The 140,922-nt window shown below is 49.4% G+C and overlaps 4 protein-coding genes across 7 annotated transcripts; 1 reads left to right on the forward strand and 3 right to left on the reverse strand.

Moving 5' to 3' along the window:
- Positions 1-12,177: 12,177 nt before the first annotated feature.
- Positions 12,178-17,638, reverse strand: LOC111145286 (indian hedgehog). The gene is made up of 3 exons (XM_022500123.1): positions 17,216-17,638; positions 14,551-14,812; positions 12,178-12,836 (listed from the first exon to the last, which is right to left on the reverse strand). The coding sequence occupies exons 1-3, from the start codon at positions 17,528-17,530 to the stop codon at positions 12,178-12,180; spliced, it is 1,236 nt and encodes a 411-aa protein (XP_022355831.1). The 5' UTR covers positions 17,531-17,638.
- A 14,285-nt stretch (positions 17,639-31,923) lies between these two features.
- Positions 31,924-109,444, reverse strand: LOC111142812 (non-homologous end joining factor 1). 3 transcript variants are annotated; one of them, XM_022496134.1, is made up of 8 exons: positions 109,361-109,444; positions 106,494-106,670; positions 105,605-105,817; positions 99,719-99,857; positions 99,055-99,113; positions 33,427-33,544; positions 32,879-32,997; positions 31,924-32,449 (listed from the first exon to the last, which is right to left on the reverse strand). In XM_022496134.1, the coding sequence occupies exons 2-8, from the start codon at positions 106,668-106,670 to the stop codon at positions 32,375-32,377; spliced, it is 900 nt and encodes a 299-aa protein (XP_022351842.1). In that variant the 5' UTR covers positions 109,361-109,444; the 3' UTR covers positions 31,924-32,374. The 3 variants fall into 3 exon arrangements, with proteins under 3 accessions (XP_022351842.1, XP_022351856.1, XP_022351850.1); XM_022496148.1 differs by lacking the exon at positions 109,361-109,444 and adding an exon at positions 108,662-108,674; XM_022496142.1 differs by lacking the exon at positions 109,361-109,444 and adding an exon at positions 108,314-108,350.
- Positions 109,445-110,320: 876 nt separating this feature from the next.
- LOC111141962 (solute carrier family 23 member 3-like) lies at positions 110,321-125,621 on the reverse strand. The gene is made up of 22 exons (XM_022494851.1): positions 125,251-125,621; positions 124,292-124,379; positions 123,737-123,845; positions 123,113-123,194; positions 122,830-122,950; positions 122,616-122,744; positions 121,986-122,047; positions 121,499-121,616; positions 121,076-121,286; positions 118,517-118,645; positions 117,670-117,923; positions 117,376-117,533; positions 117,102-117,199; positions 116,818-116,891; positions 115,993-116,174; positions 115,555-115,678; positions 115,285-115,399; positions 114,075-114,328; positions 113,181-113,286; positions 112,707-112,874; positions 111,182-111,277; positions 110,321-111,087 (listed from the first exon to the last, which is right to left on the reverse strand). The coding sequence occupies exons 2-22, from the start codon at positions 124,358-124,360 to the stop codon at positions 110,798-110,800; spliced, it is 2,949 nt and encodes a 982-aa protein (XP_022350559.1). The 5' UTR covers positions 124,361-124,379; positions 125,251-125,621; the 3' UTR covers positions 110,321-110,797.
- A 232-nt stretch (positions 125,622-125,853) lies between these two features.
- On the forward strand, positions 125,854-131,641 carry LOC111145423 (reticulophagy regulator family member 2). Of its 2 annotated transcripts, XM_022500315.1 has the most exons (10): positions 125,854-126,217; positions 126,500-126,606; positions 127,847-127,877; positions 128,227-128,362; positions 128,771-128,855; positions 129,170-129,313; positions 129,470-129,564; positions 129,727-129,862; positions 130,123-130,421; positions 130,527-131,641. In XM_022500315.1, exons 1-10 carry the CDS (start codon positions 125,937-125,939, stop codon positions 130,749-130,751), a joined length of 1,539 nt encoding a protein of 512 aa, XP_022356023.1. In that variant the 5' UTR covers positions 125,854-125,936; the 3' UTR covers positions 130,752-131,641. The 2 variants fall into 2 exon arrangements, with proteins under 2 accessions (XP_022356023.1, XP_022356016.1); XM_022500308.1 differs by having other exon boundaries at positions 125,855-126,217; positions 130,123-131,641.
- Positions 131,642-140,922: the final 9,281 nt, after the last annotated feature.

Here is a 140,922-nt window from a genome sequence, read left to right on the forward strand (position 1 = left end):
CGTTAAGATGCTATTAGCAAAAGAAAAGGAAGGATTTTTTTTCCAGGTGAGGTGGCCTTCCTTTATGGGGAAGGACAGGGGCCCTTATTACAGATTGCCTTATCTTCTTTTGGGGGTTGGAGAGGGTACCTGTGATAGATGACCTCATTGGTGCTGACCAGAAAATTCCTGTCTGATCTGTTAAGACTACATTTCTGGGGGAGGTTGAAACTGGCCCAAGGGACACCATTTTGGGCCTGTGGTTTTCTTTGTAACAGCTCTAATTTAGTGACGACTCCTTAGGTGGGTGAAGCCGAAAGCCTCAAAGTTCACTCGTGGGCAGTTAAAGATGTTTCACCACCCAGGACAGTGATGGGGGTGGTGTTACAGGGAGAGATCTTAGTGAGTCTCAGGGTAAACCCAGAAAATAAACTCTCATTTTGGGAAAGTTGGCATTTACTTGTGAAAGTAAACAGTGGATGGACTAAGATGACAAAGTGGCCTGAGTTGGCCTGGAAAATCACATGGCCAGAGGCTGAGTGAACTGGAGGGAAGGGGCAGGCCAGGGGGCTCATGAAGTTATGCCAGCACCATTAAGTCTGGAATTTTCTTGGGATCAAGGAATGTGTAACTCAGTGAGCTTTTCACCAGTTTTAATGTTACTCTCAGAATCTAAAATCTGCACTTTGGACGTGACAACGTCTATGCTGTTTGTTGTTTCTATAATGATTTCCTTTTTGTTTTCCTCTAAACTCTTTTTGAAATGGTCAGCCTGACTCAGCAGGACAGGGAAAGAGACCTGTTTTTCCCTTCTTAGACTGAAAAGAAATGGGAGCAGTGACTCTGCAGAGAGGGCTTGGTGGTGGCCTCAGTAATCCCAGCAGCAAAACCTGAAGAAGGTAGAAAAGATCATGCTAGGAGCAATGTGCCCTTGTGCCTTTTCACTAAGGGAGTGTCCCTCCACAGCTCTGGTGTGCCCAAACTTTGGAGGATTCCTTGTCCCCGCCCTGTGGGCTCCACTTCTATGGGTCTCTGGCTGCCTGCTGAGAATTCTGCTGGAGAGCTCTGACCTTGACTGATACAGTGGACTCCCAGGGAGAGGTCCAAGCTGGACTTTGCTCCAAGAGGCAAACAACATGGAAAGGGGTGTGGCAAAAGGTTGAGTCTCAGGAGGAGAGAGGAGGATGGATTTGCTTTGGAAGTCCCCCTTTCCAGGAGCCCAGAACCCATGGGAAAAAATGGGTGCTAGGTCCTGGTGACTATATCTTCTATGGACCCAAGAAAGACAACAGGGTGGATGCTGTTGGGTTCAAGGCTGTGAACAAGGGTGGGTGATGATTCAGGAAATCGATGAGGACCAGGATGTGGGAGAAAAAGAGGAAGAAGGACTTGAATCCTTTTGCATAGAAACCTTATTGGAGATAATAAAGATAAAGCACACACTCAGTAATTTGGGCTTCAGTACACTCATATATATCTTATCTAAGTCCTCCCTCCCTTCCCCCACCAAATAGAACAGAGGAGATTCTGGGCTGGGAAATCAGACCTGAGATTAATCCTGACTCTCACTTACTGACTGTGTGACCTTGAACAAGTTACATGACCTCTCAGAGGCTCAGTTTCCTCAACTGTTACCTGGGAATAAATATCCCAGTGTGTCTGGGGGGTTCAGTGTCAGTGTCCTGGGATGGAGTCCCAGGTTGGCCTCCCTGCTCATCATGGAGTCTGCTTCTCCCTCTCTGCCTCTCCCCCTTCCCCTACTCATGCTCGCTCTCTCTCTCTCAAATAAATAAATTCTTTTGGAAAGTGGGATGCCTGGGTGACTCGGTTGATTAAGCATCTGCCTTCCACTCAGGTCATGATCCCAGGGTCCTGGAAGTGAGTCCTGCATTGGGCTCCTTGATCAGCAGGGAGCCCGCTTCTCCCTCTGCCTGTCTCTCCCCCGGCTTGTGCACTCTCTTTCTTTCTCTGACAAATAAATAAATATATAAAATCTTTTAAAAACCTTTTAAAAAAGGCTGGTGTAGCAACAAAGTGATCAGACATGTGAAAAATATTTGACACATGGTAGACAATAAAGTTAGCCACATGTGCATGCACAGATGATGGTCACTCAACAAGTGGAAGGTCCCTACAATCAAGCCATTCAGTTTTCTGTGCACCCTCCCCTCCTACCATCTCCCAGCCTCTGCTCCACACTGGAGAAGCAGGAAGTTTTTCTTCTCTCCACATCCCCCTCTTCTGTTTCTATAAGAAGGAGCCTGCCTTGGTGCTCTGGGATGGAGAAAGATGAAAGGAGATACCAGGGTGACTTTCTGTACAGTTGGCAAGTCAACCCACCTCCAGAACTTGCAAAGTCCCCTCCCATCTTCCTTCCCTGCACTCTGACTCCATTTCCAGTGTTGGTTCTGAAATCAGTTCTACATTCAAAATGTACGTAACTTGGGGGCTGGGGAGAGATGAGGAGGTGAGTCCTCCCATGGAAATCTCTGACTTCTGAAATTAAGTAAGTCTTCCAAGCCCAGCCTGAAGGGTGAAGAGTGAGAGAAAGCTGCAGCTAAGAGGGCCATTTAAGTGGTTTGGGGGCTGGATCTAAGAGCAGTCATGGGGCACTCTCTGCATTAGCGTGCCATGGTCCTCTGAAGCTGCTGGGGGTAGGGAGCCTGAATCAAGTGGTTGATGGCCCCTCCAGCCTGAAAGGGCTGCCAACGCACAAAACTGGCAGGGGCTAGGGGCCAGAAAGTCATATCACAAGAGAATTCAAATGAAAGAGTTCCATTCTGCTTAGGATGCCCCCTCTCCCCGCCCCACATAGGGTTTTCTACAATTTTATGCCAACCCAAACTCCCTAGATAATTTGCTCCTTCCATTCATTGTCCCCACCAAAGGGTAGATAGACATGCAAGCCAACATTAGTGGGATCAAGGGAAAAAGACATGAGGCTTAATCCCAGGAGACTTGAGTTCAAGTTCAGGTTTTACCATCTGAGAGCTGGGTGATTTCAGGCAAATTATTAAACATTCCAGAGGCTGACTTTCTTCATCTGTAAAATGGGGGCAAACAAGGATAGTATTCAAAATTCTTAATAATTGGTAAAGTATGGATGCCAAGCTATGAGTATGGATACCAGCTGCCCTCAGAGCCAAAGCCAGGGTCCTGGTTGCTCCCATTTTGCCAGGCTTTAACCCTTTTGTCGTTGGGTCATAGGGAGAGCTGGGAGTATGGTGAGGGAGGGAGAGCAGCCACAGCAGTAGAGAACTCAGCAAGTGACTGGTACCAAAGTATCTCTAGATTTCTAACAATAGCTGTAGTGAATAGTAATAGTTGCAAGCGAAACCTGAGGAAAAGTCCCACCTCACCATCTGCTATTTACACATTTCTCTATTTTTTAAAACAGCTTATTTATTTAATTAATATAGAGAGACAGCTAGAGAGGAAACACAAGCAGGGGGAGTGAGAGAGGGAGAAGAATGCCTCCTGCTGAGCAGGGAGCCTGGGGAAGGATGACCTGAGCTGAAGGGAGACGTTTAACAACTGAGCCACCCAGGGGCTCCCAGTTTATTATTTCTAGCCAAAACTTGAAGTATCTCCCCTTTGAATGTCTCCTCGTTGGTGAAGAATCAGTCACCAGGTCTAACTGCTCTCTTTTTCTAGTCTGAGCAGTGCTCCTTCTGTGTGTTAGCTTTCCCAGCTGTCTTCCTTTAGACCATCTCCTCCTCTCTCCAGCTGCACACCTCTCTGGCCAGCACCATGGACAGCTCTAGCTGACCAACCCATCTGAGGCCATCCCCTTCCCTTGCCTTCTATCCCCACCACTCTGATCCACCCAAGTGTGGAACCCCTGAGGTATGAACTGACTGAGGGTCATCCTTGAAAAGATAGTACAGTGGAGTGATTAAGAACAAACTCTGGAGTAAAAAAGTTTGGATTTGAATCCCGACCCCACCAACTCTCAGCTCTACGATCTTGTTCTTTTGCTTCTATATGACCCGGTCTGCTCATCTGTAAATAGGGAACACTAATACCTACCTCAAAAGGTTGTGAGACTTAAGTGTGATTTAAAAAAAAATTAAAGAACTTAGCAAAGCCTGCCTTATTACATGTTTTAAATAGAGGAATAACATCATTAGTCTGTGACTTTCCATCCTATTTAATTCCTCAAACCCTTTTCCAATCCATTTCTGATCAGGGCTCTTTCTCAAGTAAATATACCATAATATGACCACTGGCACAGTGCAGCTGCCCTCCTTTGGGTGTGAAAATTGACTTGGACTTCAAAGATGGTAAGGGAGCCCACCCTTGCCTGGTCCACGAGCTCTTGACTTTTTTTTTTTTTATCTTAAGAACTTTGAGTTAGTTATAGATATATGGAAGCATCACAAAAGTAGTACAGAAAGTTCTCATTAACACTTCATGCAACATCCCCTTAGGTTAGCATCTTATATGACTATAGAACATTTATCAAAACTAAGAAAATTAACTCTGGTACAACACACACTATTAATGAAAGTAAAGAATTTGGGGCACCTGGGTGGCTCAGCGGGTTAAGCCTCTGACTTCGACTCAGGTCATGATCTCAGGGTCCTGGGATGGAGCCCTGCAAGTCGGGCTCTCTGCTCAGCTGGGAGCCTTCTTCCCCCTCCCCCACTCTCTCTTTGCCTGCCTCTCTGCCTACTTATGATCTCTGTCTGTCAAATAAATAAATAAAATCCTTAAAAAATGTTTAGAAAGTAGAGAATTATTTAGATTTCACAGCTTGTCCACTAATATCCTTTTCCTATTTCAGTATCCAATTCAGGACCTTCCCTGGGGCATTTCCTGAGTCTTTCCTTGTCTTTTATGACCATGACTCTCTTAAAGAGTACTGTTAGTTATTTTGTAGAATGCTGCTCAATCTTGGGTTTGTTTCATGTGATTAGAGTAAGGTATGTGTTAATGGGAAGCATAATACAGAAGTGATATGCTCTTCTCAGGGCATTATATCAGAGGGCACATGATTGATGTCCATATGCAACATTGGTGATGTTAACTTTGGTTACTTGGCCAAAGCAGTGTCAGGATTGTCCGCTGTCAACCTGCTACTTTCCTCTCTTTATTAGATTTTGATCATGTACATCTTTTGCTTCTCTAGGATTAAGAACTCCCCCAGCCCCACAGTGTGTAATGAACCACCTCTCACAACTCTGTGGGTGCAGCAGCTCTTTCTGCTCACAAGACCTGTCCCCAAGCTTTAATAAAACCACCATTTTGCACAAAAAAGAATAACAAAAAAAGCGTTCAAAAATGAAGAAATCTGTCCTTGAAGTTAACCTTTCCTACCCCTACACTCCCAACCACTCCCCTGAGACACACCCATTCCCTAGATCCTGCCTGGTCACTTTCCCCTGAGTCTTCTTAAGTCGGGCACTTGGAAGCATGTGCAGAAGCCAAATGCAAATACACCTGGAGTTTATAAGGACAACAGGGTGTTTCTTGCCCATTTTTAGGGACCTTCTCATTGAGCCCCTGCTAGTTTCTGTGTGCAGGGGCACTCTGAGAAAATCTGGCCAGCAGCTCTCCACAGAAGGGTCCAGCCTATCTCTCTGGTCTGGCCCCAACCCTTGAGCACTTTTTTCAACATCTAACAATTGGGCTTTTTAAAAGTCTCTAACAGAATTCCTTTCATTTGTCTATGATGACTCCTTACCACCCACTAGCCCAGACTCATGAGCTTCCTTCCTTCTAGAAGGCTCTTCACTCCTCCAGGAGTTTGCTATCATCAGAGATCCTCCCCCTAAAATGGATACATAACATACTTCTAATCAGTTGAGTGTGGAGAGATCTGCTTATCCAACCTTCCCCTTTGTCTGCATCTCTATCTGCCCTTAGTTCAGTCCAAATCAGTGTGTCCTCCCATGCTGCTGCTTTAGAAGACTAAGAGTTGGGGCACCTAACTGGCTTAGCTAGAAGGGCATGCAACTCTTGATCTCAGGGCTGTGAGTTCAAGACCCGCGATGGGTGTAGAGATTACTTAAATAAACACTTAGAAAAAAACAAAGATTAAGAGGCATCACACCTCCTCCAGCCCAATAGTGACTCCATTTAAAAAAAATTTATATATTTACGTTAGAGAGAGGCAGAGAGCGTGTGCATGAGTGGGGGGAGGGGCAAAGGGAGTGGAAGAGAGAGAATCTCAAGGAGACTCTACACTGAGTCCAGAGTCCAGCACAAGGCTTGATCTCAGGACCCAAGAGATCATGACCTGAGCTAAATCAAGAGTAGGACATTTAATCAACCGAGCCACCCAGGCACCCCATGACTCCATTTTTTCCCCATGACTCCATTTTTAAAAGCTTTTGTGTAAAAGCATTAAAGACCTTAGAAGATATGTTCATCTGTTCCCAACCCCCCTTTGCCCTTGGTTCTGGTTACCATCACTGTGTAAGAAATCATTCCAAAAATTCGAAGTTCCAAACACACAAACCCTTATTTTATTTTGCTTATGGTTTTGTGGGTCGAGAGTTCAGGAAGGGCTTGGCCAGGCAGTTCTTACTTAGAGCCTTTCAGATGCGGGCCAGGGCCGCCCTCTGTAAGTTCCACTGGGTTGTGACTTTCAAGATGGTGCTGTGGTCTGGGAGTTGGGCTAGCCTAAGGACAGGAACACCTATCTATAGCCTCTCTAGCCTGGCAATCTCATGGTAGAACCAGGCAGAAGCTATATGGCCTTTTCCAAGGGGAGAGAAGTGTCAAGTAATTTGTGGACATACTTTAACCATTGCCACTCCCACCAGCACAGGATCCTCTCACAGCTTCTAGAACATTAGTCCTCTAGGACCACCTTCCCTAATGAGTTCGTGGCCACCCCCGGCCCCACCAGATCTTTTAGGTTGAAGCTGAAATGCATTCCTCCCATTCCTCTGGGATGGTGACTCATCAGTTCCTACCTTCTTCAGTTTGGCTGAAGGGCACCTGATCTGGCTCTGATCTGGACTCTGCTACTGTGTGTCCTTGGGCAGGTGACTTCACCTCTCTGGCCCCAGTTTCTTCTCTGCAAAGTAGGAATTAGGAACAACCTCACTTCATAGGCTGTTAGGACTTTAAAAGATAATGTGAATAACAGACAGCACAGTCGATGCTCCTGATGATGAAAGAAACAACCAGGGGCAAGTCATGTTCCCTCTTGGAGACTCGATTTCTGAAATGGGGATAATTCTCTTAACCCAATTCCCCCGTGCAGATGAGAGGGGTCTTAAATGGAATTTAGGGAGGGCCAGCCTACAAGTTGAGGCTTCCTGACCCTAACCTGGCCAGGAAGCCCCCTGCATCTCTGCACTGCTGGGGCCCCATGCCCCGTGCGTGCGAGGTGGCCAGGGTGTGGCTTGGGGCCGTACAGCATGCAGGGCGGGCCACTATCTGCCCCACCGGCCTTATCAGATCCGGGCTGGCCGCAACTCAGTCCCATGGAACAAAGAGGCTTTGAGAACCAGGCTGGGGTGTGGGACATGGGGCTGAGCCCCATCAGGCGCATTCCACCCAGTGGGCAGAGGGCATGGGGTGAGGGAGCCGCTGCCTCCAACCCCTCCCAGAGAAGTTCTTCTGCAGAGGGAACACCCTCCCCTGTGGGGAGCAGGACCTGTGCCTTCCCACAGGACCCACCGTTCTGACTTCTTTGGAGCATTTCCTGCTCTAGCCTTCCCACCAGGCGAGCAGCTAGACCTCTTCCATGGGGCACAGTGTCCCCTAATCCCCAGCCCAGCTCCCATTTTCCCTCCTGGCACCTTTAGCATCCCCCCACCGGCCCGCCCACCAAACACACACACCAGTTCCCAGTTCTTGAGCGTGCCCTGCATCTTCTCAGCACATCGGCTCCCAATAATCCCTCCACCTACCCTTGACCCCGTCACTCAACCTGGAAGGCGGCAGCCCAAAACCACTTCCAGGAAGTCCCTGGTCACCAGGGTCATTGAGCTCATCCAGTCCTCACTCCTGTCTAATTGCTCTCTGCTTCCTCCCATGTGACACTGTGGGGAACTTTTCTCCAAACTTTAATTGCAGGCGGGGAATCTGCTGAGCCTGGCAGAGGCCCCTGCTGGCCTCCTGGGCTAGAGTTCAAGTTGTACAAGTTGTACATTACAGACGGGTTCTAGGCTCGGCAGGACAGCTGGGGCTGAAATCTGGGTGTGCTGATACCCTGGCGTGCCCCCTGCACCAGGCTCTCACCTAAACAGGCTTGCTGGCACCAGGCCAGAGGAGTTGCCTTTTCTAGTTGGATCTCTTTGCAGGGTGGGGAGGGAGGGATATGTTAAATTTTTTCAGGGAGCGGCTCCTATTTCCAGTCCCCACACGGGCTGCTGGCCCCCGCCACAAGCCTGGTTGCCTAAAGGATCGGTGCGTTCTGCTCGGCCCGTCCCAGCACAGCGCTGCAGACTGTCAGAAACCATCCCCAGGGCAGCATCTTCAGGTGAGGGCAGGCCCACAAAGCTTCAGAAAAGCCATCCCCAGGGTCACTGGGTCTTTCCAAACGGGAGAGAGAAGGCTGCAAGGACAGCTTGGGGAGTGGGTACCTGAGGGGGCGCCTCTGCCCAGACAAGTAGGAGAGCCAGGTGTAGAGGCCCCTGTGTTGAGGGCAGCCCGTCCAGGCAGCTCCATAGGCCTCCCAGCCAGATTCCCCACTTTGTCTCCTGTACCCCAACACTCCAGGTCTCCCTAGCTCCACTTCTCCCTGAGGACTTATGGATTCAGGCAAGGGTGTTGCATTTCGCCTGGACTGAGCGGTGCGGGATGACTCTGAATCTCTTCCCCATGCACTCCCAATGTGGGGTGGGCAGGCAGAGAAAATAGGGAGCCCCAGGCTCCCTTGAACCCAGTTAGACTAGCCTTGGGCAACCAGGAGAAGGCCCTGTGTCATTTGACCCTTGCCTACCTCTCTACTTCAGTTTGGCCACGCACACATAGGTTTGTGACGCTGGCCTGGCAGTTCCTTCAAGCCCCCAGTCTCCCTCAAGTCCACACACTTTTGCATGTTCTTTGTCCTCAGCCTGGATCCCTTCCTTTACAGATCCACAATGCAAAGGCTTCCTTACCCTACCTGTAGCATCCTCGCCTCCAGGAAGCCTTGCTAGCTCCCTACCTCTCCTTGGCACTCCCATAGCCCCTGTGAGATGCTGGCCACAGGACCCAGCACACAGCACGGGCATGTCTCCCCATGCTGCTTCCCACCACCCAAGGGTTCCCCATGGCGGGAACCACCACTTTCCATCACTCTGGCATGGGACCCAACACAAGAGTATCCAGTGAATGAGGACCAAACACGTGAATGCAGGTCATAATTGCGGACGCAGGAGCTTTAGGGGCTGCACTTGACCTTGAGAAGAAAGGCAGGCATAGGATCAGTAGCTGCCTGGGCGGCATGGTTGACCCTCCTCTGGGCCTTGGCATTATAGATGCTGGGACGAGGTGGGTTTGGGGGGGAGGGATTGGGGCCCCAATCATCCTGTAACGGTGGAAGATGTCATCCCAGGCTGTCTCCCCATGTCTCCCCGCTCACACATTGTGCCCAGGTCTGGTCCCAGAATTCTTGGAAAAGCCACAGGGTCCCACATCCACCCCAAGGTTGGGTTTTGAGGGTCTGGATTCAGATAAATTTCTTTCTGAATCTTTGCAGCCTTCTTTGTCTGGAGAATGAATGTGTTTCCTGAGGAAACCCATATAGAACAGAAAGGTCTGGGGACACCAAATGGCTCTGTGTCTGCAGGACAGAGTGTACTCAGGCCCAGTAGGAGAAGCAGCTGGACCCCATGGGGGAAACCTCTCTTTCTTCCTCCCCCTCCCTCTTCTCTCTCTCCCTCCCTTTCTTTCTCTCTCTCTCTCTCTCTGCCTCTCCCCCACCCCCACGAAGAATGTCTGTAAGCGAGAGAATGTACAAACAAACGGACAAGAGTATCTTGACCTTGATCTTCTGTTTTTCGCTGTAGATGAGTTCATGGCCATTCGGTCCCTGTGAACCTGGCTCATGAGCGTCTGCCCATGAGTCCATTCTAGATGTGCTGACAAAGCTGACTTCCAGGCCTGAAATGCTGAGAATGCCTTCCAGAGAGAACCCAGGTTCACCAAGGGAAAAACCTTGTGGTCAAAACTGGGCCCAAAGGCCAAGATGCATGGGTTCGAATCCTGCTTCTGTCCCTTGCTCTGTCATCTCGGGCAAGTTACTTAACCTCCCTGTGCTTCTGTGCTCATCTGAAACATGGTAATATGAAAACATACATCGCATAAGGTTGTTGCCAGAATTAAGTAGCTTCCTATAAAGTACTCAGAACAATACATGGTGATGGTTAGTCTGCACCAGACAACAGCAGTTGTCATTATCGCCTAGGGGACCCTATTTCCTCCCAGATGACACAGCTTCCGGGGCAATGACGTTTTCTCTGGTGTTTTCCTCCATGGAGATGGGGGAAGGGTGAGGTGAGAGTCTGAGCAGTCATCCCTGACGCAGAGGGGAGAAACTGGACGGTGGTGTGTTTTAGCAACTGGCTCTCCATGGTCGGGGGAACTCTACTTCGGAGCGTACACCCGTTTCCATGGTGTGAATTCTCCTGCTGTGGCCTATTTCAACTGGCTTGTGAAACGTCTGACAATTTCACAAATATACCACTGGACCTGGGCATCTCCACTATCTGTAGTGAGATCAGCTCAGAAAAAACGGCCTTGGGCTCGAGAGACCAAGAGAAAATGAAGAAGGCGGTCATCTTGTCTGGGCAACCAACTGGGCCTTCTCTAGACTAAGCCATGTTTCTCCAAGGGCCATCCATGGGCCATTGGCCATGTTGGGTGTGTTTGTAAAAAGTTCCTGCACCTCGTCTGGATCTGTTATAGCAGAATTGTTTGAGTGGAGCCAGGAATCATTTTTAAACACGCTGCACAGGGAGTTCTGAGGTTTGAGACCTGCTAGATTAGGGACCCCTGAGTTATCCCAGAAGTCAGAATGGGCCATGAGGCAGATGCAAATTCTACAGAATCTTCTTGTACCATGGTCCATTATTCGCACTGAAGGAAGAGAATCCCAGGCCCCGAGAAAGTCTAGAGCAAGCAGGAAACGGGCCTTGACTAGGCACAGTGAGGTGGTTTGAGAGGAGTAACGGGGTCCTGGGCTAGTTACCTCAGTTTTCTCTCTGGTCCAGTAGTGTTTAAGGCAAAGTTGGAGGTCAGCACATGAAAGGCCTTGCCCGGCGCCGAGCCCAGCTCTCTGGGGGTGGGTGTGGGTGTAGGGGGAGGCTTTGCTGGGCTGCTGGATGAGGAGGGCCTGCAGAGACGGTGGGAGCATGGGAGGTTCTGTCCATGGAGGAAGGTGAGCACACCTGGGACAGACCCACCCATGGGTCCAGGCTGTGTATTGGCCCCACTCAGCGTCCTAGACTCTACAGCTCTAACAACTTAAATAATTTTTATTACAAAAGGAAGAAAAGACCAAAACATCCCCCAAATTCTCCCATGGGCTTCCCCCTCCGTGCCAATAAATAAGGTGGGGGAGACTGACCGGAGGGGGAGTGGGGGTCGTGGTTCAGCAGAAGAGGGAGCTTAGCCCGGACAGGGGGGGAAGGACATCCAGCCCCCTCCCCAGGTTCCTGGGCGCTGTGATCACATTGGCTGAAACCCAGAACTCCTCCCGCTGATAACAACAGTCTCTGGAGGCGTCCCGAGGAGTGTGTCCGGAAAGGAAGGTCCTGCCTCATGATTGCCGGGCTGACTGCCCTACCCTACGGCCTTCTCGGTTCTGGGCAGCTGACGTCGAGTCCAGCCAGCTCCCTGCTGGCTCCCAGGGAATCTAGCAGCATCAACTGAGGGGCAAGCCCACCTACAAGGGGCCTAAGACAGATGGAATGGGCCTTCCTCCGCGGGGGAGGCAGGTATGAAAAGTCGAAGGGAGAGCTGGCTGGGTCGGCCCCGCTCTGCCAGCCTCGAGGTCTCTAGGGTAGAAGGCTAGACCAGCCCTTCCCACCCCCACCAACCAGCTGGGCTTTCAACTCTGTCACTGCATCAAGGTGGGATGGGTGGTCGACACTGGCACTGCGCAATGAAGTTGCAATGGTGTGTCTCCGTGAAAGAGGAGATGGTGGGAACCAGTGCCCCCCGACTCAAGTCCCGTCCAGCGCCAGTGCCCTGCTGGCAAGGAGGCCTTTGGACTGAGTCAGGAAGCTGCGGGAGGGCAGCCAAGGGGACTTTTCAGCTCCCTGGCCCGGCCATGCCCAGTGAGTGGAAACTGCCCTCTTCCAGCAGAAGCCGTCCCAGACGGTAGAGCAGCCGAGGGTACCAGTGCACGCCCTCTCCCGGGGTCCAGCTGCCCCACACCGAGCTGTGAAACAGTCGCAGGGGCCAAAAGGCCAACTGAGCCAGATGGTGGTCAGCCACTGCCGCGAAGCAGGAAGCCACCACGTCCTCCACCACCAGCGTCCCGTGTCTGGTTAGTGGGGCGTAGGCCCCCACTGCCACGTGTGTGGAGACAGCCGCCACCCGGGCGGCCTGCAGGCCTGGCACCCCAGCCACCAGCACGTACTGGCCAGGCCGCACTTGGCTGGCAAAGGTGGCCCGGAAGTGGGCCGCTGGTTCCGTGTGATTGTTGGAGGTGAAGAGCAGGTGGGCAGGCGTGAGGGCCAGGCGGCGCGGGGGGTCCTGGGTCTCGATGACCCGGAAGGCCCTCAGCCTGTCTGGCTCACGGTCCAGGAAAATGAGCACGTCGCTGAAGGTGGGGTTCCCATCCTCCCCCATGGCCAGCACCCGGTCTCCAGGCCTCACGGCCGACAAGGCCACACGTGCCCCACTCTCCAGGCGCACCTGGGCTCCGGCAGGAAAGCAGCCTCCTGTCTTGGCCGCAGCTGAGTGCTCTGTGGGAAGAAGGGACACAAAGGTATTATTACTATGTCAGAGCACCCCTCCGCAGAGCGCCTCTCACTCCCAGGGTGCCCCCTGCCACCGCTCACCGTACACCAGCTCTGCTCCACACACACCCCAGTCCCATGCAGCCTTGAATCCACCCCAGCCCACGATGTCATCTTCCTCCCTTCCCCCACCGCCACCCTATCGAATCCTTTGCCAGCGAGAGGAGTGGACTCAGTGTGCTGAGACCCACGGGTGAGGAGGAAAGGGCCCTCCTGAAGCCCAGGGAAAGCCCCCGCCGCCCCCGCCTGCCCTCCATCCTGACAGTGCCATGAAGCTGTCAGAGAGGACCAGGATCGTCTGAGCCGGGCAGCAGTCAGCCATGACCTGACCCTTGGCAAGCAGCAGTCTCCGTAGAGAAGGCACTTAGCTCCTCTGGGGTCTGGATGTCCCGTTATTTCTCACTCTTTGCTCGGACACTCCCCCAAAATTGCCCTCTCAGATGGACTCCCCAAGTTCTGGGCCAGAGCTGAACCTCAGAGTCCATAAGGAAGTGAGAAGAGGACCGGCCATGCACAAACACAGATTTCTGGGGAGCCTCGGAGCAGACAGTCAGGCCAGGGCTCGGCTCACTGGCAAGGGTAAAATCACCATCTTCAGTTCGTGTGCTGGGTCCTTGTGTGGGGACAGGACATGGTGGCACTGGGGAGTGGGAGGGAGGGCAGTGTTGGGGGTCAGGAATGAGGATGGAGGTGGCCACTTGGGGAGTTGGCCCTGGGCCAGTGTTTCACAGGTGCAGGGTGGATGTGACTTGAAGCAGATACCACTGGTGGACAAGTGCCCAAGGGGATGGTGGGGGTGGGGGCCCCACGGTGTGCCCCGGTGGGTCTGGGAATAGGAAGCAGTGGGCCTGGTCTCAGTGTACCAGGTCTTCAAGTGTGACTATGGGCTGGTGCACAGCCTGGTGGGGCTAGGCTGGCGGTCATGCAGGAACCTTTTGAAGCATCTGTGACTGGGTTCAGTGTAGGTGACAGGGATGTTGACAAGGTCGAGGGAGGGGCGAGGCCCCCATGCCTGCCCATTTGGATCAACAAGGCGGCCAATCTGGGAAAATCCACTTTATTGAGTCCACTCTGTTTATTCTGGCCCTCGTGGCTGGCTTTGCCCCAAAATGTCCAGCTTCAGGGCCCTGGGGGGAGAGGTTGGGGACACCTGCACCCACCCCCCCGGGGGAGCATATGAAGTGCCCTAAAGGGCCTGACCTGCCGCAGGGTTGTGGATTCTGAATCTCTGGGCTCCTGGCTCCCGGTCAGGCAGGCTGGTGTCTGGGCACACCCTGGCCCCGGCCCCTGGTCCCACCACCCGCTTCCATTCTGAGTCAGCTGAGTGGGGAGGCCATCTCAGTCACAGCCTGGCTTCCATCTGTCCAGCTCGCTCTGGCTTGCACTTCCTGTGACAGGCTCTGGACTGCGGACTGCAAGGCCGGCCCCCAGCAGCACTGGGACAGGCCCTGTCTCCCTAGGCTCCTGCCATGACACTACCAGGGACGGGATGAGCAGGTGGTCACAAGCAGCAGCGGGGAGCGCCGCAGATGTCTTCTTCCCTGGGGTCCCCTCCTCCATCCCCTGGCCGGCCTCTTCACCTTCCGGGCAGCAGTGAGCCCTGTGCCTGCCCACGCCCTGCGGCCCCGGCCCCGGGCCCAGCCCCCAGGCAGCGGCTCACCGGACTTGACGGAGCAATGCACGTGGGCCTTGGACTCGTAATACACCCAGTCGAAGCCGGCCTCCACGGCCAGGCGAGCCAGCAGTCCGTACTTATTGCGGTCACGGTCTGAAGTAGTAATGTCCACCGCGCGGCCCTCATAGTGCAACGACTCCTCCGAGTGGTGACCGTCCTCGTCCCAGCCTTCAGTCACTCGCAGCTTCACGCCAGGCCACTGGTTCATCACCGAGATGGCCAGGGAGTTCAGGCGGTCCTTGCAGCGCTGCAAGAGGAAAGCACGTGGAGTTAGGGGGAGATGCTGGCCTGCATGCCAGGCCTCTCCCAGATCATCTGCCTGAGTTGGGAAACCGGGGAGGTGCTCTATCCCTGTCTCTTAAGAACAAAGAGCCCTAACTTGTTTCCTTGCATTCTAGCATCTGGCTGCTCCAGGGACCTGGACCGCATGGTGGCGCCACAAATCCGGAGGGCCCAGCAGGAGGTGCACCCTTGGGCCACCTTCTCTGATAAATGGCCCCTCCCTCCTGCACTCCCTCCCCTCAGATCCGGGCCACCCATCCCTCCACAGATGGGGCTACTCTTCCAGCCCCAGTCCCCCTGTCCCACCAAGGCCCTGGAGACCAGAAACCGCACTTTGCTAGCGGGGTGGGGGGTGGGGGGAGGTGGTAGCAAAGCCGACTGCCTCGGGCAGGACTGCTAGGCATGCAAGGCCGGAGGTGCCCAGTAGGTGTCACCGTAGCCTCAGGGCTGAAGCCCCCCAACCCCAGCCCTGAGGCACGGCAGGTGCAGAGCACCCCAGCAGCGTGGGGGTGTGTTGGAGGAGAACCCCGGGCTCCCTGGATCTCTCCAGTGCCACAGAGTTCTTCCTTTCAATTCCTGCTGCTACTGAAGATCCAAAACCCTCCAGCAATGGATCGGAGGATGTGGAAGCAGGGGAACCAGAAGCTGATGGAAATGCCAGCTCACAGCCCGGCCAGATGGAGGGCGACAGGGAGCGTCTCCTGCTGCATGGGAAGCCCGTGGGGTTGATAATCCCAGGATACGTTCTCCCTGAGTCCAGAGCCATGAGCACCTCTGTGTGGCCCCTATCAGAGAAGGGACCCGAGGAAATGAGCTTCTGATCTCAGCAAGCCGGCTCCATGCTCTGTCTCACATGGGGGCGGGAGTCGAGCTGTGCCCTGGCCTACTGGGAAGGACCAGAGAGCTCATCTGTCTGTGGTGACTCCCACCGTGCCTGCAGCCCAAAGGACCCTGCAGTTGGCTGGGGGGAGGGGCCTGTGAGAGAGGGGTCCCTTTCACAGTCCTTGACTGGGTGTGGGGCCCTGCCAAGCCTGGGCAGCCAGTGCCCCACCTGAGAGAGCCCAGGCCCCACAGACCCTTGGACTCGGGTCTCCCAGGAGCCATCAGCGGCTACAGCCCAAGGTTTGGCCAACCTCCGGGGCGAGCAGCCTACCTGGGGGGGCGCTCACTGCCCAGGGAGGGAGCTCTGCGTGCTCCTTGCCTCCAGGCTTCTAGCCCCCCACCTCCGGCGGCCCCGCAGGGCCCTGCTCCCCGCCCTTCTCCCCCTCCCCCCCGGTCCGGAGCCCGGCGTGCGCTGTCAATGATTGCCCAGCCCGTGGCCCGGATCCTTATCTGCATTCCTCGGCGCCCGGCCCGGCCCGGCCACCAGCCAACCTTCGGCCCCGACACCGGCCGGCCAGCCCCGGCGCCAGGGCGCAGGCTGAGGGTTGTGGTGGAGCTGCTCTTCCCAAAGCACCTAACAAGCAGGCTCCCTGCCTGCGGGGGCAGCCCCGGGACACCACTGAGGAAGGGGAGGAAGGTTTCTGATTCCTTGGGATCCAGGCTGCAGGAAAGAAAGTTTGACCCCCAAGAGCGTGGGCTGAGCGCTTCCTCGCTTGCAGAGACTAGCTAGCGTTAGCTCTGCTCCCGGCCTCCCCAGGCAGGCATCGTGGCTCTTCTCTTTCAGCCCTCCCCGTCCCGGCCACCAAGCCCAGGGGATCCCCCAAGTTCGTTCCCAGAGTCCGAAGTTCCCGGCACCCCACCCTTAACCGCAACTGGGCCATTCAGCTCTCGGGACAGACACGTGGGCTCGCAGGGCAAGTTCCCTTTCCCACCTCCGCCTCCCAGCCCAACTCTTCCCGCTGTCCCTAAGACCAGACCCAGGGGGGACGCTACTCCAGGAGGGGGCAGCGCGGCGGACAACGAGCGCGCGGGAAGGAAAGGCCCTCTGCGCCCACAGCTTCTTCGCCTTTGGGGTGCCCGATGGCTTCAAAAGGAGAGGGGCGCAGCCGTGCGGAAGGTTAGGCCCGGAGGGACTGAGTGGGTCCCGGAGGCGCGGGAGGCGGTGGAGTCCAGGTACCTCCGGGTGCCGCGTCTGACCTCAGCTGCCTGCACTCCGGGCCAGAGAGGCTGCCGCCACCCGGTTGGGCCATGGCGCTTGGCGGCGGGGAGCTCTTCTCACAGCCTCCAGCGGGTTCGCGGATGTCCGCGCTGCCCTCCGGGGACCCCTGGCCGGCCCATCTTGGGCAGCAGGCGGCCGGGCTTGGCGAGAGGGGCAGGTGCCAGGGGGCGTGCCAGCCAGTCGGGAAAAGGTGCCAGGGGGGCGGGGAGGACCGGGCAGGTGGCGGTGCTTCGACGGCTGCGCCCTGCGAGGGCGGGTCGCGCTCACCTGGGTCATGAGGCGGTCGGCGCCCGTGTTCTCCTCGTCCTTGAAGATGATGTCGGGATTGTAGTTGGGGGTGAGCTCCTTGAAGCGCTCCGAGCTGCGCGCGATCTTGCCTTCATAGCGCCCGCTGGCGCCCAGGGTCTTCTCGGGCACGTTGGGGCTGAACTGCTTGTAGGCGAGCGGCACGAGCTTGCGCGGCGGCCGCCGCCGGCTGCCCACCACCCGGCCCGGCCCGCAGCCCCGCGCCGCCGGCACCAGCAGCAGCAGCAGCAGGAGCAGGCAGAACTGCAGTCGGGGCCGGAGCCGGGCGGGAGACATGGCCGGGGAGCCCGAGCGAGCGGCGGGCGAGGGCGCCTGGTGGGCTGGCGGGCGGGCGAGTCGACGGGAGCGCTGCGGGGACTCAGGCGTCCGGGTGGCTCCGGGGGGCTCCAGGCGGGGGCGCCATGGGCTGCCGCGGCGCGGCGCAGGGCCGGCGGGACTCAGGTGCGGGGCGGGGGCCCGGGGCCCTGGCTGGTGGCGGCGCGCTGTCCCCCTCGGCGCCTCGACTCTGAGCTGCCCGGCTCGCCGGCCGCCAATAAATAGGCCGGCCCGTTTGTTTTGGCAACGCGGCGGCGGCGGGGGGCGGCGGGCGGCGGGGCTGCGGGCCGCCGGGCTGGGCTGGGCTGGCCGGGCCGGCGGGGCTGGCGGGCCCCGCGGTTAGCACCCCGGCCCGGCGGTCAGGCGGCTCGGGCGGAGCGGGAGCTGCTGCCGTCTGCGGCGCAGCTCGGGGCCGAGTGAGAGGGGAAATGGAAGAGATCCGGGCTCGGGCCCCGCGCAGACCGCACCCTACCCATGTCCCTGCCTCCTGTGCGCTCGACAGCGAACCTGCAGCAAGGGCGGCACAGCCTCCTCCCCCTCGGGCGGGCGGCCCCGGCACCAGCCAGCCCTCGTCCCGCTCGCTCCTCCGCCGTGTCCGCCCGCCCGCTGCCCTCGGCGCCCCCTGCGCTGCCTGAGTTCGCCCTCCCCGCCCGGACGCGCCCCACCCCGCCTGGGCCTCGCCTCTGGGTTCCCCGCGGCTCCGGGGTGCCCCGCCAGACGCAAACCTCCCGGACAGGAGCTGCCACCCCCACAGAGACCGCAACCCACGGCGCGGCCGGACGCGAGGGGCGGGGGGCAGTGGCGGGACCGCACAGCCGCCTACGGTGTCCCCTGCGGGGAAGTAAAGCCAAAAGGCAGGAGGCCGCTCCTAACCTGGGGCCCCGCCCTGGCCCAGGAGACGCGCCTTCTCTGCTCGGTGGACTGAATTCCCCATCTACCCGGCGCACATCCTATGACCCCCAGGTGTGCAGCGGGGGAGTGGGGCATCCAGCCTCACGAAGAGTCGGATAGGGGGTTTTGAGTTGGAAACACTATTAAAGAGAGCAAACTGAAGTTGCAAAGGGAGGGGCCAAGGTGCCAAGAAGATTAGCTAATGGTGAAACCGCCAGAATCCTGGAGAAACTGACCACGGGGGAGAGGGGCAGCACAGGTCTCTGGGACAGGGACTTGCTAAGGACCATCTCAGCGATTTAGAGCTGCTGGCGCGCTGGACAATTACTCTGTCATTTCTACTTGACAAATTAAAAAGCACAGAGAATACGCGGAGGCAGCCAGAGAAGCATGGATTGTGTACCTATTTTAATATGCCTTTCGGGAAAGCTGAATGAATTCGAATTTATTCTGCTAAAACAAGAGAAGGCAAATATGTTAAAGACAAATGCCACCATCGCAACAAATTATATGATTCGGTTGCAATATATCCTAACATTCAGTAGAGATAGAAATAGAAAGGTTTAAAAATGCTCGTTCCAAGAATACTAACACAATAAGTACGGTTTTGCTGATAGGTGCCCAAGGCACAGAAGCTAGTAGATATTATTATACTAAGTATTCTAGTTGCATTATCTAATTTAAACTTACACCCCTCAATGAGGCTATTATTATTCCCGGTTTACAAATGAAGATTTTGTAGTTCAAAGAAGATGAACAACTAGTTTCTGGCTGAGGAGCAGAGAGGAATTCAAATCCTCTACCCTCTACCTGAGTCTGACCCCAGAGCCCCAGCCCTCTCCTGCACTGGTGTGCTGGCCCTCTGTCTTCTGCCACCAGTACAGCCCGGGGTTTGGATGGTGGTGGCTTTTCACAGATGTGCTCACGTGTTCTCTGGATCGATTTTGTGAACAGAAGTTCAGAATTGCTGAGGACTCAAGGTAGTGCTTAATCCAATCACTTCATTTATAGAAAAGGAGACTGAGGCCCACAGAAGGGAAGTTATGATGCCACCAGAAGTAGACTTGGATACAGGATGGGCTGTTTCTTTTCCTCCCCTTTGCCCCATGTTCCCTATACTGGGTTTCTTCCTTCCTTGGTATTTGGATTCTGTCTCCCAGTCTCAGACCACTCTGACGTTGTTTCTTTTCCTTGAAAGCTCTCAAAGAGCTTAGGCATATTTTCCGGGTCTCAGAAGATATCCCTGCGATATTCCCCACCCGCCTGCCTCTCTTCCGTGGATTTCCGGGGCAGACTACTCAGCCAGGCCAGTGCCTCTCCCCATCCAGACAAACTAGGGCCCTCTTCTTATGGAGCTCTAAAGAAGACCACCCCATAGGCTTCCAGGGTCACCTGTCCCAATGTGTTATGTAATAATCATCTAGAGCAGTTTTGCCTTAAGTTCAGTCTGTCTTTCTTCCTTCCTCTCTAATGCAAATTCAACTCCTTTTCTTTTTTTTTTCTGGTCTTAGAGATCAAGGCCATGAACCAGCTTCAGTCTTGAAGAGTTTGTTAAATTCACTTTCAACCTTGTTTTCTCCAAGTAAAAGACAATTTAAGATTCTCTTAGAGGCTCAAACTTATAACCATGTATTAACTTTGCCATTCTTCCTCTCACTTCCCTTCTTAAACTGTGACCCTGTTGAATACAGATCTCTGGTAAAGACCTGATCTGTGTCAAAAAAAGCACTTGTCGGTGCTGAGAGAGTTTGGCATCAGGGGTGCCCTACCGCAGTGTAACCTCGTTGGTTGAGATCGGGGATCCACCAAATCCAGCCCCTCCTCCGCCTGGCTAACTTAGGAACAGCGCTCAGGGTGTGGACTGGGAGAAGCAGGGGACAGTGCGGGGGTGGGGGCTGATATTTATCAAGTCTATTCTCTATGACACTTACCTTAAGCACTTAGTCAAATCTTCCCAACAACCCCCTGCGCATGGCAGTTATTATTCTCACATTATGGATCTACAACCCTAAGCTCTAAGGATAAAGTTACTTGTCTGGGGTCCCACCGTAGGGATTTGAACCCCGGAGCTTCTTCACTCTGAACTTACACTTTTTTCTCAGGACACAGTGGTGGTTCAGGATCTCAATCTCAAATTCAGATCTGCATCCATCCGGTCGCCTTCAGTGGAAGGAGGGTGGGGAAGAGGCCCGTAAGTAAAGCATCGTCACTTCCACAGCAGTGATCCTGGAGCGCTTTCGATCCCAACTGGGGCCCAAGATGGCTTGGCTGCCCATGTTCTTAGCTGTTCGGTAGATGTGGGGTAGCTTTGTACTTGCGCTCATCCATCCAGAAGCAAATGCAGCCTGCTCCTTTCTCTGGTCACTGGTAGGATCCTGTTGCCAATAAACTGGAGAACCAAGGCGTGCCACTCCCGGGGCCACCAATGGCCTGGAGTTTAAGCAGCAGCAACAGAGCCTGATGAGAGCACCTCACATCTGAGTCCTGGGCCTATTGGTAAAATCATTTTCCTTCTCCCACCTCTAGACCCCTTTGCCCCCTCAATCGTCTGGATTTTGCAAAGAACAAAGTAAAATCTATTTCTTTGGATACGCTGATTCCTTTTTTGCTTACTAGAGTGCACGTTGGAAAACTAGGTTGGAAAGAAAGAGGAGAGAGAGGAAAAGACACCACAGAACCTGATAATTTAAAAATATCTGTTGGGGGCACCTGGCTGGGTCAGTCAGTAGAGTGTGGGACTCTTGATCTCGGGGCCATGAGTTCCAGCCCCATGTTGGGTGTAGAGATTACTTAAATGAAAATTTAAAAGTTTTACTATCTGTTTATTAGACTACTATGTTAGTATATTTACTCCATCTTGAAATTAACACTGTAGTACAAATACCACGTGCTTGTTGTCATCTATTTGTACAGGTGTATGTAGGTATGTGCGTGTGTACAGACGTGTGTATATATCCACAGATACACACACATATACTGCGCTGGTCCGTATTTCTATGATCAACTAGTCCTGCCACTTGCCCAGATCAATCTTGCTCTAAATCCATGGGAGCCAAGCCACAACCAGACAAGTTTCAGGAATGCAGTTAGTCGAATACCTGCTGGTGACTCAGGGCACAGCAGCCCCAGCTCATGGAAAGAGCACCAGGCCTGGAATTGGCCGATCTGCACCTGAACGTGGTCTCTGATACCTTCTACCCACGTGGTCTTGGGTAAGTCACTTGACTTCTCTAAAGTTTAGTTTTCTCATGCATCAAATGAAAAGCTCATCAGTTACCTCGGGAGGACTGTTGAGAGGGTTAAAAGTATAAGCTGTAAACTACAAGTATAAGCTGTAAACTACAAAGCTTTTGTGTCATTATCCTCTGCTGGGTTGGCTAGCAACGGGGCTGACTGATTCCTATCATCCGTCCAGGGGGAGTAGCATCCATCCAGCTGCTCATACTCTGCTGCTCATACTCGTGTGTCCTGAGACAGCAGTGGGATTAAGAGGATTCTTTCTCTGAGGGATCATCTACCTTGTGCACAACAGCGTGATGGGCACATAAAGACAGAGAATGCAAACAGAAAGTCAAGGACACAGTTGTTGTCCTCAAGAAATTTACTATTTAACCTCAAAAATAAATTGTGAAAATAAGAGAGAGTTACAAAGCAGTGAATACCACTCCTGAATGAGTACAGAATAATGCATTATAAACTAGAGAAGTTAGTAGATCAGGGCCTAGAAGGGTATGGAACTGGAAAGCTGTTAGCCTGGGATCTTTTCTTCCCATTGACCTCTCCCACTAGTTGTCCCAGTGACTGAACTGTTGAAATGTTTTTCATCATCTTCAGATGATTTTGACATCTATTTCATAGGTGCTCTAATTCCAACTGATGATGGGGTTAGACCTCTTGAAAGATATCAGTTTGTTTGTTTTTTTTTTTTAAGATTTTATTTATTTATTTGACAGACAGAGATCACAAGTAGGCAGAGAGGCAGGCAGAGAGAGAGAGGAAGGGAAGCAGGCTCCCTACTGAGCAGAGAGCCCGACGCGGGGCTCGATCCCAGGACCCTGGGATCATGACCTGAGCCGAAGGCAGCGGCTTTAACCCACTGAGCCACCCAGGCGCCCCAAGATATCAGTTTTGAAGGAGGGGAAGGAATGCCTGAAAAGAATTAAGAGGAAACTCAGAGATGGGCTGTGGCTCAAACACAGATGATGGCACAGTGATAATGAAAACCCAAGCTGGACGATCTAGGAAAGGGGGAAGCCCCACTGCCATCTGACGTAACCTTCACAAAAGCCTTATGAAATTGACACCATTATCTTCATTTTTACGAATGAGGAACTAAGGTTCAGAGCTTGTAAGTGAGGGAGTTGGAGTTGGAATCCAGACTGGTTTGACTCCATAATAAGCCCATTTCTTCGTGATTTCTGGGGCAAGCACACTGGGTTATTGACCTCTGTTCAAGACACTCATTTTCTCTCTAAATCTAGGAGACTCTTTTGTTACCTTTATATTGGATTTTTAACACCTCATATCTTTGACCATTTCCCCAGCTGGTTGGGATCATTCTGATTTCTGTTGATTTTTTTTTAAGATTTTATTTATTTATTTGACAGAGATCACAAGTAGGCAGAGAGGCAGGCAGAGAGAGAGGAGGAAGCAGGCTCCTCGCTGAGCAGAGATCCCAATGTGGGGCTCAATCCCAGGACCCTGAGACCATGACCCGAGCCAAAGGCAGAGGCTTTAACCCACTGAGCCACTCAGGTGCCCCTTCTATTGATTTTTTAAGTAGGCTCTACACCCAACGTGGGGGCCAAACTCACAGTCCCGAGATCAAGAGTTTCCCCTCTACCGACTGAGCCAGGCAGGCGCCCCTGTAGCGTTGATTTTTTAAAAAAGATTTTTATTTATTTATTTGAGAGAGAGGATGAGAGAGAGAGCATGAGAAGGGAAGGGTCAAAGAGAGCAGCAGATTCCCTGCTGAGCAGGGAGCCTGATGTGGGACTCTATCCTGGGACTCCATGACCAGAGCTGAAGGAAGTCGCTTAACCAACTGAGCCACCCAGGCGCCCCGTACTGTTGATCTTTTTAAAGAGGTTAGCAACTCCACCAAATTTGGCCCACATGCAGAAATGGTAGCAGGCCTGTCTTTCAAGCCTCAGATCAGTCCAGAGCACATTTTGGAGATCCAATTAGAGCCATTCAGATGCATTGAAAGCCAGCTGTTGATCAGAAATGGGAAAGTCAAGTTACCTTGCTTTCTGGCAATGAGCTCATTACAAGGCACTTCAGAGAGATTCCAGCATTAAAGACCTTGCTTTGATGATTTCAAAAATGTAGGGAAAAAGTAGCAATATTAGAACAGGTCCCCTGCCCCCTGCAAATCAGAAACTAAGGACTGTGGTAAACTCTTATAGACCGAAAGACATACATACAAATCTATTTCTGTATATGGATAATAACATGTTTGTTGACTAATAAGCTTTATTTCAACCCCAGTGTCTCTATTTGGGAAGAAATTAGTTGCTTCAAGGGAGTCTTGGAAAATACTAGTTCAGTGAATGTTTGGTGCGGGAGAGGGTACTACTCTTTTAATACTCAAACGATGCTCTTGGAATGCTTTCTGTAACTGGGTTTGGATTGGCCCTCTCCCACTCTCTCACCAGTCTTTCTTGGTACAGATAGCATCCTAAGGATACTGGGGATGTACAGCCAAAGAAAGCAAGAAGGTATCCTGTCACGTTTCTTTTAACTTGTATTCTTAGTTTCTGCAAAATGACAGCTCATTCCATTGTGGTTCTAGCTCACATGACGGCATTCGGCCCCACTCTTGCCTTCTGACAGGTTGCTCCAAACCAAAAAGATGAAATTCATTTGTGTTCACAAGTTTCTAAAACTCCTTCAAGATACCGCCGGGGTGGAGGGTGGTGTGTGTGTGTGTGATCATCTCTCTTCAGATATTCACACCACGAGTCGTGTTGAGCCCCTATAGAGTGCCAAACATGACCCGAATTGCTTGGGATGTGAGAGAACCAGAGAAACGAGAAGAGAGTCCTGCCCTTGTGGAGCTGTATAGTCTATTGGGGAAATGTTAGGGATACTGACAATTAAAAATAACGAAGTTGCATAATGTGTTACTGGGGAACCTGAAGGACCATCAGCACAAACAGTGGAAGGGAGGAGAAGGAGTGGGAGGGCAGCCTGCTTGTGGGGAGGGTGTGAGGTTGGGAGGTAGGTCACTCTGGTAAGTAAGGTGGTCAGTGGAGGTCTCCCTGAGTGTGGCTTGAGCCAAGACCCGAAAGAGGTGAGGTCTTCAACCAAGCAGATGTGTAGGGAAGCGCGTTCTGGAGCAGAGAGAGCAAAGAAAGGCCTTACGTGCTTGCATATTAAAGAAATAGCAAGGAGACCAGTGAGATCAAGGACGAAGCTGGGGGAAGAAACGGAGTAAGCCTGGTTTTCTGCTCGTTAATCATGAGTACAATTTTCAAGCTTTGTATAATGCTCGTACTGAAGATAATTTACCCTTAAAGAGATTTATGTTTGATATGTAAATATGGACACAATATAGTCCGGTAAAAATAAAAGCAGGTAATAAAAATAAAAATGAAAATGGAAAAAATAGATATAAATAAATAATAAATAATAAAATAATAGATAAAATTCTTTTAAACATTTTTTAAAAAGAGACACAGGCATGGCTCTCACTTTCTACTTTATACAGTTGAAAACAACTATCCCTTCACTATCGCCTTGGGATGGGAGGCTTCTTGAAAACAGGAGCGACATCTCTGTGGCCAGAAGGCAAGTGGCAGAACATCCCTGGTTGGTGGGGACGCTGCGGGGTCGGCACTCAACATATACAGGGCTTGAATTAATGCGTCTTTAATTGTGCCTGTTTCTTGTGGAATGTGGGGTTTTTTATTTCATTCCTGATATAGTTTCTACAAACCTTTGCCTTTCTTTGAATTCCTTTGTGATGTTTTGGAACGCCCCGGTGGACTTTTCCATTGACAGTCCCAGTCTATATGCAGCACAAGGTTTAGCCAACCGGCCTGGCTTCCAACGTCCCCCTTCCAGGTCCGAACCACGACCCAGCCTCTGGAGCTTCCACCGGGTAATCTTTCTTCCCACCGACTTCTCTCCACTAGTTGTCCGACTTACTTCACTGTTGAAGTGTTTTCCAACATCTTTAGATCATCTTGATATCAGTTTTGTACCAGCTTCAATCCCATCTGACGACAGCTATTAGGGTGGGTTCAAGATTCCTCTCTGGGAGCGTACACACGTCTTAGCGTCTCACTCCCAAGAACTATCTTCCAGGTGTCCTTCTGCCAGTTTTAAACCAGTTCCTGCTTTAAAATGGCTTTGGGGGAGGACCCACAGGAGCCATGCCAGTCCCCAAATTGCCACACAGCACCCTCAGTGAGAAACATCAAATGCTCCCTCCTGGTGTTCCGTCCTCACCCTATATGACATGATCAAGTACAGTTTCGTTTGGCACAGTTCTGCTACTTTCATTCTTCCAATCCTAAAAATGCACCTACACTTTGACCGTTCAGTAGTCCAAGTTGCTGGCGCTGGGCCTCACTGTACCTCAGCTCACTGGCTGTGACACCTCTAAAGCCAGGGTGACAGTGGGGGACAAACTCAGAGTTGGCCGTTTCTCAAACCAGGTGCCCTAGTGTCCGCAGGAGGAATGTCGTCTGCCTTTGGCCAAACATACCGCTACATTAATTTTCCCTTTAGCATAATCCAGACCCCGCATCTCCTTTCGATTCCATATGGCCATTGCCCAGGCCCTCTAGTCCCTCTGTCCTCCTCTTCCAATTGTGTAAATTACCCTGCCACACTGAATTGGTACTTATTAAAGAGAGCAACGTAATGGACATTAGCACCAGCAGAAAACCACTCAAGGTGGAGTATCTGGGTCACATCCATACATCATCAGAGTATGACTCTTTACATTACTGTCCTATCAGGTTACTAATGAAACAGAAATCCTTTCTGGCAATTCCTCTTCCCCCAGCCAGGGCCTTCCTGTTCCTCCCATATGTGACATGGGACCCATCGGTACTGCCGCGTGCCCTGGGCAGCGCCAGGTAGCACTTGTAAATGAAACTGGCAGGCTTTCCTCCTCCCGTGGTAGCAGGTCTTTTTGTCTTGAATAAAGGATCTCTTTACATGCTCCTTCCTCCCAGGACCCCCGGCAGTACTGTGCTTGACCCCTGACCATAGACCCAGACCCCGCAGGGCTTCCCCCACCCCTACCCCCCAGCGCCGACTCAGCGCACCATTCTGCTTACCCTTCAAGGCCTGGGGTGGGAGGGGGAAGCTGGATGGAAGGCTAGTCAAGAGGGTTACCCTTACCCTACTCCATTCTCCCTTCTCCTGTCGATCCTATCAGGGGTCCATAAAGCGAGGAGGACTCTGGCCCGGGAGAGGGGGGTAGGGGTTAGGCAAACAGGCCAGGGAGGCAGTTGGTTGAAGTTTAACCACAATATTCTTGGTCTCTATTGTTTTGAGTGAGGCCCAATATTTCCACAGCAGGATTATAGAATCTGATTAACCATGTTAGACAACAATGCCGAGCTGGGATGGGCTTCCCCTTCCAGCTGCCAATATGAAAAAGTAAATATAACACCCAGATTTCAGAAGGGACTCCCAGCAGCCCCCAAGCCCTCCTCCCCAGTTCTAGCCCCACTTCTGTTTGGGGCCCCAAAGTGAGGGAGGACAAGCGTGGCATCGCATATGCTCCTTTAACTCCTGGCCCTCAGCCCAGCAGGACAGGTAATCCTGGTACAATCTTCCCAGGTGAGTCAATGGTTATGTGCTCCCCACACCCTGGAGTCCTTCCAGTGCCTCTTCCGGGTTCCCCTGAGCTGGCCCAGACTCTCAGGAACCCATGATAGTTAGGTGCTGAGAGGCTAGCCGCATTCAAAGGGTCCGGGAGTGTAGAGGGCCCAGCAGAATGTGCTGGGCTCCCAGAGAGAGAGAGACCAAGCACGGGTAGGACTTAACAGCTTGGAAGAGCAAAGGAGCCTTTGCTGGAAGGCTTTGGTGCCATGTCATGACTTCCTGGAAGCCAGGGTAAAGAAATGAGACCCCAGAGTTGAGGAACCACCATAAGGCAGCACCTCGGGAAATGGAAAAGTATTCCTCCAAGGGTCTGGAACAAAAGACAGAGGACAGCTGGGCTTGCAGCTCAAGGAACGAGGGATCCCTTAGGTCCCTCTGCGTCACCCATGCGCATGCACACAAGCTAATTCAGACTCTCCCTGTCTGGATGTTTCCCCTCAGGATGGGGTCTTCTGATGCCCTGTCCGACGCAGTGGGGGTGCGGGGAGGAATAGAGCAGTAAGGAGCAACAAGATTAACTCGCAGCTTCCAGAAGGTCGTGGCGGTTTGGGAAATCTCTCCCTCCAAAGTGGGGCTCCCTTCCCTTCCATTGTTCCTCTCCGTAACTGAGTGCCCAGCATAATCCAGTGCAAGTCAGTGAGCCCACGTATTTACTGATGTCAGGAACAGGGTCTAGAAACCCAGAGCCAAGGCTCTGGCTCCGAGGCGGGGGCTTCCTGTAGTAGGTCACTACTCCTTTTGAACAGTTTCTTCTTTGGGAAAACTAGAATATAGAAAATACTTCAGGGCAGAGCTTAGGAAAGCACACATCCTGGGGTGCCTGCCCGGCTCAGTGGGTAGAGCGTGTAACTCCTGATCCTGGGGTTGCAAGTTCGAGCCCCATGTTGGGGGTAGAGATTACTTCAAAAAGAAAGAAAAGCATACATCCAGATCTTATCAAAACCCAGTTAACATGAAGTTGCACCGTTTGCTAGTATAATCCCACCATGGTGATATTTTCTGAGTTAGGGTCAAAAGCGGACTCTGTTCTCAAAGAGTATTTTTACTCCTTGAGAGTATGAAAGGATGAAAACAGAAGGCACACAGGAAATAGGTGTATAACACAGATGACATTAATAGCTCAAATAACGAGGGGGTAGGCAGAACAGAGAAAGAGCTTATTACATCGTGAGGATGGGTTATTAAGAGGATTTTAGGGTGCCCCTGTACTCTCGGGAACAGATCTTCCTAGTTTTGTAAATAAGAGAACACGAGGGACAGCATAATGGTGGATAGAAGGAGAACAAGACCAAGCTGTGGCCTTTTCCATCCCCCCCGCCCCACCCCACTGTCGCTATCCAGAGGCGGACCTGCTCATCTCCCAACCGCCCAGTTGAGGAGCAGAGGTAAGAGTTGGGGGAGACGGGAGGTTTCAGCGAACAGGAAGGCAAGATGTGGGAATTCAAATGTACCACCAGATAAAATTAAGAAGCAGTAGGGCTGAGTATTTGGGAGTCTTGACCTTCTCTCCTTCCCCCCAAGTGCTCCGTGGAGGTGAAGTTCATCAGACCCCGGGGAAGGGACAGAATCTTTCCTCGTCTGGAACTTAGGAGCACTGATCTCTTTGCTTCCTTACACTCCAGAAATTCCAGGGTCAGATCCTCCAGGTTCAATGGGAAGATGGAGACTAGAAGCTCCTTTTTCCCTTCTCAATAACTTTTCTATCCTTTGGAAACACTCCTTGATCTAGGAGATGTGACAGAGCAGAGAATGACCCTGGTGGGATTTTTTCCAGGTGGTGGCCAGGGCGCTGCCCTCAAGGCTGCTGGGAAGCCCTCAGTCAGGCCGGGCCGAAGGAGGTGCTGCCCAGCTGGCCGGCTAAGGGACGAAGATTTCTCTTCCAGCAAAGAGCTTGACTGTCCCAGCTGACTGTGGGGGCAGGGGCGCCTGTCCGCGAGGCCAAATAGGCCTGGCAGCCTAGGTGGCGCTATTTCCCTATTTTTTAGGTCAAGTTGCAAGAACTTCCTCGAGGTCCCTAGTCCTGCTCCTGGTTTGCTGGCTTGCTCCTGTAAACCACCTTATATTATTTTTTTTTCTAAAAATACTCCAAAGCAATTGAAAGAGTCCCTTCTCCCAACAGCCAGCCCTGGCCCCAGCCCCGGCCCCGGGGAGCGGGCGGGTAGGCGGGGAGGTGGGCCACTGCTTTATTAAACACAGGGAAAACTAATATTTACGGAATAAAATTTATGGAGCAGCCACGAGAATTCGACCCTTTTATGTGCATGTGGGGTGGGGGTTGGGCCAGGCTGGGGGCCTGGGGAGGGGCCCAAGCCAGGGGGCAGGGCTGGAGTACAGCCTGGCTAGGCCAATTTGTAGAGGCTGGGATTTCCCTGGAGTTGCCCCCAGGATTCTCAATCACCACCCCTAGCTCTGAGGGGCAAGGATACCCACTCAGGGCAGAGCCTCGAAGGATGTGTTTAGGCAAATCCCTACGGAGGCAGCAACCTTTGGGGTGAAGGGGACAGTGCGGTGGCAGGGAGATCGCTTAGGTGTGCTCTTACTTAACCTTTTAAAAAAGTCACACATTCTTTCGAGAATGTGAAAAAGTTACGCTCTTAGCATTTTATTCACAATTTCAGGGGATTCACAACCCCCTGGGCCCTCTCTGATTAAAAATGCATGCTCTTGGGTCACCTGGGTGGCTCTGTTGGTTGAGCCTCTGACTTGATCTCAGGGCTGTGAGTTCAAGTTCCTCAGTGGGCTCCAATTTTTTTTTTTTTAATTAAAAATTTTTTAAAAAATGCATGCTCTTGGGGCACCTGGGTGGCTCAGTGGGTTAAAGCCTCTGCCTTCGGCTCAGGTCATGATCTCAGGGTCCTGGGATCGAGCCCCGCATAGGGCTCTCCACTCAGCAGGGAGCCTGCTTCCTCCTCTCTCTCTGCCTGCCTCTCTGACTACGTGTGACCTCTCTCTCTCTGTCAAATAAATAAAAAATATCTTTTAAAAAAAAATGCATGCTCTTGACACCGTGGTCTTAACACAGAGGGATTATCCAAGGTGAAGAACCCTTATTTCCCCCTGACTCAGCTTGCTGGGGAAGTCTTCCCACTTTCCTTGTGGTCTCATACCTCATCGATACCGGAATCTGGCTTGTCTAAATTATGCCAAAAAGAAACCAGGGAACAGAGTGAGCCACCTGAGGGCTTGTTTGTACATAGTCCCCAGTTCACTTCGATGACAGTCCGGATGGTGGGGCGCGTCTTAGGGTGCTGTGGTCCAGAAGCCGTTATTGGTGGTGCCTGGGAACGAGCCCTGGGGGAGCCCACAGACTCTCCTGGTCGGGTGAAAGCATGGGGCCCCTGGAGTACTGAGAGCCCCCCGCTGTGAGGAGCCAGTGGCAACCAGGAGATCCTCCTGAAAGGAGGCAGGACCTTGGGAGAAGGAGGGTCACAGCTGAAGAAAGAAAGAAGGCCTAACACCCTTCCCGGAGAACAGAGACGTTGGTCAGTGCATACATGCGGCTAAGAGCTCAGCAGTCTCCGTTTAAATGCTGGCTGTTACTTATTAGCTGTGTGACCTTTGATAAGTCACTTAATCGCTTCCAGACTCTATTTCCAAGTGGGTGAACAGTATCTTCCCTCTCTGATGCTGTGAGGATTCAACGTGAGGCGCTTATCAGGGCACCTCGTGTGCATTAACTGCTTAGTACCTGTTAGCTGCTTATATCTGTGCTGTTCTCCTTATAATCATTATTATTTTATTATTGCTTGGGTTGTCCTCTTCCCCATGACCTGACGTAAGGACAGAAACACCTGTCCCAGACAGGGAAGGCGTGGGGATGGGAAGGCATTTGACCATGATAAGTAAACAAACCAGGCGAGGCGTCCGTGGGTCCTGCCCCGATGCCTCCCTCCACCCGACAGCTCCCCATGAACATCTGAGCTCGACTTTCCTTCCTGTCTCTCCCAAGTCGTGTTTCAGAGGGTCTTACCTAGTAAGGAGAACCTAGCCGGAAAGCCCAAGGGACTTTGCCAATCCTGGGATGCTAAGTCTTGCCCGATCTGTCCAAAGAGTTGACTTTCTCCCTAGGATGCTGCCTACCTCATAGAAACTTTGCCCTTCTTCCTGCTAAGGCGCTGTTCATTCTCTAGGCCAGTTCCGTTGTCCCAGAGAACTCTGTGCCCATTCCTGCTCCCTGCCGTCCTACCTTTTCAAGTTTTCCTAGTTGCCATGTTATTTGAAGTGGCATGAAGTCTCTCCCACTCCAGTGGGAAACTACCTCAGCCCTTGTGCTCGGAGCTCTTTATAATTTTTATCCCAGACTGTGGTTTAGTCTGTTGTCTATGCCTTGGAAACAGACAAAAAAACCCCCCAAAACAATAAAACACCCTACATGATGTTGGGCAAAGGAGAGCGGCAGCGATCTGTGCTGTGTTGTGCCCACCACGGAGAGAGTTCTCAAGATCAAAGGTCCCAAATGGAGGCTTAGCACAGGCCACAACGAGAGAAGCATGAGAAGAATCTGAAGGAGCAGATCGAGGGCCTGAACTTCATCTAGAGACAACAGTGGGTGGGGCCCAGTAGAGCGAAAGAAGTTGGTTCTATGTTCCCCAGAATAAGCAATCTTGAAAGCAGGGGAGTGTGAGTGCTTTTTATTCCATGCTTAAGAGAGAAGTGGGTCTCTGAGGAGCACCTGGGGTTGGCTAGGGGCTCTTGAGAAAGGTGGACAAGGCTTCCTGAGAGCATTGTGCCTTTTTGCTGACTTGGCCTCTGTGCTTAGAGTCCACGGTAGGATCCTGGGTCTGGAGAACCTCCAACAAAAGAGGAAGGTCTGGGACTCTCGGAAGCTGGCTTCCACTCGGCTAGGGAAGGCCAGTGCCCAATGGGTGGAGCCAAGATTCCCCAGGGTTAAGAGTACCCAGGCCTGTCCGTGTGAACTTCTGTTATCTCAGCCTTGCGGTGGGGGGGTGGTGGTGGTGTTCTGACTATATAACTCCGTGTCACAGATGTTGCTGCCATGGGAGCTCCTCTCAAGGTGACACGAGGAAGCTCTTCTAGTCCGTCCTCAGCAGTCGAGACAGTGATGGGCTAACTGAAGAGCCCCCTTAGCTTTTTCCTCTTGACCTTTGACAGCTGAGGTCTCTGCACAGGGCCTGAAGGACCCTAGAAAGAAAAGGAACCTGAGTTAACAGAGGTTTTGAACAGATCCACCTAAGTCAGGAGAGAAACTTCCTTGCTCCCGTGGCTCTGGTGGGGGTGAGGGGCTGACACAGGTGTTCTGAAGGCCGTGTCAGGCAACGAATGTGATCTAAGACCCCGTGCCCTGCGTACACCCCTTCTCCCCCCAGGGAACAACCTCCCAGACCATCACTGGAAGTGGGATAAGGAAGGAAAGGAGTCAAGGTCCTTCACTCCGTACAGGAATGGCAGAGAGGAAGTATCAAGGGAAGATGTGAAAGACCATGACTCCCTTCCAGAAATCCGTCATCTGGCGGCCTGGTCACACATATCCTCCAGTACGGTTAAGGCAGAATCTCAATGAGGTGACAAGTCAAGGACATCTGGCTCGGGGGCTGCAGGTGCGTGACTCACTGTGGGCTCTTTCTCGGGCACTGGGAGGGATGGCGCCGAGGAGACTGGCTCTTCTGGCTCGTTCAGAAGTTGGTTTTCAGTCCCTTGTGGGGAGGTGCTGCTTGAGAGCTGAGGATCTCCTGAAATCAGAAGGATCAAGGGAAGACCGTGGTAAATACCTTCTTCTTACCAGGGAGGCATTAGCATTTAGCAAGCATTCTGATCGAGGTCAGAGTTCAGGATTAATAATATAAACAGACAGAAGTAGCTACGAGTCCAACCTCCAGCTGACTCTTGGGAAGCCCTGCTTCTGCGCTGAAGATTCAGACCAGTGTCAGTGGAGGTTTCTGCAATGATAGAAATGTTCTCCATCTGCCCTGTCTGACCTGGTAGCTGCCGGCCACGTGGGGCTACTGAGCATTTCAAGTGTGGCTACAGCAAAGGAGGAGAGGAATTTTTCATTTTGTTTCATTTGTATTTAACTGAAATATTCACAAGGGGCGAGAGCTACCACATTGGAGGGCGGAACTCTAACCCCAGGGAGACCAAGTACTTCCGGAGCTACTCACCGCTGCCCGGATGTTTCTGTCTCACTTGGATCTCTTGTCTGGTGACCGCCATATACAGACTCTGTAAGTTCATGACAAAGGGTCTTCCGTCACCCACACCACATGCCTCTGGTAGTTTCTAGAGGGGAGAGGAGATGCTGTCATTGGTTACACTATATTGACAGAGAAAAGCAGTTTGATATCCCATTGGCAGAAGTGGCATCAACCATAAAAGAATTTATACAGGGAAGTTTGATCCAACGTATCCATACCTTGTTGGGAACAGTATAAAGACCGATTGTGAGGTCTTCTCTGAAAGGCAACTCCAAAAGCACATCTTTAATTCCCCCCAATACCTATTGTGTTTTCCCATGAATGCCCCTGGGGTATCTGCCCAAGAGTCTCTAGGGTCTTTCTTCCAAAGGGCTGACCTCTGAGAGGACTGTTTTAGGAAATCATCTTACTTAAATTGTCCCTGACAATTTAAACAGATCACCGTTTTACTCACATTCCATCCTAAAGTTCCACACTAGAGAGAGAATAAGGATGAAATGCAGGAAAGGGGAGAAAGAGCAAAATAAGAAAGACTGAGAGACAAGACTAAATTATGGAGCTGTGGTGTTTGCTCAGAGGGGATTGGGGCGGGGGGACTAAAGTGTGCAAAGATTTGGAGGCTTCCCGGCCCTTTTACGTAGCTTTACAGCAATCCACAAACCCACAAATGGGGGCGATCATTCCCCCAAGAGGGGAGAAAACTGGCTCTTGAGGGGTGAAAAAAATCTTACTCTTTTACGGTATGAAATGTCTACATACAGTACACAAACAGAATTTTGCTCTCCCTGTGGTATTAAAATTTCCTGAGGGGTAGGGATTAGGAAAAAGTGCCTTAGGTTCCTGAGCAAGATGAGGAGGGGGAGAAAGTTGAGAAATCCTGCTCTCATCACATCCTATGTACCTGTTTCCTTAGCTGTGAATGAACTGTGGATTTATATCCACAGGAAAATGCTTTGCCTAGTTCAAGTTTCACGCACTCGGCTTAACAGACTTGAAGTGACGGCTGGAGACGGAAGCAAGGGCAGTAAAAACGAGATGAAGGCGTCCGGTATCCAGGGGTCCCAAACCTTGCTGCGCTTCGCAATCTTGGAAAGGACCCAGAATGCCTTCACCTGTGCAGGCAGACTGTCCTGGTTCCCGGCCAAGCTAGCCGGCCTCGGAGGGAAGCCGTGCCAGTAGCTCACAGTGCGCCCACCTGAGAACCCTGGGTGGACCCACAGCTCGCGTCAAGGGCACGTGCTCTGTGCCATAAAGGCATTCGTTTCTGAGAAGCCGCTGAGGGAGAAGGATGAAAGAGAGAAAGCAGGAGAAGCAGGCAAGCAGCTGCTGAACCACAGTCAGGATTATCTCTCCCCAAGGATGGTGAGAGCGGAAACCCTTGTCGATCCCCAGGAAACGCAGCATGCACTTGTGTTCCGAGCCTGGTCCGTCAGGACTCCGTCAGGCTTGGACTTTCACTGGAAACCACAAATAAAGTCAGAACTTTGCTTCTGACCAGCGATCACTGCAGGAGTGAAAGGGCCCCGAGGAGCAAACTGGAAGCGGGTGGGGAGGTTGGGGGGGGTGGGTAAACTATCAGGCCATACACCTCCATCTCCCCTCACTCTCCTTAATTTCAGCCTCCCCCAGCCACGTCCTCTGAAAACATGTCCTCTTCTCCGAAGCCAGAGAGCCCCGACCGTGGACAGGCCAACAGCTGTTCTCCTTCCTTATCTCTCCCATCTCCAGGACCTCCCTCAGATGGCTCCAGGAACGTGGCCTCTCTTAGGCTCCTGCACGCAGGGCTCGGGAGGCCGGGTGCTGCCGGTACAAATGGACGAGGCAGAGTCTCCGCTAACCCATTCCCCACCCTCCTGCCCTCCTGCCCTCCTGCCCCTTCTATGGAACCAGACAGACGCCTACGTTTTTTAGGGCACTCTTCAGCCATATCCTGAACTGAGTCTCCAAACAAAGTGGCAGAAATGAAAGGCCACTAAAGCCGGTGCGTCCCGAGCCTAAGCCCAAATACAGAACTGATATCCTGGACCTTCCTCCATCTTTCCCCATCTCCGAGAGATCTGGTCCTGCAGGTGTTGCCGGAAGTTATCCCACCTGAGTACTCTCAGAAAAGTACTAGAAACAGAATACTGGGGGACGCCTGGGTGGCTCAGTCTGTTAAGCGTCTGCCTTTGGCTCAAGTCAGGATCTCAGGGTCCTGGGATTAAGTCCCACATCCTGATTCTCTGCTCAGCAGGGAGTCTGCTTCTCCCCCTCCCTCTGCCTGTCCCCCAGCTCATGCTCTCTCTCTCTCTAATAAATAAGTAAAATCTTTTAAAAACAAAAGAAAGAGAACAGTGGTACATTTGCTGCATATCTCCTATGTGCTAGACACTGTTCTAAGAATTTAAGTGTATTGACCCATTTTATTTTTTTCCTGCTGTTTCCCTGGCACCTGGACTGGGGTCGGGGTACATGAACATGGTAGGCACTAGTGTAACCCCATCTTACTGACATGGTCCAACTAGTAAACAGCTCCGCAGGATTAGAACCCAAACAGGCTGACCTCAGGGCCGAGGCGTATGACTACCCTATTTCCTTCTCTAAACAGCAGAATTTTAGTCACAGGAGCCACACAGCCTTTCTTTCCCAGGGCCACAACCACCTGTGGCTCCCATCACAGATCACTTGCCTGAATTCCCAGCCAGCTCAGGAACAAGCTCCCTCAGGTGACAAAAGAGAAGCAAGCAGAGAATCCAGACGTTCTACCAGAAAAGCTGACCCCACCCGGAACCCTTGGTGGGGCTGAGGCCATCCCTCAGTCCAGCCATCCCCAGCATCACTGCTTCCGTGATGGCATTATCCTCAGAGTGTACAAGGAAGAGGAGGTGGAGAGGCCCAAGCTTGCAAAGGAGAAACATTAGCTCCGCAGGCAGGACAATGGCAGGGGCCAGCTGGGGCAGGCAGCTGAGATCAAAGGGAGAACAGCGGGGTCAGGACTAAGAAAAGCAAACAGCAGTGCCCCCTGCCATAAAAGTACGAAGGAGCCAGGAGCAAGGTGTACCAGCCACAGAGCGGGTCACTGCGCGGAGTGGGGAGGGGAAGAAGAGACAGGCTGGCCTACTGCGGACTGCGTTCATCTGATCAACCCAGAACCACTTCGACGCGGCAGAAAGCCCCTGAGATCCTACCGTGTGTTAGGTACTGCAGGACTGGGGCGAGGGAAAAGAGATGTACCCTTCCCCCCTCAGAACAGGGCCGAGTTAGTCAAAGATGAAGAAGTCACCGTCCTTGCCTCAAAGGGTTTATATTCAGGTGCAAGGAATAGGCAGATTTCAGGTTTTTTTTTTTTTTTTTCCAAGCCTTATGCTATCAGAGTTAGAAATAAAGGGTAATGAGAACCAGAGAAAAAGAAAAGGAGGAGTTCTGACTGTCCAGCAAAAAGCCTGGGGCGGGGGTTGGAGGGGTGGGGGGTGACATACAGCCAGCCTCCTCCCTTAGGCTGCGAATGTGGGTAAGTATTTGAAGCACAAAGGTGTGAAAAGACAGGATATGTTGACGTATCTCATGGGAAATAAGACCAGAAGGCTAGATTGCTAAGGGCTGGCTGGGTGTTCTGACAAAGGATATGCCCCGGAAGTTTCCTTTTGTTTCACAAAGCGGCTTTCTCTGCTATACCCATGCTTGCCAAGGCTTGCTTGGCTCTGAATGAATATTGAATCAAGAGTGAGGGGTCAGACGCATCCTCTGAGTTTGCCTTTGTAGGTTTCTGCTCCATTTCGAAGCCCTTCACTAACTGAACTGCTAGACTGTGACCTTTCGTTAGGCAAAACAGAGAAGCATTTCTCTCCTATCTCCAGTTCCCTGGGACTTTGGCCCCTGCCATCTGGCCGTATCAGAAGCTTTAGGAAAACCAAAACTACAGAAATCCTATAGGGCACTTTATTTCCCCTTCTTTTCCTACTGCAGCCCATTTCTGGTCCCAGCACCCAAATTCCCTTCTTTAGTGGAGATGTGTCTGCAACTCCCATCGCCACTGGTGAGATCTCAAACTCGCTCCCAGTGATTCCAAGGCTCCCTCCTGCTCTCTGACCCCAGCAGAATCTGCTGGAGATCCCCATGGTGGCTTTCCATTAGAAATTAGAGGTCAGGAGGCCCCTGGGTGGCTCAGTCAGTTAAGCGTCTGCCTTTGACTCAGGCCAGGATCTCAGGGTCCTGGGAATGTGTCCTGCACTGGGCTCTCTGCTCAGCGGGGAAACTACTACTCCCTCTGCCTGCCACTCCCCCTGCTTGTGCTCTCTCTCTTCCTCTCAAGCTCTCTCTCTTTTTCTCTCGGATAAATAAATAAAGAAAAAATCTTCAAAAAAAAAAAGAAAGAAAGAAAGAAGAAGTCAGATTTCCCACTCTACTCTCTCCCCCACCCCAATTCCATCCCTCCTTTCCCCGAGGCTGTTTCAGAAAAGAAACCTTTAGAATCCGAGTAAGGAAAGGCTGGACCCTGACACAGTGCTCATCCTACTCTATATGGGCCCACAGCCCAGGGGACAGGTGTAGGGGACAAAAGAGCCAGTGGAACCACGCAAACTGGAACCCCCCCAGCATCAGCCTTGAGCAGGTCTTCAGGGCTGGCATCAGCCCCAGCAGCCGGTGAAGCCCCCAGTTATCACAGGAGCACACCTAGGGGGCAGTGCCCCAAACACACAGCTTCTCTCTCGCAACCTGGTGAACTCTGCAGGTAGCACTCACCAACTCCCCGTCCTGGGGCATGCACAAGCCTTCCTTTAGGAAAGCATGGACATTTTCATCAGTAGCTCTGCGTAGGGTTAAGGGCACACTGGAAAATTCTTCTAAGGTTTCACATTACCAAAGGGTTACCAAAACAAATAGAGAAGAACAAGAAAAATGGTTTAGGATGAGGATTCTAAAGGGAAAGACTCTAACCGACAGGACTCCTGCTGGGTGCTCCTCTCCACCCTCAGTCCATTCACCCAACAAATATTTACTGACCCTCTATGGTGTTCAGGATGACTGAGATGCTGGGGACAGGGCAGACTGAATAAGAGATTAAAAAAAAATCCCCTGCCCTCTTGAAGTCTACAGTCTAGGGAGCGGAATCAACAACACACACAGAGCTGATTAAAACATTCACTTTAGCAGATGGTGACAGCGTCACGGAGAAGAAACAAATGGGCACAGGCGTCATGGGAGAGGGGCGGGGATGTGTTCCCATTCTGAACAGAGGCCGAAGAAGGCCTTGCTGAGAGAGTAACGTCTTTAGAAGACCCAAACAGAAGCGGGAGAATGATCCACGCAGCTCTCTGGATCAGGAGACCAAGATTCCCAGTTTGCCTGGGTCCAGCCCTGGCTCACGCTTGGTGCTATTTATTAATAGGCGTCCCTTTCTCTCTTATTAGGACCGAGTTTGCACGATCAATTAGATGGTCGCCTCGTATCAGAGGATGAGCCTGGCAGGTTGGAGCATATGTGTCTGGGTGTTTATTTGAAATCATGAGTTCATGTAGTATATTAGCTTCTGTTCTGTAAGATGGGGAGCCATGAGAGCTCACAGAGGAGGGAAATGATTTGATTTACATTTAAAAAGCATCACTTTGAGTGCTGAAGGGCAGGCACGAAGAAGTGGGCAGACCTGTTAGAAGGCTGCTAGGGTGATCAGGTGGAAGGCAGTGGGAGGCTGGGGCTGGGGGCAGTGGAATGACCAGATTTGGGGGGTATCTGAAGGCATGGCCAGCCAGGATTTGCTGATGGAGTAGACGTAGTGTTTGAGACACTCAAGGATCACTCCGCTCCAGGGAAGAAAGTAGATGTCACAGGGGGATGACCCAGAAACCTAAAATAAATCCCTAGACCAAAGAAAACCTGAAATGACCCCTGTGTCCACAACACAGACCCAGCTTTAGTAGCAAAAGGGTGAGAGGAGAAGGAAAGATGAAGCCGATACCCAGGGGAAGTATCACGGTTTAAAAAGAGAAAGTCAAAAGTGGCTTTGCACTCGAAGAGGAAGCAACAAGATCATCTGGGGATTAGGGGGGAAAGTTCTTAGAAGAAAAAAGAGAAGTAGAAACAAGCTTTAAGCTCTGGCGTGAGAGCCCAAAGACTTGGATTTGTACCTTAGGTCTATCTGCTGGTGAGAACATTCTGGGCAAGTTATTATACTCAATCAAGGTCTGATTCTTGAGAGAGAGAGATGGAGCGATGGATAGATGGACAGGGAGGGGTGCAGAGACTAACAATCTCTATGTCAGGGTTCATGAAAGGATAAATGAGAGGGTAGAGTAAGTACCCAAGAAATGTCTGTCCCTTTCCCCTGCAAGGCACACTGGGACTCTTCTCGCCTGGGCCAAGGAGGTTCAAGAGAAGCCTTAATACTATAGGTCTGACCCAGTTATGAACACCTCCCCGCTATACTCCAAAGCATACGCTCTTCCAACAACTCAGTGACTAATCGAAGTCCAGAGCAGGGACCCACGGTTGTGGAAACCCTGGCTGGTAACCCGCCGGTCATTCCCTGTCCGCCATTGCCACACGAGCCCCTTGCTCAGACTCTGGGGAGGACCACAGCAGTGTGGCTTCTGCTCTAAGTCCCCGCTGTGCCAGTCAGTGGCTATGTTCCTCACCAGAGAAGTGAGGACGGCTACCGACATGTACTTTCAAGAGATTGTGGGAAGGGTCACACACAGTAACATAAAGGTTGCCCGCTCGAGAAATATGATGTCTCCTTATCTCCCCACACACTGCTCTGTTGCTTCTGGAAGATCTCGTTTGCTCCCCCAGAGTTCAGGACCTCCCCAAGAGGTCCAGGTCTCACTTCCATCCCCCTCCCCTCTTTCTGTAGGGGTGGTGGAGGAACGCCAACCTCTCCAGAGGCACACAGAGCACAGGCAGCTTGCTCCCCAGAACGCTCCAGCAGAAGCATCCCACCTAGCCCCCCCTTTCTGAGGACACTTTGGCTTGGGGGTGGGACCCTTTCTCACTGCCCCTTCCTGACCCCAAATGAGCCTCGTGCAAGAGGCTCCGCCCTGCCACGTGCAAACCAATACACACTCAACAAAGGCTCCTGAACTAGAAGAAAACGAGCTGCAGCAGCGTCACCCGTGCGGTGAACAGACCAATGTGTCTGGATGGGATTAATCTCTGCCTTTCTTCAGAGTCCGGGAGAAAAAAATAAATCGTTACTAGGACACAGAAAAGAGACAGGGTGGTGATGTCCAGGTTTTCCAGAGACAACCAGCTCCCTCTTCCTCCTCCCTCCCCGTGATTATTCCACAGCAGCTGGCTGGCTCATCTAGGAGTTTCGGCCAAGATCCAGGCTCCGTCTGCTCCCTCACAGAATACCCTGTGGGGTCTCTCAGCCCGCTGATTGCAAATCTTGCTGATGTGGGAGAGCACACGGCACCCTATGCGCACAAGGCACGCTGCCCTTGAACATGGCACGTGAGGACCAGATAGCTGGGGCTGCTCCTGTGTTTGGTCTGGTTTAGCTTTGTTTGGGTCTGGGCCACGTCAGGCCTCCGCTGACCATTCTGGTTGCCTCCGCTGACCTGGCGCTGCTCTCCCTGTGGCCCCTAGCCTCCCAGCTCCCGAGCCCCACCCCCGCCCGCTCAGTGCCGAGCTCTGCAAAGGAGAAGCCGTAGACAGGCCTGAATTTAATCTTGTGTTTAGGAGCCTGCGGATTCACTGCAGTCCTCCTTGCCCCTCCCCAGGCTGAAACAAGGTTGGTGGGGGGTGGGGGGAGGCGATGGCCGCACTGCACGTGTAATGCAGGTACCAATCCGGTCAAATGAAATCACTCCCTTTGCAGCCTGCCCTTCTAATGGGATCATTTTGCCGCCTCTCTCTCTCTCTCATGGTGCCTGAAATGCAATGGAGATAAGATACGTGCAGAGTTCAAAACAGTCTGAGATAAAGTCCAGTCCTACTTATATTATTCAGATTTTTCTGGCTCCTCTGGAGGCCCAGCTAGCTCCCTAAGCTATATGGTCAGAAGAGACAGAGATGGAAAGAGAGCTATGAAAGAGACATCCAATTAGACGGCCTGGGGGCCTCTGGGTGGCTCAGTTGGTTAAGTGTCTGCCTTTGGCTCAGGTTATGATCCCAGGGTCCTGGGATGGAGCCCCACATTGGGCTCTCTGCTCAGCAGGGAGCCTGCTTCTCCCTCTCTCTACTGCTCATGCTCTCTGTGTCTCTCTCTCTAAAAAAACAAAAACAAAAACAAAAACAAAACTTCAAACAGACAGCTTGAATAATATCAGTAAAATTAACATTTTGGGATGCTTTCATGTATTAGGTACTAGAGTAATAAGCATTTTAATGCATTATCTCAGTCTCCACAGTAGCCCTATCAGCCAGGCACTAAGATCATTCTCACTGTATGTATGAGAAAACAAAGGCTCAGAGTGGTTAAGTGACTGGACTAAGGCCACAGCTAGAAATTGGCAGAACGCTAAGTAGAAGACCTAGGAGGCCCAACTCCAGAATGCACCCTTGACCTCCTAGGCACCACTAAGTCCTAGAGTCACCCAGGGAGATAGGTATCCCTCCCTTCTGCCCCCGCCTCCCACATCCCCAGAAGCAGGCTGCTGTCCCCACTCTGAGGCCTAGTACTAGAAGCCAGCCCTCACCTGCTTCTTAAATCCCCAAACAGACCAAGAGGCTGCGAGAGGGAAAAGACTGTGAGGCCCTCCAGACTCCAGGCCTGAAGGGTCCTCCGATGGTACTAGAAAATCCGCAAAAGGAGTCTCTGGTACAAGGAGGCTCAAGACTCTATGTCTCCTTTTAAAAGGAGTTCAGCCCCTCAAAGTCATAGCAGGAAGGCCCCTCAGCTCTGCCCCAAAAGAAAAATAATGGGAAAGGGAGTGGAAGTGGAGGTGGGGGCAGGGGCCGCTGAGCTCATAAGAGCCCTTTGTGGTGGCTGCCTCTGAAAGGGGGTTTTGCCAGACAAGGTGGAACTTCTCAAGGTGACAAGCGAACGGTACAGCCTGAGCTGTGACCCTCTGCTCCATCCACAGCCACCCCTCCCCTCTGCAGGCCCGAGCCGAAACTGTCCCCGAAGCCCCACCCAGCCCCAGCACAAACCGGGGCTTTCTAGTCTGGGGAGCGCCTAACAAGCAGCACAGGGGCTGGGGGACCAAAGCGGTTTCCTGGGGGGGAGGAATCCTCGAGCCCCTCAGGAACTGCAGCAGCGGCCCCCGCTCCTGCTCCAAGAACAAGCAGCTCCTGTCCTCGCGGGCTCAGGGAGGGGCTCTGGCCGCCGGGCTGGGAGACGAGCAGTCTGAAGGATGGTCAAGCGCCTCTCCCGCGTTCAGCCACCTCACCATCCTCTTCCCAGATGCAGATGCAGCCGTGCGGTGCGGATCAGAGAGAAAAGGCCTAAGGTTTAATAACAACCAAAATCACAACTATGAGGCAGGCACCTGGCTCTCAAAGTTCTGGGTCCCTGCCCTGGGCCACGAGCACTGTTTGGGAGTGTAAATTTCTTTCTTTCTTTTTTTTTTTTCCCATCCCCCTGCCCCCGCATTCGAGGGGTGAACAGAGGAGAGTCAGCTGGGTCCCTGGGGCACAGAAGTGATTTAGAGGATCTGCTAGTACTCTCTGTAGGACCCGTACCACTAAAGGGATTCTCTTTCACTCCAGATTACATGCTTGACAGCTGGGAACACAAGCCCGTGGTGGCTGTCATCTCACGGGCTCCCCCCGACACCCCCACCCTGCCTGCTACCTACTCCCTGTAGGGAGACACCATGTCCCGTCCACCCCAGAAATCTTACTCTGTAGGGGGATACACTGCCTCCCCATATGCACCCATGTATACACACACACACACACACACACTCGTGATAAGGGCCTGATCTTCATGACCTTAGGTAGGTAAAGACTGAATGGGACACAAATCACAAGGGAAAAGACTGATACACTGGACCCCACTAGGATTAGGAACCTCTCTGCTCATCAGCAGACACCGCTAGGAGCAAAACAGCAAGCTACAGAACAGGAGGGTTTGCCAGCAATGACACAACCAACGAAGGACTCGTTTCCAGAGTCAACGGCAAATACATGAAAAACTCTTAAAAATCAATATGAAACTAGGGCACGGCCGCATATTTACTAGGATGGCCGAAAGGGAAGGGGCAGATGATACAAGTGTTGCCAAGGATGTGGTACAACCAGAACTCTCAGAGAGTTCTTGTGTGAGTCCAAGTTCACAGTCACTTTGGAAAACTGTTCGGCAGTCTCTACTAAGTCTGAAAACGTGTATAACCGTGAAACAACCCTTCCAAGTCTATGTACACACCCGAATGCAAACACATAAATGAATTGTGGTGTGGTCTGACAATGATCTATTATCCGGAAATGAAAAGGAACACATCGCTGGTCACCGCAACGTGGAGAAACTTTGTGAACATTTCGTTGAGAGAGAGAAGTCACACCCAATGGAGTATGTACCATAGAATTCCATTCCTATGAAGCTCAAAATGGGCCACAATAATTGATCACATCAGAAGCCAGGACAGTACTTATCCTTCAGAGGTGGTACGTACTGAGTACTGGAAACTTCCTAGTTCCTGGCGGGGTACTGATTATGTGGCCATGTGTGCTTTGTAATAATTCTTCGAGCCCCACGCTGATGATATGTGCACTTTTCTGTATATATCTTATACTTCAAGTTAAGACATTTATTAATAAAAGATAAACTACCCTGAAAAGCAATTTGGCAGTCCCTCAAACAGTTAAGGGTAAGGTTACTATATGACCTAGCAATTACACTGCGAGGTCTTCACCAGAGAGAACTGAAAACATATGTTCATACAAAAACTTGTGCACGCATGTTCACAGCAGCATTATTCAAAATAACCCCAGAGTTGAAACAGCACAAGCGTCCATCAGCTGATGAATGGATAAACAAAAGGCACGAGACCCATATAATGGCATATTATTCTGCCATAAAAAGGAATGAAGGGGGCACCTGGGTGGCTCAGTGGGTTAAAGCCTCTGCCTTCGGCTCAGGTCATGATCCCAGGGTCCTGGGTTGGGGCCCTGCATTGGGCTCTCTGCTCAGCAGGGAGCCTGTCTCTCCCTCTCTCTCTGCCTACTTGTGATCTCTGTCAAATAAATAAATAAAATCTTTAAAAAAAAAAAAGGAATGAAGGACGATACTTCATCCTTCAGAGGATGAATCTGGAAAACACAATGCTAAGTGAAAGAAGCCAGACACAAAAGACCACATCTTGTATCATTCCATTTGCGTAAAATATTCAGAATAGGCAAATCTATGTAGAGACCAAGTAGATTAGCGAGTCCAAGAGCTGGGGCTGGGGGGCGTAGGAGGAAATAAGGAATGACTGCAGATCAGTACACGGATTCTTTTTTTTCAGGGCGATGAAAAGGTTCTGGAATTAAAATAGTAGCTATGGCTCCACAGCCTTGTGAATAGAGTAAAACCAGTGAATTGCACGCTTCTGGTAAATGTTATGGTACAAGAATTATAACTCAATTTTTTAAAAGCATTTTTTTTAAAAAGATAAAGTCTCTGCCCTCCCCCATCCACTTCCCATTCTCCACTCTGTTTCCTCTTTGAGGAAGAGACTCTCAGGCTCCCAAAAGGCCTGAAAAACATTTGTAGGACATTAACACAGTGAGCATGGCAGATTCCTGCCCAGTGAGTGAGTGACTGGAGTTAGCACAGAACGGGGACAGAGCATAGGCTCTAGCGTCCTGCGGGCCTGGCTCTGAAAATAAGATCACCATTTACATATTCGTTTTATTATCTTAGCTAAGTGACTTAATCTCTCTTGTTTTAAATTAAATTTTTTAAAAAAAGATTTTATTTAGGGCACCTCAGTGGCTCAGTCAGTTAAGGGTCTACCTTCGGCTCTTGTCATGATCTGGGAATCCCAGGATCAAATCTCACATCGGGCTCCCCACTCTGCGGGAGTCTGCTTCTACCTCTGCCCTTCATCCTGCTTGTGCTCTCTCTCTCTCTCTCTCTCTCTCAAATTAACAAATTAATTAAATATTTTAAGAAGATTTTATTTATTTATTAGAGAGAGAGTGAGCAGGAGAGAGAATCTGAAGCAGATTCATGCTGAGTGCTGAGTGTAGAGCTCAAGGTGGGGTGAGGGAGGGCAGCGGGGGGGGGGGGGGACTTAGTTCCATGACCAAGAGATTGTGACTTGAGCCAAAACCAAGAGTCAGACACTCAACTGACTGAGCCACCCAGGCGCCCCATGACTTAATCTCTCCAAGCCTCAATTTTTTCTCTATAAAACAAGCAAAATAATTCCTATTGATGAGGGTTGTTGGGAGAAGTGTTAAATGAGATCATGTGTGTAATGTGTTAGTCCCATTCCCTTGAGCATTCCAAGCAATCTCTGCTCCTTGAAGGCAACCAGAAGCATTTCAATTCAGCTGGACATTATGGGCTCTGGAGTCAAGTGCTTCTGCCCAAATCCCAAATCCATCACTTTCTCTTGCTAATGAGCCTTTGGTTCTCCAGTGACACGATGGGAATAACACTATGACTGCATTACTGAGTCATCACGAGGATGAGCTAGTACATGGGAGGTGCCTGTTCCGCCGCCTGACACATAGAAAGCGCTCAACAGCTATCAGCAGTACGATTCACTCGGCCATTCAACCAAATTGTGGACTCCACCATAGAGCACGCCCTGTCCTGAGGATAAGACGGAGTGCACTGCCTTCAAGAAGCTCACTGTCCAGTGGAGGAGCCAGACGCATAAACAAATAATTGTTCTTCCTGGCCAGCACACACTGGAGCCTTTGATTCCCAGTCAATAACCCTAAGTCTAGAGCATTATAAAACAAAGCTGGATATGTGAGGAACAGGGTGGGCGGGGGGCGTGGTGAACACGCTAACCAGGAACCAACAGTAGACCCTCCTTTTTGTCTATTAATTGCCTCCAAGAATCTAGATACACAGGCGTGCAGACTTCCTCCTCGGCATGACTTCTAGCTGGCCGGCGATAAGGGCACCTCCTACATCTCTGTTCACCAACATCTCCTAGATCTCCGTCCCCCCGCATCTCCTGGATCTCTGTCCTCCGCTGGCTTCAAAGCTGGTCCCATCCCATCTTTCAGGTCTCAGTTTAAATGCCACTTCTTCAGGCCCCCGATCACATCATCCAGTGTCTGCCCTTAGAGAAATCTATTCTTTTCCCTCAAAGCAATTACAATTACTTTCAACGGTTGATTTGTTTATTCATTTTCTATCTCCTCGACCAGGCTGTGCGTTCCTAGAGTTCAGGTTCATTCTGCAAATATTTACCCAGAGTCTATTATGCACCAGGCTCTGCGGTACGTGCTGGGCACTAAGTCTGGGAGCACAGACATGGCCTCATAGAGCCTATAATCTGTGTTTGCTGCAGAGCTTTGGGATGGAAGTTGACCCCAGTCCTGGCTGAGGACCTTCTTTTGGTGAGCCCAGTTAAAGATCTGGGCCCTGGACTGCCAATCTCTCACTGAATCCAAAAAGCAAGAGGCTGGAACTCTGGGGACTTCTTAGTTCTTCTTCCTTCTACAGCCCTAGATTCCCACGACCCAGCAGGGTTTAAGTTGGGGCACACAGCACAACCTCAAAGCCGTATCTGGCTCCTTTTTTTTTTTTTTTAAAGCTCTTCATATCAGCTCGTAGGAGCAAAACCTACTGGTATCCAGCAAAGGATGTACCGACTGGGGGAGGGGGTGGGATTGGAGGTCGGGGAGGGAGAAGGGAGTCTCCTTAAGTCCTGCAGAGAAGGAATAAGTAGACTTGGAGATTCTGTGTCCTGAGCACCTTTCAAGTTCAATGCCCTGAGATTTTCAGATGGCAGCTTCCCACAGTCTGAGGTTCTCTATCACTGAGCCTGACTTCATCCCAAAGACTGTTTGCTGTTCAGGCAGCCTGAGGTCTGGGGATGCTGAATCAGACTCCAGTAAGTACGTTCTGCTCCAAGCTCTCCGGGAATAGGTAAAGGGAACACTGTTTCCCAGGACTGCAACTGGGAGATAATAAGATTCAAAGGATTATTTAAAAAGCTGCTTTAAATTCTTTATTAAATAAACAAGGGAGTGTACACACACACACACACACACACACACACACACACATGCACGTACGCACGCACGTGGAATAAATCCTTGCTTCATAGCAGGAGATAATTCCCGAAAGCAGGATCAAGGAAAAAAATCTCAAGCCACAGAAACAAATATATTTATTCACTTACTTGGCACCTTCTCTGAGCCAGATTATTCTAGGACCAAAGAAAGAAATGAATGATTGTGGGTTCAGCGAAATCTGCTCAGTTCTGTGATACAGGTCTATGTCCAGTCTGCCCCGAGAACAGTGGAAAAGCAGGCAGGATTTCTCGTCCTTGTCAGCTATGTCCCAACCCTGCCCCCAAATTCTCTCCTCTTAACCTGTGCTGGAGGCCTGCACAGGCAATGCCATGGGGTGGGTCTGGAGGGTGGGGCCAGAGGAAAAACAGGTCCGTTAATTCGGACCACGGTATTGAGTTGAAAATAGGAGGGAGATCTATAAGAACCGGCCAGCTAACAGCCCCCAGCTGAAATCACTGCTACCAGATCTGTCAGAATTATTGGCGTGAATGCAGGAAAACCAGCAAGGAGAAACGGTGTCAGGCAGGGAATGAGATTGTGCAGCTAAATATGTGTGATATTGTCCCAGGAAAAGGAGATTGTCTGGAAATCTCTGCACTCAAATTCCTAACTCAGCCCCAGGTTAGAAGAATGTGTGTCCTCAGCACTAAACTCCCTTGCCCCTCTTTGAGCAGATAGTGAGTACTGTGTTGTTTTCCTGGCACAAAGATTGCACATCCTGGAAGAATACGCCAAGCCCATCTATGACAGATTGAACATGGAACCTATAATTTGGAGAAAACGCATGTTGGAAAGACTGCCTCTCCCAGGATCCATGATCCTGGTGGGAAGAAGAGGAGAATTTTTTTTTTCACTCAGCATTAAAATTTTACTATTATTCCAAATACAAACTGTGTTTCCTTGCCATACTAATATGATACCACTTAAACCATCAGTAAATCTCTTTCTGGATTCACATTGATCTATCCACATTCTACTGGTTTCTTTGACGATCAATAGCACATTTTTTTGAAAGACTTTATTTTTAAGCGATGTCTACACCCGACATGGGGCTTGAACTCACAACCCAGAGATCAAGAGTTGCACGCTCTACCAACTGAGCCAGCCAGGTGCACCCATAGCATGGATTTCCTAGCTAGATGGTACAATATGGCTATGGAAGAAAACTGTTCTCTGTATCAAATTCAAAAGGCTTCAAAGTAAATTAAGGCAGCTAGCTCAGTTAAGCCCCCTTCTTTGGAAATGCATCCTGTTCACCCACAGTGCCCCATTAAAAAGGGTAAGATGAGGGGGTCAAATCTGTGCTGCATGACCCACATCCCCTGACCTCAGCTAATGAGGTCAAGGGTGAACACATGACCCAAGAGAACCCAATCCCTAGACCAATCAGATTATCTCCATCAGGTCTGTGACCCAAAAGCCACACAGGATGGATTCTTAGCATTTTTTGGGTGTCACGGACTCCTACACAGTCCAGCGAAGCCTGAGGACTCTTTTCAAATACATACAATAAAACACAGATTATTACAAAGAAAACCAATGAATCGAAATGCTGTTATTCAAATATTTTTTACGTGAGTGCTGTGATAATATATATGCTTCTTTATGAATACATTAAATGACAAGATCTAGTAGTGGCTCTAATAAGTCCTAATTTCAAACAGTGATGAACATAAGCTATATCCCATGATATCAGCAGCCACTATAAAATGACTGGAAAGTATCTGTGATTTCTGTCAGTGACAAAAATCATAGATGCTGCTAATGCAGTAGTGGGTTTTCCTTGTATTTATAATAGAAGGAAATGCCAAATTTCAGTTCCAGGTTACTGAAGATAAGGTTGCAATTCCACCCCCTCACCCCATCCAATTCATGAAATCCTGAATTTTTTTTTCTTTTTTTAAGGTTTATTTATTTGAGAGAGAGAGAAAGAGAGAAAGCATGAGTGGGGGGAAAGGCAGAGAGATAGGGACAGGCCGACTCCAAGCTAAGGCGGGAGCCCAGTGTGGGACTCGATCCTGGGACCCTGAGACCATGAACTGAGCTAAAGGCAGATGCTTAACTGACTGAGCCACCCAGGTGCCCCGAAACCTTGAATTTCTAAACATGGGTGTTCAAGGGAAGCATGGACCCCCGGGTAAGAAACTGCCGTAAAGACTTTCACTGGATAACAGCGGGTACTGAGCTAGAAAGGTCACACAGAGCTAGTCAGAGTGAACCATAAGGCAAGCCAAAGTCACATGCCAGCTAATGGTTTATGGGAGCAGAAGCAAATGGGCAGCAGGTCGGCGTGAGGGCCATAAAGGAGTGATCTTGAGATCCCAGAGTAAGAGCCATCTTTCCAGCTGCTGTGAGGCATGGTTAAGTGTCCTAAAATCAGGGACCAAGAGAGCTCCCCGTGCCTCTTCAGTAAATTTTCCTTTCACTCAAGCTAATGAAGGAAATTTTTTTCCTTCCAATTAATTGCCAGGATAATATTTATTTATTTATTTATTTTATTTAACTTCATTTAATTAACCTGTAGTGTATTATTAGTTTCAGAGGTAGAGGTCAGTGATTCATCAGTTGCATATGCCGAGATAATAGTTAAATGAATTAACTTACTCTGAGTTTATAATATGTTTTGTATATTTGTGTATATTAATATTCCACTGGATTATAAACTCAACAGTGGAGACTACAAGCAACCTTAATTCATGTCCAGTGGCTCCGGGGAAGAGGGAAAGTGGCTTGTCCTCTTCCTCTGTGGCCAAACCCGGCAGGCCGACCTGGGAAGTCTGATTTATCTCTAGATATTTAGCTGGTAGGAGCCAGACAAAATGGAGCAGGATGGAAAATCAAAGAAGACTCCTGGAACTACCTGAACCATTGTTGATCTTTAGGTTTGGGGAGGGCAAGGGACGAGGGAGACAGAAATGCCCAGAAGAGGAAACCAAAGCTGTCAGAGGTCCTCTGGGGAAATGCATCTTAAATATTTAGACATCCCATTTGATGGGGGCAGGGATGGACTGTGTCCTGAGGGATAAACTGTGTCCTGCACAGCTTTCCTGTTACAAAAGTAACACTCATGGTCAGCGCCTGAACTCCACTAGACGGATGTAGGCCCAGGGCTGCTTCTGTGGAGAAGGGCATAGAATGACCCTCAAGGCTCTCCAGCTGCTCTTCCCACTGTTCTTAATCCACTGAGGGTAAACAGGAAAGGACACGCGAGGGCAAAGGAACTGAATATTACTGTTAATTGCTTAAAAACACAGTGGCTGGTGGGTACACAGTGTTTGTTTTCTTACCCTTTATACCTTAGATACGTCATATATTTTCTTTCATAGGTACCAAATATTTTATAGTGGAAATAGCTTAAAAGACACAGTGAAAACCAGAACAAATCAAACACCCCAGTGAAAACGTGAAAATTATTTAACACAACATCTGCAGTGACTACCTGAGTCCAAAAACATAGGTCCATTGAGAGATGTGCTCTCCAGACTTGAACTAGTTCCTGGCCCTCTGAACTCTGAGTCTAAGGAAGGGCGGGGATTCCAAGGAACCTGAGGTTCTAGAAAAAAAAAAAAAAAATCTGGATACAAAGTCACTTTCCAGAAAGACAAGAAACCTGGCAGGTTGCAGGTTAGGAAGCTGAAGGGCTAGAAGCTCGACTGCTAGGCCCCAGTCACCAGCCACCAGTTTAACTCAAAATACTCATTCCCAACAGGGCACCTGCTAAAGTCATGGCTGGGGGGGCCCTGGAGGGATGTGACCTCCAAGTGTCCTCCCCCAGTGAGGACTCTAAAATCCAGTGGCTGTCTAGGAAAAACTGAGTGGGGCCTAAGGAGATACCAGGGGAGGAGGAGTGCAGGGAGACAAAAGTGGAGGTTGAAAGATAAGCTTCAAGTCAGAGCTCGACTCAGAAGAGGAGTGTGGCCACACTATGGGGGAGTGGAGGGTGGGTGGTGGGAGGCATGGTCTGGAGGAGGAGATAAGCGGGAATCAGGTCTTGACAGGTCTGATGGGGAGGAAATCATCCTAAATGGATGAGATCAAGCCTGAGGCTCAAACCTGCCTCCTGAGACTTCAGTCCCTCGGCCCAGGACTTCTCTCCACTCCTTGCCCTCTCTCCTGGCTACCGTCCATGTCCTCTAAGGTCACTTCTAGGGAATGACATCTCACACTCTCTTGGGTCTAGGTTTCACTGAGGAGGACAGGATGCCCTGGTTACCTAATTTAGCGCTTCCTACTGATACACTCCCCACTTCCTTGCAGGAAGCCATAACCTCGTGGGTTTAAAATTCCCCCTGAGTTTGCTAAACCGCCATCCTCAGGCTCAGTTAGGGAGGACAGGCAGCCCTGACACCAGGCTGACCCTAGGGAACAGAAGAGCTACTCCAGGGTTCATCTCCAGGTGAGGGCACGAAGGAAGGCCCGAACTTGGGCTCTGGTTACGGGGCATCTTGAACACCTGCTGATAATAAAACACTAACTGTCAAGCTTTTGGCCCTCCAACCCACCAAAACAGAGGAAGAGGGTGGGAGAGAAATTGTATTCCCTCTGATTCCCACCCCAGGGAGCAACAGCCCCCAGCCCAATCCCACTCTGAAGGCCACTAGCCAGAGCAGAAGGGCACCTGAGGGAGACTCTCAAGGAAGGACTGACCAAGGGACGAGGGACTGTATCGGCCCCTTCCTCCAAAGGGAAGGCAGGTCGTGGACACGGGAGAAAGGCTGAGGAGACACCTGGCCCAGTCTGCTATCCTCCACTTCCACTTCCATTGTGTCTAACTACTGAGGTGGATTCTGTAAGATCTGTGGGAGAATAAAGCAGAGAAGGTCAAGGAAATAAAAGCCAACCGTGATAAAAAGAGACCGGGCAGCACGTAGACGGCTAGCCCAGGAGGCCAGGTCCCCGCGTTTTGAGGGGCATATCTTCCACCGAGAACCCTGAGTGCTAAAGTGACTCACTGCAGCTCTTGACACGTGGGCACAATGCTTTACTCCTAACGGTCACTTCATAGCTGGCCCCCACCCAGCTCATTCCCCACACAATTGGAACCTTAGTTTATGCAGACCCCTTAGCCCCTGCCTGCTTCCTGTGCCTAGGCCTGATCTGGTTCAGGAAGAGTCTCCCCACCACAATAAGAGCCAACAGTGAATAGGGGTAGCCCCATCGAAAGCAGGAGTCCGCTTCTCAAATCAAATTCCTAATAACCTGGGATCTAGTTCAGAGAGGAGGGGTGCAGGCACCATCATAAATGCAGTCAGAGGGGTGCCTGGGTGGCACGCGGTCCGTTAAGCATCTGACTCTTGGTTTCCACTCAGGTTATGATCTCAGGGTCGTGAGATCGAGCCCCATGTAAGGCTCCGTGCGTAGAGCGGAGTCTGCTTGAGAAACTCCCTTTCCTTCTACCCCTCTGCCTCCCTCTAAAATTAATAAATAAATCTTTTTTAAAAAAGTAAATTTAAAATGCCATCAGAAAAGTGTGAAGGGACGCCTGGGTGGCTTAGTCAGTTAAGCAGCTGCCTTCCCAGTGTCCTGGGATTGAGTCCTGCATTAGGCTCTTGGTTCTCCCTCTGCCTCGGCCTGCCACTCTGCCTGCCTGTGCTCTCTCTCTCACTCTAAGAAATAAATAAATAAAAATCTTTATTAAAAAAAAAAAAAAGGAAAGTGTGAAAGGAGCTAAGGGGCAGGTTTCAAGGAAGTAAGACAGGAAGTGAGAAATACATTCACAGAGATCATAAGGAGTCCTGAAGGCAGAAAAGCAGAGAAATCCTGGGAAAAGCTATGAATGTACCAGTTCAACTCCACCTGGGTTGGGCCTAAGAAGAGAAGCTTTGAGAAGCTGTCATAAGGTAAGAGGCTCAGTAAATCAAAATTTAGATTAGGGGAGAGAAGTGGAGACTTACTTACTCAGGCGTTCCTGGAGGCAAAGCATTCTGCTTCATCCAGAAACACTTCCAAAAACAGGATCCCAAAGCCCAGAAATCAAGGAATCAAACTGAGAAAGGGTCATTTGGGAAAGGAAACACAGAGCTCTAAGATTTCTTTCTTTCTAAATCATTCAGGGTGGGAGAAAAGTGAGAGGACCAACGTCTTGCTATTTTGGTCACTCTCTCCTGTATAAAGTTGGTAGAATTTTGCAAGACTAGTCCCCCAGGCAGAGGGGCTGGGGTCCCCTGACGAGGTAGAAGAGTTGGTAATGAGCCAAGAAAGGTTCTGTAAATACAAGGTGCTAGAGAGATGGAATTACCACTCATGGACTCAACCTGTCAGTCATCGTGCTCTGTGACCACGCCTTAAACTAGATGAACGTCAATTCAACAGATAGGCACTGGGGCCTGCCGTATTCCAGGTACCGTTCCTGGCTACAAAAATGAACACAACATAAAACAATTCTTGCCCTGTGGCACCTATATTTTAGTGCTGAAAGATCACTAATAAAAAATAGTATGTTAAAGAATGTTGGGTGCCAAGGGGAGGAGCGGGGGCAGGAAGAAGAGTAGGATAAGGAATTGGGAGGGTAGGAATGGAGGGGTGGATTGCCATTTTAAATAGGGCAGGCGGGGGAAGGGGGCTTTGACGAGATGACATCTGAGCAAACATCGGAAGGACCCGAGAGATTTAGTTCATGGGTATCTGAGAGACAAGTGCTGGAAACAGAGGGAACAGCTAGCGCAAAGGCTTAAGGTGGGAGTGTACACAGGGTACTGAAAGAACAGTAAGATGGTCAATGGGTCTAGAGGGAAGTCAGGGAATAAGAGATTGTAGGAGAGGTCGGAGAAGCTACGGGGGTCAGATATCCAGGAACTCCTCAGCCATGGTGAGGACTGCTTTTACTTGAAGTGACATGGGAACCCTTTGCAGGGTTGGGAGCCAAGAAGTGGCTAACTTAGAACGTCAAAGGATCAGTCCAGCTTCCAAGTTGAGAAGAGACTGTAGGAGAGCCAGAGTGGATGCACAGAGACAAGTTAGGAGTCTACGACAGTCATCTGAGCAAAAATTGAAGATGGCTCCAATCAAGGTGGAAGAAGCAGAAGAAGAACCTGTATCTATCTTGAAAGAAGAGCCAACAGAATTTCTTGATGTACTGGATGAGAAATAAGAGTTAATTAACATGACCCCAAGATTGCTTTTTAACTCAAATAAGTGGAAGGACAGAGTTGGCATCAACTGAGAAGGGAAGGTTAAAGGGGGAACATGCTTGGCGTAGGTTGCTGGGGAGAGCAGGGGAAATCAGGAGCTCCGTTTGAATGTGTTGAGTTTGAATTGTCTATCGGACTTTCCACTGGCAATGTTGAACAAGCAGCTGGAGACACAAGTCTAGGGTTTGGGAAGATCTGGGCTGGAGATACAGGCATAAAAATGGCTTAAAGCCATGAGATTAAATGTAATCACCAACAGAGGGAAGGCAGGTAGAGAACAGAAGAGGACCAAGGACAGAGCCTTGGAGAACAAAGAGCCTTGGTACAGAAAAAAGGAAAACATCAAAGGAGATTGCAAAGAAGAAACAGAGAATAGAAATAGAAAAATAAGGCCAGTAAAGTACACATCTCTGGAAGCAAATGAAGAAAGTGTGTCAAGAAGGACTGGCTGGCCGACTGTATGAAAGGCTGATTGTAGACCAAATAAGAGGAGAACCAAGAACTAACTATTGGATTTTGCAATGAGAAAGTCAGTCTTGACCTTTTTGAGAACAAGTTCAGGACAGTGATAAGGAGTCAAAACCCCACTGAAATGGTTTCAAGAGAGACCAGGAAGTGAGGGACTGCACACAATGAAAATAGACAACTCTTGTAAAGAGTTCCATAGGAAAGCAGGCAAAGAAGCGGGCTGGTAACTGAGGAGGTTTTTTGAGGTGGGAAAAATAATAGCACATTTGTGTGCTAATATGATGAGCCTATAGAAAGCAAAAAGTTAGAGAGGGAGAATTACTGGAGCAATTTCCTTGATAGGTGACCTAGAATCCAATGCACAAATGAGGAACTGCCTTTAGATGGGCAGATGGTGAATTTTTCTATGCAAACAGGTAGAAAGGCAGTGTATGAGGGTACAGATGTTAGCAGGGAGTAGAACTGGTGCTGCAAATCTGTTAAAGTTCACTTCTGATGACTCTTATTTTTTTTTCCCAGCAAAACAGGAAGCAGAGTCAAGGTGGCTTGAGGAAAGAGAAGAAGGTATGAAATGATGGGAGAGGGACTGGGTCAGGGAACTACAACAAGAACGTCTGGCAGTATTAAGAGTACATTTGAGGTTCATGGTCAAGAATTTATTTATTTATTCTTCTGTTGAGAGTCAGAAATAGAGAAAGGGGCGGGGGGGCAGTTAGCGGGAGAGGGAGAGAAAGAACCTTAAGCAGGCTCCACGCCCAGCTTGGAGCCTGATGCAGGGCTCAATCTCATGACCCTGAGATCATGACCTGAGCCAAAATCAGGAGTAGGACATCAAGAATTTAAATGGAAACAGTCAGCATGGCTGTTATGGTTATTTTGTTGTTGTTGTTTCCTGAACTAACCATGTTTGGCTATATATGCAGCTATGGAAGAGGCCAAAAAGTTAGGTTTACCTATAAACAAAAGATGGGCAATCGGGTCAAGAACACAGGCAAGGAAGTGATTCTAATGACTGACCACAGAAGCTGAGTAAAGAAGGGAAGCAGGACATCAAAGGAGCCAGGACAATAAAAACGAGGGTAAGATCAATGGACTGGAGGTCCCTGTGGGATTCAAGGAAGGTTGAGTTGAGGTAGAGAAAGAGAGTTGGAAGATTAAGAGGAAGAAGAGGTTGGAAAGTAAGACCTATATAATTGAGATGATGGAGTGGTTGCCATCATTAGCCATGACAAGGTCTAGAGCGGACTCAAGGGCAGAGTTTCTAAACAGCAGCCACTCTGGCCTAGACAGCGCTTGGCCATGGCAGGCAGGGGTTGGAAGGCATTCTGCCTACTAAAGGGTGTTGAGCGGTGTCCCTGGACACTACCCACGACTACTAGATGCCAGCAGTGTCTCTCAAGTTATGACAACCAAACATGTCTCCAGACATTGCCAAATGTTCCCTGTGGGCAAAACCTCCCTGTGTTGAGAAGCATTGCTCTAGAGTATGACCACAGAAATCAGTGAATGAGACAGAGCAGAAGTCAAGATAATTAGGGAAGACTGGAGAAAGTGGCCTTGAGTCAGGAGCTAAAGTCCTCAAGAAACAAATGGCAATGACTCAGAGTCACTACACCACAACAAATGTGTACTGGCGGGTATACTCTGACCAGAGAGCCCAAACCGGGCTTTTTAGGGAAGAGGAGGGAGAACGGTCAGAAAGCAGCAATGAGAAGCAGGAAGACACATATCCCACCACCATATTCAGGGGCAAGAGGACAATGTGAGTGGGCAGCAGATAAAGAAGTATCCTCTGTGAAAGCAAGGTTTGTGAGCAAGAAGGGGAAAGGAGTGCTCAGAGAAGAGACTAAACATAAAGATAATTTTGCTGATGATACACTATTAGTTCCAGAAGGCACAGTGGAAGGCTGGGAAAAGAAGACAGAGGGAAGTGCAAGCGTGTCCCTCAAACTAGAAGGTGGAATCCGGTAGCAGGTCCACTAAGGAGAGTGGTGGCTTAGTGGACACACATCTTCAAAACAAGAGAAGGGAGCGTCCTGTTATTTTAGCAAAAAGGTGGACAGAAGGTACAAATCTTCCGGGAATAGGGTGCACGCCACTAGCAGTCACGCTGTAATTACCAACCCTAGACTAGACGTGGTCTAGAACAAGAAAATCATCTTCACTTCCCCAAAGAACAGCACCAGCTTTAATATGAGGAAGCCAACCAAACAGACACACATCTATCAAGAGACGAGAACAGGGTTTTCAAAAACCTGGGAGCTAAGGAAATCTTCCAGAAGAAGGAAGCTTGAGTAAGGTTCATGCAGATAGGCCTAAAGCCCTAAGTGGGATTTCTGTGGTCAATCAGGCAAGTGCCTTCCTTCTTGGGGGATTCAAAATTAGGGTGATCTAAGAGGGGCGGAAGATCTCTAAAGAAGCAATGGATTATGGCCAAGAATCCAGAAGACCTGATCTCATGCTTACGCTCTGGAAGAGGATCAGAATGTGGTGAATTCCCAGATGGACTGAGAATCACCCCAAGCCAGTCAGGGTTAAGAAAAGGAACCTGGATGAGGAAGCCAGGGAAGCTGAATCAATCAAATTAAGAAACAGCAAAGAACTCTATCAGGGTAAGGAATTGGAGCTGGGTAAATTTATCTACTACCTTTTCTTCCTTTTCAAAAAATTACAAAATGACATTCTGACTTTTAACACTTAGATACATACTTAACATTTCAGTTTCAACACTATGGACCTGTAGACATAAAAGTAAAAGATGCTGTTCACTTTGCCTCCAAACCCGTTCTTCAGAGGTAACCACTGTGAACAATCTGGTGTGTATCTCCCCAGACTTTTTTCTATTCTTATATAAATGTACATGTACAGAGGTGTTTTCTCCCCCCAAATGGGACCACACTGCAGATATTCTTACGCATTTTGCTTTTTGTCACTTATTAGTATATGATGGCTGTCTTTTCAAGGATGACCTACATATAGGTCAACCTCATTTTTTTTAAAGGCTTCATTGTACTACATTGTATGGATAAACTACAATTTTTTCATATTTACACAACAAAGGGAGTTTAAACTGTTTCCAATTTTCCCCATTAAAAACAACACTGCTGGGCGCCTGGGTGGCTCAGTGGCTTGAGGCTTCTGCCTTCAGCTCGGGTTATGGTCCCGGGGTCCTGGGGTCGAGGCCCATGTCGGGCTCTCTGCTCAGCGGGGAGCCTGCTTCCCTTCCTCTCTCTCTGCCTGCCTGCCTCTCTGGCTACTTGTGATCTATGTTTGTCAAATAAATAAAATCTTCAAAAAAAAAAAAAAAAGAAAAGAAACAACACGGCTTTCAACATACTCGTGCACAAGTGTTCCACACATTACTAATTCTACAGATCACATTCCTACCTGCTGGATTAAAGGATAGAGCTGATACTGCCAAAAAACCCTGCCCTCCAAAAATAACGTTTCAATCTGTATTCCCACTACAATTGTATGAAGAATGCCCAATTCCCCATAATCTTGCCAAAGATACAATAATTGATTTCAGTTTTTGCTGACTGACAGAAGAAGATCTCATCCTTGCTTTAATGTGACCGCTATTTTGTTCTGTTTGCTTCTTTGGTGGGGGATGATATGTCAGTCTGAGAACAATGAGAACTGTTTTCAGATTCCTTTATATGCAGACACATGGAACCCAAAAGATAGCATCTTCGTTAAATATACTGACTGCTGAATGGAAAGAAATCTGAGGATGATAATCATTAGACACATAACCAATACTCTGGAATGTTTACTGTGTGCCACACCATGAAAAGTACTCAAGTAGGCTATCTTCCTGAGCTCTTAAAACTCTGTGGAGGGCACAGATAGATCCCTTTTCCACAAAAAGAAACTGAGGCCAGATAACTGAAGTAGCTTTCTTGAAGTCGCACATCTAGTAACTGAATGTTTTGAACCCAGACTACCTGACTCTGAAGCCCCCATGTAGGCAACAGTGTGACTTGCTCAACCAATGTCCCATAGGCAGTGGCTGGTGAAGTCAGGATTCAGAGCCAAGTCTGACCAGCGGCAGAGCACCCATATGTAAGGTGTTTGTTCAACAGAACTTGCATCACCTATATGAATAATGTAATGACAGTGTGAGAAAGAATTTGTTCCTACCTAAACTTTTTTTTTGGTGGGGGGGGGGGTCTGATTTTGGTATTTTTGGTTCTCTTTTGCGTAAAGTTAAAAAAAAAAAAAATCCTGACATTGCCTTGGTTGAACTAAAGGCAGGGCCACTGTGTCGCATGGCTCAGGGGCATCATACTTTATGTGAATGGAGTTCCCTAGAGTTGCTCAGTCCACAACCTGCAGGGCTGAATGTGGTGGTGTTGGACCAGATACAGACTGTCTAAAGGAAATGGCCGATTTCTTCCCGCAGTTGGACCCGCAGAGCTCAGGGAAACAGAGTGCCCCCTAGTGGTTGAGAACCGTGTTGACGACCGCAGAAGTAGAGCTCAAAATCTCCAGAACAGACAGAACGAGGGTGGCCGCTGAGATGAAATGGGGAGACATGAAGACAAACCGCTGCTCTATCTAGAGGGTGCCCTTACAAAAGAACGCAAGATTATCCCAAAACTACTCTACGGAGAATCAAGGGTGGCCCCCAGGAAACAAAGGGGAACAGAGGATAAGTATTGCCCAGAATTCGGGTCTCAAGGATAAGATGCCCACACGGTAAATGAAGACAGGAAAGGAAAATGACTTTACTAAACTAGAGGAGGGGGCAGAGAAGGTGGGAACAGGCAGAAATAGACTCAAGACTAGATAATCAGTCCTTGGAAACTTCTGAGTAATCTTCCAAGAGGCACTCCCCCCACCAAAACAAAAAAAAAAAAAAAAAAAAAAACACTAGAAAATTAGGAGAACCTTGAAAATGTTCTCAAGGGGAAAAATGATGCTAAAAGAAACCCAGATGTGGTGAATGTAAAATGAATGGAATTTTGGATTCATTCCTACTGTCAGCCTCTCTTAGAATTGAGGCAAAGGCAATTGCAGACTTGGGAAGAAAGGCTTAACTTGACCAAATTAAAATGGCTTAAAGCCATGAGGAGACCATGAGTAAAACAGAAACACACATCAGCTGGGCAGAAGATGGGCCCTGAGAATCAGCACAGTAACTGAAAGCAACGCGACAGATGCAGCCACGGTGAACATGATCATGAGTGCCAATCACTTGCTTGCTAGAGAAGGAGATATTCTGGGTAATTGCATTTTCTAGTTTAACGTTTACCATTTGTTACTTACACAGATTATCAGTTTTCAAAGAATTCACGAGTATGTTGTAAAATAAAAATAACACGAAAATAGAAGATGCCTCAGAATCTTCCAGTGACATTGGGTGCTTATCAAAAGTATCAGTGGTTACGACTGCCCAAAGTTTGTATGGAATCTGGTCTCAGTTACTGACCTGGCTCAGAAGAAGCAATCTAGAAAGATGTAGATGGCACCGAATAAGGAGAAGACAATACCCAGAGTTGAGAGCCATCATATTTTTTAGTTCAAAGGACTCAATACAGTTAGAAGTATGGCAAATGATAATAGGGACAGAGGAAAACAATGCCACATTCAGCTTGACAACTCAGGAGACTGTGAGTTCCATGAGAGCAATGACTTTGTTTAGGTCACTGTTCCATCCCCGCTTCTAGCACAGTGACTGACCCATAGTAGGCATTCAAAAATATTCAGAGGAGGAATAAATGCTGTTCTGTTTACTGCCCTTTTCCCATTCTCCCTGCCCCCCCCCACCAAAACAAAACAAAACAAAAAAAACACATTTCTAGAAAGAAAGAAGGAATGCTGTTCACTTGGTCTAATAGCCTTCTTCACATTTTCTACTCAGGGAAATTCTCATCCTTCAAGGTCCTGCACAAATGTCTTCTCTTTCTTAGTCTTCCCTGAGATCCCTTCCTACTCCCCGCAACCCCACCTCCTTCAAAATGCCAGAATTAAACCTTTTTCATTCTTGGCTTCCAAGCCCATCACTCATCTCATTTCATTCTGCATTATGTTGCAATTCAGTTTGTTTTTGTTTTTGTTTGTATTCTGTGTTGCTGTGTCTGACCCTTCCACTAGGTTATAAGCTCCTTGAGGGCCAGGTTCTTGAGGGATTTGGTGATTCTGGAAACCCCATCTTTTAACATAATGCCCTATAAACAGTCATTACTTAAACGTCTGCTAAGTTTAATAAAACAGAATGACATTCTTGGTGTCTAATAAAAAGCCAGCATCTAATAGATGCTCGATAAATATTTATTATATGAATGAACCGAAAGAAAGATACCAACAAAACAAAGTTCTTTGCCTCAAATCCTGGGGCTGGAGGGTGTGCCTTGAAGAGAGAGCAATGGCCCGAGAGACTTGCCTGGTTCACGCACTCAGCCTCGGGCCCTCGGGCACCAGAGCTGCCGAGATAAGTCTGAGGGAGTGCCAGGAAGAGGAAAAAAACTGGCATGGGGAGGGGGAGGGCGGGGTGAAAACAGAGCCAGCGATGAGGGGCACACGGGGCAGATGGCCTAAGTGACGTCTGGGACCACATACGGTAATCTTCTGCTAAAGCTGGGATAGAGTAAACACCCAAGAGGGGAGGAATTGTTTAGCCTGCGCTGAAGGGCTGAAAGTAGGAGAAAGGATGAAATGCGGCATGGAAGGTCAAAGCCCTGTGACCAGAAAGCCAACCAGGGGACACGCTGCTCTCCTTGGACTCCGTCATGTATGTTTTCAGAGATATCAACAAGTGTGATTACTTTCACTGTTAGGCCAAAAGGAGGTCTACAAACAGATGGATTCTTGCAGTGAGAAGACCTGAACCCTAAAACAAAAAGCCCACGCCTGCAACACAAAGCCCTTTTACCGCATTGCAGAATGCAGCCCCGAGCTCCGTGTTACTAAGCAGTATCCAAAAAAAAAACCCCCAAAAACAAACAAACAAACAAACAAAAAAAAACCCAACTACGGATTTGGACTTCACCTGTAAGGGAAAAGCATCTTCAAGAGAAGAGAAAAGGGGGAGGAGGGAATCAGTGCAGCGGTGGGCCCAGACCCCTTCCCCGCCATTCTGTAAAACCCATGATATCTCCCTTCTGGGTCCTCATTCGCTGCTTTCCGTTTTACTCTAACAAAGCCACCTCTAAAAGTGGTGTTTGCTGAAAACATATGCATTTCTTCCCATTCCCCTGCACGTCTGCCTGCGCGCTCTCAGGAAGTCTCAGTGGATGCCAATAGTGCCTATGACATTCACAGTAAGTACTGAGCAGGCGGGATAGAGAAGATACGGCTTCCCGCTTCAAAGAACTTGTAATCTACTTGAAGAGACAAAACAGAAATACGTGCACATTGCACAAAAATCACTGCAAAACAACACGTGACATATGCAGCAAAAAAAAAAAAAAAAGGCTGCATTATCTATCTGCAAATGGTCTGCATAGTAAGAGCTTTAAGATAAGATGGCACTGATAATTCTGGGAAGGCTTCCTGGCAGAGGCGCCTTTTCTTCCTGAAGAAGAAACGCTGAAATGGCCGGACTGAAATCAATGGAAGGGGTCATAAAATCTAGAAGGAACCATGAGGTATATCCCATCGAAACTGCTCTTTGACTGATGAAGTAAACAGAACCCCGGGGAGCTTAAATAATATGTCCAGGGACACAGAGATAAGTGGAAGAACTCAACCTCAAATCAGAGTGTTCTGTCTTCACATCCAGGGCAGACAACAGAACCGCACCCGAGAAGCGAGAATTGGCAAATGACTGTGAGGAAGGAGGTGAGTGGCTGGGCTTGGCTGTGACAAGGGGACTGTTCCGCAGGGTCCTGAGATGTAAGTCCCAGGCTATCCGCAAATCCAGTGCTCCGTGTGACACTGTGCTCTGTCCCTGCCCAGGAACACCCAGCATCCCTTCGTGCATTTCCCGCCCCACACGCCCTGCTCTGAGAGTTAGCTCCCAGCAGCTGCTGTTCCTATATTCCCAAGGCCCTTCCAGTCCTAAGGACCCAAGAAGATCCAAGACACACATATGGCAAAACTAGCCAAGAAGCAACTCCATATATGAACCTTTGGTTCTGCTCACTACCCCACCCTCCTTTGCCCCCACCAACACTGAGGAAACCAGATGTACAAACGGTTAACAGAGGAAAAAAAAAAAAATCCCACCCAGACCACTTGAAACGCGGCTAGTCTGGCTGGGCTTCGAATCCGCTCAGCGACTGCTCCATGTCTTCTATTTATAGCCTCTGGGTGCCCAGCCCAGCTTCCAGGTCACTAATTGTGGCCCAGCCCCGAGCCAATCCCCCCCATCTCCTCCCCCGCCCTTGCAACACAGGGAAAAAGCAGCAAATCCGGCTTTGTCTGGCCCAGGAAGAACAGCCAGGAGTGGGATCTGAATCCAAGACCCTATATTATAGGTCCTGAAGAAGGTACCAGAACCGTCCAGAGGGTCTGCCCTCAGACTGTGTATCTTGGAGAGCTGTGCTATCCCCTCCTTCTACAGCAGGCATCCTTTCCTGAATTCTTCAAGTTCATCAAAGTTGAATCCCAGTTTCAGGCTCACCCATTCAAATACTAGAGAGGGGAGATATGGGTTTGGCCACCAAGGACACTGCGAACAGTCCAGCAAAGAGCGTATCTCTTTTAGTAGATGTGTAAGTATCTGGAGATTGAGATGCCTGCCCTGTCTGGGGGTCTCTTTGCTGGAGGACCCACCCATTTGTTTTACTACTCTGCAACAAAAGAAGGTACCCACGGAGGGGGTGTGCTCAGCATTAAGCCTGCAAAAACTTCTTTTCTAACACCCACCAAATACATTTGAAATTTCAGAGTTTCAGAGAGAGCCCTGAACAGGATGGGTTTCTTAGGATGCTCTAAATAATTCCTTCTGATTCCAAGATGCTATTATCTGTGTATCATTCTATATAACATTATTTCCCCCTAAGAATGGAGATGACGCTAAGACAAGCAGTGATTATTTTCTGACATATGGGGCTTTGTGAAGTTATCCTGAGTGGAGAAAAGCTTTTTTTTTTTTTTAATTAAAGGCACGAGGGACATACACACAAAAAACCAAAAACTTGGCAAAAAGACTCAGCAAGGTTTTCTCTGTCAGTTCCGTGTCCGCAGTACACTGGGGCAACCCCCAGCAGGCCTCATCCTTGACTCTTAATTCTGTATCTGAAGCCTCGTGTCCATCCCAGTGAAACCTGTCCACTCTTCACCTTGTGAGCAAAGGACCGGGGCCAGAAGTGAGGAGAGAGTTACAGGTTAGAGTAAGAGTGTGAACTGTCCTTCCTTTCCCAGCGTCCCAGTGCCCAAGCTAGGCTTACCTCTCATCCCAGACAGCCCAACAGACTCACAGCCCCCTATATAACCTTGACCATGACTGCCCAAGATGACACATCTTGGTGTCAGTCCTCCCCTTCTTGACTTGGGGTTCCTTTGGGCCGGTGGGTAACATGCCAAGGATTCTGGTTATTGGAGTCAGAACCAGAACGCTGCTGAGCTATCTCATCATCACCCACAAATACCAATTCCCAGCCCCAAATGGCCCCAAATCTTTCCTCCCAAGACCACAAGGGGAAAAAAAAGTTTCCAAATTAAAAAACTAAAACTGGCAACAAAGGTGCCCCATGGCAGTAACCTTTAAAACTGGCCATTAAAGTTTATAAGTCAGACGGGCACCAATGTGACCGATCAAGAAGAGGAAAACAGCCCCCTCCCTTGGGGACCTGGAGCCACAGCCTTCCCCCTAAAGCCACAGGGTTGATGTCACAAGAAGCGCTTGCTGCCGTCAAGGGCTCTCTGTGTCCCGACTACAGCCTACAGCGGGTGGGTGTCTGGGCGAGAAGAAAGGGAAGGGGAGGGGCAGGGAGGGTAGAGGCTGGGGGTATAGAGGAGGTAGGGGAAGGTGGGGAGGGGGACAGAAACAACCAATCTCCGCCTGGCTGGGAGAGTTGTCTGCGAGTCACAGGCCCGGAGGGACAGGCCTGTGGGGCTGGCCGAGGACAGTGGTTCTCGACTTTCTTCTACCCAACACACATGAGGCATACCGCATATTTTCATCAGTAACTACGGGTCGTTATGCCCTGGTTCTTAGCCATCCCGGGGAGAGAGGGAGCACATATCAGAAATTTTTTGGTAAGGGTATGAATCGTCTGAAAAGGCCTCCAAAGTATCCTGGCCGCCTCCCCTAGGGGTTACAGACCCCCTATGAAGAATCATCAGTTTAGGGAGCCTACTTCTCCTTCCCTCCCTTCCTTCCTTCCATGTATTCAACAAATAACGTTTCGAGAGCTTACACGTGCCAGACATTGTTCTAGGGGCACAGGGGAGACAGCGGTGAACACACAGACAAAATTCTCTGCCCTCATCGAGAATCTACGCCTTCACAGGGGAGAAAAACAACCTAATAAAAAAGTAAAATCTGTGGCATGTTGGGTCGTGATAAACGCAAAGGAGAAAAACAGAGTGGGGCGGGGTTGGGGGGGAGTGCTGGTGGGGGTGGGGCTAGAAGTGGGGATGAAATTTTAGATAGGGTGGCCCGGAAGTCCTCAGCTTCCTGAAGGAAGAGAAGGAACCGGCCATGAGGATATCTGGGGAAAGAACATTCTCTGCCGGGGGACCAGCAAGCATGAAGGTCCTCACGCCCAGTGTGTTCCAGGTAGAGCCAGGCGGTGGTCACCGTGGTGCTCAGAGGCCCTCCTTCTCCGATTCAGAGGAGTTGGGCTGATCGCCTGCCAGACTCAACTGTCCTAGCCAGGGACATGCTCACAAGCAGAAAAAAAACGATACAGCTTGATGAAAGGAGACATGGGTGGGTAAGATGAGCTGAGCAGTAAAGTATTTCTCTTTCTTTAAACAGCTCAGATTTCTTTTAAATAAAAATCTCATCCATTCACACAAAATCCTTGTAAGGAGCAAAGGCCCTATCCCCTTAACTAAGGGCCAGAGGGGAAAAATGACTAGCTCAAGAACCAGTTTTGTTTTGTTTTGAAGATTTTATGTATTTATTTGTCAGAGAGAGAGAGAGAGAGAAAGCACACAAGCAGGTGGGGGGGAGCAGAAGGCAGAGGGAGAAGCAGGTTCCCTGCTGAGTAGGGGGCCCACCTGCGACTACGGGGCTCGATCCCAAGACCCTGGGATTGTGACCTGAGCCAAAGGCAGACGCTTTACGGACTGAGCCACCCAAGCGCCCCAAGAACCAGTTTTTAAATGATTCTGAAGCTAGAAACTGGAATCGAATTTACTCTCACTATGCAATCCAATGCGTTATGATTCTTGATAAAATCACAGGATAGTAGAAGTGGGAAGAGGCATCACGAGATTATCTTACCTATTCCCTTCATCCAACTCAAGAAGCAGCTGCCGACATGAACGCCCAGGATATGGGTGTAACACTCCTCAGAAAGCAAAGCAGGGGACAGTGTAGATTTTACAAGAAGGGACCATTTCTCTCAAATCCTACATTCTAGAATCTCTCTTGCAAACGAAGCTATGGTGATACATTACGATTCCTGAAGACTGAACAGTGTTCTTTGTCCCCAGACCCCTGAAAATGTCCATCTCCCCATGCTCGGCCCACCGCCCTTTATCTAGCCACGCCCCCCCACCCCGCTTCAGCCCAAATGCCCTCCATGAGCCGGAGCCTGGCCAGGCCCGGGGGCTGCAGGTTCTGAAGACCAGCCCCGAGCCTCCAGTGGGAACACAGACACACACACAGAGACGCGCACAGTCAGTGGGAAGGAGGGGAAGGAGAGCACACACAACACAACACACCAGGGCAGCTGCAGAAAACAACTGCTTGTTAAGTTAAAATTAAACTCTGCACAAATATTGACCTTTGGAGGGGACAGAAACCGGTCCCATATTTACCAGTTTTATAAATGGGACTGACCACAGCTGCCCCACGCGCTTGGCCGGCACGATGGCAGGATGGGGTGAGGCCATGCTTTGGGGGTGGGGGATGAATAAGAGGGGCAGGAGATGTTTTAAACACTCTCTGAAAGGCAGTGACTACAGGTAGGTCAAAGTTCCCAAAAGCCTGCAAGAGGAATTTCTAAGAAAGCAAATAAGGCAGCCTCTGAAGGGGAGTGAGAGGGGTGGGGGGGGGGGGCATCAGAAAAGTAGGGAGAGAGAGGAAAAAGGAAGTGTCAGGAAGAAAAAGAATTGCTAAAAATAGGGAGAAATACGACAGAGATTGAAACAGAATGGAGGGAACACTGGGGAGCTTACCCTTTTGAACCCTGGCCCTTGGTCAAACCAAGAGTCATAAGCTAGAAGACCAGGTGACCAACTTAACCTAATGGAACTGTCTAAACTGACCCGGTGTGAGTCTTGGCTCTGCTGCTTACTCGCTATGTGACCTTGGCAAACTCCAGACCCCGGGTTTCTCATTGATAAAACAGGGGCAACAATACAGAAACCTCGCTCTGATTTACAAAGACAGAAGACAATGTCAGTGAAAGCACTTGGCTGACCATAAACTTGACCCAGATAGAAGTCATTATTTTTATTAATTTGATCCAGCTAACCGTGCACCTTTCCACTCCGAACTACCCAAAGAACGGCAGTCTCTCGGAGAAAAGGCCAGGGGTCAGAAGGGGAACTTGAGCTTCTGTCCCTGAACTTGCTAAAAGCCTCCTACAGGCATAGGACTAAATCCTTCCCTGGCTGACAGATAAGAGGGCGGCCGGCTTGCTGAAACTGGCCCCAGAAGCTACACCGCCAGCTTCAGAGGTCCACATACAAAGGGGGAGAAAGGACTCATCAGTGCTATTCCCTGAAAGCTGATCTCTGGCAACCCACCTTTTTTTTTTTAAGGAATAAACAGCACAGATGCTGGGTAACTTTGTTCTGTTCCAAACCTCTGATGTCTTCACCCTCCTTTATATTTTCCTTATACTCATGGCTTCCACAATTAATAATAATAATCAGAAAAAGTCTGGACCCAATCTCTATATAGTAGGGCACGAAAACAACCCTCCCCCAAATCCTTGCATCTGTGCCAGCAGGAATCACAATATCTAAGTATTTCAGATAAAAATATTAGGAAAAACATTTGAAAAGATTTTGCCAAAATCTTCGTTGCCGGGGGTCCCGGAGAGCTCCTGCAGCCTTCCGTGGTGCGCTGTTTACACGTTACACCTTAAAAGCAGAGACAAGTGTCTGTCCCTCACGGCACAAGCAGCAGGCAGGGATGACGTGAGAGCCCTTTGCCTCCTCGCTGCTAACCAAACACAGGTCGCTCGTATCTTCTGACTCTGTTTCGCTTGTTCAATGTTTTACCTTAATATATTACAGTTTATATTGTTAAACGTGTGCCATAAAATAGAAGCAATGTACAGCACGACCATGTCAGCAACTCAGGAAGAATTTCCAACGCTGCAGTCTCTGTGGTCACAAGGCAGGGAGATGTTTTGCATTCGATGCCCGAATATGTGCTGAGGAGCAGACTCCAAACAAATTGGGGAGGGGGAGACAGACAGGAAAGAAAACGGGAAGAAAATGGGGAAATGAGACTCCGTGTGGGGAACCAGCTCCCTTGATTTCCGATCCAAGAATTTTTAAAAAATGTAATCACTGAATTTCCATAACTCTCTTCCTATGGTTTTGTTCTCCTGCAGGAGGGACTCTGGGTCCTGCAACTCTGGGCTTCAAAAGCTCTTGTTTTTCGAACGTGAATAAAAATCCTCTCCTCACTCCACCCCCATCTTTCCCAGGAGCAAGTGACTCCCCTCCATAGGTCTTACCTCCATCTTCTGTAAACCACAGAGAAACTGAGCTCGCGGACCTTCCCAGGAGGAGCCTAAGACTCCCTACCAGACCCACTAAGCTATAGCCAGAATGGACAGTAACTTCAACTATCCCACACTTCTGGAAAAAGGGAAATGAGAGGTGCCACAGTCAAGACTGTCACTCATTTATTACCCCAAGAAAGTCCATCCTCTCCCTGCGAGAGCCAGAGCTGACCAGAGGAGCCCTGAACAGAGCCGGTGGGTCTATGACTCCCTCAAGATCCTCCTCCCACCGAGTTCTCAACCAAAGAAAATCAATGCCTCAGACAGGGAGGTTTCTAGGCTAGGAAAATAGTCCAGGAGCTGAGCACAAGCGCCTTCAAAAGCAAAATATTCTTGAGGTGCCCGGCTGGCTCAGTCGGTGGAGCACATGACTCTTGATCTCTGGGGTTGTGAGTTCGGGGCCCCTGTTGGGTATAAAGATTACTTAAAAACAAATTTTTTTTTTAGGGGCGCCTGGGTGGCTCAGTGGGTTAAGCCTCTGTCTTCGGCTCAGGTCGTGGTTTCAGGGTTCTGGGATGAAGCCCCACATCAGGCTCTCTGCTCAGCGGGGGCCCTGCTTCCTCCTCTCTCTCTGCCCGCCTCTCTGCCTGCTTGTGATCTCTGTCTGTCAAATAAATAAATAAAATCTTTAAAAAAAGTTTTTTTTTAAACAAGGCAAAATATGGGGCTCCTGGGTGACTCGGTTGGTTAAGCATCTGTCTTCGGCTCAGGTCGTGGTTTCAGGGTTCTGGGATCCAGCCCCACAACATGGAGATGTTCTCCCTCTCCATCTGCCCCTCTCTCCCTAGCTCATGCTCTCTCTCTCTGTCTCTCAAATAAATAGAATCTTTAAAAAAAATAAAAATTAAAAAAAGTCAAAACACTGGGGCGCCTGGGTGGCTCAGTGGGTTAAAGCCTCTGCCTTCAGCTCAGGTCATGATCTCAGGGTCCTGGGATCGAGCCCCGCATAGGGCTCTCTGCTCAGCAGGGAGCCTGCTTTCCTTCCTCTCTCTGCCTGCCTCTCTGCCTACTTGTGATCTCTGTCTCTGCCAAATAAATGAATAAAATCTTAAAAAAAAACATTAAAAAAAAGGCAAAATATTCTTAAGGAGAAACACATAGCGCTCAGTAGATCTCTGAAAACAAAACAAAACAAAACAAAAAAAACAATAAAGCCTGAAACGGAACAAGTGATTATCATCCAGCAATTATAACACATGTGTCCAAGGACACTTTACCTGCAAGGGTTCTCTGGACCTCCTACCCACAGCTCCGCCTGTGAGAACCTGCTGATCCCCTTCCAGACTAAATTCAAGCAGCCTAAATTCAACAAAATGCAGCCCCACACAGGAGTCTAGTCAAATACTGTTTCAGTCAGCTCCTGCTCTCTCCTTGCCAACTGGTGGCCTGGTCTCTCAGAGAAGTCCCTAAGCAGACCACGTGCCCGCGCTGATTTCTGTTTGGAATGCCTTGGCCCAACCCAAGCAGGCGACATGTTCTTCCTCGGGGCTTCGATACAGAAGGTCGCCTTAATATTAAGATGACAGCAGCATAAGCGCTCCAAAGCCCTACACAAGCCATAATGCTTACAAGGCCTGGGAAACAGAGAATGGAACCCAGGGTCCCCAGAAATGCTCTGATGTAACCCAACAAGGACAGCAAGGACAAGAAGGGGACTCTGACACGGGGACTGGATAAGGCAGGGAGCAGAGTGCAAGCACAGACCTGAGGAACCTCTCCACAGGCAAGGACACACACATTTTAGGCCTAAAGCCCAGACACCGTACAAGTTTTTGATGGGGTAGGAACTCGGCCCATAATCCCGAAACAACGACATTTCAAGCACACTAGGAAGCATCCCTCCGCTGTGATCTTTGAAGCCCCGAGAGAAGCCAATAAGGAAACATTGCTACCGGGTCCCAGGGAGGGCTGCCGACTCACCAGCCCTAGGAAATGTCTGAACAGAGTCTTATTCAAGCCAAGGGAAAACGCTGTTAAAACACACAAAACTCCTTTGACTAATGTGAGAGGGGGAAAGAGCCTCTATAATTAACAGAAACTGTCACAGGCATTGGGGGCCTCCGACGTGTTCAATGCAAACCACTTGAAAAGACCCGGTCTTCTAGGAGAAGGCTGGGGTTTGTGAGTGGGGCTCCAACAGGCCGGGGACAGCTTTTCTGAAAGAATCCTACCATATTAAAAAAAAAAAAAAGGAGGAGGAGGAGGAAGGAAAAAAAAAAAAAAAAATGGGGGGGGGCACAAAGGAAAAACCCAAACCTCAGTTGAATGTTTTTCCACCACTGGAACTAAACAGCAGAACAGAAGAAGAAAAGTCCAGATGCAACCAGTTTTCAATTAGGGCCTAATTAGAAAGGAAAGTGGCAGTGCTGTTATTACAGATCTGGGGAGGAAGAAATGCAGTCAATGACTTTAGTTTGGGCTAAGCCGTCCACTTGAAAGCTGTGATGATTAGGGGAACAGTTTTTGGTGAGAGAGGTTGGAGGGGAAGCAGGGAATGGGAGAAGAGGGCCCAGGGCTGGAGGCATCGTGTCAGTCATGAGCCAAAGCAGAGTGTCCCAAACACCCATTGATCACCCACCGTCTGCAAAGCACTGCACCAAGGGCTGTAAGGAGAAACAGAGACCCTCCTAGCAGACACAACTCTGACCTGAAGAGGCGTTTAAATACCGTCCCCGCACTAAGTACGTGCCTAGAAACACTCAGTCACTAGATACGCACGGACGCGTCATCAGAGAACATCCGACCTCGGCTCCTTTTTGGACACCAAGTCCAGTCTGACCACTCATGTAGCATCTCTCCCAGCTCCCCTCACGTGTCCAGACATGACATAGACAGAAAAAGGAGCCATCGTGAAGCATAATTCCCAAATGAAGCCTCAGCCGTTAAAGAAGCCAGCCTAGGTCTGCACTCTGGCTCGGGTGGACCGAGACTCTAGGTCAAGATGGGGACGCTCAGAACAGTTAGCAGGGCCTTTAATGCTTTTGTCATCATCCCAGAGGATTCCAGTCCATTTTCTAGGTCAAGGCCGTACTCCCTGAGAACAAGCAGAAAGGCACCAGGGATGGGCCTGCTCATCCATGGCTGTAGGAAGGAAGGGGACAGCTAGAGCCATGCCCTGTTTGCAATGAAACAAAGCAGTCTGATTGGTAGAAGCATGAAGGGCTTTCTTCCCTTGGTCTGGGGTACCTTCTCCTTGTTGATTTAGTTCAGGCAACTTGGAGGAGGGACAAGAAGTGCTAGGGCAAACATGTCACAGCCTGCAGTGAATAGGGCCAACAGAAAGGAGAGGCAAAGAAGAGAGCTGAGAGGAGAGGAAAAGAAGGGAGGCCTCCCTTCCCATCCCACAACCTGGGCTCCATCCAACACAAAGTTAATTCCTAACCTCGGCTCACCACCCTGCCCACTGCTCGCATGATTTATCCCCCTATCTGCCTGCATCGCCTTTACAAGCCTCCTCGCCCTGCACACCATTATAAAAGCTGTCTGTGCTGCTGGCTCGACCTGGCCTGGCCCGGGCTCCCGCCACAGCCACCCTTCCCCACCCCTGCAATTTACAAGCCTTCCGCCATCATGGAAATCTGAAATCCCACGAAAGAACAGTAAACATCGCAGGGAAAAGAAAATACCTAGCCAGGCCGTGCTGGACAGCAGAGTCACAAATGGACAGAGGTCTCTGAGCCAGGGATGAAGGCGTCTAGGCAACAACAGGGAACTGGCCTTCACACCCGAGCTCAGCTGGGTAAGAACAAAGAGATGTACACACAGATGTGCCAATCCTTCATGGGGTACAGCCAAGCATCCTGGTGCCCTGGGAATTCCCAGGCTCAAAGACACAGCCAGAATGTCAGAGAAACTCACAAGTAAACACAGGTGTCAGGTTTAGAGACCATGTGGAAACGTGAATGTTTGAAATAACGGAAAGAGACTAAATATCATTTAGACCACAAATGAAGTCAGAATCAGCTTTGTCACCTTCTTGTGGGCTCCCCCGGGAGGGAGTATGGTATAGGGGAAAGAGCAGGGGCTAGGGTTCGGCTGAACGGCTTCGAAGGCTGGCTGCATCACATATGGGCCAGCTGCGTGACTCAGGCCAAGTCATTCTCTGAAGCTCGGTTTTGCTCTCCGTCCCATGGGAAAATAGCAACTCTTCAGAAGGCTGTGAAGAGTAACAAGATTTACAGCCAGAGGGCCTGGGCCTGGCATTCAGCAGGTATGAAAACATTGCCCTTATAATGATTTGAGTTATTAGACATCCTAAAATGGGGGATGGGGTCTATTGCTTCCCTATGCAAATTTTAGTCCGTGTAACAGGTTTCTCCTTTATTCCACGCAAACTTTCCCTTTCTAGACCGGCTTCCACCTTTTCATCTCCTGGCCAAAGGAGTCCCCTGGGGGTGTATTCTTTCCTACCCATTGTCTTAAGGACCCTTGTCCCTTTGTCTCCTTGAACTCCTATGACCCAGTTCTGCTCCTGACCCTCCTCATCGGCCTGTTGGCTCCTCCAGCCTCAGTCTATAAAGGTTCTTTTTTTCTCTTCGTTTGCCTCGAGAGAACCTGCCAGCACCCACTAGGTTCCACTCTTTTAGAGAAACGCCGGAACGCCCTATCGTGGCAGTCTCAGCCAGAAGGCAGGGTTCATACCTTTCCTGACTAACACAGGGAAGAAACGGACACTAAAGAATTCTCCATGAGTCTCTGAAGCTCCAAAATGCCCTGCCCACGAGGTGGAGGGCTCCCCAGAGCTCTGTTATTCACTTGGGGGTAGGTAGTGGGAGATGGAGGGGGGAGAGGTGGGGGGAGGGCAGGAAGAGAAGAGAGCCTTGATTCAGGGGCCAGACTGAGTCTGCCACAGGCCAGGCTCCACTGAGGTTTCTCGGGTGAAACACGCCTCTGTGACGGCTGTGCCTGTGAAGCGGATGGAAATGCCCATAAAGCCGTATCAAACCCTCGCAGAGAAGGACAGGGATATATATAGAACCAGGAACCAAAGGGGCCACAGGGGATTCGGGCGGACAGCTCCGCCCAGCCCTTAAACCCGCCCCAGGGAAGGGGGGAGGCCCAGGGAACAAGCTCAAGGAATGAAGGTTGGAGACAGCCCGGCGGGTTTAGGAAGGGAGTGGGGAAATTGGGGGCGTCAGGGACAATGCTGGGAGAGAGCTAATGGCTCAGCGGGGGGAATAAGTCAGGGTGGAGGGAGTCACGGCCACAGAGCCTCTGAGTTCCAGTCTTAACCCTGCTTCCTGCCCTCAGGACAGTGCCCTGCTCCCTCTCAGAACTGGGGAGCCTTGACAGGACTGGCTCACTCATCCTCCGCTCTCCCCGCCAGCACGCCCGAGTTTAAATTCGTCCAGGGTCCAGTGTTCTCCATTCCCTACCACCCTCTCCCCGCTTCCAGTGCCCGCCCCACACAAATGAAACTGGGGAGGGGGACAGGCAAGCAAAAGAAATCTATCCATAAGGAGAGTGTCCTGAGATAAGAAAAGTGTCCTCAGATGGGCCTCTGTCATCACTTAGGAACACACTGACAGAAAGGAAAAAGAGGCTGACAGAATGGGGCGAGAGCCTCGGAAACCATGCTGCCTGGTAGAATCAGGCCCCAAAGGAGACACAAGGATGCCAGGGACAGAAAGCTAATGGGCTCTTCTTCCACTCTGATTGGCTGGGATCCCTCTCTGCCCACCAATCCTCTTGCCAAAGTAGGACGGTCGGAGGGACAGATCCTGGGTGGTGGGGAACTGGCAGACTTTAGCCCTTAGAGATTCCTTCCCTGAGCAATGACGAAGGTAGCCAGTCTCCCTCTCCCTGTCCCCGGGTCAAAAGACAATCCTTCTGTCTATCCATCAGGAATCTTTCCCTGAGCCCGCGCAAGCATGACAATGTTTTGGCGCCACCTGCTGTCCGTTTCTGATGGATGCATAGTCTAGATCTTAAAACCGGATGAACCTCAAATTTACCTTGCATTCCTCCTAAGCCCTAAAGGAATAGAACCCAAGAGAAGCGCAACCATAACTTCCACCAAAGGGACCATTCTGATGTAGCACAATGGACTGGTGCCCCGCCCCTCTACTGCTTCCTGGGACTGATGTCTTAGGAATCCAATAGCCAGACCCCCATCGCTGGGTTTCAGATCATCTTAACAGCCATTAGTCTGCGAAGTTCCTTCTCCCAGCATCTTGCTGACTTGAGAACAGTGAATACTCAACAAGGCTTATCTCTACTTAATAAATTCCCTACATTTTAAATGACATTTTAAAATTATTTCTATATTACCCCGTTTGGGTTCTCTGGGGTTTAGGTAGACATTCTAATTTTGCACCAAGATGGCATGATCCTTTGTCATCAAACAGCAGAATGAAAACGCTGTCACCCAACAGCAACATCTTCGGTATTCTGCACAGTTCTCTCATTCCTGGGGCCCTCACTATGGTCTGGGCAAACATGCTCATAAAGCAATAAGCTCATGGAGAAGTCGGTTCATCTCAAAAATCTAAACATTTGTTCATCCACTTAACAAATATTTCTGCAGTGCCTTCTATGGACCAGGCACACACTGGAGGCGGGGGGAGTAAGACAAGGTTTCTATTCTCACGGAGCTTCAGCACCTTCTGCCTGATTCAGGAAGGTTGTCTGGCGATCTCTCGCTCCTCTCACAGAACACCTGTGTGAGCAGCGAAGATCAAAACCAAAAGTATGAGCAGACTTCGTAAAGAAACGGAATGAAGAAACGCGGAGAGGGCAGAAAAGACCGGATGTACAGAGGGGTTGAGGACTGTGTGCAGAAGAGTGGTTAATATGCTACACCTGTTGGGAGGGAAAGACGCCTGAAGAATTCTAGGAACGGAGTTTCCAAGCTTCCCTGGTCACATTCCAGGCAGGTTAAAAAAAAAAAAAAAGTCTTCTCTCTACTTCAACTATATCCTTATTGCTATAACCCAAGTTCATTCTCTCTCACAGACTCTTGAAGGAAAAGCGGAAAAGTTCTTTACCATTCTACATGTACCAGTTTTTCATATTTAAAAGAATGAGCTACCAATTGACTCTCTGAATTAAATAATCCCATTTTCCTTGGATACTTTTTTTTTTTAAGTTCTGTTTCCATCCCTTTTACTATTGTCCTGCTGTTCCTATGGGCACAAAAATCCCACGCAACTTTCAAGCACGACACCAGAATCCTAAGAGGCCAACTAGTGCTAACCTACGATGGGAGGGTGATCTTGCGCTCTCATATCTTCTTTCAATCACAGAACCCAGGATTATGGTCATCATTTTGAATACCCAAACTTGCTAAAGACTGTATCACAGTTGAGAGCTCTTACTAGTTAAGTTTTTCAGGAAAAAAAAAAAGAAAGAAAGAAAGAAAGAAAGAAAGAAAGAAAGAAAAGAGTCCATCTAGGAAGAAGAAGGATACTTCACAGGAAAGAAGTTCTAGTAAATACGATATTGGACTAGCTAAGACATCTGACAAAAGGGAAGGGAGGCATGGTGGGTAAGCAGGGAGCCCAGGATGGGCACGGGGAGAGGCTCTATGCCTCATTGAGGGTTATCGAGGGAGTCACAGAAAATTCTCCTTCACTTTCCTAGGTTCACGCTCCTCTCAAGAGCTCCCCACAGAGAAGGACTTCCTTCTGCATCCCCACCTCTGCACTAGGCACCCAGCTTTATTTAGCATGGGGGGCCCTCACCTTGAGCTACAGGTACATCCACACCTGTGTCCCCTGCTCTTCCAGGCTGCGTGGGGCCAGAATCATGTCCATTATCACTGAGGACCTCACAGTGCTAGTCTCCTACGCCCCGCAGGGGCTTTTACGAGAACCTAAGCCCAGTGGCATTCAATAAACACTGGATAAGGATGATAACATGAACAGCCATCCAGCCCAGTGCCACTAAGTTGTCAGACCAGTTTAGGATATTGGCATGAAAACTCCTTTTTCCCTTGGCCCAGACATTTACTCTTAAGGTTTGCCTCCTCCTCAAGAGACTCCAGGAAACAGGGTTAGTTTTAAGTTCTAGAAACTCTAATCATTCCTCTTTTCTCCGAGCGAAGGGCCTAAAGGAAGACTGCAGATACCTCATGAATATTAATGAGCCTCTGCGGTCACATGAATATTAACAACACCCTGTGGCTTTCGGGAACAGCAGCCCAGCTAGAAGGCCTAATATTAACCTTGGCTAGGCCCAAAACGTGGGAAGAGCATATGCCCATAGGTCTCCGTGGGGAGTAAAGAGTGCATGGCAGAGCCTAGTTTGGGGGTTGGCCCCTATGCAAACACTGGGCACAGAGGCAGTTAAGAAAGGACCAAACATTGTGCCCGCGTCCCTGGCACCGAGGGCTCTGTTAGCTGCTACCTGGGCAGAAACCCCAGTCCTCAGGCTTCGCAGAAGTAAGGATGCAGAGACGTCCTGTGTAATGCAGGGAGGAACTGGGCGGGGGTGGGGAGGGCATTGGTACAATAGCTACAATGCGAGATAAAGGGAAAGTTCAAAGTCAGTTCTCATTGGCCAAAAATCAGAATCAAACAATAAGGCTCAATTAGGTGACAAAATGCACCATTAGCAGATCACATGATAACAGTAAGGAAAGAAGCATGGACTATGGTGTTTCCAGCCCCACACCTCCCACGAGACTAGTGGACACAGAGGCCAACGACTTGGGTTTAAGAAGGAGGATGTTCTAGGCCTGAAGAAGCAGGAGATGGGAGGGATCAGGTTCTTTTAGCACCTCCAGATTCTGAACCCAGGGATTCAGGATCTCATCAGAGAATGATGACTGCTCTTAAAAGTAAATAAATAAAAAGTACCATGAACCAGAGTCAACCAAAGAAACCCATGGAGCCCTGGTCTGATCTCAATTCAAAACCTTCTATGGCCCATGACAAATGTCATTAAAAGGAAAGGCAGGTCGAGTGGCCTCCTGCACTGGTTGGAATTAATGCTAATAGTAAGATCTTTGCTGTTCTCACACAGCAGGACAGACGGCTTAAAACTTGAAAAGCACCCCTTTACTCCTCTAGCCTGGTCCTACTCAAAGGCCTTGACCCCTTAGCTCTGTCTGAAAAGTGGTCCCAGCCCCCTTCGCACACCCTCCAGAGGACAGAGAGGCCTGTGGGCCCAGCCCAAGCCAAGGCAGTGAGAGGCCACACCTAGGAAGCGGGTGGGGACCACGCACGGGAGCTGTGTTCTGTCGCACAATTACCATATTATGTAGCTCTAATAAAAAGAAATACTTGAAGTTTTACTAGTGCCATATAATAAAGTATTTATAGAATCCGGGGGATGGGGATGGGCGGAGGTAGAGACTGGGAGGGAAAAAGGAGGAATTGGAATTGTTAGCAGGAGCCCTGGTAAGGACAGCTCCCAGGACTCATCGCACAGGTCAACTTTGAAGTCCGCAGCCTGGGACATCCGGCCCGCTCTCGCCAACCTAGACCAAGGTGGCCTACAGTTCACCCCCTCTCTGTAACAGTCTGTCTCTGCCTTCTTCCCAGTTAACAGAGAAAGAGACAAGGAGGGGCGCCTGGGTGGCTCAGTGGGTTAAGCCGCTGCCTTCGGCTCAGGTCATGATCTCAGGGTCCTGGGATCGAGCCCCACATCGGGCTCTCTGCTCAGCGGGGAGCCTGCTTCCTCCTCTCTCTCTGCCTGCCTCTCTGCCTGCTTGTGATCTCTCTGTCAAATAAATAAATAAAATATTTAAAAAAAAAAAGAAAGAGACAAGGAACTGGGAGGAGGAGAAGGAAGAACAGTATGGCAGAAGCATGTAGCTGGGGACCAGAGGAAAGGGGAGACAGCTAAAAGAATGAATGGAATGTTCCATCCTGAGGCACCACTCCTAGGTCTTCATACCTGACAGTTTTGAAACTTGACAAAACAAGGGTTTCCATCCCTGCATGGGCCCCTCCTGCACACTGCCCACCCCCCTCCCAACCACGCTCTCACTCGCCACCGGCATGAGGACAGTGCGCTCCACACCTTCCGTGACCACAGAGCACGCGCCCACGGCTGCTCCCACACACCCCCCTCCACATGCATGGGCCCTAAGGCCACAGTGCCTCACACACACACACACACACACACACACCCCATGCTCACCACAACACGCTCCTCCCCACGAGAGCTCACTGGTCACCCGGCCTTCCCGGGCATCTTCCCAACCTGAGACACATCCTAGATAAAAACATTTTCGGAGTCTATGACCCTCTTTAACATTTCAAAATTTTCTATTACCCAGAAAATCTCCCCAAAGAAAGAGAGCAGTGAGGGCTGTGGCATTATTACAGAGGAGACTATAAACAGAACAAATATAGAGTGCTTTATTACAAGGCAGTGTGGGGCTGGTGGCTGGCTGATTACAGGGACACTCCCCAGAGCAATGTGCAGTCCCAGACCTCAATAAAGGCCAGACGAGAGCTGCTTTCAACTGCGAGGCAATTGGATCCAGGGGCCCCCCTCGAATCCCTTCAGATTCCAGTCCAGGATATGATACCTGCCTTGGTTGAAGATAAGAGGGAGAGCAAACACAATCTAGGAACAACCGCGCTTGGCAAAGAACCACCCGGCTATCTTCTCAAAGGCAAATACAATGAGTAGTATGGTTGGGGTTTCTTGAAATCAGCAGAGATCAAACTTCAGAGTTTTAAAAAAAGAAAGAAAAAACACAACTACAGAAATCAAGAACAAATTGACAGATTAAAACCCAGGCATGTCAGGGACAGTGCAGAGCAAGGAGAAGGACTGGGTTAGAAGGCAGGACGGGACGCAGCACGGCCTGAATGGCTAAAGCAACCGTATGACGCCTAAAATCATAGAAGGAAAGAGTGGGAAATCCACAAGTCCTCTCTTCTGGGCTCTGGGCACACAGCGTCCCTTCCTGGGTGACTCACTGTGGGACCACCTTCTCCCCTGCTTCATGTGGTGAGGGCCTCTTTATAAGGAGACACACTGCGAGCCTTTTCCTCCTCCATCCCTGCAAGCCAGGAGAGTTGCGTCACTGACCTCCACACACACTCCCTCCCTCCTCTTTCCAGCCGGCCACCACACAAGGGATCTTGTCTTGTGGTCCCTGCGATCCTTTCATCTGGGCTCCAAACCCACTGTCACCTTGGCCCTGAATCACTCCCCAGGAGACACTGGGAAAACACTGCTGGACAAAGAGCGTCTGGGTCCCCTTATGGCTAGAATTTACTGGTCCCTGTTGATGAGAGAACCCAGTCCATACTCTTCCCTGCCCCAAGGCCAGGGCACAGGAGTAATTTTGAACCTGGCCTTGTGGCCAGCTCTGCCTACAGACTAGGTTTCCGCTGATCTGGCCGATACCCATTCCTTCCAGCTCCCAGAAGCTGAAGAATTAGAAAGGGCTGAGAGGCAGCCTAAAACATTCTAGCTCATCCACCTCACTGGCTCAGTGGCTGAGAAACCGCCAGAGTTGGAAAAGGGCCAACAAGGGTCTCCCCAGGCCCCCCAGCTCTGTCCTCACCCTACTAGGCTGTCCTGTTCTCAGGGCAGCCCCAAGGAAAACATTTTGGCAGCTGAAAAATATCAGTGTTTCTCAGATCCTTCTCCAAGACTGAGGATTCCCCTCCAACTGTGTCTCAGAGACATTTCCATGTCTCACGGTCCTGACGTTTTTCCTTGCCCTGCGACATGATGGTAATTCAGTTTGATGCTTGGCCGTTTTTCTACAGTTTCAGACCTGTATTTTGGTGGGGGGCGGGGGGCAGATTAAAGAAGAGTTACGGGAGTGCTTTTTCCTCTCTGAGTAGCCTCTCTTCTCAAATATATTTCACTAGAAATAATAGCAGGAAGAAAAGCTCTGTACTAGAAAGTGGAAGGATGAGGCTCTGGTTTCAATAGCAATTACTTGTGGGACACTGCACCTCTTAATTTCTCTGAACTAAGCCATTATACCTCTTCACCCAGAAGCAGCCCTAGTGGAGTCAAAAAAAAAAAAAAATTATGTCGATTTGTGTCTTCTTTTTATCTGAGTAGGTGATCGACATATTTGTGTTGAATTTTACTCAATGAAGTCTGCTCATTTCACTTGCTAGTTAAAAGAGAATGAAATTAAACAACAAAAGCAAAATGTCTCTGCAGAATATATAACACACCACAAAATGTACTGAGTACCCACAACAAATCGGATAAGTTAAATAACACTGATATTATCCCCGCCCTTGGGGAACTTACCAGTGGGGGGGGCAGGGAGCCAGATAAATAATTATAATGCAGTGTGACAGGGCCTATGAAAGCAAATAAAGGGACACACAAGAAAGGCAACTAAATTGAACTCAGGGGGCCAGGGAAAATTCCCCAGAGGAAGTGACATCTCTGCTGAAATCCAGACAAGGAACAGGAGTTATCCAAGTGAAAAGGTCTGCTGGTGGCGGCAGGGACTTCCCAGAGGGAACACCACGTGCCAAGGACTAGAGATAAGACAGAGAATAAAGGGCTCTGGGAACTGACAGCAGGGCTCTGTGCCTCGAGTGTAGATTCAGGAAGGAGGGTAGAAGTGTGGATGAGGAGGGAGTGTGGCCTAGCAGAAGAGTGGGAGATGAAGCTGGGGGAGGTAAATAGAGACCAGATCATAAAGGGCCTTAATAGTTTTATTAAGGAGGCTGGACTTTATCCTAAGGTCAAGAGGGAGCCACCGAGGAGTTTTAAGCAGGGACACGTGATGAGATTTAATCAGCAGCTTCCACCTGGTTTCTTTTCCTGATTGCAGATCCCTGGGGTGAGTGGGGTGTTAAAAAGAGAAGAGGCACAGAGGTGAGTCTGGGCTTACTTCTCTTCCTTCTGTCCTTCAGCAAGCGTGGAACCTAGCAGGTTCCCACTGCCCCCCTCCCGGAAATTCTCCAGTCCTTTAAATTCCTGGCTTACTTTCCAAATAGTCCTCTCTCTCAGTGCCCTATTGCTCTTTCTGGCAAAGACAAACCTTTCACTGCGTGGCCAGTAACCTCTACCCTGCTGTCCTCCAGCCCTGGGCTGCGAGCCCCCATTCTCCAACTAGGCCTGTCAAGTGACCCTGCCAATATCCCACGGTTCTAATCCAAGGCCCAGCCCTTATCTCTTACTTGAATTCCACCAACTCTGCCAATATTTACTTTTCTCCTCAATCCTAGATCTCTCAACCTCTGGAAACAATTTGGTGGCCTCCTAACAGAAGACTAAGATAATGCTGACCAAACACATGATTGATCTGTATAAGAAAGACCTCATATCTAGACGAAAATGACAGACTAGTAATTGAACCCTACGGAAAACATCCCCTCCTTTTCTTTCTTTACCTCAGTAAGTCATCTAGAGCTGCCACTGAAGACTTAGAATCACCACCCTGCCGGAAAATCATCGAGGCTGTTAATTTCGCCTCTTGGCTTTACCATTTAGCATGAAAATCACCAAACCTTGGCACCAGGAAAGAAACCTCTAATCAGCCTGTTCGAACTTCCACCCAAGCACCGGAGCTCACTGGCATGACCTGGCAACTGAGATCAGATTGTTCCTTACTACCTGAAATTTCCTTGAGAATTCCTTTTTCTAGGTTCACCTGGGTGGCTCCAACAGTCGGGCGTTTGACTCTCAGCTTTGGCTCAGGTTGGGATGGCACAGTTGTGGGACGCAGCCCTGCACTGGGCTCTGCGCTCAGCGTGAAGTCTGCTTGAGTTTCTCTCTCCCTCTGCCTCTGTCCCTCTTCCTGCTCATGCTCTCTCTCTCTCTCTTACTCAAAATAAATAAATAAAATCTTTTTAAAAAAAATTCTATTCCTCCCCACGAACAGGTTCAGGGTAGGACCTCTATGTCCCTTAAGAAATAGCTCTGACTCACTGGGCCTTACGGTTCTAGAACATTGCTATTCAAAGTGTGGTCGGCAAACTGGGGCTGCTCCATGAACTCTCTGCAGCTAGCCCATGATGAGGGAAGTGTGGAAATTGAATAAAATAAGCATTTACAAACTCTCATTGCAATGTGACAGTGCCGTGACATCTGGACACTTGGTCAAAAGGACTGCTCTCAACAAACAGGGCACAGAATGGTCCATGTACTGTTGAACTTGTCACATCGGTCACACACAGTAAGACCATGTGCCAGATTACTCTGAGAAGCACTGTTCTAGAAGGTTCCATGAGAAGAGCAGAGGGTGGGTTTGGGGACAGGAGGGCTACCTCTTCCTTCTCTCCCCCTTTCTGGGTACAATAGGGCATGAATCCGCTGCCTCAGAGGAGGAACAGGAAGCTTCCCCCGCTAAGCCGCTGGCTGCATGGGGTGAAGAGGAGGGCAGGAGTTGGTGGCCAGGTTATCAGGCAGTAACAAACTCAGCATCCAAGCACGCGACTTCCAGCAATGCAAGGAGTTTCCTTTGTTTTGGGAAAACAAGAACTGCAAGAAGCCTCTCCTTGACACGTTCTTGCCTGGCTTCGGGAGGAGCCCAACCGGCCCTCACACACAAACAAGACAGTCCTGGCCAGCGACAGACAAGCCGGTACCCTGACCACAACCCCTGTTTGCTTTTCCTTTTCCACCACTTCCTCAGCTGGAGGGCCACTGTGGGGCCATAGGTAGCTGCCAGCCTAGGTCACCATTCAAAAACGTCACCCCCAATGACCCAATACCTACTCCACACGACACTCTGACACCCTCTCCACAGCTTACTCTCTCTCTCCTGTATGGTACCTCGGGTCTGAGACCACGGGCTCCTGGCCCTTCCCTAGAGTTACAGATAAATCTAGAAGCCTCAGAGCACCATTCTGACAGAGGCCATGGGGTGCTCTAGCAAACTATGCTGTTTTAACTCTAAAACCGAGAAGATCAGCGTCAAGTGCTCCCAAAGAACGACACTTGAGGTTTCCACAGAATATTCTAAACAAGTATTTTTGTATTACTTGAACAGAGTTGATTATATTAGATCCTCAGCTTCAAGAACCCTGTTATCACCAAGACCAAGATCTACATAAAACAATGTATCTCTTTACGCAAGGTGTTGTCAAAACTGAATTTCTAAGTAGCTAGCAAGGGAGCCTCGGACCAAAGAGGGAAAAAAAATCCAACAACACTTGGGAGCCTCACTCCTGGGGTTTTCTAAACGGAGTCAGGTTGTCAACCTCCCAGATTCATGTGAACGTGCCTTTTAAGACCAGCGACTTCAGGACAGTTTCTCTAAAAGCAGGGAGAAACCGGGCTAAGCAGGTTCCACTCAGACATTAAATCACAATCTAAAATCAAGAGCCTTGGGGTCCAGAAACCCATCTCCCTTTCTGGTTAATCAAGGGTGCCTACTCTTTACCCTGATGGCCCAGGTACCCAAGTTTCTATGAAGACTCATTTGTCCAGGAAGGGGAGGGGGTGCGGGCGGGACTCCCCCCCACTCCAGGCCCCCTTCACACCAAAGAAGGAGGAAACAGAATAAGCAAAATAAAATTCATAAAGCGAAGCAGTAATTATGGTGTGGTCAACAAGAGGCTGTCCTCAGGCCCATCATTATGTGGCTAAATTTAACACCCCGCGCGGCCAGGGGAGCCGTGCGCCCCGGGCACCGTGTGTCCACACAGACGCCAGCTCTGCCACCTTCGCCCGCTCGACAGCCGCCAGGGTTGCCAGAAAGCAGGTCACAGTTTTTTTTATAGTCTGTTTACCAAGATGCTGTTTTTACTGCCGAGGTTTCTCTCATTTTATCTCTTTTTTCCCTTTTCCCCAAACAGACTGGCCTGTATTTTCTGTCCTGGTTCTTTTTTTTTTTTCTTTTTCTTCTTTTTTTTCTTTCTCCCTCTCTCAGTACTATTTTCAGAACTCTAATTTTATATGGTATGTCCCTTTTTTTTTTTTTTTTTTCCTCCTTTGGTAAATATTTGCCATGACTAAGCCAGGCACATCCAGTTTAAAAGGCTCCGTCCCACAAAACATCGGGTCTTTAATGATATGCATCTCATTAGTTTGCCCCGTGAAAGGGGGTATAGAAAAAAAAAAAAAGGCAACTTACAGACTCTCTCACTTTTTACATCTAGAGAGACCTATATTTATATACGAGGACACACACTGAAAACGGACATTCTGAGCCCTGATACGGGGCTGGTACAAGGGTCGCTTGATTCGGGCTTTGAGGCCTGAAAGAGGAACGGTTGCAGGAGAGACAGGTTACTGGTCTGAATCCCACTGCTGGCTGATCCAAGTGGGTCTGACTGGGTCGGTGCAGCTAGAACCAATCCTTGGGACTGTGAGCAATGAGGGCTCTCTAGACCCAGGAAGCAGAACTCCGGGAAGTCTTCTGACACTCAATTTCCTAAAATGGGTGTGAGGAAACGAAGAGCGCAAAAGGGGCCGACCTGTCTCTTGTCCACTGGCAGATGGAGTCAAGGAAACTATAAATTATGAGAGTGCGGACAGAGACCCCCCTCCGAGGCAGAACTTCCACACCTCCACTCACCACCCCAAGGGCTTCTCCAGCTGAGCAAAGCCCCAAAATTAATGGCAGGTTTTCTTAGTATTCGTGTTAGGTTCAGTGAAAGGGGTTGTAGGGTTGAGCCACAGAGGGCACTGAACAAAAGGCAGGACCTCCAGTAAGCCCTACCTGAGTACTTACTTGACTGCTTCTAACCCAGCTTGATCCTCTAAGATGGTTAGAGAAGGCCCCGCTATCCGATGTCAGGGGTGTTACACAGACAGGTATATGGACTGGAGAGCCCCCGAGTAGCGGTTCAAGCAGCATCTCAGAGGAAGTCTGTACTTTGTACGGGTTACCAAAGGTCTGGAGTCCCCAGCGCAGTTTCCATTAGTCCAGTTAGGGATAAATGACAAATGCTAACTAAAATCACAGGACACCAGGGTGCCTGGGTGGCTCAGTGGGTTAAGCCTCTGTCTTCAGCTCAGGTCATGATCTCAGGGTCCTGGGATCGAGCCGCGCATAGGGCTCTCTGCTCAGTCGGGAGCCTGCTTCCCCCTCCCTCTCTCTGCCTGCCTCTCTGCCTACCTGTGATCTCTGTCTGTCAAATAAATAAATAAAATCTTAAAAATAATAAAATTAAATAAAATCACAGGACACCACTTTAGAAATTAAAATGCTAGTGTATTGGGTTATAAGGTTGGGACTGTATTATACCAGTGATGAAGAATAAAAGGCAGAGAAAATAGCAAATGACTTTATGGGAGAGTTCCTATACACTGTGGAAAAAACTAGACATTCATCCCTGTCCTACTACATCACTGCTTTGGCACTGTGCTAGATACATCGATAAATGGATGCTCTTTCATTCTCGTTTTTTAATTCTATACCACTCTTCTCCTCTGCTAGTACATCTCCTCCTCAGACCTCATGAATTAATTACACAACAGTTTTTCTCGAATGGCCTACAAGAGCCTAGAGGTGTGCAAGACCAAAGGTTGGAAGAAAGCGATGTGGAGGAAGAGAGGAGGCCGTCCTTGGGAGAGCTCTCTAGCCATGGACCCGGTTTTCCATCTCTTCCGTGAGATCTCCGGAACGCTCACAAATGGGTCTCAGTCTTGCCTACTGCCCACCTAAAGTTCCAAGTGCAGCTGTGTAGCATGTGGCAAGGCTATGGGACATGATGGAGTGACACTGGACCAGAAGTTCAGAGCCCTGGGTCCTGGTGTCAAGATCTACCACTGTCGGTCTACTCGAGAGTTCTTTTGTGGGGCCTAATTTCCTCAAAAGCCAAACAAAAAGGTTTGATATATTCTTAGATTGATAAAGTCCCTTCCAGCTCCTCAAATCCCATGGCTCTAATCTTCTCTACATATATCTGAGACACCACAATTGCCTTCATTGAGGGACTCACCTCGGCCCTTGTCAAGACTTGTAACTGAGTCTCATAAGCCCTATATTTACAAACAGGAGGACAGGGCGCTTCTGTAGATAGCTAATCTCATCTGTTTCCTATTGATTCTCATTTACCTCAATATCAGAGCTTACCCCAAACTGGGGGGAAACGGGGGAGAGTACTCTGCTGGGAGTATTGAGGTGTCCCTCCTTTGGTATCCACTAAATTCCACAACTTCCCTCTGTTCTTCCCCCCTGCTGCTGAGGCTGCGGCAAACTGAATGCTAAGACCATTCTTGGCTATTCCTTCTTTAGACCAAGGGGTACTGCCATCCTGTCTCAAAGCTCCGCCCCATTCCTAGCTTCACTCATACCAAACTGGAAGGGGTTCTGTGGGGTCAAAGATTCTCCATTGTATAGCCTCAGAGCTGCTCAGGCTTCCAGGTTAGGAGTAACAGAAGGCAAGGAGCTTTTCAAGGATTCCCTCAAACCACCACACATAGGAAGAGCCTCTCAGATTGTGTAACTGAATAAAACACCTAGCTCGGCAGCCACACAAAATCCTTTCACACTCTGAGCTCAAGATTCGCCTCTTCCAGAAGTACCTCTTCCAAACTAGCCTGCTACGGAGCCCAGAGCCCATCCAAATCAATCTATTTCTTCTCCCTCTGTGCTAACACAGAGTTTGTGTATTTGGAATATCCTTTGCATATATGTAAGTTTCAGTGGTCTGATCTCCCTCAAAAGTCCATCTTTCCAGGGCAGAAACCATGTTTTCACTTTCCAGCATGATTCCACAACGTTTAATATTCTCAATGGTGCTTAAAACGTCCCATCCACATAGAGTTTAAACTTCTAAGTACAAAATCAAATAGAGTGAAGATCTCCCATACAGAATGGGGGAAAAATGCTTCCTGAGACTTTCTGGCGATTTCTCCCTTGACGATCCCCTTATGGCAGATAATAAGGATGACTGTGAATCCTGACATCTTGTTCTGCACACACCAGACAGCTAAGGTGCTCATCTGTGGGACTCAGTCTCTCACTTTTCAATGTGACTCACTATCCAAAAGAAAGGAAAGGCCATAATGAGAGAACAGAGAGATAAGGCTAAAGTTAGGAAGCCGACACATCAGAAAAACTTAAAGGTAAATCATTTGATACCTTTGTCTTCCCTCTTTGTTTCTATAACCAGAGACAACATTTACCGATGTGAGAGAATCTTGGGAAGCCAAGACCTTTAAGCTACAACCACTGGTTACTGTGTGCTTCCTGCCTACAAGGCACTGCTATGTTAAGTGAGGGAGTAAAGACACAAAGTAACACAGGAGCTCAGAAGAGGGAAAGAACATGGCTGATACTTTTACTTGTCAGTTTCGGCTGATACTTCTACTTGTCAGTTTCGCTACTTCCATCCTTAACAGAAAAATCACAAAAGTCATGGGACCATCTGATTCTCTGTTTAAGTCAGTAGAACTAAATGCCCTTGGGAAGGACTTCAAAATTCTTAACTGAAAAGGCTATGTCTCCTGGGGAAAGAGGATAGAAATAGGCAGAAATCAAGTCATCTGCTTCTAAACATCACCCATGCCTTCCTACCATCTACAACTCTCAGAGGAAGGATTAATTCTCCCCCCACCCCTGCACTCAGCTCCGCGGCTCCCTGTTTTCACTCCCTGTTTTCACCAGCTTAAGTCTGTCCCTTTCCAGTGGCTTCTCCTTTGCTTTCAGACACACATGCATCTTTCCATCTTCAGAAGGGGCTTTGCTCAAGCCACCAGTAGCTCAGCAGATGGCTCTCACTGCCTTTTCATTGTGCAACTTCTCTGGGCGAGAGTTCTAGACTCATTGTCTTCATTGCCTTATCAACTGATCCTCTAGCTGCCTGCGAATTTGCAGATGCTGTCCAAGATCACAGATGGCCTACGGTCTTTCTTTGGGCGGGCAGGCACCCATCCTCTTTCCCACATGTGGCACTGTGGGTCACCCTCCAGGCGACGGGAAGAACATGGGACTTGAGTAAACAACTAGGAGCAAATCAGGTGAGTTGACCTGAAACAACTACTTAGCCTTTGAGCCCTTGCTTCTTTATCTTTAAAATGAGAATAAGACCACCAACCTCATAGGTTTGCTGTAAGGATTAAAAGTTATAAGCTAGATGAAGAACCCAGCCGCTGTGTCTGGCACATGCACAGATATACTCGATTAACCATCTGTTCCTGTTTCTTGGTTAATTTCTACTCTGCTCAGATTCTCCTCCTATCTGCTCGCATTTCCTTCACTGGCTCCTACGACTCCTTCCAATGAGGATTGTTCCCCAAATCTCAACCACTGGACTTTTGTTCTTTTCTCTGTGCTCTTCCCAGCAAAAAAAAAAAAAAAAAAAAAGGTCCATTCTTGTAATTTCAAATATTTCTCCTCTGCAGCAGAGTTCCAGATCTCTCTATTTCTATAGGTTTTCTCAACCAAAGCTTCAACACTACTGTGTCATCACTTCCCGGAGCATTCCCTCTTGTAGGTCCTATAATCAATTTAAATCCAAAATGTATGGGAAAAAGACTTTCATCTTATATTTTTAAACAAACTCAGATTATATAGAGGCCATCTTTATACATAGAGAGAGAGAGACTAAAGTACTGTTTAATCATCATAATGAAATGAATGGACTTTTATGAAACCCTTCCTCTACCAGGGGAAGAAGAGAGAGACTCAACTATGTGAATCTTGCAAAAACGCTCCAAAAGTAGGAGAAGCTTACAGTTCAGGCCAAAGGAGGCCAGATGTTTGCCAGAAATAAGATCTCAGTCATCACTGCCTCACAGCTCAATTCTGAACTAAGAGGATTTCTCAGACTGGAAATGAGAATGAAATCAAATGAGAGACTAATAGTGGATTCAGTGGAGTTAAGCAAACAAATAAAAACCAGTTTTCATTTCAGGAGTTGGAAACTTCCTTTCAATGAAGTAAACTATACAAGCCCCCAGAACAGTGTCTGGTAAGCTGTGCTAGCCTGTCGGGGTCTAGATACAGGGGGCATACGCAATCCAGTTTTCCACAGACCCCTACAGATCTCTCTTGTCGTATACCCAGCCTGTTTTCCAAAGACTCCCTACAAATCTCTGTTGTCTTACACCCAGACCACATATCTACATTGTACGCCTGTCCCCTGTAGGCATCTGTGTGAGTAACACTTGATTTTGAGGCTTTTAGGATATGAGAATTGGGAAGCTGATCAAGTCCTTCACTATCAGGACTCCCAGAATCAGAAATCCATCTCTTGGCTATGAGTAATTTTATCCCATTTGTATTTTTTTTAAATATTTTATTTATTTATTTGACAGAGAGAGAAATCACAAGTAGACAGAGAGGCAGGCAGAGAGAGAGGGGGAAGCAGGCTCCCCGCTGAGCAGAAAGCCCGGTGAGGGGGCTCGATCCGAGGACCCTGGGATCATGACCTGAGCCGAAGGCAGAGGCTTAACCCACTGAGCCACCCAGGCGCCCCTCCCATTTGTATTTTTATATTGATTTCCTTTTTGTTTGCCTCAGGTTTTTGATAAGTTTACTTTTGAAAGTATAAGCCCCTATAATACCCTATAAAAGGAAAATCAAGAAAGAGGCCTTTTACTATATTCTGGGGCCAAAAAGAAAAGAGGTGGTAGCCACTGGGAGTGGGGTTCAATGGTGCCTACAGGAACCACACTGAAAAAACCCCAAAGAGGAGGCAAAATTCCCAAGAAATGTAGCTGAGAAATATATGCAGCCATCCCTTCCTCCCTGGAGATCTTCATTCCAGAGCTCAAATACTGGTGGATTCGTGCTTTAAATAAGGAAAACCATTCCTTTGTATGCCCAAGATTAGATTTAATTGAGCCCCACCCATGGTTTTCCTAGTCTGTCAATAGTACCACTATTCTTCTGCTCACATAGGCATACCACCGACAGCCTAATCTTCCCAAAGATCGCTTTCATATGTCAATTCTCCAGCCAAAACTTTCCACGGCTTCCCACTATCTACAACAGTAATTAATAACTGCGAGAAGGAAGAGCCCAGCTCCTTCTTGGGAGATGAGCCTGTTTGAGAGTCACAGCATGTAATGATAGATATTCATAACTGCACTGAAAATGGCAAATAAACGGATTTCCAGCGGGGAAAAAAAGCTGAAATACATTTACCTTCAGAATACACTACCAAACTTCCAGCCCAGCATTTAAAGCCCCCCTAATAACCTAGCCTCGAGTTCTTACCTTGCTAACCTTATTTTCTGCTAATCCTCACCCATTCATTATAACTTACATCCTTCGCCCATGTGTTTCCCAGCTAAAATGCCTTCCACCTATTTCTCTAGCAAAACCCCAAACCAACATGAAAGTCCAGATCAAGTCCTGCCTTTTGCAGGGAGTTTTTCCCATCACTCTGCGACTATGGCCCTTACTATCATTCATCAAGCACAGCGTTGAATTGTATTATCATCCCCTGTATGCCCACAGAGCCAGGCACCGGACACACGTCCAACGCTGAATCCTGGAAGGATGAATTCACTGCAATTTTCTCTAGACGGGAGAACGGATGTACATGGGAAGAGAGGACAGTCTCACTCCCCTAGACTTCTCCTGCTTTACAATGCCCATGGAGGTTACTGAAGAAACATACACCGAGTCCTGTGTCTTCTACATACTGAACACCAGGCGTACGGTTGCTGGGCAGCCCTGCTCACTGTGGAGGAAGAGCCCAGGCAGAGGAAAGAGTGAGGAAAGAGGAAACTTACTAACTTGCTTTTGTCTGTATGATTAATGTTCTTTCCAGGATTTTGGTAGGCTCTCCTTCTTTTGGTTTTTGAGATATCTAATTTCTTTACTGGGTCTAAAAGAGAGGCTTTGGGGGCTCTCAGAAATAAAAGATTCAAGGTTTGGGGCACCTGGGTGGCTCAGTGGGTTAAGCCTCTACCTTCGGCTCAGGTCATGATCTCAGAGTCTGGGATCGAGCCCCACTTGGGGCTCTTTGCTCAGCAGGGAGCCTGCTTCCCCCCCACCACTGCCTGCCTCTCTGGCTACTTGTGATCTCTCTCTTTGTGTCAAATAAATAAATTATATCTTTTTTTAAAAAAAAGACTCAAGGCTTATAGTTCATCCCCAAGTTGGGACTATCTCCCAGTAAACAGGTGGGTAGGAGAATGGCAATCTGACATTCTCTCCTTAGGCAATTCTCTCCTTAGGCTACTTGTCTAGTTGCACCAGGGCTATCTGGGTCTTAGGCCACCAATAGGCGATAAATTCACAGCCTATTTATAAGATACGGAAAATATAGAGAAGAAGGAAGTTAAGATGGCCTCATCCACTCAACAAGTATTTACTGAGTGCCTACTGTGTGCAGAGGCACTGTTCTATGCACTTTGGATAAACCAGGGCACCAAATATCCATCCTTGTCCTTGCTCACCTCCATGTTCTAACAGTGGGGGAAGATACCATGAACGATGAATGTAAGGAAATAAGGAAATTTTACTATATGTTGGAAGATGAGTGCTACGGAAAAAATTACACATAGATCCACATGCAGAGGGGCAAGGATGTGGCTTACAGTTTTAAACAGGATAGTCACTGTAAACTCCATTGTGAAGGTGACATTGGAACAAAACCACATATTGTATTTTTGACACATCTCTCCTTAAGAGGTAGAGCTTAGTTACCCTCCCCTTTGAGTGTGGCCGGAACTTGGTGCTTCACTTCCAATGGAAAGATTACAGCAAGAGGGTGAGGTGCTGTGACTCCTGGGATTAGGTTATAAAAAGGCTGTCATTTCCATTTTGGTCTTGGGCTGTCTCTGGGATCTCCTGCTCCAGAGGAGGCCAGGACCATGTCATGGGAGCAGCCCTATGACAGGGCAATGGCACCTCCAGCCAACAGCCATATGAGAGAGCCTGGAAGTCATTTCTCCGCCCCTCCCAGCCAGCATCTTGACTACAATTTCACGAGAGATCCTGAACCCAAATCACCTCGCAAAGCTGCTTGCAAATTCCTGGCCCTCCACAACCATTTGTTGTTTTAAACCATGCCATTTTGGGGTAATTGGTTACAAAGCAATAGAGAACTAATCCAGAAATAAAGGAAGTGAGAGAGTTGGCCACACAGGTGTCTGAAGAAAGAACATTCCAGGCAGAGGAAACAGGCAGCAGAAAGAACTAAAGGCAGGTGGTGTTAGAGAGCTAGAAAACCAGCAAGCAGCCACTGAGGGCACAGGGAGGAAAAGGAAGAAGAAAGTAGTAGATGAGGGCAGGAAGGTAATGAGGTCCAGATCATGTAGGGCTTTGTAGACCACCGTAAGGCCTTTGGGTTTTACTCTAGAAGTGTAATGTGAAGCCAATGAAGGAGGTTGAGCAAGGGAGTATCATGATGCAATCTGTGTTTTATTAAGATTGCTCTGTGGGTAATGGGCCAGAAAGGGGCATAGGGAGGAGCAGGGACACCAGTAAAGACACTATTGCAATGAAGCAAGAAAGAGACAGCTGTGGCTCAGACCAGAATGGCAGCAGCAGAATTGAAATTATGGGTGTACTCTGAAGGCAGAGCCAACAGGATTTCCTGATGGGCCAGATGCGGGGTGTGAGAGAAAGACAGAAGTCAAGGATGACTCCAAGGTTTGAGGCCCTGGCAAGTGAAAGGGTGACGTTTCCATCAGCTGAAAGGGGAGGAGGTTGTTGGAACAGCAAATTTGGGGGGTAAGATTAGAAGTTCAGGTTTGGACATGCTGAGTTTGAGATTGTATTGGACTTCCACGTGGAAATGTTGAGCAGGCAGTCCAGAGTTTGGGGGCGAGGTCTAAAAATAGAGATTAAATCCGGGATTCGCCGACAAGGCGGAAGTGAAAGCCAGGGGACTCCCTGAGATCACTCAAGTGAAAAAGGATAAGAGCACCAAGGACGGAATCCTGGGGCACTCCCACAGTAAGAGGTAAGGGAGGGGTGCCTGGCTGCCTCAGTCGAAGGAGCACGCGACTCTTGATCCTGGGGTGTCAGGGTTGTGAGTTCAGCCCTGTGTTGGGTGTAGAGATTACTTAAAAAAAAAAAAAAGAGGTAAGGGAGAAGAAGAACCAGCAAGAGATTCTGAGAAGGAGCAAACCAATGAAGTAGGAAGAAAAGCAGGAGAGTTTCATAGTGTGGAAGCCACGTTAAGAAAACACTGAGGAGGGGTGCCTGGGTGGCTCAGTGGGTTAAAGCCTCTGCCTTCGGCTCAGGTCATGATCCCGGGGTCCTGGATCGAGCCCCGCATCGGGCTCTCTGCTCAGCAGGGAGCCTGCTTCCCTTCCTCTCTCTCTCTGCCTGCCTCTCTGCCTACTTGTGGTCTCTGTCTGCCAAATAAATAAATAAAATCTTAAAAAAAAAAAAAAAAAAGAAAACACTGAGGAGAAGGAATTCATAAGCTTTACGAAGGAAAAACCTAAATGAGGGTAGATGGGCCAACTCAGTTTTCCTCGCCTCCCTATCCATCGTTTTCATTTCCATATCCTCGCTTATGCCAAACGCTATGGCAGAGGTCTGTACTGGAGGCTTTGGGAACAGCAGGAGAGTATGCCAGCGCCTAAAAGAAGACGGCTGAGGAAAGGAAAAACACTCATGGAAACTCACGAGAGGGATGAAGTCTGCGCAGTCAGGAAAGTTGAGTAGGAGTCTGTCTCGAGCACAAGAGGGAAGAGAAAGCCAGGCAAACTGGTCAAGGGATGTATGGGCATCAAGACTTCCGTGTGCCAGAGTGGCCACGAATCAGGCTGCAGAGGTCAAGGGGACCGAAGCATGAACGACCTTGTGTGCCATGCCAGGAGGTGGAACCACTGAATGACCAAGCAATTAGGTTGCAGTTTCTGTTTCAAAGACACCACTCTGCTGTAATACAGACTCAACTGGAAGAGGAATAAGGACTGACCGTGTGACAAGTCAGGAGGCTGCTGGAAGGGCAGGCCAGAACCAGAAAATGTTGTAGGGGGTGGGGGGTAGCTGCTACTCTTAGCAATGGATGCCAGAAGAGAGGAGAGCAGATTCAAGAGACAGTTGACAAGTTAGGCTTTGGAAATCAGGACAAAGAGAAAAGCAAATAACTCCCAAGTTCCCAGCTTCGAAAGCTGAATGGATACGGGTATGATTCCCCAAGATAAGGAATGCCAGAAGAGAATTCGATTTGGGAGGTGTAGGGGGTCTATTTTGGACATGGGTAGGGTGCTGCAATGTGGGACATCCAAGTAGAAGTCAAATAAAAGTGCAGAAAGAAATGCGGGCTGACTAATGAAGATATAAAATTGGCCCTCGGTGGCATACTAGTGACAGTTCCAAGAGAGATCTGGATGAGATGACCCAGAGAGAGAAGAGCAAGGGGATAAGGACACAGTCTTGAACGACACTAACATTTAAGTGGCAGGTGAAGCGTGGGACGCCAGCTGAGGAAACGAAGCAGAAGCTGTCCTCCAAGAATGAAATCAACCAGAAGGCAATTTCCAGGTTAAAGGACTCCTCCTCTTTCCCCAGGCAGCTGTGATAAAACCCCTAGCTTTCTAAGAGCAGAAGGGAATATCTTCCCAACTAGAAGTATCTGCCTGAGCACCATTTAGGGTGCTCAGCAAATCAGTGTCCACCATAGTTATATAACTGTGAGTACATGCTAAAAATTCGTTAAGGTATTACACTGAACGGATTAAATGGCACGCCGCAACGGGAGTGTCCAGCGGACCCAATACTTTCCTCTGAAGACAGGGATGGAGAGGATCTCGCTGTGAAGCCCCCCCCCAACCCCCGCCCCTTAAAGAAGCCAACTTCATGCAACTGCTCAGGATTTGGTGTCAAGGGCTGATTCCTGGCCAGGGGTTGCCAGCTGCAGAGGGCGGGGCTCTATTTTGGGCTGCCTGCTATCCCTGAGCCTGGCCGCGTCTGGTTTGAGCAGCACGCAGCCCCAGTGACTCACACACCCAGGCCAACCGCCTGTGGCTCAGTGGCATGGCCTCGGAATGCCAGCCTCAGGCCAGCTCCCTCCTCACCCCATTACACTGGGATAAATAAATAAAGAGCCTGCCAGCAGCCGCACAGCCTGATGGCAACCAGATGGAGAGGGGGAGGCGGGGACAGGGCTGGGGGAAGGAACTCCCTCCAGTGGACCAGAGTGAGAGAAGGCCACGCCAGCCTCATCCTCCTAAACTTTGCTCACGCAGTTCCTGGGCCATGTAGGAATTGTTCCCGAATCCTTGACTCATCTCCCACTCTGAACAGTGCCTCCCAGGCCCCAGTCCTAGGAGATGCTCTCTATGGGGATCTTCCCTCTATGAAGAGCACGCCAGCAGCCACTCCTCCCAGCTGACCCAAAGAACACTGCCAGGACGTCCCCTCCGGTCAGGCCACCATCGATGGGCCCCCTTGGGCTCCCTGGAAATGCGAAATCCAAGGCTGGGGGCGCGGAGGAGGAAAAACAAAAGAACCAAATATGAAGACATAACCCCTGGTCAACCCTTAAATATTTTTGCTGGCCTTAGTATCCTAGAAACCTCCCTGTCCTACTGCCCTCTGTGCCCTATCTCTGTGGCCTCTCCCCTAGAACCAGGAAAAACAGACCCCAGCACTGACCGTGAGGCCCCTCTGACATCAGCCCTGCGCCACCCCCCTGTCCCCCGCACCTTCGTCCCAGGCTTTCTGTCCCTGGTTTGTTTATCTTCCTATGTTGCTTATTTTGATGGCACATCCTTTCAGCTGTCTTGGGTGACCCCATGACCCTTCTGTGTCCTGTTTGTAGGACCCCAGACAAGCAGAGTCACTGAAAAGGTGCAGTGGCCATAAGAAATTCTGCAGTCCCATGAGGAAGCTGGTTCTGGCAGGTACACGGGACACTCCGTGATCCCGGAGGACGGTGCAGTGATCCTGTCCTTGCGAGACTGGGAGTACGCCACACTCTCCGAGCCCTTAACCCTCCTCTAACTGGTGTGCACGACCCATTAGAGTGGCAGAACAGGGATGATCCCTCCTCTTAAATGTCCAGCTATAGCAACATGACCTTAGGCAAGTCACCTACTCTGTCTGAGGCCCACCTTCTTCATCCAGGAAATGGAAAACTACAGCTACCTGTTTCTCAGATCCTTTGCAGATATATAGAATTCTGTAAGTCTCTGTGGTTTGGGTGTGGTCCACCCAGGGCTCAGAAGACCAGTATTCATGAAGTAATTGATTCCAAAACACCAATAGGCCTCCTGGATTGCCCCGAGCTTCTGCATGCTTTCTCATTCCACAACTGCAGGGTTGTGCCCTGCCCCCACTCCTGCCCCAAAAGCATGGAAGAGATGAGCTTCCAAATGGACAAATGAGAAAACAGAGGCTCTGGAAGCACTGATTCAACCAAAGCTACAAAATAAACCAGGAGAAGAACCCAAGACCCCAGATACAGAGGTCACAAGCAGCACTGTATCCACAGGCCACATTTCCCCAACTTTCATGAGATCCCCTCACCCACCGTTCCCAGCACACGTTTATCAACATCTTCTTTGACAGACTTATGGAGAACCTGCTACTCCTACGCACTGTGTTCGGCACTGGGTCATAGAAATGCATTCGACGCAGTCCTTGTCCCCAAATCGTTCAGAGATCAATGGAGGAGAAAGGCACAGTCTCACAGACATATAAACGGCAGAATCTATCACACAGTTATAAGTGGCAAAACAGAGGTAGGAACCAAGGTACGACAGCAGCAGGGAAGAAGGATTATCTTTACAGGGAGAGTCTGGAAAAGTCTCCCAAAGAAGTCAAAGCCCACACTTAAAAGACTAATAGAAATTTACAAGGTAGATAAGGCCAGGGCACTGGGTGTTATAGATAAAGGGAACAATGCATGCCAAGACATTAAGGCTAGAGGAAGGCATTCTGGCAATCCAAAGTCATTCTCTGTGACTTAAAGCATAAAGTTCATAATGAAAAATATCAAGAAACCAAGCTAGAGGGGTATTTGGGCACCGGATCAGGAAGGGACCTTCTGCTGGGCTAAGAATAAGCCTTGCATTGTTTAGCTAAGGGGCTGGGGCAGGGAATCAGCATGTCATCCCCAGCCTGTGTTAGCCTCCTTAATACGAACACTTGTAGACAGAGGAAGCTATCTGACAGAAAAATGGCCGAGGAAATCTCTCTGTGGCAAGTCTGGGTTTAATGGTCTCTCTTTCCCATAAAGACTTGAAATCTATTCTACTTCAAGAATGTAACAGTGAGAGCTTCTCTTCTTCTCCAGCGTTAGACTGCTTCAATAGATGGACTGAGCACTCAACTTGCCTTTTTGTTTTTAGTGTTAAGCCCCGAAGCATGATGGCGTCTTTGCTCAGCCAATGTACAGAGGCAGAACAGAAGGTTCCAAGTCAAGAACACCTGCTTTCTTCCTGTCTAGCCCTGGGAAAAATATGAGTTTCATGTTCAAAAGAAATATGAGTCACAACCCTTGTCCACAAGGGGTTTACAAAGTAGCCTAGATGGCAAGACAGAAATACGAATGATCTATACAGAACACGATATTATAATAGCATTATTTGCTTACATAGTGAAGCACCAACTTGGGTCACATGTATAATTAGAAAAAAGGGCAATAATGCTAAAGTACCAACTGTACAAGCAACAAGTCCTAAAAGAGTTAGAGAAGGAGAAGATCAATATTGACTGGTATTATCAAAGGTCACTATTATTAATACTCCCCCTGTTTGGCATTTAATAGATGTTTCTTTTGGCCAAGCTTAATCCTTAGAAGGGAAACCTAGGCAGGAGCTTCTGACAGGCCACAATTATCTACTCCCCATTCATTCCTTTGCCAGTCCCCTTGTATAAACACTGTGATTTTCCACAGCCTACTGTGCCCACAAGACAGTTCCCAAATGGCAACCCTGTGCTTTTCACCTTCCTCTGCTGCGGGATGTTGGAGGGGCCCAGACCAGTAATAATGATTAGCCGCCCCCCCCCGCCCCGCTCCATAATCCAGACCTGCAATCAGATCTTAACAAGCAAAAATGGATCAACTGGTCAACCAAACTTTCCAAGGTTAGGGAATTCTAAATGAAATTCCTAGGGTTGTGAACAGAGAGATGTTTTTACAAATGCTGACCAGCCCACTTCTGCCTTTTATATTCTTGCCCCTTATTTCACCCCATCTTCCCCACGGGCATCTCAAGTTTTATCAGATTTTCTATGGGCAACTTATCCAGAGAAAGGTTTTCCAACCATGCAAGCCACCTAACACCCAAAATGCAAGTCAGTACTCAGGCACCTAGAAAGAGAAAATAAAGCAAAACTGCGCGAAGGGAAAGGAAATCCTTATCGTGATATACTCTACCTCTACCATAAATTGTTCCAAGAAGGAATTTTCTTCAAATGGCTCTGTCTTCAACCGATCTGTAATAAGAAGGGATACAGAAAAGAAATATTAGTCTTAGGATGAGTTTCCTGCCTGTGAGAAGGAAAAGAAACAGAGCCCAAGATTTCTGGGGAGGGAACACACACATGTGCAACACCCAGAGTCCACTGGGAGAAGGGATGAAAGTATGTGAGCGAACAGGAGGCAGAGGAGAGGGCGATCAGCAACACAGGACGTGTCCAGTGGCGTGTACACTCTAGGCATTCTTCTTGCCACAAAGACGAAGGTCGAACTGAATTTTTATTCTGAAGCTGGAACTATGCTTTGGAAGGTCCCAAGTGTGTGTTGTCCTTCCCCCCACCCCAGTTTTATACAGCTGCTGGCCCTTTTCCAAGGTCTGTCCTTGCCATTGCCCAGGGCAGGGCTGGATGGGTTACAGCATCTATGGGTCACTTGGGTGCCAGTCAGGTCCTTGAGGCAGAGAGAAGTGTCACTGGCATCAAGTCTCCAGTTACGGTCAGGACCCAGCACCCCACTTCCTCAGGGAAGCACCCCTCTAATGCAGATGACTCTCTGCTTTCCTGAGTCCCTTTGACCATCTGTCCCACTCCCCACCCAACACCCGCAAAGAATGCCCTCTCACCTCGGCTCAGCACAGCTCCACTCTCCTGGTAGTCCTGGATCTCTAGATCTTTCATACGAAGCATGGTTGCTAGCTCCCTCACTTGGCACTGCAAGGCCAGACTCATGCCCATGAGAGGACGAATCAGATGCTGGGAGACCTTTCATGCAAGAGATATCAATCAGCCAACAGGCATGGAGTACTCCCCACTGTCTTAGGAACTAGAAAAATACTGCAAAATAAATGTTTTCACAGGAACTTAACATTTCATAAGCAAGCAACCCATTGGCATGACTGTAATAATACAATAACAAAATAGGTAGGTGAAAAGAAGTTCAAGGGTTTTCTTTGTAGCCTAGATAAAAGGGTGGGAAGAATAGAGGAGAACATGTGGAGAGGCAGCCTGGGGTAGTGATTTTAAAAGGTTGGTAAGAGAAAGGTATTGCTTCAACTCTCCACAGAGACTGAGAGACAAAAGCAGAAGATCCAAGTAGAACTTTAGGAAAGTAGGCGTGGCTAAAACAGAGTGTGCTAGCTGGAGCATAACAGAAGACAAAAAGCAACAGACAGTAGAGAGCCTTGGAATCTGTCTCAGATTAGACCCAGACACTGATTACGAGCCATTTCAGGGCTGACGATAGCCCAGAATGAGCCCAGAGTTTCACTCTGCTCCCAGGAAGGCCACAAAGTCTGAGATCATCATGACAGAAACCAGCCAGTCCCCGAGAGGCCAGCCTAGAAAGGAAGAAACTCGCCAGCACACCTTGCTCTTAGGTGTCTTTCAAGGTAAGAAGGACACAAGCATGAGCATACCGTTGTGCCACTGGGACTGTCCTCACGTAACAACGTATAACTATAGAGAATAATCACTTAATCCACCCGCACAAGGTGTCCACTAGCCTGAGAAAGAAAAAAGCCTTAGCCAAAGAAAGTAACTAGAATCATTAATCTCTTTGTGACTAGTAGAGGCTCTGGGGGTCCCTTTCCCTTCCCCCAAAGAGATGAGCCCAAGGAGGCACCAGAAGAAATGCCCTAGATCAGAGGTCAGCAACTCATTCCGTGTGGGCCAGGGGTCAATATTTTCAGCTCCAGGGCCCATACAGGCCGCCACAGTGCTCAGCTCCACTGCTGCAGCAGGAAAGCGACCACAGACAACATGTAATACATGAGGGTGGTGGGTTTCCAATGGAACTTTAGAAAAACAGGCAGCAAGCCAGAGTTGGCCCACTGGCCATCGTCAGCCCACCCCCCAGGCTTCTCTAAGGACAGAGCACAAGAGAAGAGATTGGGGGAGGTGGGGGTGGTAAGGGTTAGAGCCCGCAGCTTCTGCACCACTACCAGGACCCGACCAATGCAGGGGTACTGATGCAGAGTAGAAGACCGGAAGTCAAATGTAGCTGTAAATATCCGTCACTTCTTGCCATCATGCTGCACACCCAAGCTGGCCCTGGTCCTCAGTTCAGATCCCTAGGATAAGCAGGAAGTACTGCTCAAAATGAGACCAAAGATCTGCTTTGGGTACATTCACCTGCTCCAGACCCAACCCTCTTTCCTAAGAATTGTTTGATTGGGTTTGGTCCCATCTGGGGGAGATCAGGAGGAGAAACAGGGAACTCCTCCGATGAAAGCAAGTCAGTTTTGGAGTGGGGAGCTGAAAGTAATCACAGTTGGTAACCAAGCAGCATCACCTTCCCTCTGGTGACAGCCCTCAAATAACAGAAACTCCTTAAGGGGACAACCAGCCTCTCTCTGGGAGCCCACCTTAACAGCCATCTCTTTGAGTGGTGGTAAATCTGACCACATGAAACAGAATGACAAACAGTTATTAATCAATGTCATGTCTAATTAAATACGGTAAGGCCAGAAGTTATTTATCAGACTCCGATGTCTATATAGCCAAATAAATAAATAAATAAATAACAGTTAAATATTTCAACTTCTCAAATAATTTCATAGAATTGGTTACGTCACTCTGAATCACTGGGGTATAACTCATTTCAAAGTTAGATGCCCACTAACACACTAACTTAAATCAGAGATCAGTTAGTTCAGATAAGGCCTGTGGTTGAAATAATGGGTTTCAAAGCAAATCCACAGAAACTACAAGGAAAAATCTTGAAGCGCTTGGGGAGGTGAGGAAGATCCTCACCCTTCATTTAAAAACAATGATCTATGAAGGGTTGTGGTTTCACAAGTCAATTCAACAAATACCTACTGTCTGCCTAACACATACTGTGACCCCATGAGGCTTCTGCCCCCGAAGAGTTCACAACAGTTAAGGAGGTCAGGAAGTGTGATGGATAAGGAGGCAGGAGTTTCCAATCTTTTCCAGAGGAAATCTATTTATAACATCCCCCCACCTCTGCAGATTTCCCATTGAAACGTAGACAAGCCAGAGGCGGGAAACCCAAATGGCCTTAGCAATCCCAAGATTAATTCTATCAGGTTTGGATACAGCGACAAGGGCAACAGACTGGGAATTAGATCTAGATTCTAGCCCCAGCTCTGGGAGCACCCAGATGTGAAAATGGCTTAATCCCAAGCGCTCTCATGGTCCTTAGGTTTTTCAAGGAAAAATTAGGGAGTCAGAGTATTTGCTCTCAAAGGGCCACAATAATGCTAAATTAAGTAATACTATGTATGGTCTTATCTTTAATCTAAAAACTCAATTAAAATCAGCAGTAAGGTGAGGACTGGCATCTCCACTTTACAGATGATGAAGCCAAACCTCATAAAAATGCAATGACTTATCCAAGGTAACACAAATAGTCAAAGGGGTGGAGCTGAATGACAGATTCAGTCCTGCCGGCTCCAAAGCCTGTGGGCTCTTCCTGCCACAAAACAAACAAACAAACAAAACAAATAAAAACAAAACAAAACAAAACAAAAAAACCTGAGGCTGTGACTCCTAGAAATTATAAAATGGCCAAATTTGAAAGTCAAAATTTGGAATATCAAGAATTACATTAGAAAGGAAAGATAACAGCAATACCACCAAAGAAATGACATCTGCTACAAGGAAGAACAGTGAGGAGGAAGAAGGGACGAAGGAAGCTGGCTGGAAGTGGAAAAGGGCTAGAAAGCAGAGACCTGAGGCTTTAGCCATCCCATCCTGTCCCGCACAGCTTGAGAACTTAGCGTGAATCCACTGCCCGCTGTACTCTCCTACTCTCCTGCGTGACCGGTAGGAATTTACATGTGCAATCTCTCTGGAAGACAATCTGGCATTAGAGGACCAAGATTAAAGGTACAAATATTCCCTTTAATTTAAGTTTATTTATTTATCTATTTATTTATTTATTTTAAGATTTCATTTATTTATTTGACAGAGAGATCACCAGTAGGCAGAGAGGCAGGCAGAGAGAGAAGGAAGCAGGTTCCCAGCCGAGCAGAGAGCCCGATGTGGGACTCCATCCCAGGACCCTGAGATCATGACCTGAGCCGAAGGCAGAGGCTTAACCCACTGAGCCACCCAGGCACCATGAAGTTTATTTATTTATTTAAGCTATCTCTATAACAGATGTGAGGCTCAAACCCATGACCCCAAGATCAAAAGTCACATGTTCTTCTGACCCAGCCAGCCAGGTGCCCCCAAACATTCCTTGTTTCAGCTATTCCACTGCTGGGAATTGACTCGTACACTTCCTACACTTAGGAAGAGTAAATTACCAGGATAGTCACTATGTGTAATAACAAAAGAATGGAAACAACGTAGGTGTCTACTGGTAGCCTGTCAATTAAATACATGTTGATATATTCATCAAATAAAGCTCTCTGTTACCAGTGAAGAATATTAAGGCAGCTTTTCTAAATATGTTACGGTTTCTAAATTCTATAATTAAGTGAAAAAAGCAAGCTACTCAGCAGTGTGGATAGCATGTTGCCATTTATGAAAAGGCACAAGTCCACCCAGATAGGTATTCGATGGTATAAGTATATATACATACTTGTGTACATACGAACCTACTTACGGCTTTCTTTAAGAATGCACAAGAAGATGGTATCAGTAGTTGCTTTAAACAAGGAAAATGAGGGACTAGAGAGAAGAATAGAAGGACCTATTTTTTCACTCTAGACCCTTCTTCAATTCTATTTGAAATGTTTGCCTTTTGCATGAATTGCTCATTGAAAAAAAAATGAAATAAAAACTATCACAAGAATGAGTAACAAACAAAAATTAGGACTGTGTGACCTCACGGACACACACACAAGCCTGAAATAGTGTCTGCCTACATCCTTGACGGTGTCCGCTGGCTCTAACATTTTCCCTGTAAAGCTTCCTCAGCCTCAGGGGTTTCCCTGGGCTGGCATTCTTCTTTTTTTTTTAATAGTAAGTATTTTATTTTACCTTAAAGTCTAATTATTCACCAACTACCCAATGGTCACTTCTCCCCATGGCCAACCAGGACTCATTCCACTCCAAACACTGACGCTTCTTTTCTTATGGCGGGTTCCCAACTAGAGGAATTTGCCTAGAAGGGCTAGTTTTCCTTTTACATATCATTCTCAGTGACAACATCATCATACAAGTGTTCTTTACTTTATTATTTTGGGGGCAAATAAAAAACTACTACAGCCCATCAGCCTCCTGGCAAAACTACATCCTCGGTCTCACTATTCTGAATTTCTAGGGCTGCGTGATGTAAAGTGAGACTAGCTGTGGCTAGGACGTCTAGGGCAGCGCAGAGGTGTCCCAGAACAAGCATTATTGAGGGAACAGCGCCCCCTGGTGTTACTTAGAAAAAGTGACAGGGTTTTTTGAGCAGAAGATGTAGACTAGCACAAGGATGGAAAATTTCACAAAAAACTCAATTAAAATCAACAGTTGGATGACTTTGGAGAGACTTCAGCCTCAGCTTCCTACTCTGGAAATGGAACAATACTACTTATTTTGCAGGACAGTCGTGAGGATTCAGTGACAAGAAATGTTCAGAAAGGTATCTAATGCTGGTGCATTATCCATCCTGTTGCTGTTAATAAACTATGTTAATAAACTATCAATGAACTATGAATTGTTAATAAACTATGAATTGAATCATGCTAAACCCCTGCTTAAAGTTTTTCAGTGAATCTCTGTTGCCTTTAGGATAAAATCCAAACTCATTAGAATCCCTCAAAATCTGGCCACTGCCTACCTTATTTCTCACAACTCCCTGCAGTCAGGAAATTCCCCCACTTGTCCCACACTTACACATCTCCCCACCTCTCAAAATGCACTCTAGCCTAGAATGACCTCTTGATCTTCTCCCAGTTAGTTCCTACTCATCTTCAAAACTCAGCTCAGAAACTATCTCTTCAATGGGGCTCCTGGGTGGCTCCGCTGGCTAAGCGTCTGACTCTTGATTTCAGCTCAGGTCGTGATCTCAGTGTTGTGAGACTCGAGCCCCATGTCGGGCTCCCTGTAGGGCACGGAGCCTGCTTAAGATTCATTCTCTCCCTCTCCTCCTCCCACCTCCTCTCTCCCCATCACTAAAAAACAAAACAAAAAAACCTCTCTTTTCAAGAAGGTTTTTCAGACCTTTAAGCATCCTGAGTTTACCTCAATCAAAGAATTTACCATATTTTGACCTATTCCCTGCCTGTCTTCTCACTAGATGATGAACTCTAGATATAGGCTATATTGTTTTAGATCTGGACACCCAACAATTAGCCCATAGTAGATGCTTCATAAATATTAAATAAAGTAATGAATAAAGACACCCAATAAAGCAGGTAAACCAAACCTTTGCCTGGTCCCTTTGCAAAGACAGGATGTACCAGTCAAGAATCCGTTTTGCCTTCTGTCTGGTCAAGGAAAGTTTTCTGGTTAAAGAAGAATGTCAAACTAAAAAAAATAAGAGCACCCAAAGAGTCACCTCAAAGCAGCTGGCATTCCCCTCCCCAACTCCACATTTGAATTACACTCACCAGGGAAGGGCTAGCTAGGATGCAGTAGAAATTCCAATAAAAGGGGAGACCTGAGAGCTCACTGCGCACCCGCAGTATCAGTGCCTCACCCACATGGTCACAGACAAAGCTAACTTTGCCGGGGCAAGCAGTGTCCTTCAACAACGGGCGGAGCAGCTCATCCAGATGACAGAGTAAAGCCGCAGGGGGGGCAGTCAGCCGCTTGTTCAGCTCCTAAAAAGACAACACGAGTTGGACAGAGTAAGGGTATAAAAAGGAAACCAACTTTCCCCTAAGTCCCAGCAAAGGAAAATCTGGCTAAAGTGAAGACAGTGGGCTTGAGAGGAAGGGAAGACAAAAACAGGGGAACAGGAAAGAAGAAAACAAAAACAGAGAGCAACTGGCCTACTTCACCATCCTACCCTGTACTGTATCCAGTGCAAAAATGAACACACAGACAATATGGAAAGATCCTGGGGGGGGGCACCTGAGTGGCTCAGATGGTTAAGCATCTGCCTTGGGTTCGGCTCATGATCCCAGGAACCTGGGACAGATTCTCTTATCGGGCTCGGACCTTGGATGGAATCCCTCATTGGGCTCCCTGCTCAGCGGGGAGTCTGCTTCTCCCTCTCCCCCTCCCCTCACTAGTTTTCTCTCTCTCTTCCTAATAAATAAAATCTTGAAAGAAAGAGAGAGAGAAAGAAAAAGAAAAAAGAGAGAGAGAGAGAGAAAGATAGATCTCAGGGCTTTAGGTAGAAGGGCAGGACATTGGAATTGTCTCAATATGATTCCTCATCCCTTGGCAACCTACAGGTCAGCAAGCTGGCTGATGTGAACATACCCTTGACCTTCACTAAGATAGAAATGATATCCACTACCTTCCCGCAGCAGAACTTCTCTTCGTGCTTACCTTGGCTCGTTGGCTGACCACACAAGCGTCTGCCTGTTCATGCCACACCTGCTGGAGATCTGAAACCAGCAAGGCATACCCCTGTCTGGTGATATACGCCTTGGCCAGGAGGGAGTTCTCAGCAAGTTGTAGCCGGGCCCACGGCTGCATCAGCAGGCCTTCCTCCAACTCCTCCATCTGCAGAAGAGTCTGGATTTAGGGAAGTACCCCAGGACACTATAGGCCTGGGGACGGTGGCCCCACACAAACAGTGCTACAGCAAATCAGCCTTGTGAAGGACTCTTCCCTAATAAGACAGAAGGTATACATTTACATCTTACCCCCCCACACACACACAACCTCCACCCTATATCTTTCTGCACATATAACCAGCCCACATATAACCTTACTATCTCCTGGTCACTAAAATCTAATTAGAGGGCGCCTGGGTGGCTCAGTGGGTTAAAGCCACTGCCTTCGGCTCAGGTCATGATCTCAGGGTCCTGGGATCGAGTCCCTCATTGGGCTCTCTGCTCAGCAGGGAGCCTACTTCCTCCTCTTTCTCTCTGCCTGCTGCTCTGCCTGTGATCTCTGTCAAATAAATAAATAAAATCTTTAACCAAAAAATAAATAAATAAATAAATAAAATCTAATTAGAATTTTATTTTATATTTCAAATTAAGTTCCTAAAGGGCATGAAAATACCTTTCTTCTGTAGTGTTTAAGCGTTGGCATGTTGGTCTCGGTATTTCTGCTTTCTAACAGGTGGGAACCTAAGTCATTCTTGTCTCTTTATCACATTCCTAATAAATACACCATGCTACCCTTTCCCAGAACTTCTAGAAAAGAAGGAATAGTTCTTGTCTTACAAAACATTGTAAGTCATAGTGTCATGAGCAGGAAATTCAAATTATTTTATCATTATCTAGAAATGAAACTCTAGGTCTCAGATTTTCAAATACATATATATAATATACATATATTATGTAATAATATATAACAATGTATAATAATATATAATGTTATATATAGTTATTACGTAATAATTATATAATATATAATATAGATATCTAAATATTTATATATACACAGATACGTACATTCCCAAAGACAGGGATTCTTAATCTAGAGTCTATGCATGTGAACACTCTGGAATTATAGGCAAAATCTATGCATACATGCAGATAACCATTTGGGAGGAAGAGGCCCCCAAATTTGTCAAATTCTCAAAGGGATCAATGACACACAAATAAAGAGCTAACAAACTCTATGTCCAGAAGCAAACCAAAAAACCCCAAATCCCATTTCAAGAACCTGGATGACTAAAAACATAAAAACAAGGCACACCATTTCCCAGAGATGGAAACAATTAATTAACTTCTGCTTCACTCGTCCCCCATACACCCCTAACCCCAGGTACTGCCCTCAATGACATCACACCCTAGAACTTCTGGAAACCAACTCTTCTGGTTCAACAACTAAAGTTGTAGTCTTAATCTAGTAGATGTTCAGTAACTATGGCTACCGTACAGGAAATTCAATCATTTTTCCTGTTGGCGGGGAGTGATACAACTTCTTCACTACTTCAGTCTATAAATACAAAGTGAAGTGAGGGGAGTGCCTTAGAATATAAAGAAAATAGTGAAATTTCTAGGATTTCATTTGCATGATTAACACGGTTCTGTTCCTCCAGTCATTTCCATCACGGTCTAAGCCCTGGTTCCTCCAACCATAACTTAGCTTTTGATGCATGGTCTTGTAACAACACTTAATTTGTGCAGTCAATAGTTGGGTGAAAAGTAAATATATATTGTGATTTTTATTCGCAGCAGCCTCACAACCTTGCATTTGGAGGATGGGACATCAGTCCCTTGCCACGTGCTGGTCCCACAGGGAGAGGATCTTGGAATGATTAAGCTCCCCCTCACTAGAGTTCCACGTTGCAAAAGGTCACAAATGCAAGTAAACAAGTGAAGCCGCCAAGCCCTTCTGTCCTCTGTAGGCGCTCAGCAGTACGTCTTGTAAGAGTGCCCCAAATTGGGTTGATTATCCTGGCCCATCGCTTCGGAAAGCCTGGGAGCTCGAAACTCTCAAACTGCATGATTGTTTTTTGTCCTGTTTGGGGCAGAAATTTAAAATGTGCTCAGGATCAGGCCCCATAGGAAGGTCTAAAACATTCAGCACCAGACCTGGTGTCGGCTGCTCCCACAAAGCGCGTCCTGTTGAGTCCAAGACCTCTGTATCTCATTTTTTCCCCCTTCAAGGCCGCCTTTAACTGTCACGTTAACTAGATTCGCCCGTTCGTTATTCCTCAATGAAGCGGGAGAGCGTCGAGGACCAGCAGGAGGTCGCCAGAGAACCCGGGTCTGCACGGAGTCCCGCCCCTCGGCAGAGCTCCTCTCTCGGCGCAGTTCCCCCATCATCCTGCAGAGGGCAGCAAGGCCCCAGCGACAGACTAGACTGGGCCACGCCCCGGCCCTCTGGTGGGGACCAACCCTCGCTCGCTTTACCGCAGCCCCACCCCAGAAGCCCCGCCTGGCGGCGTAGTTTCCATCCGGCCTCGTTGCGAGGGGCTTCGCCGTCGGCCTTCGACAGCACCGGCCACACCGAGACGGCTCCGGGGCCCTCGAGAGTAACAAAGCGGACCACCAGTCCCTTTGCAGAAGCGAGGAGCCCACCACCAAGCAGCTTCACAAACCCCGCCTCGCCGCCGGAAGGCGGGCTGCGCACGCGCGGCGCACGCGCCCCGCCCACCCCCGGAGGTCTGCAGCGGCTCTCAGGCCCAGCGCAAGTCCCCGCCTGCCCGCCCGCGCGCAGGGCCCCCGGGGTCCCTCACCGCCCGGCGCCGGGCCGAGTCCCGGCCCCGGTTCGAAACCCGCTCCACCTACCGTGAGGGGCTGCGAGAGCTCCAGCCCTCCCCGCGGCGGGCTGGCCCGCGCAAACCGAAAGGCCTAGGGTAGAGGCCTTTCGGGACAGAGGGGCGGGGCCCGGGCCCGACGTGGGCGGGGCATCTGGGACCTCGGAGCTGTCGGACCGACCTCTTAGAGCTGGGGGTCCGCCGCGCCCTGGGGGAGCGGGAACAGGGCTGGGCGACCCGCTGCTATAGGACATGAGGTGGTGGTGGGCGCCCCTCGAAGTCACGCTGGCGGAGTAAAAAGAATGCCAGAGGAGGTGCAGGAGAGGGGTGTCTGGATTTGGACTTGGCAGTAAACTAAGATCACTTCCCTCCCCTACTTGTCCAACCGCTTGTTTTGTTTTAAATCTAATGAGGGGCGCCTGCCTAGTTCCGTCGGTTAGGCGACCGCCTTCAGCTCAGGTCACGATCTGAGGTTCCTGGGATCCAGCCCCGCGGATCCCTGCTCAGCAGGGAGTCTGCTTCTCCCTCTCCCTCTGCCCCTCCCCCCACCATAAATAGATCGATCGACGGATAGATATTTTAAAAATAAATAAAATAAGGAGGTTGAACTTCACTAGATAATCTCTCTGGTCCTCACCAGCGCTCGAACCGTTTCAGAGAGGATCCTTCTTAAATGCATAAATCCCATCTTCTGACCTCATCCTTTCTCCTGTCTTCATTTCTCCTTCCTTTTAGCCCCATATTTATGCTCCATCACCACGGAAAAACTTGAAATCCCTCAACTCATTTTCTGCTTTGCACAATTTATGGTTTTGCTCCAACTGGATACCTGAGCTTGAAATACTCTCCCCGCCCACTTGACACGAGCAAAAATCCTCCTCCCGTCAAGGCCTCCCTTGGTGCTGCTTTTTTCAGAAAGCCTGTGTTTGCCTCTATCCACAATCAGAATTAATTTTTTCTTCCTTTTGGCTTCCATAACATTGTTTTAATCTTTATTACAGGCCGCCTTTACCTTAGATTTTAGTTAGTAATTACATAGGTCTTTATAATGATAGGTTCCTTAAGAGGGCAGGGACCCTATGTTATCCGCATCTGTAGTTCCAGAACCTTGCACATGGAAGGCCTTCAATAAATATTTGTTAAGTGAATGCTGGGGTTTGACCATAGATAGTTCAGATGCAGAATCTCATTCATTCTATCACAGCCCACTAAACCGTGGCCCTTGCCTGGAACGTGGAACAGTTAGGCCTAACTAATTTTTGTTGTTGTTGTTAGGCCTAATTAAGAAAAGGAAAGGCAACACACCTATTGGGAAATGAGACCTTTAGGTGGGCCCATTTCTCATACACACACACACATGCGCAAACACACACCTTCTTCTTAGGAGAAATTAGAACTTGGGAGCTGACTCTCCAGCAAGCTGGGAGATACGGTAAACTAACCAGGGAAGGAGTAGGACTCCCGGTAATCACTGGGACCCAAGTTCTCTGCTAGACTCAGGACACTGCTCCGCAAAGCCAGGCAACAAATCAGCTGTCTCTCCTGGCTCAGAGGGCCCTCCTTCCTCATTCCCATGGTCTTCAGGCAGCGGGCAGAGGCAATGGAGGGGCTGGGGGATACAGATACGCAAGTTTTGGGTGGGGAAAGGAAGCTCATACTCTTTGGCAGCCTTCTCTCTGGACTTCTGAGGCAGCTGAGCCTCTTGGGCAGTGAAAGAAGATTGCAGCCCTTGACCTAGGCCTCGCTCAAGCCTTGTGCCTGCAAAAGAAAGGTTTGTCAGGCTATTGACCTACCCAGGAAGTGAGAACATCCTGGCTCCTCCCCGCTGTGCTGGGGCCTGGCCTCAACTTACCAGGAATGGTGTTCTCTAAAAGGAAGCCCAAGAATCCTGCCAGGAAGATGGGCTCTGTGAGCACCGAGCGCAGTAACACATCCAAGGGGCTCCAGCCTATAGAGGGTTGGGGCCAGGCAGGAAGGGAACTCTGATCCTATGCAGGGTCAATGAGTCTTATATTCCTAGACCTAAGTCTAAGTCTTGGGCTAAGGACAGGTCTTTCTGAACTGTTATCCCATCTTCCTTCACCTTTGTCCCCCTATTCTCTATTTCCCCCCCCCAGGCCCTTCCCACAAGTTCCCAGTCCATCATCCTGTATTCTGAGTATCCACATGCCCTCCAGATAGATCCAGGCTCTCAAAAGTTTGGTATTAGAAGCCCCAGCCATTGGGGTGCTGGGGTGGTTCAGTTGTTTAAGTGGCCGACTCTTAGTTTCAGCTCAAGTCATGATCTCAGGGTCCTGGGATCAAGCCCTCATCAGGCTCCCTGCTCAATGGGGAGTCTGCTTGAGGAATCTCTCTCTTTCTCTCTCTCCCCCTCTGCCCCTCCCCACACTAGTACCCTCTCTCTCTAAAAGAAAAATAAATCTTTAAAATAAATAAATAGATAAATAAAAGCCCCAACCTTACTTTCCGCTTTTTTTTTTTTTTAAGATTTTATTTATTTGAGAGAGAGATTGCACACAAGCAGGCAGAGGGGCAGAGGGAGAGGAAGAAACAGACTTGCTGCTGAGCAGGGAGCCCAATGTGGGGCTCGATCCCAGGGTACTGGGACTGTGACTTGAGCCAAAGGCAGACACTTAACCGACTGAGCCACCCAGGAGCTCCTTACTTCCCACTTCTTACCTTCTATGCTCTAGCCTGGTTTTCTGAACCTCAGTACTACTGACATTTTGGACCAGATAATTCTTTGTTTGAGAGGGCCTGTCCTGTGCCTTGTGGGATATTTAGCAGAACCCCTCTAGCCACTAAATACCAATAACAATCCCCTCTTCTGTTTGTAAGAACCAAAAATGTCTCTGGATTTTGCTGAATATTCCCTGTGGGGCAAAATCCTCCTCAGTTGAGTGCCACTGCTATTGGCTAGGTTGCACTAACAAACTGAGGTATTTGCTGCTCCCCGGAAATACCCTAGGACTTCCTACTTCTAAGTCGTTGTTTATGATGGTTCCCCCACCGGAAATGAGCTTCCTCTCACTAAATATGTTCAAGTCAAACCAGCTCAATGTTACTTTCTCCATAAAATTTAAGTCGGATCATCTCAAACAGAAACTCTCTCTCTTGCTGCCAAGCAACCCAGCTCCTTATCTGAACCTTTCCTGTTACGTCTTCTTTCTTTCACTGGACTGGAACATCTGGAGGCACCTTGTATCCTAAGGGGGTCGTCCGGTGCTCAATAAATATTTGTTAAATGAATGGATGAACTATTTATGCCAAAGCCCAGAAAAGGGTGTGGGACCTGGAGTCTGGAGAGTTCCAAGCCTCCAGTTCTTGCTTTCCCAATCCCGTCCAACTCCCCTTCCCATCTGTCTCCTTTCTCCCACCTGTGCTCAGTAGGACCGGGGCCTCTCGAAGCCATCTTGGCAGCAGCAGGGCCATGAAGATGGAAAAGCCAACAATGAAGACATTCCGCCCAGAGTCAATGTCAGCCAGGTGGAAGCTGGAGAATCCAGCAGACAGAACCACGGCCTGGGTCACCCCAAGGACCCCACCTGTCTCGTAGGGAAGTAGTTAAGGGGGTTGGGAAGGGCTGGAATAGCAGAGAGGATTGCAGGGTGGGGCAGGTGGTGATGGAGATGGACGACCAAAAGGCTCATTTTCCAATGATGCCAGAAGCCCGGTCAAGAGGTCAAGATGTTGGGCGGGGGGAAATGAGGGCAGCGGACACACACAGCTATCAATATGTCAGGGGATGCTGTTCGGAAAGAGAGGTGGCCAGCCACACCCAGCCAGTTGGGCTGTCCTAGGGGCGGGGTGAGTGCTGATTCAATACCAGGCCTGCTGATACATCCACTCACCAAGCACAGGCAGTGGGATGGCGGTGAGGAGCTGGGCCAGTCTCGGGGAGAGCCCAAGCCCCATGCAGAACAGCCCCACCAAGTACACCACTCTTCGAGAGCCAGCCTAGGTGAAGAAGAGATGCCAGAAAACACCACCTCTTCCTCGACTCTCCAAGGGTTTTGCCCAGCTGGTGCATTCTCATCATTTGGATCCCAACTCAAACATGACCCTCCCAAGAAGCACTCTACCTGAAGGCTTCTCCTTTTCTCAACCACTATCCCACTACTACCCTGCTTTGCTTTCTTTTTCTTTTTAAAATATTTTATTTTTAACTTTTATCTGCTTTGTTTTCTTGATAGGACTTATCACTCTGGAATTATCTTACTTTTTCCTTTTTTTCTTTTTAAGATTTTATGTATTTATTTGTCAGAAAGAGAGAGAGAGAGAGAGAGTACAAGCAGGGGGAGCAGCAGGCAGAGAGAAAAGCAGACTCTTCGCTGAACAGGGAGCCTGATGCTGGACTCAGTCCCAGGACCCTGGGACCAAGACCTGAGCTGAAGACAGACGCTTAACCAAGATAGGGAGCCACCCAGGCATCCCTATATTACTCTGTTCCTTAAATTGTCTGCCTCTCCCCCTCTGAAGTACCCAAGAGATCAGGGACTTTATATGACTTGATCTTGCCAGACTCCCAGCCTGAGTACAGTGCCTGAGGCATAGAAGGAATTTGGTGGTGACTTAGTGTCTTCCTCCCACTCCTAGCCCCTTACCACTTCTAGGCACCTCCCTAAATGAGATCATTGATACGGAGTTCCTGACAGAACACTGGACACAGATGGCAACCAGTCAGTGTGAGTCTCCTCCCCTCGCCCACACCTCCAGCTCCCCCACCCCCACCCCCACCCACTTACCTGGATAAGACTCACTGTGCCCACGTTGGGGAAGCTGGAGGCAGTGCCCATAGGGCTCCCCAACAGCCCAGCCAGCACGCTGCCCAGACCCTCCAGGCTCAGCCCGCGACTGCAGGCATGTGGAGGTGGGGATGGCAACTGCAGCAGTCGGCCACACAGGGCATAGCAGCCCAGGGAGCTGGCAGAGGCTGCCAAAGCCATGGAGATGCCCGCAGCCAGAGCCCTGGGTGTCAGCAAGGGCCAGTCCCACTCAGCTGGGGAGGGAGAGAGAGCCACCTTGGGGCCAGACTCAAGTCTGGAGCATCCCCCTGCCTCCAAAGCTCTGTGCCGCAAGAGTCCTCGAGAGCCCATTGTTTTTTAAGATAATGTCTTGGGACAAAACCAACAACCTCAGGATAAAGACTCATCCCTTTGCCACGGTCTACAAAGCTTCAAAGCTTCATTGCTCACGGCAATCTGCTTCACTTCCTTCACTCCAGATACGCTGGCCTTGTTTCAGGCCCTTGAACTTGCTGTGTGGCTGGCTACCACAGGGCCTTTGCATTCTCCCTACCTAGAATGCTCTTCTCCCTTGCCTTCACCCTGTTGGCTGCTACTCATCTCTCACATCTCAGCTCAAAGATCACTTCCTCAAGAATATTTTTCCTGATCTGTCCGATAAAGTCAGATTCTCCATTATAAGCTGTCATTACACAACCTACCTCCCCACTGTGACACATACCACATGCAATTTCACACTTGCTTTGATGACTAATTAGTATCTGCATTCCCCAGCAGACAGAGCTTCATAAGTATAGGTACTGTATCTGTTATATTCATCACCATGTTCCCTATCATATGTCCAGCACAAAATCAGCAATCAACAGACATGTATTAAGTTGACAAATGAATGACATTTGTGCACAATGCCTCAAAAGCAATATTTATACATAGGTCACTGACCCAAATGCCTGTGGAGGGTGGTGGTAACAAATGAATAAATTGGGCAATTGGGTATCAAAAGGGAGTGGTGGGCTTATAGATGTCTCTTAACACGCAACAAAACACCTGTGACGAGGGGCCAGCCCTGACCCTCGGACTGGCAACTCCTCTCCCCTGCGTGTTTTGAGAAAACACAGGATTTAACTCAAATGAAATTCACTCAATCGTGAGTCCGAAGAAATAGACCCTTTATTTGAGTCAGAGAGTGAAGGATGAAGAGGAAACCTACCTGGGTGAGGCAGCCAGACCCATGGCACCTCAGGGGAGGCAGACAGCTCCGGGGGGATGACGCGCAGACCCAGAAGGGCGGAGATGATCCACACACAGGCCGCTGGCATCAGCACCTGAGTGGCAAGACTGAGACAGGAAAGAGCCCCTCCACCCCGAACCTTCCAAGCCAGCCTTGGAGGGGCAGGCAGAAGCCACAGGTAGCAGGCTTAGTAAGCGTTCTATGCCAGTCCTTCTCTCATCAACTGCCCCTCCCCAGACCACCACATACCGAGAGGAGCCGGAAGACGGGAATGGGAGCTTGAGGGGAAGAGTTTGAAGCTGGCCTCCAGGGGCAGGGGGGTAACTGGCAGGAGGCCAGGTGCTGAGAACAGACCACTACAAGCAGGATAAGCCTAGGAGAGAGAAGGAGCTTCAGGAGCAAGAGGAAGCAAGCATCCTGTTGGGGGGGGGGTGGTAATGGAGGTAGGAGTGGTAGAATTCCCTTAAAGGGGTCCCAGAGAAGAGAGGAGGGAGGATACCTTGGTAGGGGGAGGAGGGGTCAGTGGGAGACCAAATTAATCCAGAAAAAGCTCAGGATTCTAAATCCATGAAGGATTGGCCCTGCTCAGACAGCTGCTGAGTTGGGGAGGAGGGTCAGCTGCTCTTCCCACCCCCAGGCCCACACAACCCACTGGTCACCACCCCATGCCTCTCAGGAATTACGTACAGCAAGGCCAGGCCCCAGTGAGTAGAGCAGAAGAGGGCCACCTCCCTGTGGGCAGAGAAGCCTGCCACCATCAGGCTGGGGGCCAGCACCAGAGGTCCACAGTGGGGAAACAAGTGGCCAGGACCCCCCAACAACCCCAGGGTGCCTTGGAGCAGCCCGGATACCACCACAGCCCCAGACACCTGGAGGAGCCAAGAAAAGCACAAAGAGGAAGCATTCTGCTCAATGGAGTTGACCTCAGCCTGGACTACTACTACTTTTTTTTTTTTTTTTTTTTAATTTAAATGCAATTAGCCAACATATGGTATATCATTAGTTTTCGATGTCCTGTTCATTGATTCATTAATTGCATATAACACCCATGGCCCATCACATCATGGTCCCTCCTCCTTAATGCCCATCCCCTAGTTACCCCATCCCCCCAATCCCCCACCCATCACCCCTCCTGAAACCCTCAGTTTGTTTCCCAGAGTCAAGAGTCTCTCATGGTTTGTTTCTTCCCATTCAGTTTTCCCTCTATCCCTCTGCTATGGTCCTCCGTGCTATTTCTTGTATTCCACATATGAATGAAACCATATTATCTTTCTCAGCTTGACTTATTTCACTTAGCAGAATCCCCTCGAGTTCCATCCACATCGATGTAAATGGTAGGTATTGGTCCTTTCTGATGTCAACCTGGACTTCTTATTGAATTCCAAATTCCAGATGTGGGTCTCTGCCTCAGCTCCTACCCCAGACCATCTCAGGCCCCACCAACTAGAAACTAGAACCTCCTCCATCCTGGCAACACGGCAGCTCTCCTCTTCCCCACCCCCAGGCACTCACCTCTCTGAGAGAAGTGTTCCAGAGCCCCAGGCCATGGCAGCCAGACCCCCCACACAGGCGCAGCACAAGGGAGGCTGAGAAAAGTGGGGGGCATGGAGAGGAGAGTGTAAGTGGGACAGAACCCCAGTATTCCACCATCCTACCTGGGGCTCGGCACAGCTCCAAGACTCCAGAGCCTAGCCGTTCCCATCACTGCCCACTCCCCATCCTGCACCCACCTACACCTGGAGGCTCCGACTGGCAGCCCACCCCACCCTCACCCCTTGCCCTTGCTCTGTGCTCACAGTTTCCAGGTGTCTGGATGGCCAGAGGTAGCTTCTGGCTGGTCAGCACCAGAGCAGGGACAAGGAACTCTAAGGATGGAGCCTGGACAAGAGGGAGCCTGTAGAAACAGCAGCCCTGGCAGGTCTAGAAAAGCATGGCAGCCCAAAGAACTTCTCAGGCCTCTCCTACACTCACACAAGTACACACACACCTACACACACACACACCTACACACACACACACACACACACACACACACACCCCTCCCCCTTCTCTCCAGGGAGTTCCCCTCACCTGCTGCCTATCCAGACTTGCAGGGTGGTGGATACACCACAGGAAAAGAGGCTGGAGGCCAAGAGCTGGGCAGGGGAGTATGAGAGCTCTCCCGGGAGGAGACTTCGAAGCAGGAGCAGGTGGGAGGCCCAGAGCAGAGAAGCCAGGACCAAGATATGCTGCAGGGGGAGGAATGGGAAGGGTGGTCTTCAGAAAAGGGTTAGAAATACCTATTTCCGGAGGGTTTCTCATGCCACTCCTACTCCCCCCAAATGCCTCTTCAGTCAGAACCAGCTCTTGCACTTCTGCGCCTACCTGCAGAGCCAGAAGACAGCTGAGGCCCCAGGGAGGAGGCCCACACTGAGAGGCCCAAGGGTGAGAGGAGGGATTTTGTACATCAGGTGGCGGCGGCGGCGGCGGCGGCGGCGGCGGCGGCGGCGGCGGTGGTGGCGGCGGCGGCAGCGGCGGCAGCAGCAGGGGAACCGGGGCATTCTGGGGGCCCGTGGACTGGAGTTGGATGGGGTGGGGGGATGATCGGCTCATGCTGCCCTGCTTGCTTCTTGTCTTGGCTGCCCTGGGCCAGAGTTAAGTAGAGAGTGTAAGAGGTCAGAGTTTGGATGAAGCTAGCTGCCTGGCGTGGGGAGGGGTGAAAGGGTCAGTGAAGCGGAGCAAAGGGATGAGGGATTTGGGGCAGGACAGGTCCTTTCACCTTTGCCCAGCTCTTGTACAAATTCCATCACCCATTAACTGGGGAGCCACATTCTGGACCCCTCCCCCCAAGAATCTCCATCTCAATCCAAGCTCTGCAAAGCAGGATAAGGTGGGGGGAGGGGAGGGAAGAAGACTTATAAAATATTCTGGGCAGGTTTTTCACTGGAGGTTTTTTCCACTGGAAACCCTGAAATTTCCAGTGATTTGGAAAGATCACTGCTACCCCAGTTTTCAACCTTTTCGGGGCCCAGCCCCCAGGGCTGCCTGGGAAGGAAACGCATGGGTAATATCCGTCCCCGGTGCATGGCCACAGTGACCACAACTCCAGACCATTTCCACCCCCAACAGGAAGGAGAAATGAAGGTGATTGATGGTAAGTATTTCCTATGTGAAAGCGGGGGGCCCAGATGAACAAGAAGGCGATGGAATCCACTGCCCTCCTGCTATGTACCATCAACCTGGATGCAGCAGCTATGACGCCAACGGATACCGCTGCTTTCCTGGCCACTGGTGTACCACAAGCTGCGCCACGGCGGGTGACCTGATGTTCCAAAATCATGATCCGGCTCTTGGCAAAGTGCTGCACAAAGCAAAGTCCGGTTTTAATTTACATGTAGGTACATTCCTGGCAAATGGAATCTTTCTCAAAATGTGCAAAAACAATTTGGTGTTTGTGTTAAAAAGGTCTAGGTTTTTGGGGCGCCTGGGTGGCTCCGTGGGTTAAGCCTCTGCCTTCGGCTCAGGTCATGATCTCAGGGTCCTGGGATCAAGCCCTGCATTGGGCTCTCTGCTCAACAGGGAGCCTGCTTCCCTCTCTCTCTCTGCCTACCTCTCTGCCTACTTGTGATCTTTCTCGTTGTCAAATAAAATCTTAAAAAATAAATAAAATCTTAAAAATAAATAAAACCTTAAAAAAAAAGGGTCTAGGTTCAGATAAACAGGCTTTTCATATACGTGAGGTCCTGGGGCAGGGGGTCGTTCAAAAGTTGCCTTGGGAATTCTTCGTAAGGGAGGGGCCTGAAGCTTTCCAGGCTGCTCAGCTGAATGCAGGTTGCATCCCTTCAGTCGTTTACCTCCATCAAAAAAAATGCCCCATGTTTTGAGGTAGTTCCCCTAATGGGCAGTACTACCTGTCCTGGACACCCTGTCCAAGGGCCAGAAAGGTTTTCCTTCTTCCAATGATAACCCAGCCTTGGACTTGTCTTAAGAACACCAACTACCACCATGCGTCCAACCAGACTGGAAGTCAGGATAGAGAGAGGTGTCCTTGGAGCTTCCCAAGGACGCTTCCCTTGACCTCTCAGGATCCACCAGGATAGGGAAGCCCCAGAACTTGTGACAGACAGGGCCCCACCTCAGGCATGGTGGAGTCACCGTCTGTGCCCCACAGCAACCAAGTCAAGCAGCACTAGGGGCCCCAGGGTGCTGGGAGCTGGGTTGAGGGTTAAGTTTGAAATGGGAGTCTAATCATCGAACAACAAGGAAGTTCTTTTTTTTTTTTTAAGATTTTAATTTATTTATTTGACAGACAGAGATCACAAGTAGGCAGAGAGGCAGGCAGAGAGAGAGAGGAGGAAGCAGGCTCCCCGATGAGCAGAGAGCCTGAGGCGGGGCACGATCCCAGGACTCTGGGATCATGACCTGAGTCGAAGGCAGAGGCTTTAACCCACTGAGCCACCCAGGCAACTCCCCCCCTTTTTTTTTAAGATTTATTTGGGAGAGAGAATCTCAAGCAGATTCCCCACTGATCATGGAGCCGGACGTGGGGCTCAATCTCATAAGCCTGAGGTCATGACTGAGCCGGACCAAGAGCAGGCTGACAACCCACTGAGCCACCCAGGCGTCTCTCAAACAGGTAAGTTCTAAAATGGGTTTCCGGGAGAATGAATTGCAAGATGACGGGCTCAGGAAGTAGAAAGGCTTAGAATCCAGATATGGGGTGGGGGAGGAGGGATTCTTCCAGGGCTGCGGCAGAATTAAGAATCCAGGCCATGCAACTGACACTGTTTATTGAAATCTCAGTTCTACAAAAGCGTGAAAAACCCAGATACAAAGCAGTGGCCAGAGTGGCCTGTGAAAAGAACACCCAGGAGAAGAACAGGAAGAGAGTGAAGGCCAGGAGGAAGGTAGTAAGAAGAGGCTGGAAGACAAAAGGGTGAGGCTGAAGATGTCAGTAGTCCCTGGTTCCTTTAGGCCACATCCAGGGGATGGGTGTGGAGAGGGTTTCCCACCTCCCCCTGCCTTCCCTTGGCAGATCCCACCTTGGCCCTATCCGTCCCTGGCTCTCCTGCTTCAGGGACATCACACAGGCTGCCAGTCAACATCCCCTCCCTCCCTCACCCCACTTTCCCCTTCCTTCCTAGGGAACTCAACAGCAAGTCTAGAACCCAGGGAGGTAGAGAGATGGGGGCTTCTCTGGCTGGTTGTGACATGGCCCTGGCCCCCAAGCCAAAGCTTCCCCTGGTACCCTCACCACCCTGGGCAAGCAGCCAGCCGCTGAGGTCTAGGAGAGTGAGTGACCTTCAGTCTTTCTGCCCCACAACCCCTTAAGCTCCATCACCTAGAAGGACAGGGACCAGCCGAGGACCCAGAGAGGCGGAGAGGATCTAAATCAAGCTTTGCCCCTCCAGGTTCTCAAGGACTCCCAGATCCTCTTAATGTATTCCTTAGAGGCCTGCCTAGCCTGGGAAAATGAAAGACTTGAGACGGGCTAGCTCCATGACACTGAAGAGGGAACACTGCTGGGGCTGGGGGAGCAGCAGGGGCACTGGGCTCCAGGGCCAGGGTGGAGCCAGGCCATGGGAGTGGTACCCGGCTTTGGGGGGCCCAGTGGGAACTGTATGGTTCACGTGGTGGCAGGCATGGCAGCTTGGGGAGTCTCTCTGCAGCTTCCGGCAAAGGGGACAATTCTGGAGAAGAGCGGAAGGGGAAGGCGGGTCTGGGGGAGGCACTGATGGAGGAGTCAGTGAGGTCAGGAGACTGCCCCACAGTGAATGCAGCCCTGCGTCACCTTCTTGGCCACTGGAGATGTTAATAGGACATGGCAGGCACTGCGGCACGGAAGGTGTGCAGGGTTCCAAGAGGCTCCTGGAGGCCAGTCCAAGGTCTGGAGGGCCTGGTGAGGGGCTGCAGGACAGGCCCAAGGACTGGTGAATTACAGCCACTGAGGCCACTGCCAAGGCCACACTGCTCACATATGCCATGGCCAACAGGCAGGACAGCTGCAGGAAAGTAAGAAGAGTCAGTGCCCAAACACCCTTCCCCCAAAACCTGCTCTGTCTTTAAAGTGCCCACCCCTTACCTTGTCTGCTCAAGTCAGAGCTCTCTTTCACCATCTACTCTCAAACCCCATCTCCTGAGGCCTTCGGCATTTGCTCATCCCGCCCTACACACCAGCCCACACCCGGCCCCTGTCTTTCCCAACGCTCCTCACCTTTGCCAGGCGCTGGCAGAGGGAGCCCAGGGCCAACTGCCAAGCCGGCTGCTCCAGCAGCACACACAGGTCTGTGTAGGTGTACCAGCCCCGCCGCCGCCCCTGCTGCGCAGCCACACTGTGGGCAGGGGAGGAAGACAGAGGGCATCTACACCCCTTCCGCAGCTGGCCCAGTGGTGGCCTCATTCCCCTGGGCAGCCACCAGGACACGCAGAGTAACCTATTACACGTGCACATTCCTAGCCTACCTGTCCATCCAGGAGCTGAGCACGACACTAAGATCTGTATTTAAATAAGCGCCTCCCACCATCCCCAAGGTGATTACAAAGAGGGCAGACAGGTTTAGGAACCACTGCCTTGAGCACTTCTCTTTCCTGTCTCATCCCTCCCCCCTCCAGTTACGCAGACCCCCCCCCCACCGTCGACTTATGATTGAGGTCTAACCCCTCAAATCCCTTGAGCCCCTCTGCCCAACTCTAGAACCTACCAGCTCTCCAGCCAGCTCAGCACCTCAAAGATCTCCCGAGGGTCAGTGTAGAGACGCCAATCCTACGGGTAGGAAGACAAGGGCACCGAGCAAGCTCAGCGATGAGCCGTCACTTAACAACCAGGACCACGGCACCAGCTACAAGCACTGCTCCCGCAGACACTGACTTGGCACTTCCCAGGCACTACACACTGTTCTGAGAGCTTTTATATATTAACTCATTTAACACCACATTATCTGGTTTCACAGGGCATCCTCCGTTAAGGGAAAAGAGAGAAAATAATCCTAAGACTGTGCTGTAGGGAACTCAGAGTCAGGAGGCAGAAGAAGTCTGGATACAAATAATCAGAACCCCATGAGATAAGCTCTGACTCAGAGTGTAACATGTAGGGCCTGAGGAACTGGGGGGCGGCAGCTGCTCCATTTCTGGCCTCACCATGCCAGGAACCTCCAAAGGCTGTGGCTGGTCCAGAAGGGTGGGAAGGGAAGCCACTAATAAGGAAAGACACAAGGAGAAGAGGCAAAAAGAGAAACAAAGAAACTACAGAACGCTGACAGAGAAAAGCAGAGGATGAAAGGAACATAAGAAGAGCTCAGAGGAACTGAGTGAGAGACACAATGGCCACTCACCATGGCACTCAGAAAGCCCCGCTCCAGGGCGTTGAGAGTGGGCACCGCCACACCCCCTGCAGCTCCCCATTCATCGTTGAATACCTCCTCCTCCTCCCCTTCGTCATAGAGGTACTTACTGGCCACCATCTGCAAAGGAACCAGAAGTGGAGTGGAAAGAGCTGGCGCCCAGCTCCCAGCTCACCAGGGAGATGAAGAGGATGGGGCGTCCTACCATGGAGATCAGGAACAAGTCAGAAGATGAAACGTGCTGTAGGTAGTCGGGGTTTCGATGCCGGAGCCGCTCGATGTACACCAGGGCAAGCATCATAGCACATGGGGAGATGCACGCCTCCCTGTGTGATGGAAAGGATCCCTAATTAATCCCAAGGGTCTTTCCACTCTCACCTCTCAGGATGCGCATCCCTGGGTCTTTACATCTTCTCTTTAGGCATAACCATTTCCCTCTCTTTAAGACCCAAACACTCTCATCCCGTCCCCCTCAATTCCAGGCTCACCGGGACACATGAGCTACGTATTTCTTCTGGAGTCGGCGAATCGGGCTGGGGGCCGCCTTCTGGAGCAGTTCCACGGCAATGTCTGCAGGAGGCAGAAGGAAGCCAGAGTAGGCAAACAACTCCTCCCTTACCACCCTGCCACCCCCCAACACACCCAGTTTCCACTGCTATCAGCAGAAAACTCTGATCTGTATGATCTGAGCCTCAGAGACAGGACCACAGTAACAATGTAGATCAAATTCTCCCATGCTGAGACAAAGGGCCCATTCTACATGTGAATTTCAGCTCCTTCCAGCAGGGAGGCTTATTTCTGGATCATCTGAAGAAATTACCTAGATTTGTCTTTTGCCCCACTCATCTGAAAAATAAACACACCCTGTGAATTTGGGATACATATATGTGTCTCATATACAAATCAAGAAGAATATAAATTTGTAAGACAGCACTGTTTTCTACTCATCTAGACTGAAATAATGTGAAATGGAAAGCCAGTCCTTATACCAGGTACCAATAAGTTAGCACTGGCCACACGGTGTAGCTCATGAGGTACACACCTGCCCATTTTGGTGACTGCTGACAAGCCCATCTTCAGGCTTCTCACTTGTCCAATCACGCAACACTAACCTGCCACAGGGCTGGAGAGTTCCTCCAAGCTGCAGTCAGCTTCCCAGTCCCAGCCATAGTACAGTCTCCTTCGGATCCGAGCACTCAGTTTCTGGTGCCCGGGGAGGAACTGAAACGGCAGGTGTTGGAGGATGAAAGGCAGGCAACGATAGAGATCCTGGCTCAGGGTGAAGTGGGGTGCGGGGCAGCAGGCTCACCTCACTGCTAGTGGGGCCCACGCCCTAACCCGCCCCGTTGTTCGGGTTATATGCCAAGGGCAGCCTATCACAAATGGCAGAGAGGAGGGCAGGAATCCTCCGCCACTGACTGCTACGCAGGAGAGTTCCTCCGTGCAGGTCCCGGCTGGCTAACCCTATCTCCATTCCTCTACCCCGCGGCTCTCCCTCGGAGCCCAAGGAGCCGGCGCCTCGAGTAGGCAAGGCTCGAGCGGCTGCCGCCTGGCTTCCGGACCCAGCGGTCAGGCGAGGTGGCAGCCCCACTCGGGTACCCAGGGGAGCGCCCGCGGTCCGAGCTCAAGCACCGACAGGCCGCGGAGGGGGCGGGCCGCCCTCTCACCGTGAAGTCCTGGAAGCCGGTGAGGGAAAAGGTGCCTTCTTCGTCCAGCAGTATCCCGGCCAGGTCCATCGCGCCGCCACTCGCCGCCCTGCGAACGTGGAAGGGGACGCGTGGTGAGGAAGCCGCCGCCGAGCCCTCGCCTGCGCGCCGTGCTCCCCAGCGCAGACCGCCGCCCTTGGCCAGCGCAGCCCCCGGTCCTCGCGCCGGCGGCGGCAGGCGGGGCCGGGCTGGCGGGCGCCTCTTCCTGTTCCGCCCCGGGCGGGGCTCCCGGCTCCGAGATCCGGGCTCCGGGAGCGGGCCTCTGGGGCTCGGGGCGCTCACCTCACCCAGTGCGGAGTAGACCCGGCTGCGAGGCGCGTGCAGCGAGTCTAACCCGCCGCGCGTCGGCCTCGCGTTTACTAGCCGCGGGGGTGTCGCCGGAGACTCAGCGCCCGGCACTTCCTGCCCCCCTGCTGGGCCCAGCCGCCAGCACCGACCCCCACGGACGAGCTGGGCTCGCCTTCCTCCTGGTCGCCCCGAGCCCGGGCGAGTCCCAGAGCTAAGCCCCAGCGTGTCCTCGTCTGGGTAACAGGAACAATTCCCGGAGAACCATGCGAGGATGAACGAGCCCGACTGACCCTTTCGTAGCAAAGCAGATAATAATAAAACCAAAATGCAAGATGAGTGGCTGCTGAATGTTTTGAAAAAGGTACACACACAGAACAATGTACATACAAAACATCGGAAAGAATACAGAAAAAAACAGTGGGTGCACTGTGGTCAAGGTGGCAGAGAAACTTTGCTGTATACCTTCCTTTCACTAGTTTGAATTCTACACCCAATTACGTATTTTGTGGGGTTACTGCAGAAATTAAATGATCACAAGTGATCATAAAGCACCTGGTACGTTGTAAGCCTCAATAAATGGTATTATGCTCCCTCAAATAAACATCTGAACAGGATTCTATTTTTAAACTCACCCCGCAACCCCGATCTCCTGTTTGAGCAAGGGATTGGAAAGAGTTCCAATACGCGCTGGCAGTAAAGTTTACGGAAGGGGATGAGGAGGAAACAACTTTTTTAAGTAGGTGAAGCTGTTTTTGAGTCGGTCGAGTCACGCGCTGGTGTTTCTTTATCCGCTGAGGGGAGGGAACTGGGAGGACCAGTAAATCAAGGGCTGAGTAATGGGACGGCCACCGCCCTTCCCAAGCAGAAGCAGATCCTACCCGCGACACTAGGCATTTGGAAGCCCACTTCCTGCCCCTTCGGTCGGCATCACATCGGGAGTATCGACTCCCTAGGCGCCCTGCCTATACAGGGAGAAGAAAACGGGCCACAGTGCGGAAACGCGGAGATACAGTCCTCCGAGCCCCACCGACGAGAGTGCTGTAACAACCAGACGGAGACTCCCGACTCCAGCAGCCACAACACGCACCTGCGCAGAAGCAGGCGCCCGGGTAGCCTCCAGCGCGCAGGCGCGGACCGCCCCATCCCGGCGGTTAGGGTGCGTCACGTGACGGGCTCCTCGGTCCGCCGTCACGTGACGTGCCTCGGCGGCCTAGGCTGCGCTCTCCGCAGCGTGCGCCCCCTTCCGCCTGACGCGCCCCCGGCGGCGGCCGCGCAGCCCTGGCTCCTCGCGGGCTCGGGCGGCGGCTGCGACGGGGCCATGGCGAGCGGCGGTGGCGGTGGTAACACCGGCGCGGGTGGAGGCCCGGGGTTGGGCCTGAGCCTCGGCCTGGGCCTGGGTCTGAGCCTAGGCATGGGAGAGGCAACCGGCGAGGCGGAGGAGGAGGCGGCCACGGCCGAGGCGGTGGGCCGCCTGGCCACGACGCTGTGGCTGCGGCTCCGCGGCTGGGAGGCGGTGCTGGCGGCAGCGCAGCGGCTGCTGGTGTGGGAGAAACCGCTGCACAGCCTGGTCACGGCGGCCGCTCTCAACGGCCTCTTCTGGTAACGGCCGCGGAGGAGGAGGGGGCGGGGCCGGACAGCGCGGGCGAGCGGGGCGGGAGGGGCCCGGAGCACCATTCACGGTCCCAGGGTTGACACCTGCCCTGGTGGAATGACCCCCTTCCCCCGGCTGTTGTCCTTCAAGGTTGCCCCATTCCTCTATCTCGGGTCTCGAGTTAGGCCTGGAGGTTCCCGTTCCCCCATCAGTGGGCGCTTTTCCGCCTTTGGCGATGGATGCGGGAGCCTCTTACCCACTCACCGCCGAGGTGCCTGTTTCTTCCTAAGGTTGCTGTCTTCGTCGTCCCTCCGGCCCTTCTTCCTACTCAGCGTCTCTCTTTTGGCCTATTTTCTGCTCGATCTCTGGCAGCCTCGCTTCTTCCCTGACATCTCAGGTGAGTGTTAACTTCATTCAGCAAGCCCTATCGTGCACTTGCTTTGTGCCTGACCCCGCTGGATGGGCTGAAAGGGGAAGGAAATTGGACAGCAGGCAGTCAGCTCCCAGGCACCACCACTTCCCCAGTCCCGAAATGGAGAATTTCCCTATTAAATCAGTGTTAAGTGAGTGTAGTAGTTAAAGAGTGTGGACTGTAGAGCTACATTACCTGGGTTCTGTTGCTTGTTCTGCCATTTGCCATGCATGTGACCTTGTAAGAACCACTCAGTTTCTGTTAACCTCAGTTTTCTCTGTTATGAAACAAGGAGGATAAAATTTACTAAACAAGGAGATGAAGACTGAATGAGTTAATACTGTTATGTTTGTGGTAGAGTTTTTCGTGTTACAGGGATCACAGAAGTATTAGGTTCTGTTTTGTTGTTATCCGTGGGTCTACTAAATAGGTGTTCTAGGAGCAATTAGATGTCGGGCTGTGTGAGCTGCTTGGGATGTAAACATGAATAAAACGTGTTTGAAAAGAGTGAAGTTTGGAGTGCTTGACTGGCTCAGTTGGTAGAGCGTGGGACTCTTGATCTTGGGGTTGTAAGTTTGCACCCCATCTTGAGTATAAAGGTTACTTAAAAATAATAAAATATTTGAAGAGAAGAGAGGAGTTTAAAGAAGGAAACAGGGGTGCCTGGGAGGCTCACTGGGTTAAGCCTCTGCCTTCGGCTCAGGTCATGAGGCCAGGGTCCTGGGATCAAGCCCCGCATCGGGCTCTCTGCTCAGCAGGGAGCCTGCTTCCTCCTCTCTCTCTGCCTGCCTCTCTGCTTACTTGTGATCTGTGTCTGTCAAATAAATAAATAAAATCTTGGGGCGCCTGGGTGGCTCAGTGGGTTAAGCCGCTGCCTTCGGCTCAGGTCATGATCTCAGAGTCCTGGGATCGAGCCCCGCATCGGGCTCTCTGCTCAGCAGGAAGCCTGTTTCCTCCCCTCTCTCTGCCTGCCTCTCTGCCTACTTGTGATGTCTCTGTCAAATAAATAAATAAAATCTTTAAAATAAATAAATAAATAAATAAATAAAATCTTAAAAAAAAAAAACAGACATACAAGTACAAACAACCATAACGATGTAATTTTTTCTGCAACTGCCATCTGAAGAAAGTGCTCTGGGAATGCAGAGGAGGGGCAGCTATTCCTGCCCCGGGGAGTGTCTCCCAGAGCCCTACCGCTCAACTAGTTCCCCTCCTCTCTTTATAGCATCATCTCCAGAGGAGCCACACTCTGACAGGTGAGTGCAGGCCACCTCTTGAAGACAAATACCCAAACCTTGTCTTGCTTTGGTGCCAGTGTCACCACGGTGCACAGCAGCTTCTGCAGGCACAGACCCCAGCGTAGCAAATGGACCGGCGACAAGTTTGGTCCTGGGTTCCTGTTTATGTGTTTGGGTGCCTACTCCTTTCCAGGGCAGAGGGTTGGAAACTCTTGGTTTTGCTTCCCCAAGATCAGGACAGCCTCCCTTTGGGAGGTGGGGTTGTCCGCTCGTTCAGAGTGAAGATCTCATTGGCATTCTCAGAGGGATTTGAGTGCCTAGGAAGCTGGTGTCTGAGGCCTCCAGGGGTCATGTCATGTCTCCCCAGTGAGGGTGCGGGGTCAGGCGCCCGGCCGCACCTGCTGAGTGTGCCCGAGTTGTGCAGATACCTGGCTGAGAGCTGGCTCACCTTCCAGATTCACCTGCAGGAGCTGCTGCAGTACAAGAGGCAGAATCCAGCTCAGGTAATCTCCATGCCCTAGAACAGTTTCCTGCACTGTGGGGAAGTGGAGGCGGGTGGGAGGCGGGGAGGGGTAATGTGAAATCCCTGGCTGGACACTGAAGGAAGAGGGCTGGAGCCTTTCTGAGGCAGCATTCACCGGTGGTAGCTTGGTGTAGAAGTAGTCTCATTTCAGGGAAGACGCGTTTGATGTGCTTACACTGTTTCTTGTCAGGGCAGAACAGTTTGCATTTTAGGTTTTGGTGATGTCTAGTGTAAACTTCTCGAACTGGTGGTCTTGGGCATCCTCTTGACTAGACTGGATGCCTGCATCCTGAGAAGGCGTACACCCCTCCTTCTATCAGCTGAGCAGCAGTTTCTTGCCCAGATGAGTAGGGCATATTCCTTTTAGATCCTCTGCTCTTCTCTGCAGTTCTGTGCTCGAGTTTGTTCTGGCTGTGCTGTGCTGGCTGTGCTGGGGCACTATGTTCCGGGGATTATGATTTCCTACATTATCTGTGAGTAGGGTTTAACCCCTGCCTTTCTTGAAGCCCTTTTCTTCTCTCTTACTGGACTGAATCAAAGAGACTGACTCTAAGGGAGGGTGGTGCTCTCTCTCTCTGTTTGGTTATCCATTTACGGAGATCTCCAGGGGGTGCTGGTGTGTTAGTAATAGCGCAAGAGTCATCTGGGGAGGAGAGTAGTAGATGTGGAGGGAAGAGGTTGGTACAGCCTCCAGAAAGCCTTCAGCCTTTTCTTTTTGGGAACCGATTAAATGGGGGCCCTTATGAAATGGACTTCAGGAGCTGTGAGTGAACCCTCTGCCCCCTAGTGCTGAGCATCCTGTTGTGGCCCCTGGTGGTTTACCATGAGCTGATCCAGAGGATGTACACCCGCCTGGAGCCCCTGCTCATGCAGTTGGACTACAGCATGAAGGCAGAAGCTGACGCCCTGCATCACAAACACGATAAGAAGAGTAAGGGGCTCCCATACCCAGGAGGGGTCCTGCGAGGGGGGCGTTGGGGGCATGGCTCATGAAGTGTCCTGGAACTTACTTTCCAGTTTCTGGGCTGTGTTCATCCCCCACCACTGTCTCTGCTTGGTCGCTGACCTGCTGTTCTCGTTTCTCTAGAGCGTCAGGGGAAGAACGCACCCCCCGGAGGTGATGAGCCGCTGGCGGAGACAGAGAGCGAAAGCGAAGCAGAACTGGCCGGCTTCTCCCCGATGGTGAGGTCCAAGGGAGATGGGGTGTCAAATAGAAGGTTGGAGGAGAATCTGCATTGGAGCAGCTTCTCCTCAAGGGGGTGGGAGTCGGTGGCTGGGGGGGTGCTTTTGAAAAATTCTGTCTTTTATCTTTTCACCTGTTGTGTCATTTGGGTCCTCCTGCAGGTGGATGTGAAGAAAACAGCATTGGCTTTGGCCATTACAGACTCAGAGCTGTCAGACGAGGAGGCTTCTATCTTGGAGAGTGGTGGCTTCTCTGTATCCCGGGCCACAACTCCACAGCTAACTGATGTCTCCGAGGGTATGAGAAGCCCTTTGCCCTTCAAATCTTCCTGTTCTTTGTTGTGGTTATTAGCTGTGCTCTCTGGTTGTCACTCCCATAAATGTTTTTTTTCTGGGAACTGATCCTCTGATGTGACTTCAACTTCTAAAAGACTTTAAGATCCAAGGCCTGGTCCAGTATTCCATGTCCTGAGTCTCCTCCTTGAACTAATTGCCTGTTGGGATGGTTCAGAACAGCAGGCCCATCCACCCATTCCTGACCCTTTGTTTCCTGCACAGATTTGGACCAGCAGAGCCTGCCGAGTGAGCCAGAGGAGGCCCTGAGCCGGGAGCTGGGGGAAGGAGAGGAGACAGAGCCAGCCCCTCCTGCTGAAGACCTGCTGGGGCTCCCTCAGGCCCTCTCAAGGCAAGATCTGGACTCGGAGGAGGAGGAGGAAGATGTAGTAGGCGAGGAAACCTTGCTTCGGCTCTCGTCCCCCCTTCACTTTGTGAACACGCACTTCAATGGGGCGGGCTCTCCCACAGATGGGGCGAAGCTCTCCCCTGGAGGACCGGTGGAGACACTGAGCCCGGAGGCAGTGAGTGGTGACCTTACCACTGCACCGAGCACCTTGTCACCCTTACTTTGCCTTGCTGAAAGTGATCCGGTCCCCTCCCCCTCAGTGCTCCCACCTCTTCCCCAGGACTTGCCCCAGCCCCTTCCTGCCCCTGAGGAAGAGGAGGCGCTCACCACTGAGGACTTCGAATTGCTGGATCAGGGGGAGCTGGAACAGCTGAATGCTGAGCTGGGTTTGGGGCCAGAGACACCCTCAGAGCCCCCTGATGCTCCGCCCCCTGCATCCCTAGGGCCCGACACCCTGTCTCTGGTACAGTCAGACCAAGAGGCTCAGGCCGTGGCAGAGCCATGAGCCGTGGGGGAAGGAGTTGCAGGCACAGTAGGGTTTCCTGGCTAGGGGCGTCACTGTTTCCTCTTCCCTGCTCTAGGGAGAGGTCATGCGTGGGGAAGCTGGCTGTCAGATGGTAGCCAGTCCACCCTCTGCCTGCCTGCCTGCCTGCTGTCCCAGGGCCTGGTATGGTGCCCGTGCCTGGGACTGGTTTTAAGTTTGTAAATAATTTTACACTTGGGTTAGTGGATGTGAACAGGGCTAGGGAAGTCCTTCCCACAACCTGCACTTGCCTCCCTGCCTCATCTCTCTTCTCATTCCACTATGCTTCAAGCCCTGGTGGTCTGTCCCTTTCTTTTTTCCTCCTATCCTCAGGGACCTGTGCTGCTCTGTCCTCGTGTCCCACTGGTGGTTTAGTTTGGGCACTTTATCATTATCTCCTGTTCCATGTTTCCCTCTGCTTTATTTCCTGGCTGTGTCCTGTCCTCAGCAGCTCAATCCCCACTCTTGGCCAGCTCCTCCTTCCCAGCAGGCCTTGGCTAAGCTTTTGGGAGGCCCCTGTCTGGGTGGTACAGACTAACGCCGGGGTGGTGGGTCAGGCCAGTGGTGATGCGCTCAGGCCACTGTCACCCATGTCCGCTCTGCTGCGCCGGTGTCCTAGTTCAACATGGCCTTCCCTGATGAGGGGGAGAGCAGGAGTCCCACAGCATGTGCGCCAGCGCTGCGTTAGTGAGCAGGAGCTCTGTCCTGTTGGAACAAAGGGCTTTCCTACTATCCTAGGAAGGAATAAAGAGACTGCTCTCTGGGGGCCACGGATGGTCCCAGTGTGATGGGACCCCCTGTTAGGGTCAGGAGGTGGACGGTAACATCTGTGCGGGTGTTGACTGGAAAAATAAAGTGTTGATTGGCTAGAACTGCTGCCTCCCTCCCTCCCTCCCTCCCTCACTGGGAGCTACCTCCCACACTGCTCTGTTCCCTCCTCACTGCTCCCAGTGTCCCCAGCTCCCTCGCTCCTGGTGACAGACTTACCTTGGTGCAAAAAAAGGCCAGAAGCAAGCATTACCCCAACAGTCCCAACTTGCCCCTAGTCCTCTTCCCTGACAGTGTGATACTTTTAGTGAGATTTAGCATGTGTGAATAAAGTATATGCAGGAGGAAACTGCCTCGTCTTCCCAGTTGGTAGAAATTGAGGGCCGAAACAATTGTTTACAAGCCTGTCTACAACGTCCTCAGAAGTCCTTACCTATCCACATGTTACCGATTTGCTCCCTCGGCATGATTTGTCTATCCTGGGGACCCAAACACGTAGGACCTAATGCCCATATCAAAGCTGATTTGAGGCTGAGGTACACTGAAGGAATAGTATCTCACACTAACTGAAGGCGTAATATGTGCTCAGCACTCTTCTGATGTTTTGTGGGTTTGTTTGTTTTTAGAGTGCGCTGGGATGGCGGAGCTGCAGGGGGAGGGGGTGGGGGACTGCAGGGACAGGGTGGAGGAAAGAATCTCAGGCCCACTGTTCTGAGCACGGAGTCTGACTGGGCTCTATCTCAGGACCCTCCAACCATGACCCGAGCTGAAACCAAGAGTTGGACCCCTAACCGACTGAGCCACCCAGGCAGCCCAGTGACTTATATTTTAGTAAGTCACGTTTTTCCTCATAATCTTGAGATACGTACTATTTGTAACTCCATTTTACAGACGAGTTCACTTCCCTGAAGGCCACAGTCCTAGTAAGTAATGGAGTCAGGATCTAGACGTCAAGCTGTTTGGCTCCAGCAGTCGCGCTGGAACGGGAAGCCCCTGTCCGTTGAAAGGGCACAAATGGGAAGATGTCCAAGGACTTGGGAGCCATAGAGAGCCAATCTACTATCTCAGCTTCACAGCTAAGCAGTCCTTGCTCTTTGTGGGGAAGAACAATATTAGAGAGAACCCTGACCTGAGCAGAGGGCCTCTTCTGCCTTCAGCTGGGGGGACTGTCTTGCTGCCTGACTTTGGGGGTTGACTCATATGCTGTGTCTCTCCTAAGTGTGTGGGGACATTTTCCTTCTCTTTTATTTCACCTTTGCCTGGGAGATCATCTGTTAGAGTTGACTGAGGCCCTGCCCTCTGCTTCTAAGGAACATGAACTTTTAATCATCTGGAGGTTTCAGAAGGGAATAGGAAAACAGTTCTAATCCACAAATAGGAAATTGAAGAAAAATAGAACCAACTGGCTGCCATACGTCTCACCTTTAACCCATCTCCTTCTTAAGCTTACAGTCTGAAGATGAAGCCAGAAGTCTCAGTTGGATCAAAACATTCATCATAGATTAAGAGTTCCATGAGGGTCAAATCTGGGCATTCACCTTGGTCTGATGGTTCTTACATGTTTATCTACAGTGTTTTTTTCTTCATTAACAGGTGTCCTGGATATTTTCTGCCCCTTGATGAAAGGGACAAGAAAACTTTTCCTATGAGTGAAAGAAAAATGAGCAGAAATGTGAAACCTACAATTTAGGCTAAACAAAAATCACCTGTAGAGTACAGGCTGGGGCAAGAAGAGTGGGTTATATTTACACTGGAGGGAAGGGCCGTGCGCTCTAGTTACCTAGACATTCCAATAGCTAATAGTGTAAGGTGGCTGGCCATAAACTAAATTTTAGGCTGCATTACTGGAAATACCGTCTCTGAAGCAAGAGAGGTAATACTTGTATGTAGCGTGCCGTGCACAGGTTAGAATATTGCCAGGGATGGCTTGCTTGGCTCATGGACAAGCTGACAAATTATAGTGCACTCAGAAAAGGATCACCAGAGATGAAGGTTCAACGTGGTCCAGTGGGGAACTGTGGAGGGAACGGAGAAGGTTCCAAGAAGGGGGAGCTGAGCTGAGTCACATTAGCTGCCTTCCTACTCTGAAGGGTGATCTATAGGACTTCAGAGGGCAGAAATAAAGTCTTCAAGAAGAATTTGATTAGTAGTAGTGCTGGGCAGATTTTGTTTTTCTGGTCAAGGGTTATTGCAGATCAGAGTACATGTACATGTGATCATGTACTGTTAATTTCATCACGGAAGGACACTCTATCACCATATGGCTTTGCTTTCAATGGCTGACTTAAGTTTCCTTGGACTTCCTCCGCCTGCTCCCTTAAATGTTGGTGGTCACTGAGTGTGTCACTGGTTCATTTTGCTTCTCACTGCCTGGGCAATTTCTCGTGTCCACCCATTCAGTTTCCACTCCCGTGCTGATGACCTCTACATCTTAGCTCAACTCCCTGCCTGGAACTCCCAACGAGACACCTCACTTGAACATCCCATGGATGCTTTCTTCCCCACATACAGAAAACTCTTTCCACGCTGCCACCCACTCCCCGAAACAGATAGGCTGCTTCTTTATTTTCCATCTTGCTTGCTGGCACCACCAACCACAAAGGACTACTTCTCTCCCTAATTCCACATGCAATCACCAGTTGCAGCTAATTGGATGTCCTAATTATTTCTTGATTCTGTCACTTGTACCACAGCCCTGAGTCACACCCTCCTCATTGCTTACCTGACACACTAGGACAGTTTCCCCTTCTATACTCTTTTTTTTTTTTTTAAGATTGTATTTATTTATTTGGCACAGAGAAAGAGACAGTGAGAGAGGGAATACAAGCAGGGGGAGTGGGAGAGGGAGAAGCAGGCTTCCCGCTGAGCAGGGAGCCACATGTGGGGCTCCATCCCAGGACCCTAGGATCATGACCTGAGCCGAAGGCAGATGCTTAATGACTGAGCCACCCAGGCGCCCCCCTGTTCACACTCCTGTCCCCCATGGAAATTCATATCCCTAGATGTGACTAGATGATTTTAAAATACAAATTTGATGACCTTTCTGCTATTTAATACCGATCAAAGGCTCTTATTCTACAAACTTTCATTCAATCTTCCTGATACGGTTAAAAAACCTCTGAGATATGCCCCTTCCCCTTCTTGGCCTTTTTTGTTTTTTGTTTTGTCTTGTTTTATTTTGGTGGTGGCAGTGGTGGTGGTAAAACAAGAAGGGAATTTATTTGGGGGCGCCCGGATGGCTCAGTCAGTTAAGCATCTGCTTTCGGCTCATGTCATGATCCCAGGGTTCTGGGATCCAGTCCCGCATCCGGCACCCTCCTCAGCAGGAAACCTGTTCTCCCTCCGCCTGCTGCTTCTCCTGCTTGTGTTCTCTCTTTCTGGCAAACAAATAAATAAATAAAATCTAAAAAAAAAAAAAAAAGGAGGAGGGGAGGGGGAGGGGGAGGAGGAAATTTATTTCAGTGAGGCCAACACTGGGTATGCCCTGTCTTGCTTTTTACACTACAGTATCAAACTCCAAACGGCTCGTCCTTCTCCCTGCTGGGTTGTGCTGCCCTCCTCCACCCCTGCTTTGCACACAAACACACACCTTATCCATCTGGCAAACACTTCACTTGTCTTTTAATATGGACTTTAGGCCATACTCCATCTACGAAAACTCCCCTGATGTCTCAGGTCACCTGCCCCCCCCCATATCAGACTTGCTTTTCTAGTGTTCCCTCAGTGTACTTCTGTTTTTCCATGCATCACACACAATCTTCATTTTCTCTATCCAAGTGTGGTATAGGGGATATATAGGTATATGTGTTTATGTATAACTTCCACTGTAATGCTTATTCTCATTTTTAAAAAAGATTTTATTTATTTGACAGAGATCACAAGCAGGCAGAGAGGCAGGCAGAGAGAGGGAGAAGCAGGCTTCCTGCTGAGCAGAGAGCCTGATGTGGGGCTCGATCTCAGGACCCTGAGATCATGACCCGACCTGAAGGCAGAGGCTCAATCCACTGAGCCACCCAGGCACCCCTATAATGCTTATTCTTGAAGGCAGGGACTATGTTTTAGTCATCTGAATATTCCCAGAGCCTAGCACAGTGCCTGGCGCATAGTAGATGCTCAATAAATGTATGTTGACCTAAACAAAAGTGTTTGAACTTTGGAAGCAGCCAATGTAAATTGATTGTGGTGATTGGTACAGACCCATTGCCAGTAGATACCTTGGCTTTGTCTGTTATTTCTCTAGCATAGATGGTAGCTAAGTTAAACTAACCTTCCCATAGACTTGCGAGCTCTTTGTTCCTGGACTAGGCCAAAGGCAATGAAAATGACCTAGATTTAGAGGTTCATATTTGTTGTTTTGGAGCTAAAGGCTTTTCTGAGTTTAAAGTAAGATTGCCCAACCGGCTCGATCTTCTGTGATTTTATCAAGGTATCGTATTATTTCAAAAACAATTTTGACCAAACTATTGAGACTCAACTAAATATTTTGAACAAAAATCCAATTATATGTATTAGTGCTTGCTTGAAAAAAAAAAAAGTGGCTCCGCAGAAATGGGATAAAGTTAAAAAGAAATCTCAGAGTATTTTTTTAAGTGTGAAAAATGAGTTGATCCCCTTCAAAATTGTCCGTTTCATACAAGATAATGAAAAACCGAGAAACTGTTCAAGATTAAAAAGGAGACAAAAGAGAAATGACAATAAATGCAAGAGATGATCTTTGTTGGAATCCTAGGTAGGAGGAAAAAAGTTACTATAAAGTTACACCTAGGCTAGGTGGGAGAAAAAAAGTTACTATAAAGTTACTATAAAAATGTTACTATAAAGGACACTCTCGGGGCAAATGGTAGAATTTGAAGATGGATTGTATATTACATAAAATATTGCATCAAGATCAAACTTCTTGACATTCACTTTGTTTATATAAGAGAATATCCTTATATTTAGGTTAGACAGTCTAAAGATTTTAGAGGAAAAGGGTTATGTTCTCTGCAAATCATATCAAATGATTTAGAAATGTGAATAAATGAGTATGTGAACGTATGATGTGTGTGTGTGTGTGTGTGTGTGTGTGTGTGTGTGTGTGTAGAGAGAGAGAAAGAATGATAAAGCAAACGGCACAATGTCAGGAAGGAATACATATAACTATAACAAACAGAAGTTTGCTACTCAGTGGATAAATGCTGTATATTCAGACAAACAGATAGAATGAATGAACTATAATTAAGCATGAAAATATGTGTCGATCTCATAAATAAAATATTGAGTAAAAGAAACTAGACACAAAAAGTATATGATATATGGGGCACCTGACTGGCACAGTTGGTTGAGTGTCTGACCCTTGGTTTTGACTCAGGTCCTGATCTCAGGGTTGTGGAATTGAGCCCTGTGTTGGGGTCAGACTTATCGAGGAGTCTGCTTGAGATTCTCTCCCCTCTCCCTGTGCTCCTCCCACTCGTGCATGCTCTCTCTCTTTCAAATAAAGTCATACATATATGATCCCATTTTATAAAGTACATTTATATTGTTAGAAGTCAAGATAGTGGCTACCCTTGGGGGTGGGGGAGCAGCAACTGGAGGGGTCTTCTTCTTTTTTTTTTTTTAAGATTTTATTTATTTATTTGTCAGAGAGAGAGAGAGAGAGCATAAGCATGCAGAGTGACAGGCAGAGGGAGAGGGAGAAGCAGGCTCCCTGCTGAGCAAGGAGCCCGATGCGGGGCTCAATCCTAGGACCCTGGGATCATGACATGAGCTGAAGCGGAGACTTAACTGACTGAGCCACCCAGGCGTCCCTGGAGGGGTCTTCTTGAAAGTGATAATATCTTATTTCCTGTTCAGGGTGCTGGTTATACGGGAGTGTTGAATTTGTGAAAATTCACAATATACATTTCTGTTTGTATGTCATAGATCAATAAAATGTGTCAACACCAAGTGTATTGATCGTGTAACAAAGTGCTCCAAAACTTAGTGGCGTAAAACATCTCACACTATTGCTGAGGATCAGGATCTGGGAGTATCTGGGTGGTTCTGGTTCAAAGTCTCCCACAAGGGTGCCCTGAAGATGTGCACTGGCTGCAGTCATCTGAAAGCTTGACTGGGGCTAGGGTATCTGCTGCCCTTAGGCAGCTGTTGCCTAGAAACCACAATTACTCACTTCTTGTTGGCAAGAGGCCTCAGTTCCTTATCACACTAACCTCTTCTGTTGAGTATGGTCACGAGACACCTACCTTCCCTAGAGCAAGTGATCCAAGAGAGAGCAAGAAGGAAGCCACCATGGTTTTTTGTATAACCTAGTGTCAAAAGTCACATGCTATCACCTCTGCTGTCTTGAATTTGTTAGAAGCAAGTCACTGAGTCCAGCTCCCACTTGTGAATGGAGAAGTAATGAAGAATTTGTGAATGTATTTTAAAATCGCCACACCAAAGCTTACCTACACATTACCTACACATTAAAAAAAATAGTAATAAAGACCTTGGGGCGCCTGGGTGGCTCAGTCCTTGGGTGTCTGCCTTCGGCTCAGGTCCTGCTCAGCGGGAAGCCTGCTTCTCCCTCTCCCTCTGCCTGCCGCTCTGCCTACTTGTGCTCTCTTTCTCCCTCTCTGTCAAATAAAAACAAAACAAAATGAGTAGAATTAGAAACAAGACAATATTAAAATTAATATTGAGTCTCTGCCTCAGAATCTCATTCTGTATTCAATGAAATTAAAGAAGATGACTATAAATCAAAAACTTCGCTTTTGAAACAAAAACTAGAGCTTGCCAGAAATCAAAAGAAAAACATCACATCTATCTCAAGAAACAAAAATATTGGCTCAAAAATATCTCCTCCTTACAGTTGTGGTGAGCACAGTCAAATGTATACACTTGTGAAATCGCTACGTTGTACACCTGCAACTAATGTAACACTGTGTGTCAACTGTACTTTTAAAAAGTTATCAAACAAGAGATGAAATTATTTGAATAAGGAAGAGTCAGAGAACTGTATTTGAAGTTAGATTTATAACTTCATCTCCTCACATTCTCTTGAGTGGTGTCTTACCAGAAAGTGCTTTTTCAGCAGCTCCAAAAATTTGCACGCAAAATACACTTAAAATTTACCAGTGACACTTTGATATATTTTCTTTAAGGGATCACTATTTTTAAAAGGAGCAAATAATTTTATTACTACATTTCAATTTGGACTTCTGTTTAGTGTTTACTTTGAAATGTATTAATTTTATATTATAGTAAATTATATTAACATAATGTATATTTAATATCCATGCTTTTTAAACTTACTTTTTTACATTTAGTTATGTGTATATGTGTCTTTCTTTTTAAAAATTATTTATTTATTTATTTATTTAATTATTTGAGAGAGAGCACAAGTGGAGGGAGGAGAAGAACAGAGGGAGAAGCAGACTCCCCACTGAGCAGGGAGTCCAACATGGGGCCTGACATGGGCCTCAATCCCAGGACCATGGGATCAGGACTCAAGCCAAAGGCAGACGCTTAACCAACTGAGCCACCCAAGCATCCTGTGTGTATGTCTTTCAAAGGTGTTCAGAAACTACTTTTTAAAATGTTGAGCATTTTTCTGTAAAAATAAATGATTGTTTTATGTAAAATAAATACTGAAGGGGCTGGGATTTGAACTCACTCAGAATAGTTCCAATTTTACATTTCATCTAAATCAGGGTTTCTCAACTATTGACTGTACTATTGACCTTACCAGCCAGATAATTCTTGGTCAGTGGTGATAGGGACTGTCTTGTTTATCCAGAATTATTATTAAAAAAGCGTCCATAACCTCTCCTTTAAATGCCAGTAGTCCCCTCCCCCCATTCCCCTCCGCCCTCACAGATGGTCCCTGGTGGAAAAAATGCGCTCCGCCCCCCCCCCCGCCACGCCCACTTGAGAACTATTGGTCTAAATCATACTGCCCTTGGCTGTATGGAAAAAATACTAAGGTGTGAGTCTGAAGGCTACTTTTACCGAGGTCTATAAATGTTTATAAGCACACGTTTCAAAATAACACAAAAGCTACCCGGCTATTCAGCCTCATGTCTCCGCCCATTTCCCCCTCTAATTTGATATTTCAACCACAGCACAAGTATTTGTAACCCCTCATTCTCATTAGTCACTCCTTTGCATTTGTGTGTCTCAGTCAGGAATATGGTTCCCTACTTCCCCCCTGACCAACTCTGGCTCCTTCAAGACTGAGATTTTATCATCTTTCTTTCCTATTTGTCCATTTATTTTTCTTTTTTGTTCGACTTTCTAAAATGTCTTCTCAACTTTCCATTGCAACCATCCTCCTGAGTTTTTTATTCTGTGATTATATTTTTATTTTTCTTTTTTATTTACTTATGGGGTGGGGGAGAAGCAGACTCCCGGCAGACCGGTATCCCAGAGTCCCCCGGGTCTATTCTCAGGCGAATGTACCTCCTGCCTTCTGTTGGGATCAGAGCACTGATGATGCCTCTGCTCCGGTTGCCCAGGTCAGAGGAGGGGATCAGGAAATCCCACTGCTGCTTATGTAGCTCTTCAACTCCTCCTTCTGTTTTTAGCCCCAGCTTTCTATCCTCCCTTCAGAGTTACCTGGCACTTCCCATCCCAAGCCTTTCCAAGGCCCTGCAGCCCAAACTGGCTTGTTTCCCTGTCATCCCTCTTTTGTAACCTTTCCATTTTCCAAGATGTTTGCTTTTCCTTTTTTTTTTTTTTTAAAGTAGGCTCCGCTCCCAACATGTGGCTTGAATTCATCACCCTGAGAGCAAGAGTCGCTGACTGAGCCAGCCAGGAGCGCCCTCCCTGAGATTTTTTTCTTTTTAAAGATTTATCTGTTTATTTTTAGAGAGAGAAAGGTGTGGAGAGGAGCAGAAGGAGACAAAGGTCTTTTTTTTTTCTTTCTTTAACATGAAACAGTTTGGGGTGCCTGGGTGGCTCAATAGTTAGGCATCTGCCTTGGGCTAGGGTCATGGTCCTGGAGTTCTAGGATTGAGCCCCACATCATGCTCCCTGCTCAGCGGGGAGCCTGCTTCTTCCTCTCCCACTCCCTCTGCTTGTGTTCCTGCTCTCTCTCTCTCTCTCTCTCTCTCTGTCAAATAAATAAATAAAATATTTGAAAATAAATAAGTAAATATGAAATGCTTCACGAATTTCTGTGCCATCCTTGCTCAGGAGCCATGCTAATCTCTGTATCATTCCAATTTTAGTGTATGTGCTGCTAAAGGGAGCCTGGGGAAGGAGAGTCTTCAACAGACTCCGTGCTGAGCTCAGAGCCTGATGTGGGGCTCGATCTAACGACCCTGAGATCACAACCTGAGCCGAAACCAAGAGTTGGATGGTCAAGATGGTTTTTTAAAATCATATCTCCATGTATTCTTTCTTCTGCTCTCTTCACTCCTTTATT

This window comes from Enhydra lutris, unplaced genomic scaffold, assembly GCF_002288905.1.
Source record: "Enhydra lutris kenyoni isolate GAN:26980312 unplaced genomic scaffold, ASM228890v2 scaffoldscaffold1, whole genome shotgun sequence".
Lineage (NCBI taxonomy): Eukaryota > Metazoa > Chordata > Mammalia > Carnivora > Mustelidae > Enhydra > Enhydra lutris.

Coding starts and splice junctions, on each gene's coding strand:
- LOC111141962 (XM_022494851.1), bottom strand. CDS start 124,360: ATGGACCTGGCCGGGATACTGCTGGACGAAGAAGGCACCTTTTCCCTC. Junction 122,745..122,829: donor ACTTGTTCCTGATCTCCATG/GTAGGACGCCCC, acceptor GTTCCTTTGCAG/ATGGTGGCCAGTAAGTACCT. Junction 115,679..115,992: donor CACTGGGGCCTGGCCTTGCT/GTACGTAATTCC, acceptor TCTCTCTCCTAG/GCTTATCCTGCTTGTAGTGG.
- LOC111145286 (XM_022500123.1), bottom strand. CDS start 17,530: ATGTCTCCCGCCCGGCTCCGGCCCCGACTGCAGTTCTGCCTGCTCCTG. Junction 14,813..17,215: donor CCGACCGCCTCATGACCCAG/GTGAGCGCGACC, acceptor TTCCTCTTGCAG/CGCTGCAAGGACCGCCTGAA. Junction 12,837..14,550: donor GCATTGCTCCGTCAAGTCCG/GTGAGCCGCTGC, acceptor TTCTTCCCACAG/AGCACTCAGCTGCGGCCAAG.
- LOC111145423 (XM_022500308.1), top strand. CDS start 125,937: ATGGCGAGCGGCGGTGGCGGTGGTAACACCGGCGCGGGTGGAGGCCCG. Junction 126,607..127,846: donor CTTCTTCCCTGACATCTCAG/GTGAGTGTTAAC, acceptor CTCTCTTTATAG/CATCATCTCCAGAGGAGCCA. Junction 127,878..128,226: donor GAGGAGCCACACTCTGACAG/GTGAGTGCAGGC, acceptor ATGTCTCCCCAG/TGAGGGTGCGGGGTCAGGCG.
- LOC111142812 (XM_022496134.1), bottom strand. CDS start 106,670: ATGGAGGAGTTGGAGGAAGGCCTGCTGATGCAGCCGTGGGCCCGGCTA. Junction 105,818..106,493: donor TGGTCAGCCAACGAGCCAAG/GTAAGCACGAAG, acceptor TTGTCTTTTTAG/GAGCTGAACAAGCGGCTGAC. Junction 33,545..99,054: donor TGGAACAATTTATGGTAGAG/GTAGAGTATATC, acceptor TCTCCCCTCTAG/AAACTACCAGAGGCATGTGG.